Genomic DNA, 109,977 nt, shown 5'->3' with positions numbered 1-109,977 from the left:
GACAAAAAGAACCCAGAACGAGCCATATTCGAGTTCTTTTTGATAAAACTTCAACGAACAAACAGAGCAACTTCAAGACAAGATCCTCCAGCTACTTGTTCCAAATAGCAAGAGGCTCGGGGGCTACAACCAGATGGACATACTTTTTCTTCAAAAAAGCACTCACCACTCGAAGGTCCCAAGAAGCGCTACAAGGTTTCACTCCAGAAAGCACTCGGATGACGTTTGTTACTACTCATCAAGACCTGAAAGAGCAAAACGAGACTTTCAGAGCTCAACCATGAAGTGCTCGGGGGCTTGTCGATACGGGACCCATAGGATACCCCACAAAGGAGAGAGAAGATCTAGTCCAACTAGGATCCTTCCCTTGTAATCCTAGTAGTAGTACTATTCAGTAATCCTACTAGTAACTCTCATTATAAACCGACTAGGACTCTGGCCTCCTGACTATATAAAGGAGGGCAGGGCTCCTGGATGAGGGGGACGACAATTATACAACACAACATATCACAATCAATCCAACGCAAAGGCTAACGTCGACTGGACGTAGGGTTATTACTCGATCTACGATCGAGGGCCTGGACCAGGATAAATCGACTGTCTCCTGCGTTAACCGTCGAGTTCTGCATACGCCGGAGCCCGAACATACTGTCCCGGGGACCCTCGGGGCAGGCTATTGGTGGTAAAACATCGACAGAGGTCCTTGCACCGCACTGAGTCCGGAACTCAGGGGCAGGGGCTTGGAGTCCCAGTTTAGACAGGGACCTGGACACTCAGGACAGGAGGGTGATGGGTTGGTACTGCTTGTGCCCGAGGTACCAGTGAGGCGTGTGTTTTTGGGGTACCCAGCTGAGGGCATTGATTCGCGAATCGCCAGACGATCCAGTACGGTTTGTTTCGTGTCTAGCACCGTAGTAAGAACTGAAGATGAAAGATGGAAGATGGAAAAAGAAAATCTGATTGCTTACCACCTGCTTGAAAGTAGTACATGTGCTTACATAGAATGGTTAGTTAATGAACCAATGCGGCTATTAATAAAAATCGAATATAAGGACGCACGTTTAGTAATGCTTTCTGCAATTACAATAAACCCACAAGCCAGATAGCCTTGCATATCCTTGAAGTCTTTTCTTTCTTCCTGTCGGATAAGTCTTGCTGAGTATAATTGAGTACTCAGGGTTTTATTCCCCCTGTTGCAGGTGACAGGTGGATGCTAGAGTTGACCCTTGTGTGTGGATACCTCCTAGTGGGCTCAGCGAGGATTCCTTTACGCTGCGATCATAGTTGTTGTTTATAACTTTCACCAAATACTTTTATAAATGAAAGTTTCATAATCTATTGTCGTAGTTTATATATCAATACTTCATCATGTCATGATTGGATATTTCTTTCCGCTGTAATTCTGATCACATGTTTATATTCCGCTGTTCAATTAAATTGTTTATAACTTTGATAATATGATTATATTCCGCTGTTGTAATCATAAATATTATACTCTGATGTTGTATTAAAAGTGATGTAAGAAATGGTTAAGAATGATGTAAGCTTTATTCTCTTCTTTTGTGATCCTGATGGTAAAAATGTGGATTTTCGGGGTTTCCCTTGGGGTGTGCCCGACGGAACCGAGTAATTTAGTGTTCTCCCCTGAATGCTTAGTGTCTAATGGAAGATAAGGACTTCTGGGAGGCATTAGATTAGGCGGTTCTGCCACACTTATCCATATCGTTGATGTGGGTCCATTCTTTTTCTTAGAAAAAGGTCCACTTAACTGGTAGTGATACTTTTTTATGTAAAAAAATTATATTATTTATTACCATTAATGTTAGCATTTACATCTACGTGTTAGGAAGTTCTCTGTTTAGCCACGCATCCATTTTATCCTTGTAACAGCAAGGGGATATATAATAGAGATACCTGTGTGGCCTTAAAAAAATGCGTCTTGGTCTTTTTCTTTCTTGAACTTATGTGTATGGCCTGAAAACGAAAATATCTTCCTTTAGTGGTCTTCCATCCAATTCAGGCTATCGACGGTGTTAAGTGTGGGATAAAATGACATTGCTGCCTCTACCGTTTCCAGAGTTAGAATGCAAGATTGCATGGACTGTTCTGTGGACTGGGTGAAAGGGTAGAGGCCCTTTTAATCTTGACCGCATATCAGAAGATGAATGGCTCAGGTCCACAGGTATGCATAGTATTTCTGGTGTATCTGGGATTTATTTTTCTGAGAAAAACGGCCAGATGACATCACGTGTTCACCATAGGCATTGCTCGGCCGCATGTTCGATTCGGCGCAAGCACAGCAGCGCACCTGCGTGCGTGTGTGCACGGGGAGGGCGACAGGCCTTAGCGCTCGGCCATGCATGGGACCGCCTCACCTGCTCAGCCATCAGACGGAGAAGGCGTTGCTGGTGAGCAAGACGTCGCGTAGGGAGTGGAGCGGCCGAAGAGCCCCTCCGAGATGGCGCCGGTTGGCGTTGACGTCCAGCGTCTGGAGTGCCGGGAGGCCGGCGAGCTTGGCGGGGACGTTGCCGGAGACTTTGCTGTGGGCGAGGGAGAGCGATTGGAGCACCTCGAGGCGAAAGAGGCCCCGGCCAAGGGTGGGAGGGGGGCCGGCTGGCCGTGGATCCGACGGAGGCCCCTGGCCGGAGATCCCGTCGGCGCCCTCCTCCATGCTCGCTCGCTTGGTGTTTTTCCCCCACCCTCTTTGTGCTGCGGTAGAAACAGAGAAAGAGATCAAAACAAGCAAAAGTATTTTAGTCATTTCGCGTGTCTACTAATGGGAAAGCTAACCGGTGACCCTACGGAAGGCCATAGCCATCGAAGAAAGCCATATTTTTTTAAAGGCCATACACGTAAATATCTCTATATAATATCTCCTACCCTAATAATAAATCTATTGATGGCCCATAATAAGCCATGTACTCTTACCCTAATAATAAATCTATTGATGGCGCATAATAAGCCTCAAATTATTTCTAACGTAATAAATGTTTGACATCTTTACCTAGTATAAACCTTAAAATCAAGCTCTCCTAATACAGCTTTGAAGAGGGACCTTTATTTTTTTGTAAAAATAAAAGCTAGACATTTATTTTTGGTCACCAATTGGCATTGCTGCGGTCAATTAGGTAGCATAACAAATTTTTTCTCAATTTAAAAATATTTAGAAATTTTCTAAAATGTTTTTTAAAAGTACTCTATCTTTCAAAAATAAAGCAAAGCATGTTCTCCCAGTTATCCTGAACAAGTGAACACAAACAAATACCAAAAAAGCAGATCCATCTGAATATCGTAATTCATTTCAATTTTCCTCAAGAAATTAATTTAATTCTGCAGTTTCCTCAATTTCTCATGGTCTCGCGGCTCGCCGCTTCTCCACCTCCCGTCTCGTCTGCAACTGCTACAGCTCCACCTCGGCCCTCTCGTCACCGCCGGCCACGGCCGGCCTCCACAGCCGCCTGCCCACCGCTCGCTACTCTCGTCTCCTTCACTGGAAGAAGAACCCGGCTGTCGCCCACTCAGAACTCCTCTGAGTGATCGCCTTGCTGGTTGCTGCTATGCCTTCCCCGCCGCTCGCCGGAGTCCACCGCCACCGGACAGCAACCACCACCTAGTGCCTGTCCCTGATGCCCATGGCGCCCGACCGCCCCTTAGAAGCCTTCCTCGCAGCCACCCGTGGCGCCATCGCTCACCTTCACCTTCCCGTCATCCACATCCCCGGATCCCATTCCGGTCCCAATCCCATCCCCAAGGAACCCGAGGCCGACTGCCTGCTCCACCTCCACGTCGTCGTCACCAACTTCCTCCACAAGCCCCTCAAGTCATTCGCCAGGTGCTTCAAGCCCAAGCGACGGGGAGGCAAACAATCCCCGCCGCTCCACTGGGATCACAGCAATGGCGCCACCCCGAAGCAGCAACTGGAGCTCCTGCTCTGCATTGCGTTCGACGCCTTCGCCCACAACCTGCACTTGCTGGAGGATGCCTGCAGGCAGAAAGGTGAAGAATTTGGTTTGGCTACCCGACAGCTCGAGCAATTTGTGGTTCTCAGGAAGATAATCGATGGGAAGAGGGCCGATTTCGATGGGTTCCTTTCCAACCTGGGCTTTGCAAAGGTTGGGGCACTGCCGCCACGAGCAAGGATCATGGGTGGTGCGTCCCCTGTCCCTGCACCAGCACCAGTAAGCGACCAGGAGGATGGTGGTGGAATTGGGGATAGCGACCAGGAGGATGGTGGTGGAATTGGGGACAGCGAGGCAGTGGACAATGCTAGTGGTACACAGCAGCCAGCACAGATATTGCCTGCCCGGCTGCTTAACATTCCTTTGTCGAATGTGGAGCGTCTGCGGTCTACGCTGTCGGCAGTTTCACTGACAGAACTCATTGAATTAGTCCCGCAGCTGGTGAGCAGATCATCAACATCGGCAGATGCACATCCTGACAAGAAGAAGCTTTTCTCAGTGCAAGACTTCTTCAGATATGCAGAAATTGAAGGTAACATCATTTTTCATTTTCGAACAGAGAGGTGTCCTCATTTCAGTATGTAGGCTCATGGTCTGCAATTGCCAATCATGCATCGATTTTACCATATGGCACCAGTTGGGGGAATCACCAAATTAGATCAGTGACCGTCAGTCCTCTGTAGAAGGCTGAAATGCCAGTTTTTATGTCGAAGTTCTTATTGTGCACAATTTAATCACTAGACTTATTCAAATATGCAAATTCTAAAATCTGTACTGATGTTATCCATTATTGTACCACTGTATCTAGAAAATTTAGGTGACTACTATCAAAGATATTCCTATCAGACATTTTAATTGATCCATCTGTTATTTTTCCTGTTAGTACACTTTTGGTCAAGATACGGTCTATATCCATCATAGGATTTTCAAACTATGGCTCTAATCGGTGCCTCAGCAATTCAGCATTCTGCATAACATAGTGATACTTATGAAAAGGTTGCTCTTTTTATGTATTAGCTGGATCATAAGGTGATATTTGTAGCTGATGTTCTGCTGCTGCAGGAAAGCGATTCTTTGAAGGGTTAGACAGAGATGGTGATGGCCAAGTCACTCTAGAAGATCTCGAAATTGCAATGAGGAAGAGGCGGTTACCAAGGAGGTATGCTAGAGAATTGTTCCGCCATACAAGCAGCAACTTCTTTTCGAAATCAATTGGGTGGAAGCAATTTTTATCCTTGATGGAACAGAAGGAGGCAACCATTCTCCGAGCATATACCACGTTGTGTTTGAGCAAGTCTGGAACACTTCACAAGCATCAAATTTTGACTTCCTTGAAAGGTGCTGGACTTCCGGCCAATGAAGATAATGCCATTGCCATGCTACGGTATCTAAATTCTGATTCAAAAGCATCAATCTCATATGGCCATTTCCGGAACTTCATGCTTCTACTTCCTTCAGAACGCCTTGAGGATGATCCTCGGTATGTCTGATGTATCCTGTTAGAAGAAACTTGTGCTTGAATTGGCTTTAGTGAATTGTGACTCTGCAACTATCACCAATTCTGACTATCTTTCAACATTATATGGTGCTCTCTTTTCCATCTTACCTTTTCTTCACTTACAAATGCATTCAGGAACATCTGGTTTGAAGCTGCTACTGTTGTTGCTGTTCCCCCACCTATAGAAATATCCACAGGAAGTGTTTTGAAGTCTGCTTTAGCTGGAGGTCTTGCAAGTGCGCTCTCTACCTCTCTGCTGCATCCTATTGATTCAATGAAGGTACAGTACCATGCTTGTTTATACCATTTTAGTTCAAACAAGTGATTCAATAAAGCACATTTTAATTAGGAGCTCTCTGTGTATAGATATTCCTTTATTATGACTATGATTGCCCATCACAAATCAATAAGCATGTGGTTTGCCAAGGCATTATCTGTAACCTCATGGATTAGTTTAAGATAACAGTTCAGTCTACCGACCAAAATACCCAAATTCAATTCTTTATCTTTTTTGCTGTATCAGACACGTGTCCAAGCATCTACACTCTCATTCCCAGAGCTCATTTCAAAGCTTCCACAAATTGGGCTTCAGGGATTGTATCGAGGTTCTATCCCAGCAATTCTCGGCCAGTTTTCAAGGTCTGTGCTATTTAATTGGTTTATATGTAAAATTCTTTGTAGGCTACAAAACTCAAATCCTGTCTTTTGCAGCCATGGTTTGAGGACAGGAATCTTTGAAGCAAGCAAGCTTGTATTAATTAATGTCGCTCCGACACTTCCAGAGATTCAGGTATGATTTACTACTCCAGTACTTGTGCAAACTCTATATTCTCTATAATAAAGGGACCTGGAGCACCTTATAAATCTCATGATAGAACAGAACTTAGTATTTGTAACAGAAACTTTCTGGTCTCCACAATAATTGTTGTGCTTTGTGGAATTGCTTGATGATTGGCTTTTTGTTCCATAGGTGCAATCAATGGCTTCCTTCTGCAGCACAGTCCTAGGGACTGCAGTCCGTATACCTTGTGAGGTTCTTAAGCAGCGTTTGCAAGCTGGAATCTTCAACAATGTAGGGGAGGCAATTGTTGGCACCATGCGACAAGATGGCCCAAAGGGATTTTTTCGTGGCACTGGGGCCACACTCTGTCGCGAGGTTCCGTTCTATGTTGCTGGAATGTGCCTCTATGCAGAGGCTAAGAAGGTATCCTCAGTTTTTTATTGATTCTATGTTTTCACCAGACCTTCAAGTGGCATTCTCAAATCCCTATGTTGTTAACAAGTCAGATACTACCTTTGGCTGATTTTGAGCTTATTATCAGTTCTACAGTTTGGAAAACCCCCCAAAAAAATTTACCATTCCTCTGACTCTAGAAAGGCAGCCTAATGGAAGTTTGTTACTTGCATATGTAAATACCTGCGGCTTGATTTATTTCTTTGTTACACATGAAAGTTGGTACCAAATGGAGCTGCGTTAGGGGTAGAAATTTTCACTCATTTAGTCAGTTACCACTTACTTGTCATGTGCGGGCGGGTGTACGCCCGGCGCAGGCGCGCCCGCGACATTCGCAGGGCGGCCGAGCGCGCGGCCCAGGCGCGAAACGCGCCCAGCGAGGCCGGTCATGCGTGACGTGGCTAGGAGGCCTCAGTTGGAAAGTTATCAGGATTAGTTTCCTTATTATTATTAGCATCTATTTGTTACCTTAAGAGTAGGAGTTGGTTTTCCTTTTGTTGGCAGCCGCAAGGCTATATATATATTATTGTAACCGGACTTGAGGGATTTAAGCAAGATTATTATCCTATCTCCCATCTAATCTCAAGCCTGCGGTAGAGGGGCATAACCTCACCGGAGAAGACGGCCGAAGGCTACGAGCTTCGTAGCCGAGGCCCTGCGCGTCGAGGGTTCGACGCCCTTGACAGCCTGGTATCAGTGGTCAGCCGCTCATCCTCTTCGCGTTCACAGCCCGCCGCGCCAGCACCCTCCCGCCACCAGCCGCCGCCCACCAACAGCCCACCCTCCGCGCCCAGTCAGTCGCCGACCATGGCCGAGCCTTCCCTGACCGATCTCTTCAACGAGATGAAGAAGGTGTCCGCCAAGATCTCCACCCTGGAGGCCGATGTCGCCTCACTCAAGGAGAAGGCGCCCACGGCTGAGAGCTCCGACAACCGTCGCGCCAACAATCAGCGCGATCTCGAGTTCCATCCGAAGCACAAGAAGTGGGATTTTCCCCACTATGATGGCACGTCCGACCCCATGCCGTTCCTCCACAAGTGCGAGGCGTACTTCCGGCAACATCTCACCATGCCGGAGGAGCGAGTGCGCATGGCGGCCTACCACTTGGACGACGCCGCACAGCTGTGGTTCATCCAGCTGCAGGAGGACGAAGGCACGCCATCCTGGGGGAATTTCAAGGATCTCCTGGACCTGCGCTTCGGTCCCCCCCTGCGCTCGGCCCCCATGTTTGAGTTGGCGCAGTGCCGCCGCTCCGGCGCCGTGGAGGAGTATGCCAACCGGTTCCAGGCCCTGATCCCTCGCGCTGGCCGGCTCGACGAGGCGCAGCGAGTCCAACTCTTCACCGGCGGCCTCGGACCTCCGCTCAGCAACGCCGTCCGGATCCATCATCCGGACACCCTCGTCGCCGCTATCAGCCTCGCCCGCCAGGTCGAATTAATGGAGCTGGACCGACCGGCGCTTCCTCCCCCGAGAGCAGGCGCGCGCGGGCCACCACCGCCTCCACCGGCCGCGGCCAGAGCCGGCCTGCCGGGCCCGCCGTCCCTCCTGGCTCTCCCTGCACCGCCGGCGGCTGCGCAGCCGGGCCGACCCGAGGGCTCCCAGCGCCGTCTTACGCAGGAGGAGATGGCCGACCGCCGTCGCCTCGGTTTGTGCTTCAACTGCAATGAGAGGTACACCCGTGGCCATAACCGCTTCTGCAGGCGCATCTTCTTCGTCGAAGGGGTCGAACTGGAAGCAGAGGGCGAGGACGCCGCCGTCGTGGACAACGCCGCGGCGCCCTGTTTCTCCCTGCAGGCGCTGGCCGGGGTGCCGATGGCGGGCACCATGCAGATCACGGTGGGCCTGGGGTCCCTTAGGCTCGTGGCTCTCCTCGACTCGGGCAGCACGCACAACTACATCGCGGAAGACGCAGCAAGGCGCTCCGGCCTGCCCCTCCACCAGCGCCCCCGCCTTACGGCGCTGGTCGCCAACGGGGAGCGCGTCGCGTGCGCGGGCGTCCTCCGCGCCGCGCCCCTGCGCGTCGACGGCGAGTCGTTCCCTGCCGACCTCTACGTCATGCCGTTGGCAGGGTACGACATCGTCCTCGGCACACACTGGCTCGGCGCGCTCGGGGCCGTCGTCTGGGACCTCAGCCGCCAGCGCCTGTCGTTTCAGCGCCGCGGCCGCACTTTCTCCTGGACCAGCGTCGCCCCACCGTCGTCTCTGGCACTGCGCGCGACACTCGACACCGACTCCCTCCTCGAGACGCTGCTGCTCGCGTACGGGGGGGGGGGGGGTCTTCGCCGACCCGACCGGTCTGCCCCCTGTGCGCGCGCACGACCATCGCATCATGCTCAAGCCGGACGCGCAACCGGTGGCCGTCCGACCCTACCGGTACTCGGCGGCCCACAAGGATGAACTGGAATGCCAGTGCGTCGCCATGATGGAGCAGGGCATCGTCCGCCGGAGCGACTCCCCGTTCTCGTCGCCCGTCCTCCTCGTCAAGAAACCGGACGGGTCGTGGCGTTTCTGCGTCGACTACAGGGCGCTGAACGCGCGGACAGTCAAGGATGCTTTTCCCATCCCGGTGGTCGACGAGCTCCACGGGGCTCAGTTCTTCTCCAAGCTGGACCTGCGCTCGGGCTATCACCAAGTCCGCATGCGCCCAGAGGACATCCACAAGACGGCGTTCCGCACCCATGACGGCTTGTACGAGTTCCTGGTCATGGCGTTCGGTCTGTGCAACGCCCCGGCGACCTTTCAAGCCCTGATGAATGATGTGCTCCAGCCGTTCCTCCGCCGCTTCGTTCTGGTATTTTTTGACGATATTTTGATCTACAGCACGACGTGGGCGGACCATCTGCGACACCTCCGGACCGTCCTCGATACACTCCGCCGCCACCAGTTGTTCGTCAAGCGGTCCAAGTGCTCCTTCGGGGCGCTCAGCGTGGCATACCTCGGCCACATCATCTCGGCGGCTGGGGTGGCCATGGACCCGGCGAAGGTCCAGGCGATCGTTGACTGGCCCACGCCTCGCTCCCCCCGGGCGGTGCGCGGCTTCCTCGGCCTCGCCGGATACTACCGCAAGTTCGTCCACAATTATGGGACAATTGCGGCACCGCTGACGGGCCTGCTCAAGAAGGATGGCTTCTCGTGGGACGACTCCACCGCAGCGGCGTTCGCGGCTCTCAAGGCCGCTGTGACGACGGCGCCCGTGCTCGCCATGCCCGACTTCGACAAGCCCTTCATCGTCGAGTGTGACGCCTCTACGTCCGGGTTCGGCGACGTGCTGGTCCAGGAGGGCCACCCCGTCGCGTTCTTCAGCCGGCCGGTGGCGCCCCGCCACTCCTCGCTCGCCGCATACGAGCGCGAACTGATCGGGCTGGTCCAGGCGGTCCGGCACTGGCGGCCGTACCTTTGGGGGCGGCGCTTCATAGTCCAGACAGATCACTACAGCCTCAAGTACCTCCTCGACCAGCGCCTCGCTACGATCCCCAACATCATTGGGTCGGCAAGCTCCTCGGGTTCGATTTCTCGGTGGAATACCGGTCAGGCGCCACCAACGTCGTCGCCGACGCTCTCTCGCGGCGCGATCAGGAGGACGGGTCGCTGCTGGCCATCTCCGCTCCTCGCTTTGACTTCGTCGACCGCCTCCGTCACGCCCAGGCCACGGATCCGGCCTTGGTCGCCATGCACGACGAGCTACGGTCGGGCGCCCGTTCTGCGCCGTGGGCGCTGGTGGATGGCATGGTCGCCCATGCAGGGCGCCTGTACATCCCGCCGGCGTCGCCGCTGCTGCAGGAGATTGTGGCCGCCGTCCACAATGACGGTCACGAGGGGATCCACCGCACCCTCCATCGCCTCCGCCGCGACTTTCATTTTCCCAACATGCGTGCTTTGGTGCAGGAATTCGTCAAGGCCTGCGTCACCTGCCAGCAGTACAAGGCTGACCACCTGCAGCCGGTCGGCCTGCTGCAGCCGCTGCCGGTGCCATCGGCGGTCTGGGCCGACCTTGGCATCGACTTCATCGAGGCGCTTCCCAAGGTCCAGGGCAAGACGGTCATCCTCTCCGTGGTGGATCGCTTCAGCAAGTACTGCCATTTTATTCCTTTGGCACATCCCTACACTGCCGAGTCCGTCGCCAACGCCTTCTTCGCCGACATCGTCCGCCTCCACGGGGTGCCGCAGTCCATCACGTCGGACCGCGACCCAGTCTTCACATCGGCGTTCTGGCAGGAGCTCATGCGCCTCACCGGGACAAAGCTATACATGTCCTCCGCCTTCCACCCACAGACGGACGGCCAGACGGAGGCCGCCAATCGGGTCATCGTCATGTACCTGCGATGTTTCACCGGCGATCGCCCCCGCCAGTGGATCCGGTGGCTGCCGTGGGCGGAGTACACCTACAACACCGCCTATCAGTCGTCCCTGCGTGAGACCCCATTCCGCGTGGTTTACGGCAGAGACCCGCCGACCATTCGGTCCTACGAGCAGGGCGCAGCTCGGGTCGCGGCCGTCGCTCAAGAGATGGAGGAGAGGGCCGCCTTCCTGGACGACATTCGTGTCCGTCTAGAGCAGGCCCAGGCGGTCCAGAAGCGCGTCTACGATCAGCATCATCGTCGCGTCGTCTTCACCGTTGGGGACTGGGCGCTGCTGCGTCTCCGGCAGCGTCCTGCTGCGTCCATGCCCCGTGCGGTGCGTGGCAAGCTGAAGCCGCGCTTCGTTGGCCCGTATAAGGTCACCGAGGTCATCAATGAGGCGGCCGTGCGCCTGGAGCTACCACCGGATGCCCGTCTCCACGATGTGTTCCACGTGGGCGTCCTCAAGAAGTTTGTGGGGTTACCGCCAGCTGCTCCACCGGCGTTGCCGCCCCTCTCCAACGGTGCCGTCGTGCCTGCGCCATCGCGGGTGACCCAGGGCCGCCTGGCTCGTGGAGTTCGCCAAGTCCTCGTCGAATGGGAGGGTCACGACCCCGCTGCAGCCTCCTGGGAAGACCTCGACGATTTCCGCACTCGGTTTCCTTCGTTTCAGCTCGAGGACGAGCTGGACTTCGAGGCGGGGAGAGATGTCATGTGCGGGCGGGTGTACGCCCGGCGCAGGCGCGCCCGCGACATTCGCAGGGCGGCCGAGCGCGCGGCCCAGGCGCGAAACGCGCCCAGCGAGGCCGGTCATGCGTGACGTGGCTAGGAGGCCTCAGTTGGAAAGTTATCAGGATTAGTTTCCTTATTATTATTAGCATCTATTTGTTACCTTAAGAGTAGGAGTTGGTTTTCCTTTTGTTGGCAGCCGCAAGGCTATATATATATTATTGTAACCGGACTTGAGGGATTTAAGCAAGATTATTATCCTATCTCCCATCTAATCTCAAGCCTGCGGTAGAGGGGCATAACCTCACCGGAGAAGACGGCCGAAGGCTACGAGCTTCGTAGCCGAGGCCCTGCGCGTCGAGGGTTCGACGCCCTTGACATTACTAGTGCCACTAGTGGTTTTGATTGTCATAATTTGTAAATAATAGCTGTATCTGTCATGTCAGTACCACTATGCCTTGCTTATTGACATATTTAATGATGTCCGCCTTGGTTTTGCAGGCAGCACAGCATGTTTTGAAGAGAGACTTGGAAGCATGGGAAACAGTGGCAGTGGGAGCATTGTCTGGAGGACTTGCGGCAATAGTGACCACTCCATTTGACGTGATGAAGACGCGGATGATGACTGCCCCTCCAGGCACACCAGTGTCTATGCAGATGATAGTCTTCTCCATCCTTAGAAATGAGGGTCCACTTGGGCTTTTTAAGGGTGCGATCCCCCGCTTCTTCTGGATTGCCCCTCTTGGTGCAATGAACTTTGCAGGCTACGAGCTTGCCAAGAAGGCGATGATCGAAGATGAGAGCAAGTCCAGAGAATCAATAGAGGAGAAGAAAACCATGGTGGGTTCCAGAGGATAACCTACCTTTCACCTGGTTAACATGTATGGTGCAAAGAAACTGAAACCAGACAACAGGAAATTTAGTGCAGAGAAGCAACAGAACACCTGCCATCTTCCTTGTGAATCCAATTTTTAGGTTGTCATACATGTATGGTGCAAGGAAACTGAAACCACACAACAGGAAATGTTCCGTCCATATTGCAGAGAAGCAACAGAACATCTGCCACCTTCCTTGTGAATCCAATTTTTAGGTTGTCATACATGTATGGTGCAAAGAAACTGAAACCACACAACAGGAAATTTTCTGTCCATATTGCAGAGAAGCAACAGAACATCTGCCACCTTCCTTGTGAATCCAATTTTTAGGTTGTCATATTTCCCCCTCCGAGGGAAATTTGCCGAATTTCCATCCCCGTAGGCCTTGAGATGGCTGTATAGTACAGTAGACGAGAAAAGGACTAGAGGATAGAGGCACTGCTGGAGCTGCTGTTCTTTTGCTGGACAGGACAGCTCGCTTCTTGTTTGTTGTTTAAGGATGATCCATAGCCTTCCTTGTTAAACCTGATGTAAATTTGCTGCTGTACTTGCCCTGGTTACCAATTGGCTTTGACCTGATTGTTTTTGGTGGTTGAAACAGACTAATAAAGTGATAAGGAGAACAATTTTTTTTTTAAAAATGTAATGTTGAAGACAGTCCTTGCACTGTTATCTGTTGGAGAAAATGAATAACAAGGGGAATAAATAAGGAGGAATCGGAGTGAATTTCTAATTGTAGCCATCCATGACCATAATATTCTATCTTCTGAACTTTGCTAATAAAAAAATATACTAGCACTAGTGTACTGTAGTGAAACCTCTTTTGATCATACTAACCTTTTTTTTGCAAATGAAATTGACCCGACTTGTTGGACGCAAGGCAACGGGGAAAGGCAAGGCCATTTTAAAAGCCGCTGGCTGGTTTTGTTTGAATGAAAAAGCCAAAATTGATTCCAGGTGGACTTCGGTCGAAGGCGCAGCCCAACAAGATTGACCTTGAACTTGTCGACGGAGGTGAGGCGTCCAAGCAACTTTTCTTGTTTGCCAATTGCCATCAGCTCTCTCTCGGAAAACTAGCTCTGGCCTCTGGCCGCCTCCCAAATTCCATTTCCAATTCTAGTTAGATGGACGCGAGAAGGCGATCCAGCTCCACTGCATCCTTTCCTCCCTGCGTCTCCGTCGACTCGGATTTGGATTGGGTTCCCCTGCAGCTGCAGCTAGGCTACGCTTCGCTCCGGGGACCTGGGCCCTGGCGTGCTCAGCTCCGTCCATCCCAAATCCCTTCCATCAAGCTAGGTAAGTAAATAATTCCTACCCTTGAGAGGTCTTGAGGAATGGCCCCTCCTGACTTATCGTATATAAGCTTGCTTCTTCTTCTCCTATAAATCCCTTATCCCTTAAGCTTGCTTCTTCTTCCATCCCAAATCCCTTAAGCTTGCTTCTTCTTCTCCTATAAATAAAATCTATTTATTTATGTAGGAGTATAGTTCGTAACTACTAGATATTACCAAGAAAATTAGCATATTAGTTCTTGTCCTAGTGTAAAACTGAACTGCTGAATGGAATCCGTGTGCTTAATTCAGTTATTATATATACTGCATATATATGTTCATCAATCAAGCAACTCCTCCCTCTGAGCAGAATTGGCCTTGTCTCTTTCTTCTTGTGCAAAATTTTCTCATCCACCACGAATTGAAAAGGAAGGTGTTTTTTAATGTCTGCCATCATTCAACTATTGGTTTTTAATAATTGCGTTAATCCTTAATCATGTGGTAACTGGCTAACTGCACACACCACAAAAACAGAGAATTACAAAGTGAATGTTTTGTAACATCACGATGCACCGTTGGCCATTTCGTTTCACGAAACTCGATTCAGATCAAGTTCTACAAATTGACAAGTTACCTAGTACTAGTGCTTTCCTGTACTCTGCTGTACTGGCACTGATTATTCATTATTTGGCATTTTACTTTTAGATTGAGGGAGGCTAGGAGCAGCTGCTGCTTCCATTCATCGGAGCTCCTCCTCATCAGTTAGCTGGTACAAGATGGTCGTTTTGGGTGGTGTCACCGATGATCCCAGACATAAACTTGGTGACAGTGTTGATCATTCACGCCAACAACATCCAGCAGGATTACCGGATAAACCCAGTAATGTCAGTTATGACAATGGAAATGGGCACAACCCATTTGACCACACGCAGGATTCAGCCTCCGATCCATACAAGTACTACTACGATGCAGGATCCGAGTCCGGTTGGCAGTCCACCTGTGAGCGATAGCAGTAGGAGATGGGAAGAACCGGGAAGAAGAAATCGGAGAAAGAAGAAGAAGGAACAAGAGATAGCGCGGAAGAGTTCTTAGTTTAGGAAATCCGGTTCAGTGTTTACAAATGTCTAATAACTCTCTCTTCCTCACGCTGACTGATATAGTCTTTACAGAGGCTCAGCCTCGTCACGCATGCAAGCGCCGAAGAATTCAAGCCCATTGCTCGCCGAATACTCGCGGGTTGGGCTTCCTGGGCCTTCTTCCTCTGGGCCGGTTCCCGGGTGCTCCATCTTGCTCTTGGGCCGTGTTACTACGGTGGCTGACATCCCCTCTCCCTTGGAACACTGCTTGCCCCCAAGCAGTGGCGTGTGGATACTCCTGGCGAACAGCTTCAAAGTCTTCCCAGGTAGCAATGCCGATGGCAGATTGTTCCATTTGACAAGTACCTGAGGTATAGTAGAAGAACCACGAGCGACCATATGAGTCTGCAGAACCTATTCTGGAGCCAAGTGGATGGCAAAATCCGACGGTAGGGTGGGGATTACCTGATGATGGGCACCAACAGCCTTCTTAGTTGTGAAACATGAAAAACCGGATGAATTGCCGAGTGAGCAGGCAGTTCAAGTTTATAAGCCACTGAACCGACACGATCCAGAATCCGGAATGGTCCGAAGAAGTGGAAAGCAAGTTTCTGATGGGAGCGAGGAGCCAGAGAACTTTGGACATACGGCTGCAGCTTGAGGTAGACGAGATCACCCACTGCAAAACTGCGCTCTGATCTATGTTGATCAGACTGTTTCTTCATCCGTTGCTTGGCCCGGTTGAGGTGATGTTGGAGAAGTTGGTCCATCCACTGTCGGTCTGAAGCCCAGACAATGACGTCCGGATGAGAGACAGCAGAAGTGTCAACAGCCAGGAAACACGGAGGATATCCATATAGCGCCTCAAAGGGTGAGCGACCAATGGCCGAATGGAAACAGGAATTATACCAAAATTCTGCATATGGCAACCACTGACTCCATTTGTTGGGGCAAGCATGGACAAAGCACCTCAAATAGGTTTCTAGGCACTGGTTAAGCCGCTCTGTCTGACCATCGGATTGGGGGTGGTAGGCGGTGCTGCGACAGAGGGACACATCCGCCAGCTTGAACAGCTCAGACCAGAAGTGACTTGTAAATATGCGGTCACGATCTGAAATGATAGAGCTCGGAAGGCCATGTAATCGATAAACATGCTGAAAGAATGACTTAGCAACTGTGACAGCCGTAAAAGGGTGACGGAGGGGAATGAAATGGCCATACTTGGTCAGGAGATCGACTATAACCAGCACACAGTCGAAGGTTTGGGACAATGGAAGGCCCTCGATGAAATCCATCGATAACACTTGCCACGCTGAATCAGGAACCTACAAGGGCTGCAAGAGGCCTGGAGATTTGGATCTGTCATACTTGGACTGCTGACAGATGACACAGGACTGCACAAAATGATTGACGACAGTTTTCATACCTCTCCATGCAAAGCATTGCTTGAGCCGCATATATGTGACTGGTGTGCCAGAATGGCCGCCCCAGGAGTTAGAGTGAAATTGGGAGATAAGCTGCTGTTGGAATGCCGGGTCATTGCCAATCCAGACTCGGCCCTTATACTAGAGCAAGCCAGACTGAAGGGAATAATGTGGTATAGCCGCTGAGTCAACCGACAACTTGGTCAGCAAGGTAGTAGCGAAAGAGTCCTCTCGATAACTGGCAAGCACTGTAGAGATCCAGGAGGGTACCAAAGAGGTGACTGTCGCACACACAGCTGGAGGGGAGGGGTGGCGAGACAACGCATCAGCTGCCCTGTTATCAGAACTTGAGCGGTAGACAATGCGGTATTGCAGGCCCAACAGTTTGGAGAAAACCCTTTGTTGCCAGTGAGTATGCAACCTCTGATCAGTGAGCTGTGTCAGGCTTTTCTGATTGGTAAGAATCACAAACTCCTGAAACTATAAGTAAGGACGCCACAGTTGAACAGCAAGCAAGATCGCCATGAATTCTTTTTCATACGTTGATAAGCTACGTGACTTGGAGCCAACCGCACCGACACCCGACTCCGATGCATCAGTTTCAATGGAGAAAGGCTTGGCGAAATTGGGAAGAGCCAGCACCGGAGCGTGACAGAGGGCAGTTTTCAATGTCTAAAAGGCACAGTCATGATCAGGAGTCCAAATGAACAATGCATGCTTCTTCAGGAGATTGGTCAGTGGTTTTGAAATGATGCCAAAGTGGCAAACAAAGTGCTTGTAATAACCGGCAAGCCCCAGAAAAGGAACAGAGTTCTTTGACTGAACCGGGAGTTGGCCAAGAGGCAATAGGCTCCAGCTTGGAAGGATCAGTACCCACACCGGCCTGACTGATGACATGGCCGAGATAAGAAAGCTTGGTCTGGGCGAAGGAGCATTTGGACATTTTTAGCTTCCATTGATCCTTAGACAACAGCTCAAACATAGTTCGTAAATGCATGAGGTGCTCCTCCCATGTTCTGCTATAAACCAGGATATCGTCAAAGAAGACCAAGACGAACTTCCTGAGACAGGGAGCAAGTGTTGTATTCATGGCATCTTGGAAGGTACCTGGGGCTCCTGTGAGTCCGAAGGACATAACCCTAAATTCAAATTGACCAAAGTGTGTTTGGAAGGCAGTTTTGAATTCGTCACCCGATTTCATGCGGATCTGGTGAAAGCCGGACTGTAAATCTAATGTTGTGAAATAAGCTGCCCCGGACAACTCATCCAGCAATTCTTCGATGATAGGAACATGATATTTGCCTTTGACTGTAATTGCATTCAGTTGACGGTAATCGACGCAAAACCTCCAGGACTGATCCTTTTTCTTCACTAAGATAACCGGAGAGGCAAAAGAACCGGTACTCTTCTGAATGATTCCCTGCTGAAGCATTTCATTAACTTGCCGCTCAATTTCTGTTTTCAGAAGAGGTGCATAGCGGTAAGGCCGCACAAAGACTGGTTGTGCCCCTGAGATCAATGGAATGGAGTGGTCATAGTGCCAGCTGGGAGGCAACCCTGAAACTGGCTCAAATAGATGGGCATATTCATCCAGCAATGCTGGGACAGCCGGATGCATCGATGAGACTGACTGTGAAGACTCAGGAGGCTATACCAAACAGAGTTGAATGACAGAGCCCATCGGAAGATCTGTAGTGTCCCTAATCAATATAGCAGTAGCTCCCTCGTAAGGAATGGATATCCATTTTTGAGCCCAGTGTACTTGCATCGGGCTAAAACTGGCCAGCCAATCAAGACCAAGGATCATATCATAAGATGAAAGAGGCAACAACTTAAGATCAGTTGAAAAGGAGCAGCCCTACACTGACCAACGAGCACTGGGCAAAAAGGATGTGCATTGTAAAATGGCCCCATTAGCTACTTGCACTTGAACTAGGGACGGAAGTTCCTTGATGCCGGTGAGCGACTGAGCCAATGTAGAATTCAAGAAGGTATGAGATGAATCAGAATCCACCAAAATGGACAGAGGGTGACCTTGGATGTGTCCAGACAAGCTAAATGTCTTAGGGGAAGCTGAGCCCACTGCTGCTGCCACCGAGAGATGCATCATGATCTGATCGTCAGGTGATGAATCATCAGAGCACTCAGCTGCATCAGACTCCGGAAATATATCGACCAATTCTTGCACCAAATGCAATTGCACCATGTGTGAACATTTGTGGTCACGGCTCCACTTTGCGCCACACCGGACGCACAGACCCTAGGCACGGCGAGAGGCTCGTAAGGCTTTGAACTTGTCTTCCGCTGAGGTTGGCAGAGCTTGGGGCAGCCGCTTACTCTCACCATTAGCAAGCTTCGGTGGAGGTGGAGGCAGCGCCATGGCACTAGGCCACGCCGGCTTATATGCAGGGGATATATCAAAACGCCGAATAGGCTTCTTGTTGAGTCCCAGCGCCTCTTCCTGCAATTGAGCAAGAACACAAGTAGTATCCAAAGTAGATGGACGTGGAACCAGAAGAACAACTTTGATTTCATCACGCAAGCCATCAAGAAAACGTTGAGTATAGTAGAGTGGGTCTGGGTGTTTGGTATAGGCTTTCAGATCATCTACTAGAGCAACAAAATGATCGATGTATTCATTGACAGGGCTGGTTTGCCGAATCTGGAACAAGCGACGTAGCAGGAGCTCGTGCTCATTCCTGGCAAAGCGCAAAAGCAATTGGGAACAGAATTCAGACCACGAGATTGTTGCCAGCTGATCCTCGACAGAAGATAGCCAACGTTTGGCTGCACCATGTAAGTGCATAGTGGCAGCCTGCACCCAAACCACAGACTCAACACGATAGAGTTCAAAGTAGTGAATAGCTTGCTTGATCCACAGCTTAGGATGATCCCCCTCGAACCTAGGGAAATCAAACTCGGGAAGCTTGCCGGTATGGCCGCCCCCAGAACCCCCCTGATAGCTGGACTCATAATAACCTCCTGGGTGTGGCTGAGGTGGGCGTGGTGGTGATGGGTGGGGAGGAGGACTTGGTAATGGATGCGGTGAAAAAGGAGGGAAAGGAAACGTACCCTTGCCGGGAGGTGGAATTAGAGTGGTAACCACTCCGAATGCACCTTCCCGGTTCATGATGTCGACGCGGTGCCCGCTGGGCCGAGGGGCTGCGGATCCCACAGATGGGCGCGGGGCAGCCAGAAAGTCACCAAAGCCGGCGGATCTGAAGTGCAGAGTGACGATAGGCTTGGCGTCGCGGAGCGAGGCGCAGGGCGACGCAGGGGCCGAGGCAGACTTGGTGGTAGGCGCTGTCGCGATCACCCCGGGAGTCGTGGACGGGCCGTCCACCATAGAGTGTTCCATGTACTTGGAGATCTTCCCCACTTCCAGCTTCAGAGTCGCGAGCTTGTTGACTTCGAGGCGAAGGTCGTTGATGACGCCGTCGACCCCCAGGCGCCATTCGTCGAACACCTTGGTTGCAGACTCCAAGGCATCCAGACGGGTGGAAGAAGACGCCGTAGTTGAATCGAGCTTCCGCTCTAGACCATCAAATCGCTTGTCCTGGGCGGCGAAACGCTTATCGAGCTCGGCCAGCAGGGCCTTCTGGTCAGGACCCATGGCACCCCGGAGGCGTTGAAGACGGGTGTAGTGCTCGTGGGTGGGAATGAGGGAAGGATCCAGATCGGCGGAACACACCACAAATTGCGACTCCGGGACTGGAATTATGGAATCCCCAAAGGAAACTGCAGCTCACAGCTCCGATTCAAGGTTAGACCAACCAAATCCGGTGAAGTGCGAACAATCGACGGAGAAAGTGCGCCGAACAACCGACTGGGTGCCGAGAATCGGTGTCTCTGATACCACTTGTGAGCGATAGCAGTAGGAGATGGGAAGAACTGGAAAGAAGAAATCGGAGAAAGAAGAAGGAACAAGAGATAGCGCGGAAGAGTTCTTAGTTTACGAAATCCGGTTCAGTGTTTACAAATGTCTGATAACTCTCTCTTCCTCACGCTGACTGATATAGTCTTTACAGAGGCTCAGCCTCGTCACGTATGCAAGCGCTGAAGAATTCAAGCCCATTGCTCGCCGAATACTCACGGGTTGGGCTTCCTGGGCCTTCTTCCTCTGGGCTAGTTCCCGGGTGCTCCATCTTGCTCTTGGGCCGTGTTACTAAGGTGGCTGACACTACCTCATCACCTTCCTCTTCCTCCACCCGACAAATGCTTGGAGATGGGCACAGAAATAATGGGTGTCTTTCCGCTCGTCGTTAGCATCATCTCAGACTCAGAGACCATCATCATCTTCTTCTTCAAGTCGACGTTTCAGGGTGCCGTTTGTGAAGAAGATCGACTGGGGCTCTCTGTGGGACAAGTCCAAGGAATGGATTCGGAACCCCATGAACATGGCTCTGTTCGTCTGGATCCTCGCCGTGGGCGTCTCAGGCGCCATCCTCTTCATGGTGATGACGGGGATGCTCAACCGCGTGCTGGCAAACAAGCCGCAGCGAGACACGTGGTTCGAGGTGAACAACCAGATCCTGAACGCGCTCTTCACCCTCATGTGCCTCTACCAGCACCCGAGGAGGTTCTACCACCTCGCCCTGCTGTGCCGGTGGAGAGCCGGCGACATGCATCAGCTCCGGCAAGTATACTGCAAGGACGGCACCTGCAAGCCCAACGAGAGGAAGCATATGATGGTTGTCATCCTGCTGCTCCACTTGAACTGCTTCGCCCAGTATGCGCTTTGCGGCCTCAACCTTGGCTACCGACGGCCACAGCGTCCGGTGATCGGAGTGGCCCTCACCATATCGGTTGCCATCTGCGCGCCGGCCGTAGCTGGGCTGTACAACAACCTCAGCCCTCTTGGCAAAGACTACGAGGCACAAGTCCCACCGGAGGTAGACGAAGAGTCACAGCTCCAACAGAAAACGCCCGAGACTGAGAGGAGGTACATACTCATTGGTGCCACGACAAGGCCATGGCGAGTCCGCCGGCAGCTCGCCGCAGTGGGTCGGCGGGCTGTTGGAGGATATGTGGGACGACATGTCGCTGGCGTACCTGTCAGTGTTCTGCAGCTACTGCGTGTTCGGGTGGAACATGAGCAGGCTCGGCTTGGGCAACATGTACGTCCACATCGCCATCTTCGACCTGGCGGCCATCAGCGTGGACGATGAGGCAGTTAGAGACGCGCTGGGGCTGGCCGGCATCTTCCTCTGCGTGCTCGGCCTGCTCTACGGCGGCTTCTGGAGGATCCAGATGCGCAGGAGGTTTGGTCTCCCCGAGAACCGCGCCTGCTGCGGCAAGCCGGACCTCACCGACTGCATGCAGTACGTGGCTCTGCTGCTACTCCTGCACCCTGGCTCAGGAAGTCCGCACCGCCGACGCCTACGAGGTGGCGCTGGTGGTGCAGGACACGCTGCAAGACAAGCAGCCGATGCCGATGCATCACCGGCACCATCCAACTCCAACAGCTGCTGCTGTAAGGTCACTGGATGACGGCGTCACCGTGCCCCCTTCGTCAGTGTCAGCTACACGTACATAGGTAGCATAGCAGTAGCAACTTTTGGGACTTGGGAGTAGTTTCATTTCACCCGTGTAATGTAATTAACCCGGCCTACCCACGTACAGTACCTACGGAGTATGCATGTGACACACTAACTTTAATTTGGTTCTCTCAAGATCAGGTGTGTCATTTCAATGTATCCATACATCCCAATAATCCATGCAATCTATTGGAGCAAGCAATGCGAAATCGATGTTGTATTACGAAAGAAGTCATTCCTGTTCAACTACAAACTCAGACCTTGTTTGGTATGGCTCCCCAGCTCTTCCTGGAAAAACATTGTAGGAGCATTGTTGAGCACTATAGTGTGGAGCGGTTTATTTTCGACGAAAAAATTAACTTAGATGAGCCGATAGAGCCACGATTTCGAGCTCTACCGGCTCCGTGCTACAGTGCAGTTGCAGTAAGAAACAGGGCCGGAGCCGAAGCACGTACTAAACGACCCCTCCATGTATATACAAGTTTTAGCTGCTCAACTCAAAATCTACCTCGTCGGGACTAGCGCCGGCCAGGCCATTCGCCTCGTCGGTACGTACGTATATCATTGTGCTGTGCACGCTGTCACGCCCAGGCCGCTTGCCTTGAGCGCCATCGACGTCGTCCGCGGGTCGCTGGGGACGGCGTGTCAGAGCGGCATCATACCTTGCATATAAGCTTTTAAAAAAATGTCGTGCGTACATGAACAGAGCACCTATATGTTCGATTTTTTTCTCTTCCCCTCTTTGCAAATAAAATAAATGCCACCAAAAAATCCATGAGACGATAGAGCTTAAATTAAGTAGTAGGGTACAAAACCATGAGATATAGGGTCTGTTTGGTTGGGCTGTTGCTGTGAAAAAAGCTGCTATGGGTTGTGAGCTGTGAGAAAAGCTGCTGTGAGCTGTGAGCTGTGAGAAAGCTGAAAGCCGTTTGGTTAGAATGGCTGTGAAGCTGTAGGTTTGGTAAGAAATATCTGTAATGCCCCTGAACTGCTAGGAGAATACTGACATTCAAATTTATTGTAAAACATTGTTTTGTTCACTAATTCGCATGTAAATTACCATTTTAGAAAGGAAAAATTAATTTTCTTAAAGATTTTCATTCACCATTAACCTATGGTCCACATAAATGAAATTATAGAATATTACAAAAGACATATGGTTCACATAATGATGTCCTTCTTCAACATAACTATCTCCCTCTCGAACTAACCAAAGCATCGGCTATCCTACTGCGAATGGTATTCATGGTGTCCTCGTTCTCTCCATCTTGATTGTCATCTTCTGTGTGTCTGCCGTGGCACTATGTTGTAGCAGGTACTCCTCATCACCATCACATCTATCGAACAACTTGTCTTCCAAATTGGTGTCACGAATAAAATTATGCAATGCCATATAAGCTAGAATTATATGCTTCTGAGTTCGAGTAGGAAAACTTGGAATGCCCTTCAAAATACACCACTTCTGCTTCAAGACCCCGAAAGCCCGCTCAACGACATTTCGAAGAGATGAATGCAAGAAATTGAACACCTCGTTCTTCCCTTGAGGAGCACGTCCATTACAAAGTCGAAACTCTAGTATATGGTATGTGCTTCCTTTAAAAGGAGCAAGATATCCTATTCGGTTTGGATAACCAGAGTCCACGAGATAATATTTACCTATAAAACCAAATCAGCAAAGCCAAATAACAATAGAAATATTGACAACCAGTAACGAAATATGCATACCTTTAGGAGGCATGGGAAATGAGGGAAAATTTGCTAACGCATGGTCGTGTGTCATGTGTAGAACCTGGCCAACCAGCAACCGCAAAGATAAACCTCATGTCAAAATCACAAACAGCTAGCACATTCTGAGATGTATAGCCATGTCGACATGTGTAGTTGACCACTTCCTCTGTTGGCACTGCTACTGGAACATGTGAACCGTCAATAGCTCCAATAGCTCCTTTGAAATAAGGCCAGAAATGTTCCTCCTTGACCTTATCATGCTCAGTACAGAAAGTAGGATCTCTTGGCTTGATATTGTCTTTTGCTAACTTGCGCAGACAATTCAATACTTTATGAAATTTAGTGTGAACTGTCCAGACTGACTGGGTAAAACGATTTTCAGCTTGTGAAAATGATTCGGGTCCTCCAACGATCTACAAGAACATTGCCAATGACTCCATTGATGATACATTATTAGTTGATGTTAAGCCGTAGTTCGAGATTAGCAAGTCATGCATTGCCATGAAAACTTTAGTGCTCATTCGAAACATCTTATAGAAGTACCTCGGATGACCCATGCATCTCATAACCCATTGAAGTCCAGTTTCTGGTGTTTCCCTATACTTTCCTTTGTGCAAATACCGCTCAATGTATTAGTAACCCATTTCACCAATAATGGCAGCCTGCTGCGACAGTTCTACAAGAAGCAATAGTCCCTTTTGTCCATTTTTTGTCAAATCGTCCATGTTGCCATCCATCTACATAAGACAGGAAGCAAAACTCAGGAAAAAATTGACAGCAATCAAAACATGTACAACAATAGCAATGGAAGCAATCAAAATATTGACAGATCAAACATGGAAGCAATAACTCAGGATAATATTGTTTCAGAGTACAGGCAACATTATTTCAAATGGTTTCGAACATGGAAGCAAATAAATGGTTCTCACAACACAACACTAAAAATAAATAACTAAAAGCTTCTACGTGCGCCTCATCAACTCCTTTGCATGCTCCCTCTCAAGCAAGTCAAACCTTCCTTCTTTTGTTTCCAGCATGCTAAAGACCTCCCTAAATTCAGACTTCACAATCAGAAAGGTGGTTGTATGCATTAGAGTTGTTTTCTCTTGCACCCCACAATCTTTAACCATCTTCATGGCATATGCAATGCTAGGGACTTGGCTGGTTGGAGGTGCAGATGATGCTTCAACACTTGTGGAGATCTTCTCTACTGCAGTTTCTATCTTCAAACATGTGTTCTTGTACATGCGAAAGAATGGGCTCTTCTCATCCTTTTCGTCAGTAGCAGTAGAGGACTCCTTTCGTTTCTTTTTTCTTGGTTTTGATTTTTTCAAAGCAGTCAACTTGACATCATCATTATCTGGAGGTTTTTGTATCTCACCCACATCCTCATCACTTGGGTCATCGGAGGAAATATCTCTAGGATAGGATGCACTTTCCACGCTAACATGTATCTTATCAAACAACATATGAAGATCATCAAGGTGCTTCGGTCCTTGTTTTCTGAACCTAACATGATTGCATTTGATACCTTTATCACGATTGTTGCATCTCTAAAAATAAATGGATAAAGTTAACAAGTCGGTCCATATACACAGTGTCGGGTTCATAAACCCGAGGTCCCTCGGGGACCGGCCGCCAAGGCTCGGCCCAGAAGATCGACCTTTTCTTCTTCTGGACCGGCCCAAAAGTCTGAACTCAACAGACTGGAGCACTCGCTTCAGGCCCAGGCCGCCTTCGGCCCATCTCTCTGGCCGGAGCACTAGCTCAGGCTCAGGCCAGCTCCGAACGGCCTCTCCGATCGGAGCGCTAGCGTCAGGCCCCGGCTGCCTCCGCACGGCCTCCACTCGGAGAGCCTGACCCGAGGACAGCCTTCGACTTTGACCCCGTGTCTTCGACCGGGGGTCATAGGAAACCTTTCCCATCGCTATTCTCCGACTGGCGCGCCAGTACCGACTGGGGACATCCGACCGGGGATGCCCGCTCGGAGAGAACCAGAAGGCGTACTAAGGATGGCAAGACGGGGCTCGCAAGTCAAACCACGGCACCAGGGACCATACCCTGTGGAACAGTATTGTAGGCGCCGGTGCCTCTGGGCATCAATAGTATTGTGGGCGCCGGAATTCACCGTACCTGGCGAGCATCGAAAGGCCATGCCTCCAGTCGGTGAGACAGCATTTTTGCAGGTACCGACGCCCTCTAGTCTTGAAGAAAGCAGCTCAACCTCCCACATGTACCTGACATTCTATAGTAACATTAACAGTATTGAGGGCGCCCACCATTATCCCATCCCCATCGGTGTGGGCAACAAGGCTTAGAAACGTCCATACTCACTCTCTCTCTCACTTGTAAAGCCATCCCCTTCTTCTATAAAAGGGGATGTGCTCCCTCCAAACCCAGGCAGTTAACCCAAGTCGACTTCTTCAAGTTCAAGCTTAGGGTTGGACGCTTCGTTCATAGCATAGCTCCTGTCGATCTCGGCCCTTCTAACCGGACCGACCGGACACCCCATCTCTCTCTCTCTCGCTTGTTTGTAACCCCACTACAGACTTCGTGCACCTGGGCTCGGGAATAAAGTCACCGACCGACCCACACTGGACGTAGGGCACGTAGCCTGAACCAGTCTAAATCCTGTGTCATTGAGTGCTAGGCCACCTCCGATCACAACGTACAGCAAAACTATAAATATTTACTAGTTGGTCATTTTCTGCACCGACACATAGTTAACAAATAAAAATACAAAAAGATAAATGAAAAAAGGACAGTATACAATTCTTACGGCTAGGTGTTCATCCCACCATTCATTGGAGCAGTCAACAATTTGCTTTGCCTCATTCCATCCAAGACCAGTGGCAGAATTCTTGAGCTCCATAAACCATGTATATTCCTTTTCATATTGTCCAACTTATTCTTCAATTGTTTCTTTGTTTGCTTCAGCCCAGTTTTTTCTTCATACTTAGTTACCAGATTTTTCCAACCAACCCTAGTGAACATTCCCAACGGTCTATTCCCAGCTTCTATCTCTCCTTTGCATATGTCAATGAAGTGCCTCACATTGGCATCACACCAATCTACCTTATCAGTCATTCTTGAATAAAGAAAAAAATTCATTCAATTCACAATCATAACAATATCAATGCTCATGCATCCTCCAATTTCATCTAAGTACACATTATTAGTGGACATAAATTAATGGTGTGAACTAACAAGTGACAAAAGATTTCTTAGACAATATAGAGATGATTCTATACTTAGAAAATGGAAGTATGTAGTTCCAGGAAAGGGGTCAAGCTATCAAGCAAGAACTAACCCCCTTGCTGCTGCTTCACTTTTTATGTTGCAAAACATGAAACCATAAACAAGAAACACTAGGCATGCTGTGTAATGGGGGCGACAAAATGATTGGCAATACATGTGTAGGAGAGCACGGAGGTGCAGTGGGGATTAACCTTAGCACTAGATCTAGGCGGGAAGTTTGCTGGCATGTAGATCGGGAGGTGGATGACGGGCTCGAGGGGAGGACGAGGAGCGCCGCTGCCGGTGGCTTTAGGGGAGGTGGCCTCATGGTGCCGCCACCGGAGGCATGGCCGGACCGCCTCCTGAGGGCGTGGGTGCCGCCGCCGGAGGGCATGGCCGGACCGCCGCCGAGGGCGCGGCGAAACCCTAGCGTCGGGCAGGACCGAGATGAGGCGTCGGGTGGGGAGCGAGAGGCATCAGTGGGAAAGAAAATCGAAGGGGTACTCCCATAAGCGATGGCACTGTGGGTAATTTTTGTGAAACGTCCGCCCTCACAGCCAAAAAAACACCCCGAGGGTGGCTGTGGAGAATGAACTACAAAAAAGTTGCTTTTGTGGAAGTAGGGGTTTGGAAGCTCACCCCTTTGGTTTAGCTTTTGACTTTTCTTTAAAGCAAAAGTACTTTCACAGCTCAACCAAAGGGACCCATATTTGTGTTACAGTTCCATTGACAAGCATGCAAAGTGCATGACAAATCTAAATGAGTATAATTTACCGACAGTTCTCAAGAGGGGCTGGCTAGCGCCCGAAAGTCTAGACGTCCATGCCTACAGCCGTTTCCCGCACAGTTTCACACGCCCATGTGGGGTTCGTGCCTCTCTGAACATCACCAGCATCAAGAAAGAGGGGTAGGGGCGACGGATGCCCAACTAGCGCCGAAAGGAGGAGGAGACAACGAGGTGGACAACAGAAAGCGAGGAAGGAGATGCAACACTCGATCTACTTTTGAAACATCCAGATGCAACAATTGCAACATACGTCTGAAGACAAATGAAAAACTTGAAACATGCATCTGAAACACTCGCAAAAACACATTAAAATCACTTGAAAACCATCGTAAATCACACGCAACATGCAGATAAAACACTTACAACATATGCGTGAAGCATATGCAACATCCGAATAAACACACTTATAACATATGTCTAGAAAAGACACAGATGAAACATTAGAAACAGAAGCTTGCAACATACGTGTACAACTATTGCAACATGTGCAACATCTCGATCTACTATTGCAACATCCACATGAAGCACCTGCTACATGCCTCTAAAACACTTGAAACATACGCTTACAACATGGGCTTTGAGCGCAATATTTCCTTGCTGTTTCGGAATAGAAGCTCGTCGGCGCATGGAGTTCACAGGTGTAGAGCTCGCCGATGGCGCAAAGATCGCCGCTTCGGTGGAGAGGAAGGCCACGGCGGATTAGCAGTTCCACGCGATAGCCACCCTCGCCTCCCTCCCACGCGGCGCGGTGGGTCTCTGTCGCCGTGTCCGTCTCCCACGCTCTGCATGCCCTGCTCGCACGCGGGCCTCTGGAGCCACCATTTCCTCCCATGCGCATGGGCCTCGAAACTGTTATCGCCTTGCTTGCACGCCGGCAGCCAGCAGCCGGACACGGGAAGGGCAGTGGTCGTCGAAGATGGGGCCGCAAGAGCGCCGAAGGGTCGCAAGCCGGCAGCCAGATGCTGGAAGCTCAGTGGTTGCCTGAGGGTAGCCACTAGATCTATCCCTGTCATCGCGGCGCTGGGGAATGGAGATGCACTGTCGTGCGCAAGGTGGATATCGTTGCCTCTGCGACTGCATCGCTGACCCCACGCCATTGCCACCGAATCTCCGATTTGCCATAGTTGATGCTCTAGTGAGCTGGGCCAGCATCTCGTCCACCTCCTTTTTAGCAGAATCTCGCCCACCTCTTGGCTCGGTGAATAATGGATGAGGCTATCTCACTCGAATGGATAAGGCCACACCGACCACCGCTTTAGCCTGCTTTTTAGAGGCGGTAGTTGGGCTGGCGCGAGCGGCCCACCATCCGGAGCGTCCCGCGCGGACGGACGCCCTATACCAAGAATTACTAGTCTCAAAATTGTCTGAAGATCTCATCTAGTCAGTTGTTCACCTAAACGGCTGATTAAACGGCCAGTAAACGGTAAATGGTGGTAAACTATTTTGTTTAGCGGATAAACGGAAATTAAACAGTTGATCGTTTAAATGGTCAAAAAAACGGGAAAAACGGTCTAAACGGCCTAAACGGAACGGAGATAAACAACATTAAACGGGCTAAACAACTGTTTAAACGACTGTTTAGGCGAACACGAGGTAAATCTAGTTTAGTTTTGTATGGATAAATTTGTATACTTAAGTTTATTATATTTATAAATATGTACACTTGATATGTTACATACATAAATATCTATATTTGGTTCTCTTCACATGCATAAATATATATATACATACCAAAATAATTGATTTTTACTCGGATAAATATGTATAAATGCTAGAATACTTAATTTTTTACATGCACATATATAATTATATGGATTTGTTTAAAGTACAAAACCGTTTAGACCGTTGAACTTCGTTTAAACACCGTGTACACAGCCTAATCGCTAAACGAAGGGCGACCGTGTAAAGACCATTTACCGTTTAGGAAAACATTATTCTAGTAGACCCTCAAAGTCTTTATATATATATATAGAACTACTATCCTGTAGCTGGCTACAGAATAACTTATTCTGTAGCCACTTTGAGTTATGATAATTACTATGTTAATTTACGAGATTATAGTAACTCTTTACTAAGTGGTTTAATATAATGTTATGGTAAATATCCCCATGTGTTATAGTAACCCAACTATCGTAAATATGTATTGACATTATGGTAAATTAGTATATAAAATTATAGTAAATGGAGGTGGCTACAAAATAACTTATTTTGTAGCCGGCTACTGAATAGCCTCTCCCTATATATATATATATATATATATATATATATATATATATATATATATATATATATATATATATATATATATATTGCCCCCTTTATAAGTTGTAAAAAGGTCTAAATTGTCATTTACCCGACCCTCAATCATGCGTGGCACATCGATTCAGCGCTTACGTGGATTTCACATATGACACATACATGTCAAGGGCAAGGTTTCGCCTTAGAAAAATCATATCTTTTTTTTCATATGACCTTGGATGAAGATGATTTTTATATGTAAATTATAACCCTTGATAAGATCTACAACTTTTCTAGTTTTGAATTTTTATCATTTGCCATAAGTTTACATGCTCAAAAAACACTACTACAGGAAACTTATCCGAGGCGGGCAAAAAGGGTTAACCGAGGCGGTTTTTGCAACCGCCTTGGACTAAAGGTCACGGTTAATCGTGGCATTAACCGAGGCGGTTGGTCCCCCGCCTCAGTTAATCAAATACAAAATAAAAAAATGAAAACCCATGGACAAGCCCAGTGAGCCCATCCACGGGCCCATCGAGCCCATCCACGGGCCACCGCCGTTGCCGCCGCTGCTCGCCGGATTTGAGCACCCGCGCCGCGCCTCCGCTGCGAATCCGGTCGCACCACCACCGGATCCACGCCTCGAGAACCAGATCCGCCACCGGGGGGAGCACGGGTGGCCAGATCCGGCTACTCTACGACCGGATCCGCTCGCCGCTCCACCACCGCTACCGGATCCGCTCGCCGCTCCACCGCCGGCACCGTCGTGGAGGAGATCGAAGGGCGTGGGGATGAAGGGCGTGCTCCTCCCAGGGGCCTCCAGATCCGCTCGGGTGAGGGAGAGGGAGAGGGAGGGGGGAGAGAGGGAGGCACGGGAGGGAGAGGGAGACCGACGGCGCGACCATGGGGAGGGGAGGGAGTGTCGTGACCGCAGGGAGGGGAGGGAGTGTCGCGAGTCGCAACCATGACTCCGTGAGGCGCGCCCCTGCTATGACTGCGTGAATGGGGAGGGAGAGGAGTGAATGAGAAACCCTAACACCCTGTATTTATACTGCTTCTAGCTATCGGGCCTCGCCTGGGCCTATTGGGCTTCCATATTAACCGAGGCGGGCCTTGGGAAAATGGCCTGATTTTTCCAGGCAGGCCTCTTATAAGGCCCGCCTCGGTTAATAGATTTTAGGGTTTTAACCGCCTCAGTTAATAAAAAATGACCGCCTCGATTAATCCAGGCATTAATCGAGACACTTTACCAAACGCTGCGCAAAAGAATTTGTGTAGTAATGAAATAATATAAAGTTTTAGCAGCATATTAGTCGCGTAGCAAGACTTGTTGTCTTAGAAAAATCATATATTTCTTGTAAGGTGTCGGACAATGAAACTTTATATATATGGCAATTGTAGCTCTCAATGAGATCTACAAATTCCTAGTTTTGACTTTTCAATTTTATCATTTGATGAGGTCCTTATAAGATGGTAAAAAAATAATATAAAGTTTCAGCAACATATTAATCTCGTACCAAGGCTCATCGTCTTAGAAAAATCATGTATTTCTTACATGGTGTCAAATAAAGATACTTTTTATACAAAAGTTATAGCGCTCGATGAGATCTACAACTTTTTAGTTTTTAGTTTTTTTTTTACTTAAAGTTGTTTAGATTTTTTTAAAAAAAAATTGACATAAATCATGCTTGTCTCTTTATAATTGGCCCAGTGTGCTTACACACCTATGTTGAGACTACGTATATCCATATAGGTAGGTGGGCAAGTAGTTATTATACAAAAATATAAATATATGGATGTCTTTTTGAGATATTATTACAGTTCCAACAGTTTTCAATGGACCAAGCACACACATATATATATATATATCTGTGGTACAGTGAAGCAACGCATGAATGAATGAACTTCAGAGAATGCTAGTTTATTATCTTCGACTTGCATGCCTCATCAATGTGGCACTTGATACATGGCTCAATAACCTTGAATTTAACACTTGAGGGGACTCATTAGCGGAGCCAAGATGAGCACCTCGGGGGGTAATCAATAGAGATTTAGAACAAATGTTGAAGATTAACGATGAAATCACGTTTTTTTCTACAGTAAATACCACATAAAATCACTCTCACGGGGGGCGGCTCCCCCCCCCCCCCCCCCCCCCCCCCCCCCCAGGATCCGCCACTGAGGGGACTTGACCTTGGATGCATCTCTTGATGACATCCACAGCCTTCCGGGCTTCCATGAGGGCGTTCCATGTTAGAGGTGTGCACATATGCAACGCCCCCTATTGCGGCCATACGCAGTATCCAATACCAGTTGTTTTAATAACGTTGTATTCTCAAGGATGTGATTTGTTAGCACAACCAAACCTTTTGCAGAGCGAAACCCACTTATCAGCACTCTCTTCAACTTGCGACGACGGCGTTGTCCACCAGTTCCTCCATGCCTTTTCTCTTGTGGGGAACAATCACCATGAGAATCTTCCGGAATGGCATCAGCAGCAGCATCATGCATCTCTAACTGCATGTATGTATATACAAATACAAAGGTGTCTTAGCATCAAATGTCTTTTTTTCTTGGAATTTTGGTTATATTAACGTATGTTGATTGACTACATAAATGGAAAAACATTGTACGGACACACAGATGATAGTTCAAGCGCAAAGGCACGAAATGTCATACATGTATATATATAAAGGTTTCTGAATTCTGATGAAAAGGAGGGGGGGGGGGGGGGGGGGTCTTACCTGCAAGATGAAAGTATGCAGAGCAGGACAGGCATTAAGAAAAGAAACAAGGGAATAAAAATCATAGTCCGGAGTCCGGACAGCGGCTTGGCGTATGAAGCCGTATCCTCAAGTACTTGAGGTGGCGAAATTTGGTAAGCTTCTTCATTTGTGTATCAGCTGCAACCTAAAGAAACAACAGAGGCCCCAATTGTTAGTGCATATATATGTTTAGGTACAAAGGCAATACAAAATCCACATGTTTGCAAAGAGCAATGAAGCTATAATACTATTGTTAAAGTACATTACAGGGAAAACATCGATGATGTAAATAAATATATATAGTAAGAAAAATAAAGATAGAGATGTATGTCTGTCATCAGAATGCATGAGCACTAATTGTAACAGAAAAGGAAACACTGACCTCGAAGCATGATGATAGAGAAAGGATGCTGAGATTTCGCGCGACGGAAGGGAGCTTGGTGGTGGCATAACAGAGCATGCCATGCTCGTCCACACTAGACACTTTCATCTCTGACACCAGGGGTGATGAATCTCCAAGGCAGATGCGCGTCGTGGGCAACCCAACATATGAAACGATCTTGAGCTCTGGTGCATCACATTGAATCTTTTGCAAGCCGTTGTTGTTTCCTACATGTAGGAATTTGAGCCGCGACAGGAGATGAGGTATCTTCAGGCAAACAATGTCATGGCAGTAGGAGAGCTCCAGCTCCTCCAAAGCAGGCGAAGACGACAGGAAGCAGCTAAGTTCATCTCCAGTAACACGCATCTTGTGGAGATGCACCCTCCTCAGGCTTACCAAGCAGCCGACCCTGTCTATGTAACCCAGACGGCAACCGGTGATGGTGAAGGATGTGATCGTCGAGCATCCATGGCTGTCACTGGACAGCAAGGAGCATGGGAACGTGTAGCCTAGCCCGTCGTCGTCCATGTCTAGGAACGCGCCAAAATCTATGATCCCCTGTGGGATCACAGCCTGGAACCAGCGGTCAAGAATGTCAGGGTCTATGTAGAAGCCAGGGGGAGGCTGAACCCAGAAGATTGCGATGCCGGTTCCAGTGTGGTTGTGCATGATGTGGTCGACTCTAGCGACGAATTCTCTCACCATGGGATCATTCCTTTGGTAGTACTCTTCTATGCATGGTTGCGATGACGCCCTTGTTGATTTGATCCTCTATGATCGGTAGTTCTTTGTCGATAGAATCAAACGACGATAGGTAGTCTGCCTCCAATAATCCTAGCGTGTAGATGTCCAAGATGAGCTTGGGAACGGAGGAAGGCATGGGAGATACAGGCAGCCTGAGCAGCATAGCGCATCGGCATAAAGACATGTATGTGGTAGAGGATATCCTGCATGAAGAAAGAACGACGAGAGGCAAGATCGATCAATACAGTTGTATGTAAACAAAAATTGGGGTAAGAATTAAGTGTCTGTGATTTGAATTGCACATGACATACATCTGGAAGGGTGATCCCCCGCTTCTTCTTCAGCCATCGTGGATCGATCGTTCGTCTACGTGTGCGCATGCATGCAAGACCGACCAATCCGAAACTAAACTGCGACGCTGCCGCCGAAATTCCTCGACGACTTGTTGGAGATAACATATGTTGCATCTACGCAATGTGCACACAGAAAAGCGCCATTGGAGGACCCTTCCAAAAATTGATCAATGAATGGTAGCCCCGACTGATAAAACCGTAACGACTAATAAACTGGCAAGAATTTCAAAACGAACAGAATACCAAATGAACAAAGCATGAACTGCTGCCGCTCAAAACCTTTCACTGATGGAAACGGAAAGTGAGTATGCCCAGAAAAGCGCGATTACAAAAGGTTTCATCGTTGGCAGAACGATAGAGACTTGCGGGCACCAAACATTGTGAGATCGGCAATACCAATTTCACTAGATTGGGTGTAGTTTGGGAAGACAATGCAGAGTTGTGTGCTGAAAGTTTCTGATGCAACTCTAGTTTCAGTATCCTCGCTACTGAACGAACGGCCGCATATGAACATGAAAAGGTAAAAGATATTCAGAACTGATGAATGTATTCCCTGTGAACAGTTTTGATTCGATCATGTGCATCTTGCAACCTTCTCGCATCAGAAAAGTCGGATTCATTCATTCATTGCCCTAAAGGAGGCAAATATCGAGAAACTGAACTCATTCCTAGCCGCCTTGGCGCTGGCTGGAGCACGACACATGTGATCCCTTATCTCGCGATAAAAGTCTATCTACCGTACAACCATGTGTTTCAGCCAAAGTTAACACATGGTCGTTGGCTGCCTAAAAAACACATGAATTCCAATAGATAAAAAACCATGTGTTTTAGGAGAAGCTAGCACATGGTTGTTGGATGCCTAAAAAACACACAAATTACAAAAGGAAAAAAAAATCGTGTATTTCAGGAGAAGCTAGCACACAAATTTCATCAGACAAAAAAGGCCCACACAGACCAGTACAGTTTCAATAGGATGTTTACATCTACGCAACACAAGAACACATATAGAGTGGTACCATATTGGCCCACTTCAATGCCACTACTACACACAACCACTCTTATGCCTATGCATGCCACCACCCAGAACATTCAGTGGAGCGAGACCCACTAATGGTAAGGCACGGCTGGTCCAAAATGCGACAAACAAACTCTGCTTGTCCACCCCCTAGGGATATATATAGGGATACTAAAACTCTTCCAAGGCAGGCTAGTATGTAGCTGCAATAACATAAATAAAGGAAAGGAATTGTAACAGCCTTCTAGTAGTAAAGACCATCATCGTCTTCTTCGTAGTCATCATCGTCTTCCTCTCTGATGATGTTGCGTTCATCCCACAGCGGGCAGAAGCAGCTTGCTTTCTTATTCTTCCACTCTTTCCCACACGTGTAGCAGAACTCATAGCCGCACCTGCAATGCAAGAAGCAGCAACACACGTACAACAGAAGTTTTTCTTAGCACTGGCAAACATAATAAGTGCAGATTTTTAGGATGCTTGCATTGTGCAATTTATGGAATAATAAAGAGAATGGGGCCTTACACGCAGATCATGTGGTAGCAGCCCTCCGCAAGTTCGATCATGTGCTTGCATTTCACACATTGCCGCCACAGCCTCCGCCTTGCCAGGTTCTGTAACTTTGCATCTTCTGGGCGAGCGTGGGGGTACCTCATCTTGTACTCATAGCAACTCATCCCATCATGCCATGGGACTTTACAGCTCAAGCAAAAGGAGCCTCTGCATTTCACACACTTCCTCAATGTGGCAGCATCAGCAGCTGTGTACCTTGAGGACGACTCTTGCATCGGATGGATCACTTCCCCCAAGGACATCAAGGCTGAACACTTGGGATACGGGCAGTAAATCTTTTGGCTTGGAGGGATCTGTCCTTCCCTCATGCGTTGCACCATGATCTCTAACAGCCGTGGCGAAAGAAATACCCTTGAGCCCTCCACACTTAGCTTTGTGGTGCATCCCTCTTGTGGGCAAGCAGGGAGAGTTCCATTGAGCAGCTTAACTTTCACATGCTCCTTCATGCACGAGAAGCAGAAGCGATGTGTGCAACCTTCAACCGCATGGATTTTGGTAATGTCAGTGTCTTCCAAGCAGATGGCGCAGTTCTCTCTTTTCTCCTTGCTAACATTGGCAGCAAGAGCTTTGGCAATCTGAACAGTTAGTGAATCTGTTGCTAATTTTACGACATAGCTGACTTGGTTTGGCTCAACAAGTGAGACTTCACATTGATCAAACTTCATTCGGACTGACAGAACCTGATTCATCATATCTGCCAGCTTCTTCCCTGATGGGCGCCAAATGCCAAGCATCTGCAAATGCACAGAGTATATATTAGGAAAATATGGTCAGAAGAGTGAATTATTATGATTTGTCAAGCACATACAGGGTAGGCAGGTATCATCATAAGACCAGAACAAAAGAAAATTCTTAAGAAGTTTTCTACTTAGCAATGCACACAACAGCAAAACTGGCACTGAACTAGATCCATATCATCCTCCAGATTTACACTTCTTGCTGAACAAATGACTCAAAACATTATGCAGTTGTATTACAACAAATGCTGCAGTTTAGGGTTTACAAACACCTTTGAGTAATGGATAATTGTAGACTGACATCTTAGTGAAACTACCCATTGACTGGAGTGAAACCACAAAGTTAGTGATGTTTGGCATCTAAAATTGTGACACTTATTTATGTTTCTTATGAATAGGGAAGGTAGCAAAAAACAATACTATTTTTTCAGTTCAAACTGGTAGCTGAAAGAAGGAACTATCAAGTACAGAAACTCTTGAGAACTGGATATCAATGGAAAAAGTCTGATCCATCATATTCATATATCATTTCCCCCCTGCAATGCAATAAGCAAGACAACCAATGCATGTTCAGACAAGTTGGGATCATGGCGCCACAAAATACTCATTTCAAGAATACGTTAAGGCTTAATGTCCAACCAAATCTTGTCCAGTAGACACTGCAGTGCTGCTAGCTTCTCCACTCACGTAAGTATTCAGTAAGATTTAGAACTGAACAGACATTGAAATACCCTAAGCACATGGAAACTGCAGCACCAAATATACTAAAACTAAGTTTCTCTTGGGCGACTCAATCAACTAGTATCAATATCTCTTGGCGGCCTATGCCTAAGATCTAAGCACATGGAATGGAAGATGTATACATCACAAAGATTGGCACCGAACCAGACGCATATCACCCTTCAAGTTTACAAGATCTTGCTGAACAAATGACTTGAAACATCTAACACCATGCAGTTGTGTTACAACGAATACTCCATTTTAGTGTTACATACAGTGGAGTGTTTGTGAGTACTTTTTCTTGAACAAAAATGGCAGGAATTGATCCCAAATCCCAAATCCCCGAAGAAAAGAGAGTTCAAAAAAACACATTACAGGTTGATCCCAAATCCCAAAGGATCCAGTAACAAATCCCCCAAGAAAACCATCTGGGGACCAAAACCTGAGTCCGAAACACAGGGAAGTGGAAAGGGAAACACAGGGAAGTGTGTGTGAGTACTGAATAATTTTAGACTGGCATCTTCATTAACTGCCCATTGACTGAAAACATGATGTATTGATCAAGACATGAGTAAAGAAATACGCTCAAACCACAAAAGGTTAAGGAAGTTTGACATATCAAATTCTAACACTTTCTTATGTTTTTGTTTTTTAAAGGAACCGAGCAGGAGAGACTTTGTTATGGGAGGGTAGCAAAAACAGTACAATGTTTTCAGTTCGAACTGGTAACTGAAAGAAGGAAGCATCAATAGTACAGAAACTATTGAGAACTGACTGTCAATGAAAAAATCTGATGGGTTATATCCTTTTTTTTTCCGCTGCAGCGCAAGTTTAGATAAATAGTACAAGCATCACTAAAATAAAGAACCAAATCCTATCCAGCAGACAGTACAGTTCTGCTAGCTTCTCCACTCAAATTCAGAACTGAACAGGCACTAGAAAAGGGGAAATATCCTAAGCACATGGGAACAGCAGCAACAAATCTACTAAAAGTAGTTTTTTTATTGATTCAATTGTACTTATATTCTCTCCTGACCATATCTTTTAGGCAACTCAATCAACTAGAATAAAATAGGTGAAGGTGGAGAGGTAAAGAGTTGTCATGGCATACATGGTTGTAGAGCGGGCGGTAACCAGTGACGACGGTGACACTGCGGATGCCCAACCCCAGGGCGGCGTCGAGGCCCTCCATCAGCGCCATCACCTCCACAATCATGCGGCCGTCCACAAAGCGCTCCACCGGCTTCTGTATCCTGAGCACCACTCCCCCCTGCGTCCTGCAGACAGCCACCGCGAGCACGGCGATGCTGGGGTCCCGGTCCCGCGGGCCCACGACGTCCCTGCTCGGCATACCCTTGGAGAAGACGCGGAACAGCGGGCGGGGCGAGGAGTCGACGGGGCGCTCGAAGTAGTCGCCGTCGTGGGCCCATTGTTCCTCGGGGATGGCGGCGAGGTCGCGAGCGAAGAGGGCGTCGTGCGCGGCGATGCGAGCGGAGGCGGCTGCCCGGTCCTGGGCGGCGCGGCAGGCCTCGGCGTCGCGGCGGTCCTGCTCGGCGCGCGCGAGGTCGGCGGCCTGGACCGCGAAGGCGTAGGCGGCGTCGGAGGAGGACTCGGGGACGGGGAGGACGGGGGCGGCCTGCGACGACGATGACGAGGCGGCGGCATTGGGCAAGCGGAGCGAGGCTTGGATGGCCTCGGCGACCTGGAGCTGGAAGGCGAGGTCGAGGTCGGAGGCGGAGATGGCGGCGGAGGATGCGAGGGCGACCTGCTCGTGGAGTGCGGCTAGGTCGTCGCCGCCGGTCATCATCGGAATCGTACGAACCACAGGGGGATCGAACACAAATTACAAATCTCTCTGTAAGACTGTCCCGAGAAGACCCAAAACCCAAAATCAGCCTCCACATAAGATCTATTTCGGGTTAACTGACAGACACAATCTAAATATGGATATCCTCTTATTTGAAAATTTATTTGCAGAAAGAATTCTCTTTTGAATTTTATTATTAAAAAAGATGCTAAATAGGTATTGAATTTTTTTACCTATAACGTTACCTAAAATACGAATAGATCTTGTATTTTAGACAGCGGTGGCCTAACAACCCTTTGCAGCGAAAAAAAACGTTTTCTTTCCACTTCCACACACACACAAAAAAAACGTTTTCTTTCCCGGTCACCGCCTCACCGCAATAACCAGATTTCTAGGGTAAAATTGGATAGAATTTTTTGACTGGAAAATGTTGAACAAAGTTTAAATGAAATTACCATAAATTGGTGAATAATAAATGTTAAAAATAATAAGATACTGGATCTTTACTAAGAGCTCCAATGTGAAAGTTTCTTGACCGGTTTGATTTTAGTTAATACCCACCGCTCCACGGTAAATTCAACAAAAACTATATTCTTGTTACGGCAACAATCAGTTTTTTTATGGCAGCATTTTCACGCCTTCTTTCTATTATTAGGAACAATGTTTTGACTTAAATACTACTTTACGAGCGCGCGTTAGCGCTGTCGCCCGAACACCGTCCGCGCCGTCCAATTTGATCACATGATCCGATCCGGAGGAAAACATGTCAGACACAAGACACAGAGTAGGACTCATAGGTGTGAACGCATTTTTTACCGGACTACCCAACTCTCGGGCCTCGTTTAGATTGAAAAAAATTTCAAACCGATGAATAGTAGCACTTTCGTCTTATTTGGTAAATATTGTCCAATCGTGGACCAACTAAGTTTAAAAGATTCATCTCATGATTTCCAACTAAACTGTGCAATTAGTTATTTTTTTTACCTACATTTAATGCTCCATGCAAACGGCTAAAAATTGATGTGATGGAGAGAGAGTGAAAAAACTTAATTTTGAGGGTATCTAAACAAGGCCTCGACTCGCATTCTCTCTCGTCTCTTCCGTTTCTGTCTCCCCGTCTTCCCGTACCAAATCCCGTGGCGAATCAAGCGGGCTCCGACGTCTAGGGTTTCAAATCGAAGCGAATCAATCAGCAGTCGGCGAGGGAGGGGCGAGGACCCATTCAATTCGCTGGACGCTGGTGTCGTGGGCTCACGGGGACGGAGGAATTGGGCGTGGATTTGCTGACGAGACGGGGAATCGCGAGGATTCGTCTCCTAATCCGTCGCTGCTAAGCCTCGTGATTATGCTCGAGCGGCGGTGGTGGTGGGCAAGCAGGCGGTGGCGCACATCCACCGGCTGCTCGACTGCTTGCCCACCACCACCGCTGCTCGACATCGTCGCCTGTACCACCACGTTCCCCAAGCCTCGGGACGGCGCCAACAAGCACAAGTCATCCAAGCAAGGCCGCCCCACGACATCGTCCTCCCCACCCGCGCCCGCCTCGACCGGGGCCCATGTCAGCGGTAGTAGCGACGAGGGCGCGCCGCCAATATCGGAGGTGCACGACATGGCAGCCAGCCTCCTGGTGGAGTTCTACTACTACTCCTTGGCCCACCTAACTTCGCCCGTCGATTGTAACATTCCTCACTTACTCGATGAAGCGTTCTGTTCACATTTAGCTTGTGGTTTCTTAATCTGACACGAGGCGTTTGCTTCATTTATGCAGTTATTAGGAGGAAGGAGGCGAGTGGCGCTGCTTACGAAGGTGATTACTTCAAAATCGAGGTGAGCTCTCATGCACACACTTGAATGCACTTGCAAAAATGGAATTCGTTTGCATCATGTATTCATGTGTGGAGCTAAGAAATTTGATTGGGGCTTTAGAGTTGCAACCCTGCAATAACCAACTTAATAACCAACTTAAGCATGTGGGTATTAGCATATGCTTTATGAAGGGAGTTCATTTGTGCACAGGCGAAGGTTCGCATTTTTTTGCAACAGGAAGCTTCGCCTGTAGCTGTTCAATAAGGAAAACGAGAACTCCACCGTTCGGTTGAAAGCTCTAGTTTGGTTTTGGTGAATTGATGAAACCCTATGTGCTAACCTATTTGCTCTAGTGATCATGAGACATGTAGCACAATTCCAAGTGGTGGAGCAAATGAAGATCATGATGATGGTGTGGTACCATGATGATCAAGTGCTTGGACTTGGAAAAGAAGAAAGAGAAAAATAAAAAGCTCAAGGCAAATGTGAAACTTAATAGGAGCTTTTTGGTTTAGTGATCGAGACACTAAGCGAGTGTGATCACATTTAGGATAGATGGTCGTACTATTAAGAGGGGAGCTCTTATTAGACAACTCGATCATCTAGTGCCACTAGGTGACGCCAATTAGTGCGTGAACCTCTGAAAGGACCTAGGATGCCGCCTAGAGGGGGGGTGAATAGGCGTTTCTAAAAATTAACACCTTTAAAAGCGGAAACGATTAGTAAAGGGACTCCAAATAAAGAGTAGTACCACCCCTCACAAGTTAGCCACAGAGTATATAAAAGATACTAAATGAATCTAGGAGCCAAACGCCTGCAACCAAAGAGTTAGAACACAATACAATTCAGTTTGGCGCAGGGGCTAATACCGGACGTGTCCGGTATTCACGACTTCAGTGGAACAGCCCCGAACTTGCTCCTTTTGATTTCTATCTTCAATCCAAACTGCAGGAACCTATTAGAGATAGTAATATACACAGAGAACCTGCAGAATAGCTAGAGCAACACAAATATCAAATGAAATACGAATTGAGACACGATATTTGTTTTACCAAAGTTTGGACTCGTTCGAGTCCTACTCTCCGTTGAGGGGGCTGCGGGCGACGCAGCGAAGGTCAGCCCTAGAGGGTACCACGAAAGTCACTCTAGCCGGAGTCTTTTCCAACTCCTTTTCCTCCTTCCACTAAATGATTCTGAGGCGGTGAAATCGACCGTTACAAACTTTTCGAAGCAACCACAATCTCTCGGTTGCTCTCCGGCGACGCCTAGCCGTCTAGGACCGAAGAGTCCAAGAGTAACAAATGCGAATCATGAGATTGACAATATGCACAAGTGCTCAAGTGGTGGCTTGCTCTCTTTTTCAAATTCTCTCTTAACCCACAAATTGATTTTGCAATTTGGATCACACACTCACTAAGAGAGGGTTTAGGAGAGTTGGCAAGGCCCAAAAACGTGTGTCTATCTCAGCAGAATCAGCAGCCTCCAAAGGTGGAGGCTTGGGGGTATTTATAGCCCCCTTGAAAAACTAGCCGTGTTATAGCCGTTGCAATACCGGACACGTCCGGTATGACTTACACTGCGCCAACGGTAACTAAGTTACAGTGAAGTTGTGAGGTGTCGGAACTCCCGATGAATGCCGGAACTCCCGACCCTCAGCAATTTTGAAAACCATGTAACTGAGTTGAAGTTAGTGAGGTGTCGGAACTCCCGACGCAGGCCGGAACTCCCGACCCTCAAGACTTTTGAAAACTAGCCGTTGGCCTCTGGTCATCCATACCAGACACGTTCGGTATGAATACCGGACACGTCTGGTATGACTAGGACAGTGAACCCTCCAAGTCAGTTGAAGTGCAAGACGTCAGAACTCCCGACCCATGCCGGGACTCCCGACCGTCGAAACTCCCGACCTACGTCGGACCTCCCGACGAACCAACCCGAGAACAACAATTTTACAGCCGCTGGACAAATACCGGACACATCCAGTATTGACAGACCAACAAGAAATCAGTTAGCTCTTTTGTCGCTCAAATACTCAAAACTCACATGGGTTGGCTTGAGCACTTATGAAACATTATCTATCAATATGATGCATCCCTCTTAATAGTACGGCATACCTATTAAACTCAAGATCAAAGGAAAAATGAATTTATATCACTTGAGTTGATTTCTTTTGAATTGATGCCGTCCCTTCCAATCTTCATCAAGTAAGGGTGCTAACATGTTGATGTTGATCTTTTCACTTGAGCATAGCCATCTTGAGCATGTGACTTGATTCCATTCATCAAATTTGAATAATCACAAATGTATCAAGGCACTTCCATCAAATACTTCATTATAGATTTGATCCTTCACATCAATATGACCATCTTAGCTTGATTAGTACCTCAACTAAATGCAAGTACTTTCTTCTTCACCCTAGCTAGGTTCTTCGGCCGCCAAGCCATCGCTTGCCCTTCACCCTTGCTTAGTACCTCGAAGCCTTTCCTTGCTATCTTCACCATCTCAAGCCATCAAGTCACATCTTGTGTTGAATCATCCATTCATATATATTGTTATCTTTTTCATTTTAATTTAGCAAGCTTCAAATATGAGACCATTTCATATGCAATCCCTCATGTCTCATTAACTAATAATCACGAGCTTGCTTTCACATAGTACATGGAAATCCCACAATAAATAAGCCTTCACATGAATTCCATTTGCATTGTTGTCTTATGCTTGAACTAGATTGTTTATACTACAATACATCATTTTGGCTTTCATTAAGTACTTGTGAGATAACCTATTACCTGTCCACATTTAGCAAACGGGTTAGTCCTTTAATCACGTTGTCATTCAATCATCCAAAACCCACTAAAGGGCTAGATGCACTTTCAATCTCCCCCTTTTTGGTGATTGATGACAACTTGATTAAAGCTTATAAAATGATATAAACATTTAAACTTTTGGGTTCAATGATTTATGAGAGGCTCCCCCTTAATATGTGCTTATAATTAGAATTCACAAAATGACCTCAAATGTCAATTGCACATACTAAAACATATAGGAGACTCCCCCTAAATCATTGCATCCGTGGGGTGCATGTGTGTGTGACAAAGAGAAACCGTGATGCATATGACAAGATATATCACACAAGAATAAATATAAAGGCATCATATCAAATATTTTCATTCTAGCATGCATAGTCCTTATGAAAATAAATATGACACATGTAATTCACACACAGCACTCATTACAAATTTTCTCAAGTCCAGAAACCACTGATATATAGATAAAGATCATGTCTCAAGAGATACATAGATAAAGCAAAAGTGAATCTAATCTCTCACATGATACAAACTGTCTCAAACTCAAGATACATCAATGAAGCTCAAGAAATGAAAACACTACAACCTGCAGTACATATCTTCAGGTACAAAGATAAGCAAAGACTACAGCCTGCAATACATATCTTCAGGTACAAAGATAAGCAAATGAAACTATCCTAAAGCTTTAATCAGTCTCTCTCCCCCTTTGTCATCTATCACCACAAAGGTCCAACAAAGACATACTAAGGACAAAGGGGCTACAAGCTGTCATGGAAAGCTAAGATCACTCATCATCATCATCATCATCATCATCTCGACCAGCATCCTCGTCATTTGAGCGTGCAACGCCAGTTGGACGAGAACCACCCACACCAGACGGGTCATAGCCACCAGACCCGTAGTAGCCACCACCACCTGTCAGGTCACTCCACCAATCTATAGCATAGTCGTCTGCAGTGCTGGGACGTGGCTAAGAGTGAGTAGGCACATGAGCCTGAAGTGGTAGAGTGTCAGGGTGCTCAGGTGCCTGCTGCTGCTGTCTCTGAAGGAACTCAGCATACTCTCTATCATATCTGGCCTGCTACTACTCCTCAGTCTCCTGCTCACTAGCTGCCTCATCTGATAGTGGAGACCTAGGAGGATCAAGCTCAAGCCTAGAAGCAATTTGCTTCAAGGTTCGAGTATCCTTCCTCCTAGCCTCCCTCTCCTTCTGCTGCCTGGGCTAGATGTCTCGACACATCCCAAATATGGAGCTGAAAAGCCTGCGGATAGGCGAGGGAGGACTGCCACGGCGTGAAGTAGAACATGAAGGAGCACGTGGTGAAGGTGAAGCTCCTGCTGGTGCACCACTCTTAGGTGCATCTGCCTCTGGTGCTGCTGCTGCTCCTCCTGGTCCTGCTGGAGGTAACCCTGTCTCAGGTAGATCTGCAACAATCTTCAGGGCCTTGTGAATCTTATCATACTCGAATGTGTGCCCTATCACCTGCTCAATCATATGCATGATATAAGGAGCAAAACCACAGCCCTTGAGGGGCCTCTCTCCAACACTTCTGATCTCGGACCAAATAAAGTCAAACACGCTGAAGGGCCGAGCATCAGGTGCCATCCTGTGGAGTAGGTTCCTGGAGTAATCAGCAATGTTGCCCTTGTCTCCACCCTTGCAGTCAATAGTCTTCCTAAACATCCTGTCCAGGTATCTGTAGGTAGGGTGAAGACCTAGAACCTTCCCCATAGCTCCTCTCTCACCACCAGGAGGATACATATATGCGAGCTGCTCAGGAGGTAACACCTGCTCGGTGTAGATCCTGTCCCTCTAGAGATCATCCTCTGAGAAGCCAAGGTGGGCGGCAAAAACATCATAGTCAACACTGTACCACTGGTCCTCAAGCATCCAGTGCATCCGCCTCTCATCCTCCTCAACGAACAGAGTAGCATAGAACTGAGCTACTACCTCTGTGTTCCAGTCATGCTGGAACTCCATGATCTCATAAACTCCTGTGCTCTGGCAGATGGTAATGGCATGATCAACTGAGGCCTTCTGCAACTCTCTAATATATTGCTAGTCAATCCACTGAGACCTGGCAATCACTGGGTTCCTGGTGAGAATCACACTGGAGTAGAAGTTCAGGTGAAAAGCTGTCTAGAAGCGATGATCGTACTAAACCTTAGGTAAGCTCCTCGGATCAACCATTCGCTCATCTCTAGCTCTCCTGGTCATACCCTTTCCCCTATAGTCAACTCTGGGAACATAGGAGGGCACATTTGGCAGACGTGTCTCAAAGAGACCATAATGCATCCCCTGACCAGGCTGGTGCTGAGCTGGAGGAACTGACTCCTCCTCCTCAATCTCCCGCTCCTCATCTGAGCTGTCACCATCTGATCCTCTATCAGTGCTCTTCCTCTTTCTTTCTTCTCTAGACTCCACTCTGAACTCATCAGTGTCTGTGTCAGAAGAAGAGCTCCTGGACCCCTCTGCATACTGAGCTGCTGCACTAGAGGCAACCCTGGTGGACCTCCTGCTGGTTGGCTTGAATCCAGGATGCATCTCCTGTCTCGCCTTCTTGTACTTCTCAAGTGCTGGATCATGCCTGTGCTTGGACCTCGGCTCCTGTCGTCCACTCATGGCTGCTGTCCTGTATCCAAAGATTTTCATAGAATTTTAGATACATGCCCATAGCTTATTCTTGAATTATAATTAGACATAGATTCTTTTATCCAAGGTTTTACAATCACCTCGACACACCATTGTCACAAGGTTTGCAAAACGTAGATACAGAAGAAACTATGCCTAATATACAATTCTAGGATAGGATTGAATCAAAGGAAGCAGAGAGCCTGCTCTGTTGGGCCATACCGAACACGTCCGGTAGCATACCGGACATGGTATGGGCGACCAGCAACCCCAATCAGGGTTCCTTGATTCAAACCAACACGAATTAATACCAAACTTTGAGCATTGCTTCTACATCACCAATGTAGCATATTGACCGAAGAAATTTCAAAATCATGTATTGACCATGTAGATTGGACGAGGTTCGTGATTAGGGTACCTTGAGAGAAGAGATGAGAAGGCAATGAGAAATTCAAATCCCTGGGCCTTCAATCTTGATGCAAGCCTTCTCCAATGCGATCTCCTTCTCTCATTTTCCTTGGTGAAATCCTCGGTCGCCCTAGGTGGGAAGAAGGGCGTCGGCGGGTTGGTTTGGAAGAGGAGTCTGTCTGGGCCGAAAGGGTACGCTCTGTTTTTATAGTCCCGCTCATACCGGACACGTCCGGCATACACGGGCTGGCCCAATTTATTCCAAAATGTGTTTTCTCTCTTCCAATCCCCTTTTCTGTTATTTCTTAGTCCAAAAGGTATATAATCTTGATCCAAACCGAGTATCATCACTTTCCTTATCCAATGCCATAAAATGATTTTCTCTTTTCCAAATATTTGGCATATACAAGATTTCGCTTACTTGAGAGAGAGAGAGAGAGTGAGACATAGTAGACTGTGGACTTAAGAAAGCCATGTCATGTGTGATTAGCCAATCAAACAATCAAGGAGAGCTATAATCATCACATGGCAAGGCTAGGTCACAAAGACCAAGATTCAAATAGTTTTTCAAATTCACACCACCTACACATGCTAGTTATGGGTTTTGAAAAATATCTCTCCTATGTCACACAAATGCACATTCTAACATATAAAGGGCCTTAGATGCACTTACAATGTATGTATGTAAACACATACCTTTGCCTTGAGCCCATAAGAATACCACTAAGAGGATAAAAAGCATGATGATCTTTATGTTGACTTCAATTGCCAAATAATCATGCTAGATACATTTTCATCCAAAGAACTGCAGAGAATGCTAGATAAATTTGTTAGTCCATAATGGTGCAAAATAGAAATTTAGCTCCCCCTAAATAAGTGCTTCAAGTAATTTGAATGACTTTCTACAAGCACTTTTATTCTATTAAGAAATTTGGAGCCAATTTTACATTTTGACCATAATCAAATAATTTGCCAAATTTAGATTTCGATGAGACATACTCACAAACCACTTAGGAATTGATGAATCACAAGATTCTGAGTAAGTTAAGGATATATGAAAACATGCAGATCAAAGACTCAGTTGTAATTGAAATTGTGTTCTGGATGCCACAATACCGGACACGTCCGGTAGGTATACCGGACACGTCCGGAATACTCAGAATAGAAGCACTGTCTTTCTGTCCCTGACCATACCGAACACGTCTGGTAGGTGCAGAGCAGATAATTAATTCGCTGCTTGTGATTCTTTGTTTAGCTTTATTATTTATTGTATACTAGCATCTCAACAAATAAATTACTCTACAAGATAGCGATCAAAAGCATCATATGGCAAAGTAGAATTCTTTTTAATTGAATCTAATTAGCCACTTTTTTATTTCACAAATGTACCTATTTGTGAACTATAGAACACGAAATGAACAAGGTGGCTATCCTAAAAGGTTTAGGTACTTGTTACCAATGGTGAGGATGAAATATATGATATGTTCATTGAATTATCTTCGGGTCAACCATATAAGGGATTATGATAAGAATTGGTTGATAGATTGAGTGAATATTGTCAAATTGCTTGCTCAACCACCCCGAGACCTTCATCTCATCACCAAGTACCTACATCATTAACCTAAGCACACTTTGGTACCCAACTCTTGTTGGGTCCTTTTGAGTTAGTCAACAAGTGCTTAGGCACCCAAATGGCTTTAGCACTAGTTTGTGGTGAACACATCACCTTGCTAGCGCTAACTCCATTTGTGGTCTTCCTAAGCATATCATTATAAACAAATGTGTTCGGCTTAGGAGTTTTACCATTTGGGCATTCATAGCTTAGATGCCCCTTTCTTCTACAAGCATAGCATATGCGGCCTTTGTGTGCTCTATGCTTGCTTTGCTTGTATGGACATCTATCAACCTTGTGGACCATCTCATTGCACCCATAGCATCTTCTAGTTGCAACTTGGGCTTCCTTTCTTGCCTCTTTGTACATTGGGCATTTCTTGGTAGGATGCCCCAATTTCTTGCTCATGAGACAAGCACTTTGTCCATTACTCTTCATTTGCTTGGCCTCCTTGGTAGAAGCCTTTTGATTGGCGGCTTCAACCTTGTCGTCCCAACTCTTGTGTGGACACATAGCCCACTCATGTCCATACAATCCACAACCATAGCACATCCTTTTTCCATGTTTCTTGCTCTTGGTTGTGTTGGCCTTGCTTGAGATGTGATTCTTTTGTTGGGCTTTGGAGGAAGCAAGGTTTAAACCCTTCTCAAGCTTCTTCACCATGTTATCACAGTTATCTTGAGAAGGTTGTGCTTTCTCCTTACCCTTCAACTGAATCACATCTTTCTTTAATCTTTGCACTTCTTCTTTGAGCTCTATGTTTTCTATAAGATTTAGCTCAATCGAAGATTGGCTTGCTTGAGGAGCACATTCATTAGTACAAGAAATATTTAATTGAGATGGTGTACTAGTGAGCGGATGTGTGAGAGGTTGATAAAATTTTACCGATGTAATCACAACCTCATGAGCCACCTCAAGCATGATGCTTGATTCTACTACTTTCTCATGAGAGCACTTTAGATGAACATAATTTGCTTGTACCATAGTATACTTGCTTGATAGTTCATCTAGCCTTGCCTTGAGCTCGAAGTTTTCCTTCTCTAGTTGTGAAACACTAGAAGAGGAGTTAGTAACTAAAGCATGCTCAATTGACAATTTTTCATACCTCTCATTTATTGCCTTTAGCTCTTGCAATTTGGAGATGAGAAACTTTTCTTGATTTTGAAGCGATTGCTCTTGCTTCTCTATCTCTTCTTCAAGCTCATCATTCTTTTCAACTATCTTCATGATGATGAACTTGTCTTTATGGTTGAGATGATCAAGGTTATAGTTGTCTTCAACTTCAACATCACTCTCTTCTTGATCATCCACTTGAGCCTTCTCCTTTTCTTGATCTTTCTTGTTACTCTTCTTCTTGCTTTTCTTGGCCATGAGACACAAGTGATGAGTATCATGAGATACTGAGATTGACTCATCACTTGGTCGCCACCGAGCTTGAGCATCGCTGCAAACAGCTGCTTGCTGCTCTTCTGCCTCGGACATACCGGACATGTCCGGTATGCATATCGGACACGTCCGGTATGTGCAGGCTGACAGCAGGTCATGTGCCTCTTGCACTTCTTCCTTCGGCTCGGCGCTCTTGAGGTCTTGTGAGGCTTCTTCGCTGTATTAAGGGGGTGTTTGGCATGGCTCTGGAGCTGAACTTCAGCAACTCTAGCTAATTTTCCAGCCAAACACCCCAACTCCAAAACTCCATGGAGCTGCCAACTCCATGGAGCTGTAGTGCAAATGAAGGTGGAGTTTCGGAGTACCTCTTCTCCTACTCTAGAACTGGCCAAAATAGATCTAGACGTGGAGTTAGGGTGAAATTACCCGCAATTGCCACTGATTACACAACTCGAACCGTTTTTCTTTCTATTCGCTCTGCCCTCCCACACCTGCGTGCGACCGACTCCCCCTCCCTCCCTCTCTCTCTCCGTGAATCCGCGTAACCGGGCGACGTGCGCTGGGCGACTGCGCCCTCCGCCGGCCACGGCCCAGCGACGCCATCGCCGGCCGGCGCCCCTCCCCTCCCCTCCCCCGCCTCTCTTCCCCCTCTACTCCATCCCCCACCTTTTCCCTAGTGGAGAAGAGAAGAAGGTCTCCTCCATCCCCAACCCTAACCCTAGAGGAGAAGGGGAAGAAGGACGCCTCCATCTCTGCCGGAGAAGAAGGAGAAGAGGGCGACGTGAAGCCCCCCGCCGTCCCCAGCAAGCGTACGCGCGGCTTCCTCGCGACTAGGCGACCCCGTCCGCTGCCACCGCCCCCTCACCCCGCCTGTGGCTACCGGACCTCCCCCGCTGAGGCCACCTCGATCCAGATCCAAGGTAACTCCTCCGTCTTCTCACCGTGGCCGCGCCCCCTCCCCCTCCCGTCCGGGACTGGTTCTGCTCGGGGTGCTCTGTCTTCTCACCGTGGCCGCGCCCCCTCCCCCTCCCGTCCGGGACTGGTTCTGCTCGGGATGCTCTGTCTTCTCACCGTGGCCGCGCCCCCTCCCCCTCCCCTCCGGGACCGTGGCTGCGGCCTTTTTTGTTTGCTGGTAGTGGTAGCCATGGAAATCAGAGTCTTTGTTTCTGAAACTTGAATGGATACGCCTAGCCAGGTCTCCGAATCTCCTAGGAATTGTTTCTGAAACTTGAATGGTAGTGGTAGTGGTAGCCATGGAATTGTTTCTGAAACTTGAATGAAATTTAGGTTGTTGGGGGAATTGAAAGTTGAAACACATGCTGTGGTTCACGGTTCACCTCACCTAGTAGGGGAACTGGGAAGTGTCATTCTGGCAATGATGAAATTCCATCCTTCCATCACGCATTTACCTAACTGCATTATAATGATATCTGTACCTAATGGAGTACTCTCTTGTTTACACACAAACTGTTTTTTCATCATTTATATACCATAAGTTGGTTGTCTGTCATGAAATTGTTTGAAGTGAAAGTTCTATTGCCCATCATGGCATCACCTGTTGGATAGATTAGAGTCTAATATGAAATTTGTGAGTTCGATAGATGCCTGAAATTGATTGGAACTCGGAGAACACTCGAGTACTGTGTATGTTGTTTGCCGAACAAGTTGAAAAAGGAAATCGGCCAAACACACACTTGAATGCACTTGGTTATGCTGAGGTTGAGAAAGGGTTTAAAGAAAGGACTGGAATTGTGGCTACCAAGGTTCAGATCAAGAACAAATGGGACAAGTTGAAGGAAGATTTCAAGGCATGGAAGAAACTAATGCTGAGGCAAACAGGGACTGGTTGGGATCCTATAAAGAAGACTATTGCTATGGATGATGAATGGTGGAAAAAAGCTAGAGCTGTAAGTTGGTTCAAGATTTTTGCTATATTTGTTTTCCATATGGCAAATCTGTTTGTAATACTTTATAATAATATGTGTTGTTCTGCTTATTTCAGGACATTCCGGGTTGTGGAAAGTTCAAAAAGAAGGGCCTTGAGAATGAAGATGACTTAGCCAAGTGTTTTGCTGACATCACTACTATTGGTATTGATCATTGGTCTCCTCATGTTGTGAATGTTGAAAATGTTGATGAGACACAAGAGGAGGCAACCAATTTTGATCCACAAGATGATGATGTCAGTCCTGAAACACAAGAGGAGGATATTGGTATTTCTCCTCCACCTGCAAGTGGCAAGAGATTGGCTAGGCCTGTTGAAAAAAGTGGCAAGAAGGCGAAGTCTGGAAATGCACTCCTAATTCAAGAAGCAGTAAACAGTATGGCAAGTTCAGCCAATGAATATGTTTCGAAGAGACATGGAAAATACTCTATTGATGAAGTGATGGAGGTTGTGATTGCTTGTGGGGCCGGCTATGATAGCAATGAACATTACATTGCAACTGAACTGTTTGTGAAGAAGGAGCAAAGGGAGATGTTCATGACCTTGCCTACTAATGAGATTAGGTTCACTTGGCTTAGGAGGAAGTACAATGATAAATATGACAAGTAGATTAGGTTCATGACCTTTTCTGTATGGCAGTTCTGTATGGCAGTAAACAATCTATTTTTTCTGTATGGCAGTTCTAGCTACATTCTATTTTTTTGTATGGCAGTTCTGTACTTTCTGTATCCTACAGAAAAATATACAGTTCTGTACTTTCTGTATGGCAGTTCTATTTTTTCTAGCTACAGTCTATTTTTCTGTATGGCAGTTGTAGTTCTGATGGCAGTTCTGTATGACAAGTAAAAAGCTTTCTGTAGTTCATTTTCATTTATGTCAATGTTCATTTTTCTGTATGGCAGTTGTAGTTCATTTTCATTTTCTGTATGGCAGATGTCTTCAAGTTCTTGCAGTTCATATTTGTGTAGTTCTGATGGCAGTTCTGTATGACAAGTAAAAAGCTTTCTGTAGTTCATTTTCATTTTTGTCAATGTTCATTTTTCTGTATGGCAGTTGTAGTTCATTTTCATTTTCTGTATGGCAGATGTCTTCAAGTTCTTGCAGTTCATATTTGTGTAGTTCTGATGGCAGTTCTGTATGACAAGTAAAAAGCTTTCTGTAGTTCATTTTCATTTTTGTCAATGTTCATTTTTCTGTATGGCAGTTGTAGTTCATTTTCATTTTCTGTATGGCAGATGTCTTCAAGTTCTTGCAGTTCATATTTGTGTAGTTCTGTATGGCAGTTGTATCTTACATTTCATTTATGTCAATGTTCACAGATGTCTTCAAGTGAGTCTGATGATTCTAGTGATGGGGAATTTTTTTTTAAAATGGTTGAGAGCAGTGCAAAACTAGCACAAAGTTATCATGAATTGTATATGGACAAGGCACCGCCGAGGTTTATGTTTTCACAACAAAGTGGAATGGGATGGCTGATGGAGACGGTTAACACTCCAGGGGAGTGTCATCGAATGCTTCGGATGAATGAGGTTATTTTTCATGATCTTCATGATGTGTTGGTTGAGAGGTACGGATTAAAACCATCGAAACACATTAATACATATGAGATGTTGGCCATTTTCCTATTCACATGTGGTGGGTGTGAGTCAAATAGAAGAGGACAAAATAAGTTCAAACACTCAGGTGAAACCATTAGTAGAAAATTTCATGAAGTTTTAGATTGTGTGGTTGCCATGGCACAAGATTTCTTGAGACCAACAGATCCTAATTTCCGCAATGTGCACAAGAGGATTAGGAATGACAAGAGAGCATATCCACATTTTAAGGATTGCATTGGTGCACTTGATGGAACCCATGTTCGTGTGTTTTTATCACCTGAAGAACAAGTGAGATATATTGGTAAGACTGGAATTGCAACTCAAAATGTGCTTGCCGTTTGTGATTTTGATATGCGCTTCACGTATGTGGCTGCGGGTCAACCGGGTTCTTTGCATGACACTAGTGTATTGTACCATGCATTGGAAGCAGATGTAGATGTCTTCCCACATCCACCTCAAGGTAAATATTTTGCTTACGTTCTTTTTCATATTTGTATGCACAAACTTATCTTGTTTTACATATGTGTAGGCAAGTACTATGTTGTAGATGCGGGCTATCCTAATCGTCCGGGGTACCTAGCTCCATACAAGGGTGAAAGATACCACTTACCCGAGTGGCATCGAGGTATGGAACCAAATACTCCAAAAGAGAAGTTCAACCGTATACACTCATCTGTTCGTAATGTTATTGAGCGCTCATTTGGAGTATTAAAAATGAAATGGCAAATCCTTTACAAGATGCCCGGTTATTCAATGGCCACACAAAAGAAGATTGTTGCTGCTACCATGGTCCTACACAATTTCATACGTGAACATGCTAGTGTTGATGTGGACTTTGCTAATTTTGATAGAGATCCTACCTTCATGCCTACTATTCCGGAAAGGTACAACAAGTATGCCGTGTCTCAACATGCCTCTGATGGATCAACTTCGGAATCAAGCTTTGTGACTATGGACACATTTCGTGATAATATGGCTACATCCGTCGCCCTAGCATGGAATTAGTGCAATGATTATTGTAACGACCTTATTTTGGAACTATGAACTTATTTTGGATCTATGTGTACTCAGATCAATCATTGCAACCATTTGCTGAACTGCCTTGTTCTGTTCAATTTTGAATCGAAATCTGAAAATCCGAATGCAAATGCAATGCAATGTTGCTCTGCCACTCTGAATCGGCCGCCAGCTTCACTAATCAGCTAGTGCATGTACTTTCACGGTAGTTGCCACAGATCTTTTCACCAATCAGCTAGTGCAGCAGCTACCCTCTTCATTTTTCACGGTAGTTGCCACAGATCGATGACAGTCAAACGAAAGTGTGCCTTCTAAAATCTTCTTGGCATAGTACAACAGTAGTACTTCACTGCATACTTTCATTTCATATTTGTGAGAAGTAGTTCAAATCGAACCAGGGGCAACAATGGCAATCTACCCTTAAACTCCTCTTTTCAGGAGCTGGGGACACCCTCCCAGCCAAACACCTCCATCAGACAACTCCAACTCCACCCAGAGCTGACTCCACCAGGAGTTCTGGAGTGGAGCAGCTCTACCCAGAGTTGGAGTCATGCCAAACAGGCCCTAAGACACAATGGACATACTTTCCATTGACTCGATCTCAAGTGCATCATCACATTTGGATTTTCCATATAAATCAAAAAGTCTAGTCCAAATGAGATGAGCACTCTCTGAAGGTGGTTGTCCATTGAATATTGCCTCATCTTGAACCTCTACACTTAATGTACTCAAAATGACATTAATAGCTTGAGCATTGAGGTGCACGCATATCTCTTCCTCTTTTGACAAATTTTTGTAGTTGCTCCAATCAACTATAGGAAGAGGTATGCTTGCATCCACAATATGCTCAACAAGAGGACTAATATCCCTAAAAGCATTGAGTACATTAATTGACCAAGGTAGAAAGTTTGAACCATCATTTTGGAGAAGCACCGGCTCCAACTCGATAGGCGTCGACATCCTTTTCTCACGGCGGTGAAGCTTTAGGTGAGAACCTGGCTCTGATACCAATTGAAAGGACCTAGGATGCCGCCTAGAGGGGGGGTGAATAGGCATTTCTGAAAATTAACACCTTTAAAAGCGGAAACGATTAGTAAAGGGAGTTTCCAAAATGGAAACTCCAAATAAAGAGTAGTACCACCCCTCACAAGTTAGCCACAGAGTATATAAAAGATACTAAATGAATCTAGGAGCCAAACGCCTGCAACCAAAGAGTTAGAACACAATACAATTCAGTTTGGTGCAGGGGCTAATACCGGACGTGTCCGGTATGTATACCGGACGTGTCCGGTATTCACGACTTCAGTGGAACAGCCTCGAACTTGCTCCTTTTTATTTCTATCTTCAATCCAAACTGCAGGAACCTATAGAGATAGTAATATACACAGAGAACCTGTAGAATAGCTAGAGCAACACAAATATCAAATGAAATACAAATTGAGACACGATATTTGTTTTACCGAAGTTCGGACTCATTCGAGTCCTACTCTCCGTTGAGGGGGCTGCGGGCGACCCAGCAAAGGTCAGCCCTAGAGGGTACCATGAAGGTCACTCTAGCCAGAGTCTTTTCCAACTCCTTTTCCTCCTTCCACTAAATGATTCCGAGGCGGTGAAATCGACCGTTACAAACTTTCCGAAGCAACCATAATCTCTCGGTTGCTCTCCGGTGACGCCTAGCCGTCTAGGACCAAAGAGTCCAAGAGTAACAAATGCGAATCATGAGATTGACAATATGCACAAGTGCTCAAGTGGTGGCTTGCTCTCTTTTTCAAATTCTCTCTTAACCCACAAATTGATTTTGCAATTTGGATCACACACTCACTAAGAGAGGGTTTAGGAGAGTTGGCAAGGCTAAAAAACATGTGTCTATCTCAGCAGAATCAGCAGTCTCCAAAGGTGGAGGCTTGGGGGTATTTATAGCCCCCTTGGAAAACTAGCCATTTTATAGTTGTTGCAATACCGGACACGTCCGGTATGACTTACACTGCGCCAACGGTAACTAAGTTACAGTGAAGTTGTGAGGCGTCGGAACTCCCGATGAATGCCGAAACTCCCGACCCTCAGCAATTTTGAAAACCATATAACTGAGTTGAAGTTAGTAAGGTGTTGGAACTCCCAACGCAGGCCAAAACTCCCGACCGTCGGAACTCCGAACTTACGTTGGAACTCCCGACCCTCAAGACTTTTGAAAACTAGCCGTTGGCCTCTGGTCATCCATACCGGACACGTCCGGTATGAATACCGGACACGTCCGATATGACCAGGACAGTGAACCCTCCAAGTCAGTTGAAGTGTGAGACGTCGGAACTCCCAACCCATGCCGGGACTCCCGACCGTCGGAACTCCCGACCTACGTCGGAACTCCCAACGAACTAACCCGAGAACAACAATTTTACAGCCGCTGGACAAATACCGGACACGTCCGGTATTGACAGACCAGCAAGAAATCAGTTAGCTCTTTTGTCGCTCAAATACTCAAAACTCACATGGGTTGGCTTGAGCACTTATGAAACATTATCTATCAACATGATGCATCTCTCTTAATAGTACGACATACCTATTAAACTCAAGATCAAAGGAAAAATGAATTTATACCACTTGAGTTGATTTCTTTTGAATTGATGCCGTCCCTTCCAATCTTCATCAAGTAAGGGTGCTAACATGTTGATGTTGATCTTTTCACTTGAGCATAGCCATCTTGAGCATGTGACTTGATTCTATTCATCAAATTTGAATAATCCCAAATGTATCAAGTCACTTCCATCAAATACTTCATTATAGATTTGATCCTTCACATCAATATGACCATCTTAGCTTGATTAGTACCTCAACTAAATGCAAGTACTTTCTTCTTCACCCTAGCTAGGTTCTTCGGCCGCCAAGCCATCGCTTACCCTTCACCCTTGCTTAGTACCTCGAAGCCTTTCCTTGCTATCTTCACCATCTCAAGCCATCAATTCACATCTTGTGTTGAATCATCCATTCATATGTATTGTTATCTTTTTCATTTTAATTTAGCAAGCTTCAAATATGAGACCATTCCATATGCAATCCCTCATGTCTCATTAACTAATAATCACGAGCTTGCTTTCACATAGTACATGGAAATCCCATAATAAATAAGCCTTCACATGAATTCCATTTGCATTGTTGTCTTGTGCTTGAACTAGATTGTTTATACTACAATACATCATTTTGGCTTTCATTAAGTACCTGTGAGATAACCTATTACCTGTCCACACTTAGCAAACGGGTTAGTCCTTTAATCATGTTGTCATTCAATCATCCAAAACCCACTAAAGGGCTAGATGCACTTTCAACCTCCAAGTGGGTGAATCGCTAGAACAAGGACTAGCTTGTCGGCAAGCAAGTGAACCTCGGTAAAAAATCTTGTGCCACCTTGTCCGAGGTTTTCTTGGTATTCATTGATTGATTATGATTGATTGGCTCCATCGTATTGTGATTGGCTCTATCCTCGACACAGTAGTATAATCATCACATCCGCTACCTTGCATTTACATTTCTAGTGTTGCTTCGCTCTTTAATGTAATTAGCTTTGAGAGCAAGCTTGTGTCGGGTCTAGTGGTTAGTGTGGCTCTTTAGTTAGCCTTTGAGAGCACACTAAATTAGTGTAGTGACTTAGCCTTTGTGTGCTTAGAGATTGTAGTCACTAGAATTATGGTAGGTGGCTTGCATTTTTAGTAGGCTAGCGCAACACTCGCTTTGCCATTTAATTGTCTAACATCTTTGCTAAGTGTTGTTGTAGAAATTTTCAATAGGCTATTCACCCCCCTCTAGACATTAGAACCTTTCATCGGTTGGATGACTCATTTGATGACACCAATAGGCGATGTGTGCGTAGGATCCAAGAGCAGGAGGTTAGAGAAGCTTTGAAAAGGATGAAAGTGGGTAAAGCGATGGGCCCTGATAGTATTCTGACCTAGGTGTGGAGATGTCTCGGGGATTTAGCTATAGTATGGCTAACGAAGATGTTCAACAATATCTATCGATCGAACAAGATGCCTAAGGAGTGGAGAAGAAGCATATTGGTATCAATCTACTAGAACAAGGGAGACATCCAAAGTTGCACTAATTATAGGGGAATTAAGTTGATGCGCCACACGGTGAAGCTGTGGGAGAGAGTTATCGAGCATCAACTACGAGGAACGATGCGGGTATCTATGAACCAATTCGGTTTCATGCTCGGAAGGTCAACATAGAGGCAATTTTCTTAATAAAACAAGTTATGGAGTGATTTAGGGAGCAGAAGAAGGACCTAAACATGGGTTTTCATTGACTTGGAGAAGGCTTATGACAAAATACCAAGGAATGTTATGTGGTGGGCATTGGACAAACATAAAGTCCCAACAAAGTATGATACCCTCATCAAGGACATGTACAACAATGCCGTGACTAGTGTCTAAACAAATGATGGTAACACAGACTACTTTCCGATTAAAATATGACTCCATCAAGGGCCAGCCTTGAGCCTATATCTCTTTGCATTGGTAATGGATGAAGTGACAAGGGACATTCAAGGGGATATCCCTTGGTGTATGCTTTTTGCAGACGATGTAGTGCTAGTTGATGAAAGTTAGGCATGAGTAAATAGGGAACTAGAGTTGTGGCGGCAGACCCTTGAGTCCAAAGGTTTTAGAGTAAGTCGAACTAAAACATAATACATGAGATGTGACTTTGGCAATGCTGCACATGAGGAGGGAGAGGTGAATTTGTTAGGTCAAGTGGTGGCTAAGAAAGATACCTTCCGTTATCTAGGATCGATGCTACAGAAGGATGGAGATATCGATGTAGATGTTTGCCATAGGATCAAAGTAGGGTGGATGAAGTGGCGCCAAGCATCTGGAATTCTCTGTGACAAGAGGGTACCACAAAAACTCAAAGGCAAGTTTTATAGAATGGCAATTAGACCCGCTATGTTGTATGAAGCAGAATGTTGGCCTACAAAAAGATGACATGTCCAACAACTGAGTGTCACAGAAATGCATATGTTGCATTTGATTTGTGGTCACATAAGGATGGACTGAGTTCAGAACGATGATATATGTGACCAGCTAGGGGTAGCACCAATTGAAGAAAAGCTTGTTCAACATCGGTTGAGGTGGTTTGACCATGTCCAAAGGAGACCTTTAGAGGCACCAATGCATTGTGGAGTGATAAGTCGAGATATCAATGTGAGGAGAGGTAGAGGGAGACCGAAGCTGATGTGGGGGAGGCAATAAAAAGAGATTTGAAAGGTTAGGATATACCTAGAGATCTTTGTTTGGTTAGGAGTGCTTGGAAAACAGTTATTGATGTGCCTGAACCGTGACTAGGGGCTCATGTTGGGTTTCAACTCTAGCCTACCCTAACTTGTTTGGGACTAAAAGGCTTTATTGTTGTTGTTGTTGTTGAAGCTTCTGCCTGTAGTTGCTTCAGTAAAGGGTTTCTACTTGGTGGGGATGCCGACAACGTAAGCCGCTCCCTGGTGGACCTACCACAATAGCTCAACAATGTGTTTGCTAATATAATGTTAGTAACCTTGAATCATCATCATCATTATCTTTTGTTGTTAACTTGATTTTGCTTCATGTTCTTATCTGTTTTGATAAAAAAAATTGGCTGCTCTAAGTGGAGGGTATTACTCATTTTCCATAGGCATATGAGGCGTTGATGAAAGCTTTTGTGGATCACAACAAGGTAGTAATAGTGAATAAGCTTTGCTATTGCAATGATGAGTCCCCTAACGCCGATGAAGCGGGCGCAGGTGATCAACCAGAAGGATATGCTCCTTGGCATCCACGATGACATGTCATGGCATGCCAAGTTAAAGGACTCCACCTATGTCTTCGGTGGCGGTGACCCCTTCGACCTCACCAAGGGCGACCTACTTACCATCTTCACGCAATCGCATAGCTTCCTGCAGATAATTGAATGATGAGCTAGTAGGTCAGTGTGCTGTGAATGCATTAACATAATTGTTATGTGAGTATCCACTGGGAATGTCAGTAAGCAAACCAATACCAGCCGTATGTTTGAGAAAACAATATATCTGTTCAATCAAGTTGGTAGGTAGAAGGAAGATCGGTATCCTGTCACCTCACCGCCAATGTTTCATGAAGTTTACCGATGTTTCTTGGGGTTGCTAGAAACTAGATAATTTTGAAATGTGCTTAGCGTTTGTATTAACAATTTGACATAGCTTAACTTGTACTCTGGTTGAATCATTTGATGACCAAATCAGGGTGAAAGCATATTTACATTTGTAAGATCGCTTCGTGTACTCTGTTTTGGGATTCAATGGCATATTCTTTAATACTAAAAAAATCTTTCTGTTTTCAAATAGTGAGGGGTATATTGCTGAGGGAAGTCAACCATAGGGATTTTTAGGATGTATTCAGGGTCCAAATACTCATTATCTAGACAAATCCTGAGAGAGTATTGTCGGCTTAATTATATGCTTACAGCTCCACGAAATAGTAGGATTTATATGCTAGTATGCCATAAATATAATAGGAGAGATATCAGTTGAGCCTTTTTCAGCCACAATAAAGCATTTTATAGTATAAGATCTAGCATTTTTTCTGCAATAATTAAGTAGTTTCCTTTTATACTTTAGCGGTTTTCCAATTTTATACTGTCAGTCGAGCATTTGTGTGGTTCTTTTGATATTGGTATTACATTTATGGTTTTTTTGAGTTTGGTATTAGCAAATGCCGGTTTCATGTTTAGCCACCTGCTTTGGATTTAGGAACTATCACATGACTCCATCTTATTATGATAGTTAGTGCTTGTTCAATCCATTGTCACTTTTATTTCTAACAATCTATTGTCACTCTTATTTCTAACAATGCTTCTAGGCCTACATGCAATATATAGATTCAAAGTTACTTTTTTCTATAAATAAATACACGCACTGCACACCAGAAATGCCTTTTGTTTCATACATAAATGCCTTCCGTACCAGACTAAATTTCAAATATTTAGGCACATGTACCTAGCACCAGCTTTAACTTGTCCCTCCATTTTGTTTCAACTTTTGGTGGCGTCAGCCACTTGTATGTCAATACCTTGTGAATATTGGCAATATCTCCCGCCTTATAGTTGTATGTTGATCGCCCGTCCCAGTGTTTAGCATGCATGAGCATATCAGATCCATAATCATGGTTGCGATAACATACTATTCAACACTTAACATTTAATTTAACCATTCTATAAAATTTACGGCACATGAACCAATGTCATTTTAAACTTACATATTTTATTGTTTTGGCTCACCAATGTCCACAACCTCGTAGTTGCTATGCCCTTGTTTGTGTTTGGGTACTGTTCTCTTGAATCTGTTGCTCCTTAGGTTTAGAACTAGCAAGTAGTAGTGTCCCACTAATTCTGATCCTTCATTTTTTGTGGCTTGAAGCATAGGGACCATTACCCATGTTGTTTTTGTTTACATCGTTAGTTATAATGTGCCAAATAACATACACTAAATTTGAATGTGCTGAATATATGAACAAATTCATATATGAACAGACCATCTAACCATTGCGATTAGGGGTGGCCATGGGTGCCTTTAGATGGAGCTTCCCTCTATGTTGTCCACTGCTAAAGAGACCCAAGGATCAACAAATGTGATGGCGAGCATGTGGGCCATTGCATTGCGTGGTGCTTTCCCATCATTGCTCGAGGCATTATTAAAACTATTACCCCTTTCACTCATCACAACAGAGGTGGGCCCATGGATCATAGCTTTCTTCATCACACCAGTGCAATGCCTAATCCTCACAACTGTCGTGAGCCCACATATTTCATTTAGATCCAACTTATGCTAAATTAGCAAGCAAATTTTTCATTTTGGTTTAGCATTTTTATGTTCTGGCTTTAGCATTTTTAGTGTTGTAAGGATAATGATCTGCCATCGATGATGATGCCAATCCATGCTTTTGTACTAGAGGATAGGGCTTAAAGAGACTAATTTGTGTATCTTTAGATGATAGACTCTTAGTTAAAGAATACCTCGTGTGATAATGACTTCATTTAGCCCGGTGGTAATTTTTTCTATGCATGCACACACACCCATCCGCTGTTAACAGATGATCCAATGCACCTGCGCTGATGGAAGCCTCTGGACGCTAGCCTTATCACAAGCCCCCTCTACATTATCTCTCATTTTTTCCCTCCCTTTCTCTCCCCTGCCATGCGCTTGCGGACACCCCCTCGCCCTTCGTCTCCGCCGTGGTGGCGGGCAAGGACGGGAGTGTCGTGCGCGTCTATGGCTCTGACGGCTGCCCCCATCGAGTGGTGCATCCACATCTCCCTCTTCTACAAGGCTGCGATGCCCTTCCACTTCATGCCCCCTGAGCCGGCACCACTTAGTCACCCCGTGCTCTGCCTCTCTGTTGTTAGCGTGGAGGTCTAAGGCACTGTTGATGAGCTGCTGGGCCAGGTGGATGCACGGTTCGAGTGCAAGCCTCATGTCGTGCTATAGGAGTAGCCTTGCACGGCGTTGCTGTGTGGTCCGGGCTGCCCCACGACCTTGGATCCGGATAGCGTTTTGCTCCTCACCGTGTCACCATCCAAGTCCTCCCCCAAGCAGGGCCACATAGGCACTCGATGATCTCGCCTTTATAGCTAACCTTGCTCGCCTAAATTTTAGAACTATGTGCACCCATTTCTCCTCATGCCTGAGCTATCGGCCTTCATTTCTGGTTATCTCAATATTATTGCTTTATCAACCACACTGTTTTGCCTAATATATAACCATATTATTGCTTCGTTCTTAACACTATTTTGCCTAACAGATGAAACACATTTTTCAACTACATAGTCACATAGATAACCTTAAAAGCTAGTGGGCTCTCCTGTCGGAAGGTTACTTAACAAGGCTCCTTATCAAGAAAATGAACAATGACATGCACAATTCTGTTGGTCAATTGTTTCTTTCAGATTTTCGGTCAAGCATTGCTTTTGCTTCGTTCTCAACTAGAATCTAGTAAATTCACTATCATGCATCCTAACGGCTTCCCTCTTGTTTGTAGGGTCATGGTCCTGTAGATGAATTCCCGTACATGGACTTGCCTCAACACTTCAACCCCTACAAAGCATTTTCTTCAACAGTTACAAGCAATTTAGTTTTGCTACTAAAGCAGTTTTAGTTAGCTCATTATCCAAAATGAAAATTAAATGCTTGGCCAACAAAAGATATGAAGGGAACCAATAAGAATCGAAATAGGAAGAATCTTGGAGTGGAGATATGAAAGGAAGAAACATAGAAAATGCATTAATCAGACTTCGAATACCTGTTACTATTGATACTTTTGCCTCAACACTTGCTCAATGTTGGATGTATGCGATTTTGTTGATCATCTTGGGTTCTGTGGTTTTCTAGACGTTGCATGAGATTTTCTAGATCCAAACTGGTGGGGAATACATGTTACCTATGTGAAAGTTATAAAATGCTTACGATAGAAGAAGATGGGATGGTGAATCTACGTTTTCCAGTGGGCCTTCATTAGGAGCTACGCTCGTTTGGCATGCGTTCATCCGTTAAGCGCGCGGAGCTCTCCCGTTCCTACTGCTTTCCTTATCTGGCAAGCAAGTTGGTTAGTTTTCCAAAAAGGAGTGTGCAGTCGGATGGTGGGTTTTCTGCACGCTCAGGCTGTAGTAAAATTCATGTTTTAAATAGTATAGACTATAGTGGACAATAGAGGGTTAGAGGCTACCAAAATAATGTTGATTATAACGGTTAAGAAGAGCTCTCCGCTAAATACTAATAGCCACACAATCCTCTCTATGGAATGGGTAAATTATTTCAAATTCTTCAATCATTTTGGGATGGGATGGTTTGGTTTGGTGCAAGTGAGGCACATGTGTATATACCTAATCTCTATCTAAGGGTTTCTGCCAACCCGCTTTTCAATTTTTCAAAATACTCTTGCGCCCTTTGTCTCTCTATGTATGTGACCTAGACTTATGGCTCATGTTCTTATGAGTTAGAACAAATCGCGTCCAATGATGATATAGAGTCAAGTTGTAAGACATATTAGGTTTTGTTGTAGCACGCATGCACGTTTGCTAGTAACAAATAATTTCTCTATAAGGTTTACCAAAACACAAAGGAATTTTTTCTACTATCGAAAGGCTCAACTAGAAATCCATATCTATACCTGACATTAAGGACCCTTTGGATTGCAGGATAGGAAAAGAAAAAAAAACTCATGAATTGAGAGATATACTTCTCTAATCCTATAGGAATTGGAAACTGTTTACACCAAAATTTGGGAAGAAGAGCGCGGGAACTCGAAGCTTCCAAGATCGTATCATCAAGGAATCGATTGCATAAGGGTCGATATCAGCTGATTCAAACGCAGCACTAGAATCGGCTCTCTTCAGATGACGCTAGCAGATAACGACAAAAAGCTACGGTTGACGTCGGGAAAAACATGTCGGACTCTATAAAAAGGGAAAGATTAGGGTCTAAGTTATCTTAAATTAGGAATGTTTTCTCTTATGCCAAAGATTGTAATGAGTCGTACTTAAGTATGATTCATGCTTAGGTTTTGGGTATAAATATTGGACTCCGGCTATTGTAAAAGGACATCCAATCAATCAATACAAGTTATCTTTTTCAGCTTTACGCCAACCCTTAGGAGTAGGAGTAGTATAGATCTCGGCGAGTTCTTCAACAAGCAGGGCTGCATCGGTCTGGCTGACCTCCGGCTTGTCTGTAAGTACCATCATGGCTTATACTTCTATTTGTACGGCTGTATCGGTTAAGTTCGACCTCCACTACAAACTCTAGTATAAGCTAGTTATTGACTCATATCTAGTTCAAGTACGGCTGCATCGGTTAAGTTCAAACTCCACTGCTCGAATTAGATCAAGGTCAAGTTATCAGCTCTACCTAAGGGTGGCATCCTTCGGGTAGATACATTAAGTTACCGATCTTGTTGATGTTCTTATTGTTATTAATTTTCAGCAACATCAATCTGCCCGATCGAGATCGATCTAGATCGGCCTCACATCCTTTTAGTCTGTCGTTTGCTTTGTTACAATGCGATATTTCTTACTTTGAGCGATGGGTTATGTTTTATCGGCTGTTCTACCTCAATCTTGATCGTGCATAGTACGCGATTAAAGCATGTTCGATCTTAAGGAGATTTGCTGGCTGGTTAAATCTGGTCTATAGTTTGCTGTTATGGCTGCAACGATCCGGTCGATCCCCACCGATGGCACTTTAGATTGGAGGATGCTAGTTGGTAGATTTGTTCTCGATCAGGCGTGACCTTAACTATTTGCTATGTCTGCATTGGCTAAATAGCCGATCACCTATGCTTTAACGCCTACAGTGTGTCTCTATGATTATGTTAAATGTGAATAGATTTGTGTACTTTAAAGGTTTGATTTGTTATCTTTATCATGGCTGCCATCGATCCGGTCGAACCCCACTGTTAGAGATAGCAGGTTAAGTCTGATGAGTTCATAGATTTATCCATGTTAAATAGTTATTTGTTCACATGTTGTAGTCCTTTTTCCACCTGAATCGGCTATTTTAGCCGATTCGCCTGAGCGTCCACACATATAGCGTGTCTTCAGAAAGCCTATCAATGTATAGATGTTTTTACGAATTCTTTAGTTTTGATTTGTTATTATCATCATAGCTGCCATCGATCCGGTCGAACCTCACTGTTGATGGTAACAAAATAGATTTAGAGCGTTCGTAGATCCATTTGTACTAAATAGTCGATTTGTTCACATGCTATATCATTTCTCGTTAGATTCATCGGCTCAATGCTTTACACTGGCAATACTCACCTAGTTGATGATTTTAGTTTCATCTACGTGCATTGTACTTGTCAATATAAAATCAATCGCGACCCACGAGCTTCATAGTCCGTAAATAGCCATTTTCTTCGCGTATCGGCCGTTTAGTCAATTTTTTCCATCTGGCTGCTCCCGAAGCAGCACACTTGGAACTGTCTGGGCAAAACTGGCATGTTCCACCTTAAATTATTGATAAACTTTCTCTCCTTGTCAATTGCAGATCAAATTGACTGGCATGCCTTGGGAGAAATTCACAGGATCGACTACCCCTATGTTGAAGCCAAGCGGATCTCTAGCCTTGCTCCATCAAGCAGATCCTTCCGGCTTGCTATGTGCCCGACGCATCGACATGTTTTTGCGCCAACACACATTCTGGCACACTTGGTGGGACACCACAATTATCATGGCGGCTTATAACAATCATGACATCCTTATGGTACCTTATGAAGACCTACCTGATGAGGATAAAGATGTCATCAGCAAAGCAATAGAAGAATTTTAGAACAAGTGTTTGTTGTCCTACACCAAGACACATGACAATAAAGTTGTTCAGAAATATCCACTACCAAGAGTTCTGTTGCATGGGCAGACAGATGCAGATGAAGCTGAGGATAGACGTTTCTTTGTGGAGGCTGTAAACAAATCTGTTCATGATGCCATATTGAACCACAATATAGTTTTCTTAAACACATTCCACAACACCATGAAAGAGGTGTTTCATGGGTTTCCAAATGATCAGGTTGGGCCAGCTTATTACAACATTCTACATCTATCGACTCAGGGGACTAATCAAGCCGGTACTAGCCATCAAGAAGCAGCATTAGCTGGTAATGATGATATCCAGGCAATTCAGTGCTTATCTGAGCAAATTCAAGGTACCACCACCAATCAAGTACAAAATAATCCTAGATCAGTGATGCAGTATGTGCAACAACCGATGGGACAAGGTTAGAACCAGATTGTTAATTTTGGCACATCAGGCTAAATACCGTCATCGGCTCAAAAAATAGCGCCATTAGTTCAAAGGATTCATAGAGATATAGATCCTAACATTTATAACCAGAGACTTCAAGCAGCAAACCAGCAAAGGACCCAGCAGATAGAGATTCCACAAGGATATCATTATGGCACAGAGTACAACACCCTTCACATGATTCCAAATCCAGGGTATCAAGGCACCCAAACTTTTAATCCACAGATGGGTCAGCAATTGCAGAGAAATCCAAATTCAAATGCTGATGAGTTGTTGCTTAGAGTGACCGAGATGATGAAGAATCAGTTCGATTTGAAGCCAAAAGGGCATACCTTCTCATACAAATGCCCATATCCAGAGTGGTATGATTTGGTCGCTCTTCCTACAAATTATAGGCTCTCGGAGTTTGCTAAGTTCACTGACCAAGATAGCACAAGTACAATAGAACATGTCAGTTGGTATCTTACACAGTTAGTAGAAGCATCCGTTGAAGAGGCCCATCGAGTTCATTTCTTCTCCTTGTCTCTATCAGGGCTAGCCTTTACTTGGTTTTCATCGCTGTCAGTTAACTCCATTGCTAATTGGGCTGACCTAGAGAAGAAGTTTCATTAATATTGTTATACTGGGATAGGAGAAAAGAAAATTACCGATTTGATGACCATAAGGCAGAGAACTAATGAATCGGGCATCGAGTTTCTTCAGAGATTCTGAGAGACTAGGAATTTGTGCTTCTCATTAAACTTGACCATTGATCAACTAGCTGCTTTGGCCGTTCAAGGAATGTTACCATCGTGGAGAGAGAAGCTGTTGGGACAAGAGTTTGATAATTTAGGTCAGTTGGCTTAACGAGTGGCAGTGCTCAATAGCCAATTTCAGAATATGTGCAGAGATACCCAATTCTAGAAGAGTATCGCAATTGCCGAAACCTATAATCCATATTCAGTTGATGATGGCTATGAAGACGATGAAGAAGAAGAGGTTACCGCGGCTGAATGAAATTAGGGGTAAAAAGACAGTAATGGTGCCAAATCCTTGGGAAAGAGGAGTCAAAGAGAGCTATGATTTCGACATCACAAAATCAGACAAACTCTTTGATTTCCTGTTTGAGAAGGGACATATCAAGTTGCTCGACAATCATGTTATGTTGCCTCTTGATCAGTTGAAGAATAAGAAGTTCTGCAAATTTCTTAATGCTACTTCTCATTCCACTAATGAGTGTAGAGTTTTCCGGCAACATATATAGAGGGCTATTCAGCAAGGAAGGCTCAAATTTGATACACCTCGAAAGATAAAAGTTGATGATAATCCTTTCCCAAGAGATCAGAACATGATTGATGCTAGGTTGCTCAAAGGGAAGACTAAAGTCCTAACATCAGCAAGATTAAGAGAAACTAGAATAGTCGATCCTGACATACAAATATCGGCTGATGAATATAGAGAGATTAGAAGGCGTCGTGACCAACAAAAGAGCCGATATGAGCAGAGAGAAATGTCAAGGGATGGGGCAACAAGGCTGCGTGTTACATCTCGAATTCTGTTGAATAAATGACAACGGCAAAAGGAAAAGGATTATCAGCGTTGGTTGAAGGAGAAAGAATACCAGCGTCAACAAGAAGAGGAGAGGTATGAAAGAAAGCAAGCTGAATCACATTGGAATTGTCCTTTCTTCAGACATTATTGGAATGAAGGTTTGAAATTGCCTACTAGAAATAATTGCCCAGAGTGCAACGAGCAATATTGGGAGTTTAGGTAATCTTAAGCCAACCATCGATCTATCCATGTTCGAGATGAGTGTCATCACAATAGTATGGATCAGCGCTTAAAAAATAAGAGTGTTCATAATCGGCTGGGAAGCGAGTTGTTGATCAAAACTGGTCTGATTATGAGGAAGAAAGTAATGAGGAAGAATATGTTTAGCAGGAAGGCCAATGGTGTCTAGGAGGTTTGACAAGAAGTCAGAAAAGAAGGGTGCAACGCCTAAGAAACAGAGAGCTAGAACAGGCTCAGACATCTAGAAGACCTCAAGTGTGGCGTGCTAAACAAACAGCTGATAGAGGGCAACCATCGGCTAATATTCAAATGGTTTTTCTATTGCCGTCAGAATTTAGAGCTCCAGCAGACTAAGAAGTTTATTTAGATTTTAATGAATCGGAGTATGAGAAAATAGTTGCCAAGTTAACAGTGATACAACAGGCTATATTTGATAAGCCAATCAAACATCGGCACTTAAAGGCTCTATATGTAAAAGGTTTTATTGATGGGAAGCCAATGTGCAAGATATTGGTGGATGGAGGTGCTTCTGTCAATCTTATGACTTACACTACTTTTCGTAAACTTGGTGAGGGACCAGGAGATTTGATTGAGACCAACATGATGCTTAAGGATTTTGGAGGTAATGTATCTAAGACCAGGGGCAATGAACGTCGAACTAACAATCGGAAGTAAGACTTTGCTCACCACATTCTTCGTCATTGATGGAAAAGGTTCATACAGTTTATTCCTTGGTCGAGATTGGATTCATGCAAACTATTGTGTACCATCAACCATGCATCAATATTTGATTCAGTGGCATGAAGATGATGTTGAGCTGGTTCACGCTGATGAATCTGTGAGTATTGCAACAGTCGATCCAGTATATTGGGAGCTAGAAGACTTCGAGTGTTTTTCTGACAAGCTATGGGAAGGAGGCTTCATTAGAGTCAACGATGAAAGGCAATAGCCGATCCATGCAGTCAGCTTTGAGAATTTCTTTTAATGGATAATCCAATAGATGGTACAGATGGTAAACTAGGATATAGCTTTACGTCGGCCGATGAATTAGAAGAGATAGATATTGGTTCTAGAGATAGGCCTAGGCTGACATATATAAGTGCCAAGTTGGATCCTGAGTATAAGCAAGAGTTAGTAGATTCATTAAAGGAATTTAAAGATTGTTTTGCTTGGGAATACTATGAGTTGCTTGGTCTAGACCGATCAATTGTTGAACATCTGTTGGCACAAAATTTCGTCCCGTGCCGAGGGCACACAAGCAAGACGGAAGGGTCCGCTTGATGGACCTGGAGATCCACCTAGCTTTAGCGCAGGGATGGTCGATCATGCGCACTCCTCCCGAGACGTGCCAGTCAATTTGACCCTGCAATTGACAAGGAGAGAAAGTTTATCAGTAATTTAGGGCGGAACTTGCTGGTGTTGTCAAACAGTCCGGAATGTGCGGCTCTGAGAGCCAATATGAAAGAAGATTGACTAAATAGTCGATTCCAACATATTTATAAGAGTAAATCAGTTAACGCTCATGGGGTTGTGCAAGAAGAATTGGTTATCACTCAGGATAGATCTCGTTATTTAGACAAACATGAGTCAATAGCAATAAGATATCAACAATAATTAGTTTATGCAAAGCCAATGACTGCAAGTAACCGAACCTCTTTTATATAAAAGAAACAGCTCATCACCTTTCAACCATTTAATAAAGATAAATCTAATGAACATATTAGATCTTATCTATCGCTATGACCAGTGGGGCATGAGGCAGAATCATGCAGGCCATAGAAACAACAATAGACTCGATGGCCCTAACTTATTACTAATTCAGTGGGGCATGAGGCAGAATCATACAGGCCGTAATACAATAATAAGATTATGGGGCTAACACATCTTTCAACCTATCCCTACTTCAATGATCTCATGATGCAAACTGTTCGTGAAAGCACTCGATATCAGCTAAAACAGCCGATTGAGGCATAACGCACAGTTAAGGTCATGCCCTCTCAGGAACAAACCTCCCGAATAATAATCCCTACTACATGGTGCTAACAGTGGGGTGTGAGGCAGAATCACACAGACCGTGATAACGGGCCATGGAATGGTTCTCACTAGCCAATAGATCTACTCAAGATCAGACATGCCTTAACCGCACACTATGCATGATCAAGATTGACATAAAACAACCGATAAAACATAACTCGTTGTTTAAAGTGCAGATTAGATCAGTTTAGATTAACAAACGATGGATTAAACAAGATATAAGGCCGATCTAGATCAATCCCAGTCGAGCGAAGTGATATTGTTGTAATTAAATAAATAATGGAAGCAATAAGCAATATCGGTAACTTAATGAATCTATTCGAAGGAATGCCACCCTTAGATAGAGCCGATAACTTGACCTTAATCTAGTTTGAGCAGTGAAGGTTGACCGGATCGATGCAGCCTTACTTGAACTAGACAAGAATCGATAACTAACTTATACCAGAGTCGCAGTGGAGGTCGATCAGATCGATGCAGCCATATGAACAGAAGTATAAGCCATAAAGGTACTTATAGACAAGCAGTGGAGGTCGACCAGATCGATGCACCCGTACTTGAACTCGCCGAGATCTACTCTACTCCTACTCCTAAGGGGTGGTTAGAGCCAAAAAAAGTAAGTAACTTGTATTGGATTGATTGTGTGTTTTTACAATAGCCAGAGTCTGATATTTATACCTGGAGTCTAAACATGAATCATACTCGAGCACGACTTGTTATAGACTTTGGCATAGAAGAAAACATCTCTAATTTAAGATAACTTGGACCCTAATCTTTCCCTTTTTGTAGAGTCCGATATGCAATTTCCTGGTGCCAACCATAGCTCATCATCGCTATCTGCTGACGTCATCCAAAGAGATCCGATTCCAGAGTCGTATCTAAATCAGCTGATATTGATCCTCAGGCAATCGATTCCTTGATGGGTACAATTTTGGAAGCCTTCGAATTCCTGAATTCTTCTCTCCAAATTTTGGTGTAAACAACATCAGTTGCCAATCAAACCTGGATATTGGCCGTTTAAATAAGCTCTGAGGAGATTCAACCCAAATGTTCTTGATGATATCAAGGAGACTGAAAGATTACTAGAAGCAAAATTTATCCGACCGTTCCGATATGCAAAATGGATATCGAATGTTGTTCCTATGTATAAGAAAAATGGGAAGTTGAGAGTTTGCATCGACTTCAGATATCTAAACAAGGCTACACCCATGGATGGTTATCCGATGTTGATAGCTGATATGTTGGTAGATGCAGCAGCCGGGCACAAGGTTATTAGTTTTATGGACGGCAATGCAGGATATAATCAAATTTTTATGGCTGAGTAAGACATAGCAAAAACAACTTTTAGATGCCCTAGCGCAATCGGTTTATTTTAATGGGTTGTGATGACTTTTAGTTTGAAGAATGCCGGTGCAACTTATCAGAGGGCAATGAATTATATTTTTCATAAGTTGATCGGCAGGATCGTTGAGATCTACATTGACGATGTGATGGTGAAATCTAAGGGATATAAGGAACACCTAGCTAATTTGTGGGAGACTCTAGAGTGCACGAGAAAACACGGTCTAAAGATGAATCCCAATAAGTGTTCCTTTGGAGTATCAGCTGGACAATGTTTGGGTTTCATGGTCCATGAGAGAGGAATCAAAATTGGTTAAAAAGTATGAAAGCAATTGATGAGGCAATGCCCTGACTACTAAAACAGAGTTACAATCTTTGCTTGGCAAGATTAATTTTATTATGAGGTTTATTTCAAATTTGTCAGAAAGAGTTCTGCCATTTTCTCCCTTGGAAGTTGAAAAATGATCAAGAATTTAAGTGGGGTGACGTGCAACAAAAGGCGTTTGAGGAGATAAAAGAATACATGAAGTGTCCACCTGTGCTGGTCCCTCCTCAACAAGGTAAACCTTTTAAGTTGTACATATCGGTCGATGACCAAACGATTAGATCAGCCTTGATGCAAGAGTTTGAAGGGAAAGAAAGAGTTGTTTTCTATCTAAGTAGAAGGATTTTGGATCTAGAAACAAGATATTCTCCCATCAAAAAGTTATGCTTGTGCTTATATTTCTCTTGCACTAAGTTGCGACATTACTTGTTATTGGCTGAGTGTACAGTTGTTTCCAAGGCTGATGTGATCAAGCACATGCTATCAATGCCAATATTAAATGGAAGAATGGGGAAGTGGATTCTTGCGTTGTCGGAATTTGACTTGAGGTACGAATCGGCTAAAGTAGTCAAAGGGCAAGTAATAGCCGATTTTGTCACCCAGCATCATAAGCCGAGTATTGGCTATGTAGAACCGGTACCTTGGGCATTGTTCTTTGATGGGTCATCATGCAAGCAAGGTGGTGGCATTGGAATTGTTATTATTTCACCTCGGGGGGCAAGTTTTGAGTTTGCTTTTCCAACTGAACCAATGATTACCAACAACCAAGCAGAATATAAAGCTATTCTTAAGGGGCTTCAACTTCTTCATGAAATAAAGGCCGAGGCAATTGAAATATTTGGAGATTCACAGTTAGTTATTAATCGGTTGATTGGCCTATATGAATATAAAGAAGATACTCTGAGGAGGTACCATGATGAGTGCCAAAGGTTAGTCAAGGAGTTTCCTCATGTTTCTCTTCAACACATTCCGAGAGCACAGAATCAAGAGGCTAATCGCTTAGCTCAAAGTGCATCAGGTTATCAAGTGTTTCAAGAAGTCTTAAGTAGTAAAACCTTGAATAACGATTGGAGAGTTGAAATAGCCAATTACCTTAAGAATCCATCATAGAATGTTATCAGGAAGCTAAGGTATATATCGACTAAGTATGTTTTGCTAGATGATCAGCTATATTACAAAATAGTCGATGGGGTGTTGCTTAATTGCTTAAATCAAGAAGAAGCTAAGGTGTTGATGGGTGAAGTACATGAAGGGATATGTGGAGCTCATCAATCGGCTTATAAGATGAAATGGATTATTCGCAGGACTAGATATTTCTGGCCAACAATTCTAAAAGATTGTTTTGAATATTATAAAGGGTGCTAGGATTGTCAACGTTTTGATAATGTTCAGAAATCGCCCGCATCGGCTATGAATCCAATAATCAAACCATGGCCGTTTTGAGGTTGGGGGATTGATCTAATTGCCTAGATTTTTTCGTCTTCAAGTAAAGGACATAAGTTCATATTGGTAGCGACGGATTACTTCACTAAGTGGGTTGAGGCAATTCCTTTGAGAATGGTAACCTCAAAGAACATGGTCGATTTTGTCAAGGAGCATATTGTGTATCGCTTTGGGATTCCTCAAACTATCACTACCGATCAAGGGACAATGTTCACATCAAAAGAGTTCGGAGATTTTGCTGCCAGTATGGGAATTAAGTTGTTAAATTCTTCTCCTTACTATGCTCAGGCTAATGGCCAGGTAGAAGCGTTCAATCATATTATGATTAAGCTGATCAAGAAAAAGATTGAAGAGCAGCCAAGGAAGTGGCATTCAACGCTTAATGAGGCACTATGGGCATATAGGATGGCCTATCATGGATCAATTAAAATGTCACCTTATGAACTGGTGTATGGTCATAATGCAGTCCTTCCTTGGGAGATTCAAACTGGATCAAGGCATGTCACATTGCAAAATGATTTATCAGTCGAAGTCTACAAGAATCTTATGATAGACGACTTAGAGGAGTTGAGTTGCCATCGGCTGCATGCTCTTGAGAATATCGAAGCCAATAAACTAAGGATTGCAAAGTATTACAATAAAAAGGTCAAGAGCAAACAATTTTCTGAATGAGACTTAGTCTGGAAAGTGAAATTGCCGATCGGATCAAAGGATAGCAAGTTTAGCAAATAGTCACCTAATTGGGAAGGACCTTATCAGATTAAACATTGTGCAATTGACAATGCTTATATTTTGGAAACACTAGGAGGAGAAGAAGAGTTTGACAGAGCAATCAATGGAAAATATCTAAAGAAATATTATCCTAGCATTTGGATTAATATTTGATAGCCGATTTGTTCGGTCGTCGACTCTAATAGCCGATACCAGAAGGGTATCGCCTCTAGTTCAAAAATAAACCCGAAGGGGTAAAAGCCGGTATGATATGTATCGCCTATAGAGCAAGAACAAACATAGATTGGTATATGGAATATGAGTACAAGAAACCACCTAAAATGAAGAAATTGTTTGCTAGCTTCTCCTATTACAAGCTAAAGGCCGGGAAACACTTTATTCACTATGTCTTCGGCCTGGGAAGCAAGGGCTATGGAGTTGGCGGCATTGAAGAAATCCTTGACCAGGCGCTCATAATCCTCAGGGTGTTTGGTGGCTAGAAAACCATGGGGAAGAAGTCGAAGCTCATGGCCAGAGCGAGCTTATGCAGCAGCCAATGCCATGGCAGCACCATGATGAACACCGTGGAGAGCAACCTCTCTGACGCGGTTTGGGACATCGTACAAGCGAACCACCGGTGCGGCACCCCTGGCTTTGACGAATCCTGCTGCTTACTCTATAGCTGACTAAAGGCTTTACCAACTAGGCCGATAGATCTAGAAAGATTCGAGGAAGGGATGATCAAGATCTTGAAGACAAAAACTAAGAAGAGACAGAAAATTGTGGTAGGCATCTCACCCATGATTCTGGCCTCGGCATTGGCCAACCTCTCCTCCACCTAATTGGCCTCGGAGGGTGATCAGCGCTGAACCAAGGTGGTCAGAGCCGATTCCGCGATGGAGAGGCAGTCAGCGAGCTTCTAGCCAGCCCGATCAAAGGATGCAATCAGATCATCATTGTCGATCTGCTTCCTTGGGTAGCAGGGGAGCAGGCGGCGAATCGTTGATGAAGACGACCTCGGAGGCTGAGTGGAGTCGGCCCTATGTTCCAAGATGATGGGAACATCCTGAGTTGTATCCTCCTAATGATGAAGACGCTGGCATGGTGACATAGACCCATCAAAGGCCTCTTCAGCAGACCTCTTGCTGTTCTCTATGTCTTCGAGCCTATTGGAAAGCAAAATCACACCAAAGACACGGAAGGTTTGGGATGAAGCAGGTTGTTTTTTATCCACAACCATGGCCCGTATATATAGCCTAGGAGGTGAGAAGATAGGTTTCATCGAGGTTACAGAATTAAAGTCAGTTATGAAAACGGATCAACACTCCGGAAATTCAGGGGACAAATCATGAAGAAACAGCAGATTTGAACATATTGCTTCCCATAATTACAAGATACCAAAGTTTTACATTAACTGACGATCAACCCACTAAGACTTCTTTGGATTGAAGGGAGTTCGAATCCCCACAAGGCCAAAGGTCATCATGGACCGAGCCATGTTGGCCCGCTGATAGAAGTGCATCAGGGAAGAGAAAAGGTCGCCTGCTTTAAAGATACTCAACTGATTCCTCGGTGGCTGGGAAACAATGGGAAAGAAAGCCGCCTGCTAAAAGACGCCCATTTCTCGGTGGCTGGGAAACCATGGGAAAGAAGTCTGTGGTTTCCCCGATAGGCATTTGACAAGGCGAACAAGGGAAAGGTGTCCACACATTTTACCCCTTGTAAACAGTAGAACAGCTCTGCGATCATAGTGAGAAAACTCAGGTGGTGTCACAAGAGTTCTTCTAACCGTAGTGGCTGATCCTCTTACTCGACAAGGTGCTAAAATGAGTGACACAATCACCCTATGCCCAAGAATTCTTCTAACCACTCAAGACCCTCGTAGCAAGGAATTAGACCATGGAGGGTCTGGTGGAGCCAAAGGCACTCGAGGAAGCAAGCAGAAGAGAAATATAACTGAGTTGTTGAGTTGCTCTCGCCAGAATCGGATAGACATTTATAATCGATTTGGAGAGATGGATCCAAGCGCCCGTGAAACAATGGTGTTCTCGTGAAGCTTTGAAGCATGGGCTCATAAGCAGGCAAGGACGGTGACAGGTAGTAGGCCCTAGATCAAGATTCTCTTCCATGACCATGGACCTATCGGGGGTACATACGTGGTAATTTTGGAATAAAATTACTTTTATCCCAAAATTGGGGGCATGTGTTTACACCAAAATTTGGGAAGAAGAGCGCGGGAACTCGAAGCTTCCAAGATCGTGTTATCAAGGAATCGATTGCATAAGGGTCGATATCAGCTGATTCAAATGCAGCACTGGAATCGGCTCTCTTCAGATGATGCCAGCAGATAACGACAAAAAGCTACGGTTGGCGTCGGGAAAACATGTCGGACTCTACAAAAAGGGAAAGATTAGGGTCCAAGTTATCTTAAATTAGGAATGTTTTCTCTTGACAAAGATTGTAATGATTTGTACTTAAGTAGGATTCATGCTTAGGTTCTGGATATAAATATTGGACCCCGGCTATTGCAAAAGGACATCCAATCAATCAATACAAGTTACCTTTTTCGGCTTTATGCCAACTCTTAGGAGTAGGAGTAGTGTAGATCTCAGCGAGTTCTTCAACAAGCAAGGCTGCATCGGTCCGGCCGACCTCTGGCTTGTCTGTAAGTACCGTCATGGTTTATACTTCTGTTTGTACGGCTGCATTGGTTAAGTTCGACCTCAACTGCGAACTCTAGTATAAGCTAGTTATCGACTCTTATCTAGTTCAAGTATGGCTGCATCGGTTAAGTTCGCCCTCCACTGCTCAAATTAGATCAAGGTCAAGTTATCGGCTCTACCTAAGGGTGGCGCCATTCGGGTAGATTCATTAAGTTACCGATCTTGCTGATGTTCTTATTGTTATTAATTTTTAGCAACATCAATCGGCCCGATCGAGATCGATCTAGATTGGACTCACATCCTTTTAGTCCATCGTTTGCTTTGTTACAATACGATATTTCTTACTTTGAGCGACGGGTTATGTTTTATCGGCTATTCTACCTCGATCTTGATCGTGCATAGTATGCGGTTAAGGCATGTCCAATCTTGAGAAGGTTTGCTGGCTGGTTAAATCTAGTCTATAGTTCGTTGTTATGGCTGCAACGATCTGGTCGATCCCCACTGATGGCACTTTAGATCGGAGAATGCTAGTTGGTAGATTTGTTATCGACCAGGCGTGACCTTTACTGTTTGCTATGCCTGCATCGGCTAAATAGTCGATCACCTATGCTTTAACGTCTATAGTGTGTCTTCATGATTCTGTTAAATGTGAATAGATCTGTGTACTTTAAAGGTTTGATTTGTTGTCTTTATCACGGCCGCCATCGATTCGGTCAAACCCTACTGTTAGAGATAGCAGGTTAAGTCTGATGAGTTCATAGATTTGTCCATGTTAAATAGTTGATTGTTCACATATTGTAGTCCTTTTTCCACCTGAATCGGCTATTTCAACCGATTCGCCTGAGCGTCCACACATATAGCGTGTCTTTCGGAAAGCCTGTCAATGTATATATGTTTTTATGGATTCTTTGATTTTGGTTTGTTATTATCATCATAGCTGCCATCGATCCGGTCGAACCTCACTGTTGATGGTTACAGATTAGATTCAGAGCGTTCGTAGATCCATTTGTACTAAACAGTCGATTTGTTCGCATGCTATATCATTTCTTGTTAGATTCATCGGCTCAATGCTTTACACTGGCAATACTCACCTAGTTGATGATTTTACTTTCATCTGCGTGTATTGTACTTGTCAATATAAAATCAATCATGACCCATGAGCTTCATAGTCCGTAAACAACCGATTTCTTCACGTATCGGCCGTTTAGTCGATTTTTCCTATCTGGCTGCTCCCGAAGCAGCACACTTGGAACTGTCTGGGCAAAACCAGCATGTTCCACCTTAAATTACTAATAAATTTTCTCTCCTTGTCAATTGCAGGTCAAATTGACTGGCACGTGTCGGGAGGAATTCGTAGGATCGGTTACCCCTGCGTTGAAGCCAAGCGGATCTCCAGCCTTGCTCCATCAAGCAGATCCTTCCAACTTGCTATGTGCCCGGCGCATCGACATGTTTTTGCGCCGACAGAAACAAAGTGATGTGAATGTTGGTTCTCAAATTATTGTTCCTATGAATTCATGCCATCTCCCTAAAGTAGCTACTAGTATTTTTTAAGATCATCAAATCTTGTATTCTTCTAATTCTGAATCTGCATGCCAGATTCTAGAACAAGCTTCTAACAAATTTGGCTCTCTCTATTTCTGATAATGGCAAGTTGGTTGGTCCAGAAGGTATGCTAGTTGCAACCAAGATTGACTTGTCTGATGTTTCAATTAATAATGGTTCATCCAAGGAAATATTGGAGGAAGAGACTGTTTTGTATCATGACGATTCTCATATTGCTGACGTGAAGAGCAATGGACAAAACATTGCTTGTTGCTACCCAATGTAAGTCTGAAGATAACGATGCTCATGATGATGACATGAAGGAAGATGCTAGAATTGTGTCCAAGCCGAGGACAGCTTTGTTTCAAGGGGGAGAGGATGATGAGCCCATAGCTCCTCAAGATGTTCATGGAGACATGTCTAGCGATAATTCAAATATAGCAGCCGGTAATTCTCTAATATCATCTGGTCTTCAATTTGGAGCTATTTATTTTGATGAGAAATATGGCAAAAATATGGAGAAATTTACTAGCGCCGGCCTATCATCATATATATTTTTTAGAGGTGCTTTATTGCTTGGAAAAGAGAAGAAAAGGGCAGCCAAGGAAATATGTCAATATGGAGACCATGCGCGTGGAAATAAAGGACCGCCCAATCTGAATACGTGAACTTTATTTGGTTAATTGTCTAGTCACGTGTGTGCGCGTCAGACTCGTCGTGCGAATCCTGGAGTCATGGTTGGCCTGCGAGCCATATAACCTGGACGCTGTCCTGTAATAGATGAGATTGGATTTTATTTTGTGAGTGCTTCGCCTAGGGTTTCTCCTATGAACAGTGAGAGGACGTCTCCTCTCATCTACCCTGCCAATCCATCCAGATTGAGAATTGTGCGCGATCAAGTTTCGTTTTGGGCGCGTCTTGGATTTCTGTGAAATCCTCGTCTTCTAATCGTGGTTCGTCGTGGCTGTGGGTGGAAGAAGTTATCTAGGGTTTGGTTTGCAACTCTTGTAAGTCGACCTTTTATCTGGTTACTGAACGTGTTGCTGCAATATCAAGTTGATTGATTTTGCTTGGCCGAGATATATAGCTATTTTATTCAGCCAATTGGCTTCTTTATTAGTGCCGAATTCAACATCCTGTTATTGCTAGAATATTTGAGTCCGAATCAATTTTCTATTCCTGCATTGAACAATTGAGAGAGGCTTTGCTACTTGTGCCGACCATCATTTATCTGGGATATAGCAGACGCCTAGTGCAATATTGACAAACTTTATTACAGAGAAGCTAGCGTCCTAAGCATTACGTTGGTACTTGTGTTTTATTGGTCAGTCGATACTTGTGAGTTGGCTGGATATAATTTTTGCTCCAATCTTATTGCCGAAAATTCAGAGAGCTTATTTTCGTGTGATTGCTGTACCGTGAAAGATTGGGCATTATTTCGGGCATCGTAGGTGTGTCCTTATCACGAAGGAAAGTAGATGAGATGGCCTTTGGTAGGAGCTCAGGTGAAACAAAGGAACTGGCCGCTGCTCACATTTTTTAAATCTGAAAGCAAAGCTAGCTGTTACAAGTGTCAAAGTACCTATATATACACACGCACATGTGTATGCCTTGCATACATTTCCTTTGCTGATCTGCATTCCATAGAAGCCCCAACACCATCGGGTCATCTCCAAGCACATCAATAGATCTGATCAAACACTTCATATATGGTGAATCATAAGTCTCATAATTTCATTTTCCTTTGCCAATAGAAGTACTGGAAGTAAAATTTGATTGTTTGTTGCACATTCTCAAAAATCAGGTATTGGTAAAATAAACACACAACACATTTGCCAAGGATGCAAACTATCGCCACCATCCCCAAAATGATGATGAGTTTGTCCCTCCTAGCATAGGAGATTCATCACAACCATCATCTAGTAACAAACCCATACATACATCAAAACTATCAGGGGCTTGTTGTGTACAGGAAATCTTAACCGGACATGAGAGCCTCAGCAAAAGGAACTTCTGTATGGAAGTTGAAGTTTTCCAAGCTTTGGTCCACATGTTGTGTGAGAAACAACTACTTATTGATTCCAGATCTATCTCAGTAGAAGAGCAAGTTGCTATATTCTTGTACGCAATAGCAAAAAATGTAAGTAATGAGACCTTGCAATATGAATTTTAACACAGTAGAGAAACAAAAAGTCGTCATTTCAGTGCAATGCTTGATGCAATTACACAGCTTACATGCATATACGTACACCCACCTTCCCTACATCCTCGTCAGATCTTGAGAAGACCAAGCTTGGTGTCATGACCATGGTTGAGACAGGAAAAATAGATGACTAGGGGCGCAAGAAAATTTCACATTCGCTCACCATAGGAAAATCTCACATTGCACCATGTGTCGTTGACCGCACGAACAAATGGTGCAATGGAAGTGAATTTTTGGCATATAAGCAAGTCAATGTGGACCTGTGTAGGGTCGAGATGGCAGACTAGATGGGGGTGAATAGTCATTTCTAAAATTAATCGCACCGGCTAACCGAAACAAATACGGAATTTAAACTAACGGTATAGCCAAGATTACACCCCTCTGTCTAAGTTTTCTAGCACCCTACAAACACTAGTAGAGAAACGACTTTTGATCCACTTCGAAATTTGGCTTTAGTCCCGGTATTTTTCGCGCCCAGGACTAGAGAAACCTTTAGTCCCGGTTGATAGCTCCAACCGGGACTAAAGGTCCCTGCCCAACGGCTACTGCAGCAGGCTTTTGCTGCAGGAGACCTTTAGTCCTGGTTGGAGCTACCAACCGGGACTAAAGATTAACTTTTACTCCCGCTTGGTCCCTCCAACCGGGAGTAAAAGTCAACTCCCGGCTGGAGGCTCCGTAGGAGACTAGAAAGGGGCCTTTAGTTCCGGTTGTTGTCTCCAACCGGGACTAAAGGTCCCCTCCTATATACCCCTTCTTCCTTCCCGAGCCCGAGCCACTTCGAGCTCAGTATTCTTGCTTCATCGTCGGCCTCTCTTCTTCCTCATCGCCGGTAATCACAAGATTTCTTCGATTCCTCCATCGATTCTTCAGTTCTAAAGGTTACCAACTTTATACTCTCATGTTTCATCAGTAGCATATCTCATTTTGTGGACTAGATATATGTTGTTTTTTATGGTGGATTTTTTTTATTTGTAAGCCATTTAAGCTCAAAATCACTTTAAAGTTTGCATATTTGGATGAAGGAAGGTTAAAGTAGTTATTCAAAACTAGTATTCAGCTTTCATTTCTCACATGCATAGAACACTTCATGGTTTAGAGATATAGAGAATTTTAGAGTTTTTTTAATTTTATTTGTTTATAAAATGATAAATTTATATTATATTAAAAATGAGTATAGAGAGTAGATAGCAACTGCTTCTGGGTCCTCGGCCTCTCATCGGGTTCCAAAGCGACTAAGGCCGGACCTCCCTCTCATTGCATGCGGCAAGTATGAGGAGAAGATTGTGATGGAGTACCGGGTGAGGAAGGAGTGTCCCAACAAGGGCCGTATCTTCTACAAGTGTTCGGATCACAATGTGAGTTATTTTGTCGCATTTGATGATTATGGTTAATTTATACTTATTTTCATGATGATTGTGATTAAAGTTCTAATTTTTTGTTTTAATTTTAGTGGGATGGCACTGGATGTTTAGGCTGGTACTGAGAGGAAGGGTATGTTGAACACATGCAAAACTCTCTTGCACAGGCGGCTAAGGCGGCTGATGAGGCAGTGATCCTGCGGAAGAAGCCCATAGATGTTGAACAAACGCATGATCTGTCTGTTTTAGTTGGGATTGGTCGCGAAATCCTTATGCCGCTGAAGTGCATTTTAGCTTTAGTTTTTTAGTGGTAGTTGGGATTGTCTATATTGTAGCGAGACTTTCATAAATTAATACCTTGTGTGGTGGCATGCAAGTCGTATAATTAACTAATTATGTTCTAGGTTTTAATATGGCATATATGTCATGTAATGCAGATGGGCTGACATTGGATGTACAATGCTGATCCCCGCTCCCAAGAGTTCATTGAAGGCGTGCATTCTTTCTTACGTGTGGCCGAGGCAAACAAACACGATGGTTTCATGTGCTGCCCATGTGCCATATGTAAGAATTTGAAGGAATATGCTAGCTCAAGGAGTCTTCATTCACACTTGTTGAAGTCGGGTTTCATGTCAAACTATATTTGTTGGACGAAGCACGGAGAAACCGGGGTTGTAATGGAAGAAGGTGAAGAAGAACAATAGGACGATGATGACATTATTGCTGAATATGGTGCCTTTAATGATACTGCAATAGGGGAAGCTGAAGAAGAGGTAGGGGCAGAAGATGAGCCCGCTGATGGTCTTGGTCAGGCCATTCGTGACACACAAAGAGAATGCGAAAGTGAAAAGGAGAAGATCAAGTTCGAGCGCATGCTAGAGGATCACAAGAAATTGCTATACCCAACTTGTGATGCGGGGTAGAAAAAGTTGAGTACCACACTGGAATTGCTGCAATGGAAGGCAAAGAATGGTGTATTTGACAAGGGATTTGGGGAGTTACTAAAAATCCAAAAGAAGATGCTTCCGAAGAATAACGAATTACCTGCCACTATGTACGAAGCAAAATAGGTAGTCTGCCCTTTGGGATTAGAAATCCAGAAGATACATGCATGTCCTAATGACTGCATTCTCTACCGTGGCGAGGACTATGAGAAGTTAGATGCATGCCCGGTATGTCATGCATCGCGGTATAAGATCAGGCGAGATGACCCTGGTGATGTTGAGGGCGAACATCCCACAAAGAAAATCTCTGCCAAGATTATGTGGTATGCTCCTATAATACCACGCTTGAAACATCTATTCAGAAACAAAGACCATGCAAAGTTGTTGCAATGGCACAAAGAAGACCGTAAGGTAGACAATATGTTGAGACACCCTGCTGATGGGTCCCAGTGGAGAGCAATCGATAGAGAATTTTCAGAGTTTGCAAATAACGCAAGAAACTTAAGGTTTGCTTTAAGTACGGATGGTATGAATCCTTTTGGGGAGCAGAGCAGTAGTCATAGCACTTGGCCTGTTACTCTATGTATCTACAACCTTCTTCCCTAGTTATGCATGAAGCGTAAGTTTATTATGATGCTAGTGCTCATTCAAGGCCCAAGGCAACCTAGCAACGACATCGATGTGTACCTGAGGCCACTAGTTGAAGAACTTCTACTTTTGTGAAACAGACCAGGTGTACGTGTGTGGGATGAGCACAAATAGGAGCACTTTGACCTGCAAGCATTATTGTTCATAACAATCAATGATTGGCCTGCTCTAAGTAATCTTTCAGGACAATCAAACAAGGGATATAATGCATGCACGCACTGTTTCGATGACATTAAAGGTATATTCTTGAAAAAATGTCGAAAGGTCGTGTACCTTGGCCATCGTCGATTTCTTCCTGCGAATCACCCCCTAAGAAAGAAAGGCAATCATTTTAAAGGTAAGGCAGACCACCAGACCAAGCCGAGCAACCGAACTAGTGAAGATGTACTCAATATGGTCAAGGATGTGAAAGTAATATTTGGAAAGGCACATGCCAACGAACCTGTTCCGAACGATGCCGACAGTCATGCATCCATGTGGAAGAAGAAGTCCATATTTTGGGAGCTACCCTGTTGGCAAGTCCTAGAGGTCTGTAGCACGATCGACGTGATGCACCTAACGAAGAATCTTTGTGTGAACCTGCTAGGCTTCATGGGTGTGTATGGGAAGCCTAAGGACACACTTGAAGCACGACAGGACCTGCAGTGTTTGAAAGAACAAGACAACCTGCATCCAGAGAAGACAGATGATGGACGCCATTACTTAAGTCCTGCCAGCTACACTCTTAGCAAAGAAGAGAAGGAAAGCATGTTTGAATGCCTAGCAAGCATCAAGGTACCATCTGGATTCTCCTCGAATATAAAGGGTATAATAAATGTGCAAGAGAAGAAATTCCTAAACTTAAAGTCCCATGATTGCCACGTGCTCATGACGCAGTTGCTTCTAGTTGCATTAAAAGGAATTCTACCTCCAAATGTACGTCTAGCCACCGTGAAGCTATGTGCATTCCTCAATGCAATTTCTCAGAAGGCAATCGATCCAATGGATCTAGCTAAACTATAGAATGATGTGGTTCAATGTCTTGTTAGCTTTGAGTTGGTGTTCCCTCCTTCCTTCTTTAATATCATGACACACCTCCTAGTTCACCTGGTCAAGGAGATTAGCATTCTCGGTCCTGTGTTCCTGCACAACATGTTCCCCTTTGAGAGGTTCATGGGAGTCCTAAAGAAATATGTTCACAACCGTGCTCGGCCAGAAGGAAGCATCGCCAAGGGCTATAGAACAGAGGAGGTCATTGAGTTTTATGTTGACTTTATTCCTGACCTTGACCCGATTGGTGTTCCTGAATCACGATACGAGGGGAGACTAAGTGGAAAGGGGACACTAGGGAAGAAACCATATATTGGTATGTAGGACAATTATTTTAATAAAGCACACTACACAGTTCTGTAAAACTCCTCGTTGGTGGATTCGTATATCGAGACACATAAAGAGTTGCTCCGATCCGTGTTTCCAGGGAAGTCTGAAGCTTGGATTACGCATCAGCACATGGAAACTTTCAGCAACTGGTTGCGAAAAGAATGTCAGGGTGATGAGAGTATTGATGAGCAATTGTATTTGTTGGTTAGGCAGTCATCATGGCATATCCTCACATACAAAGGGTATGAGATAAATGGGAATACATTTTACACAGTAGCCCAAGATAAAAGGAGCACCAACCAAAATAGTGGTATCCGCATAGATGCCACCGACCCTAATGGAAATAAGCAAACATATTATGGCCGTATAGAAGAGATATGGGAACTAAACTATGCACCTACTTTATTAGGTGTTTCCTTTTTTCTATGTTCAGATTAAATTTGTGTTTGATGGTGGGATTTCCATGTCGCACAAAGCAAAAAGCAAAAGCAATGCATCTGATGTGAAAAAATTAGTGAAAATTTGTTTTAGTCCCAGCTTGATATGGTGATGTATTAGACCTATTATGTAATAATTATGACTTCAGATTTTTTTTGTCATGTTTTAATATTTTCTACGGTTTAAATGAATTTTCTGCTTGACGGTGGATTTCCCGTGAAGAATGTGTGATGAAAAACCAAATGATCAACATTAATAAGATGTGAAAACTAATTTCCTATCGAAAAGCAATAGTTTTAATGATTTTAATCAAGTAGTATATTTTTGCATGGTGCAAATTATAATTATTATTTACACTATGTTAAATATTTATACAGTAAAACAAAAGAGTTTAGGTTACAAATTTTTGTTGTGTATAATAATGCAAAACCAAGTCTAGGAATTTTTTTATAATTTTTTGGATAATATTTTATTTATTAGGCAATTAATAACTCTCTGCATATTTATATAAAAGAAATATATAAAAAAGAAAAAACATCTGGAAACTGATAGAAAGCCAACTGCAGCCCACCTTTACTCCCGGGTGGATCAACCACCTAGGACTAAAGGTGGGCTACGTTTTTGCGGCCCGCCAAAAAATAACTTTAGTCCCAGGTCATGGCTACACCCGGGACTAAAGGTCAGACCTTTAGTCCTGGTTCTTACCATCACCCGGGACTAAAGATCCTTTAGTCCTGGGCCCTGGCTTCACCCGGGACTAAAGATCCCTTAAATATATATCGCCTCGTCTTCTTCTCTACCTCCATCATCTTCATCCATCGCTCGAGAGCCACCACGCCGCCATCGCTCCTCATCGGCTCCAATTGCCTCCACGCGCCTCTCCATCTCTCGCCGTCTCCGCTGGCGGCCCGGCTTGAGCCTCTCCCATTCGTGTGCAGCGCCCAGACCCGGATCCATCACCATCGTCCTCACCCTCAACCAGATCTGATTTGGATCTACCACACCCTCATCGCCGTCGTCGATCCTCATCCTCGTCATCGCCAGCTTTGTCCCCGGCTCCACGCGCTCGCACGCCTCGCCGTGCGCTCGTCGTCCCCTTCACCAAAGTGCTCATCGTCGTCCCCTTTGTCAGAGCGCTCGTCGTTGTCCATCGCCGCGCGCTCATCCTCATCATCGAGATATCACCTCCGGCCAGCACCATGCCTCGAGCTCGTCCTTCGTCCCCGGCGGCTGGCTCTACGCGCACGCGCGCCTTGTCTTGGCCGGCTCCATGTGCTCGTCATCCTCCACGCTCGTCGTCCTCGATCTCCTCACCGTGCTTGTGCTCATGCTCGTCCTCGCCATCGTGCTTGTGCTCGCCGTGCTATATGTGAGCAACAGTGTGTGTATGAGTGTGTGCACATAGAAAAAATATAGAAAAAATAGATAGATTTTATTTGTAGATAAAATAGAAAAATGTAGTAGTTTACGTAAATATAATATATATATATATAGAAAAAATGTTGAGTGGATGAATTGTAGAAAAAATGTAGTAGTGTACTACAATATATAGTTGTAGAAGTATATTAGAATCTTCGTCACAATTGAAAAGATTGTTTTTATTAGTGCTATGAATTTTTTGGTATATATATCTAAATTTTGATATATTGACATTAATGTTGATATATATCCTAATATCCTAAGCTCCGCTCCAAACCCTAACACGGCCGAGCTCCGCTCTAAACCCTAACAAAGGCGTAAATAATAACCTTGAATTCTATAGGTATATATATTTGATTCTTCATAATTAGGGTGCCATGAATTTTGATATATTTATATACATCAATGTAGATCAGGATATATATAACCTAATATCCTGAACTCGCTCCTAATCCTAACCCGGCCGAGCTCCACTCCAAACTCTTATATATATTCTAATCGAGTTCCACGCATGCAAACCCTAACCAGAGCTCGGCGTAAATAATAACCCTAAATTCTATAATTATTTAAGTTTAATCCCCTAGCTCTATCCATTAAATAGCATATGCATGACTAGTGTATGGTTTTCATTGTTATATATATAAATTTGTTATACATACATATTAGAGAGTTATAAATTTGTATTGTTATATATATAAATTTGTTATATATACATCACTTGCCAATAAATATTTCTAGAAAATAAGAAATAAAAGTTATGCTTTGGAGACTTGAATTTCGAGTGTAGTTATTTAATTAATTTTAAGCACATGACTCGATCCATTTTATAGATATATGGTTTTTATTTTTTATAGATATATCTAGTGGTGTAAAGCTAGATGGTTGCCCCGAGAGACAACATGGATGAAGAAATGATGGATATTATCAACACCGGCACTCAATTTGCCGATGGTGACCAGCAGGATGTAGATGACGGGAGTCAATACCTGGCTCTTGAAAATAATCAAGAAAATATTGTGCAAGAAAATACTGGCGAGGTATATATATTTATATATATATATTTGAATATTATATATATATATATATATATATATTTGAATATCTATCATCTATTATGTGTACACATGATATTTATTTATTCTTTTTTTATACGTAGCCCTTTGGATCGATGACCACAATGGCGAAAAGCAAAAATATTTGAGGCCCGAAAAAGCCACTGGAGGGGCGCTACATAATATCGGAATTCAATATCGAGACAGGCGAACTACTTGGTCCACATGCAAGGAAATTCGTGCAACACTATGGGTACCTTGTAAGGGACAGACTTCCGATCAGTGCCCGTGAATGAAAGCAAAAGATCAATGAGCCTCATGTTAGTTTTGTCTCTGATCTTGATAAGAATTTAATTTGGGATGATATCTTTCAATATTTCATGTTGCAAGTGGATGATTATGATGATATCAACGATGATGAATTGAAGGAGCTAGTTCGAAAGTGGGCTATAAAGAAGATGGCCACACAATTCTAGACTTGGAAGAAATCCCTATACATGAAATACGTCAAGAAGAACCTAACGCCCAATTTCAATACTAGGGGCCCGCTCGCGAAGTTGAGGTCCTATTGGAATGATTTTGTACAGTACAAGACATCGGAAGAGGGTGAGGAACGGGTGAGAAGGAACCAAGAGAATGGTCGATAGAAGGTATACCACCATGGCATGGGATCAGGTGGCTACGTGACTGCCATTCCCAAGTGGGAAAATGGAAGCGGACATTCTTGATAAGGGTATCATACCAGAATCACTCAATTGGCCCAAACGTGCGAAGAATTAGTTTTTCACTCATGGGGGAAGACTAGACCTAGAGACCGGGAAGCTGGTTCATGGCCCAAAACTCAAAAGAGCAATACAAAGATTTTCTTATGCTCTACAAGCTAAAGCTATTGGTGCGTTCAGGCCCAATAGAGAGAAGGATGAACTGACGTATGCCATCAGGACTGCTGAACACAGTGGCCGAACGAGAGGTTTAGGACGGAACATTTCTTGGGAGCATGGCTTCCCTAACAACAGAGATACCTACAGAAGCCGGCAGAGAAGGAAGGATGAGGAAGCAGCGCGGATCAGTAGGTTGGAGGAATATGTTCGTGAGTCACGGGAGGCATTGCTTCAAGCACAGGAGCGCGAAAAAGACATGCAAGCTAGAATGCAGGATAAAATCATAAAGCAAGTGCAAATAGCAATGAGTGCCTAAAGGCAGGCATCAGATCCAGGAATCAACATTAATATTAGCCCCCTGATCAGTTGAAAAGCAGTTGCGCTTCCACAGAGTTGCCAAATCAAGATGACGCAATGCTATGTTTCCCCGTGGATGACATCACTGCACCGTTTACATCATATGAGCTACATATTCCAAAAGGGACTGCCACAATCATGGTGGCTCTCGGTGTTTTTTATCCTCTAGATCCTACCAAGACACCAAGAATCCATGGGGCAATAATACCACCTGGATATGTTAGCATCTCAGTGGATAGAGTTAACAAAGGTTTTAATGATCTGGCTCTTGACATTCCAGGAGGTGATGGAGAGAAGACTCTAGGAGAAGCAGAGGAGACAATCATACTATGGCGCAAGCGCTACATCATTATTCCCAGGGTCTCTAGTCCACCACCGCTTCCTCAACTGTCAGACAATAGGTGCAGACAAAAGTGAACGAAATAATTTTTTCACTAATTTTCTATTGACATGCATGATTAATAATAACAATTTCTTATACCTAATTATTCTTTTTTGTACTCACACAGCAGGGCCTCCACCAACCTAAGTCCAATTATTCAATCTCCAGATCATCATAGTGCTCCGGGCAATGATTATGCAACGCCGCCACCGCCGCCAACTCCAAGGAGGTCTCCAACGGCTGCCCCGCCTCCCTTGATGACCAAGAAGTAGCCAGCTCCTAAGAGGTCCGCTCTGCAAATGAAGTCATTGGCCCACCAGCTGGCAAAGAAGAAAGCCTCCTCTAATCTAGTTATTCCCCAAAAACTGTCTTACGAGAAAAGTGAAAAGGAATTAAATGTTGCAGTACAAAAAGATGTGAACAGTTTCTTCAAAAAAGTAAGAAAGCAACGAGAAGCGAGGGAGAACCCGAAGAAACCGTACTTGTACCTACCTCCAGATCTTCTAAGAAAGAAGGTAGACCAGAAAAGGCAGGAATCTCAAAAGATCCTGCCAAAATCGGACTACGACCGCTCTCTCACCAAGTCATTTGAGGCGGTGCAGAAAAAGACTAGAGCAGGGAAAGGTGTTGCAAAACTCAAACAACAATCACAACAATCAGCCCCCCTCTTGTTATTCGTAATGAATATGGTTCAAACTTAGACTTATTGGACGTCGATTTTGAGGACCTGGTTTAGTTTTACGAGGATACTGGTTTGAACCTTGCCCAAGTGCTCACTGAAGGACCATCTGCTCCAAAAGTGGATCCTTGGAAGAAATTTAAACATGGAAACAGTCTATACAACCCTGAGGCCTTAGGTGAACTGGGTATGCAAATGTACCTGCTAAACAAGTGGTACATGGTGGCGTGTGAACGGGGAGAGACTTTTGTTTCTATCAGAGTTAGAAACCAACATTACTTCCGTGGCGTTGACATTATATATGTCGAGTTTTTAGAATTACACCAACTATGCCACCTGGACTCTCTCGACAAAAGTCTCATTACCTGCTATTGTCTGTAAGTGTGATTATTTTCTACTATTAAAGTGTATATATATATATAAAGCTACATGTATATATATAAATTATATATCCTCACACTATATTTTTATATATGCAGATATAAGATGACAGAACTCAGAAAGAGAAAGGATAATGATGTTGGTTTCATTGATCCAAATGTCGCATTCAAACACCCTAATCCCCCGCCTCAATGGAAAGCTGAACTCGAGAAAAATCTCATGAGGTTCTTAGTGAACCAACAAAACAAGGACATACTCTTCCCCTACAACTTCAAGTGAGTGTTAAATAATTAATGTCGATCATATGGACATTTGTTCAATTATTTGCTTACTAGCTAAGCTATCTCCCATATATATATATGTTGACTCTAGTTAATGTCGATCATATTTGTGTATAAAAACATATGCAGCAATCATTGGATATTGATGGTCATCGATATGGCCAATAGTCGGTTGAGCATCTTAGACTCGTTAAGAAAAGAGCAAACAGAGTACTAAGACATGATAGATATTATCCAAGAGTAATTTGGTCTCTCTAGCAATTATATATACCCCGATCTCTTAACTACAACAATTATTAAAGGCCAAATTAATTTTTTATTTTATTGGACGCAGTGTTTGGAAAAGTTTCATTGAGGAACACCACATGAAACATTGCCAAGCGCCACTGGATGTAATCGCACACAAAGTAAGTACTAGCTACATTTATATATATATAATTCAATTAACACCATGCATGCTTTCAATTCGCCGGATCTTTTTTCTCGTAAAAGTGGGTTTTGAGGCAAGAACAGGGGACCAACTACTGCGGATACTATGTTTGCGAGTTCATCATGGCGTACGCAAAAAGAACTCCTGAAGAGATCCTCAAAGTACGTTATATAAATATATTCATATATTCACAATTTCTTTTATTGCTCATATATAAGTAATCACGTGACCAACACACACACACACACACACACACACACACACACACATATATATATATATATATATATATATATTAATACTTTTCCTTTAACTTTTATTGAAGACTCTATGGTTGAAGGAAAAAGTCATACGACGTGATCAACTGAAAGCAATTCAAGAGACCATAGCAGGATTTCTTAATGACCAGGTCTTAAACCCCATCGGCAAGTTCTACAATGACATGAACGAAACATGGAAGTCAAACCAGATAGAGTAAATTTGTTATCCCAAGGATATGATAGAATATACAATGCAAGCTTTATTTGTAATGTATATATATATATTATATGTACATAAAATAACATACAATATATGTATATGCATGTAATATATACGTTAGTTTCATACTTTAGTTTGTACAAAATGTTCGAACATTATAAGCGTGTAGAATATGTATATTATTAGTAGCGTAGAATGCATATTCGAAAACCTATTCGAAAACCAAAACGAATCATCAATTGAAAATAGAAACAAAAAAAGAAAAAAAAAGAAAACATTTAGTCTCGGTGTTGATGCAAAAGTGGATCTGCAAACATAAAGGGCTAATACCCGAATCGATATCCAAGGCGTGCCAGTCGATTTGACCTGTTAATCGACAAGGATGAAGATACGAGCACTTTGGTCCTGACAACAGCGATACGCCCGGAAGTCACGGCCAAGAGGTACTCACGCGGAACTCGAGGATCGCCGAAGGTCGCACTGAAGCGATGCAGCTCGCCAAATCAATGAGAACTCATAAAGAGAAAATAATGCAAATTGACGAAGTCGCCGAAAAGTAAGTAGATGCAAATGGTAGTAAAAATTGGTTTTGATATTGATTGATATATCTAATTACATTGCCTCTCACTCCATATTTATACCCTGATCTAAAGAGACACAACCAAACACAACTAGGACACCAAGCCCATATCTAAGGAAACACGTGACTCTTACATGAATCATACTCTAACAAATATAGAAAAGGAAATCAACTCCTATCTATTTCCCTGTCCGCCTCAATTACGATGGAAATCTCACCGTCCTCCTTCCCATCGGCATACCCCCTGTTTCATCGGCAGTAGTCCTCAAGTCTTCCTTCATTAGCATACTCCTTGTTTCATCGGCAGTAGTCCTCAAGTCTTCCTTCATTGCCATACTCCCTATTTCATCGGCAGTAGTCTTCAAGCCTCCCTTCATCGGCATCGACAATGACACCTTCAACCTCATCGGCAACGCCCGAGTCTAAATCAACCTCTCCATCGACCATCACCAGCTATCGGCAACCATCTTTACAAGCTGGCTTTCATCGGCTATCAAGTATACAGTAACTTTCCCCTTGCCGATTAGTCCACTCCGATCATTTTGACACGTGCAAAAAACGGTGTCAACACATGCTCCCCAATTTCGGAGTATAAAACCATTAATGCTCCGAAATTTACTCCAGATTACCGTAACTCATTCTCCAAGCCAAAACCTGATCTGTTATCAAATCCAATCAAATCTAATCCTGATTCACGCACTTCAGTAAATATTCGCACAATCGCCAACCACTCTTGCCTTGATTATGGTTAAGATACCGAAACAATAACCCATCGGCAAGATCTTAACATGATAATGCTGTCATTTTTAGAATTAAAATATCCTGTACCGATATCTCTTCCAAGTCATGATTACTTGCCATCAACCCATCTATATAATCCCCTGATTATCGTGCGAACAGTTACCATATCCATCTGAACCACTTCGACCTACATGCGCGTGGCATAGAGATAAGTCCAAAATACCCCTACTCCAAGCGGCTTATAAATAGATTCCTCCGGAACACTCGTCTTCTACCCTCAGACTCCAATCTTTGACATTTTCTCTTTCCGGCGGCGACTCCGACGAACCACTGCACGACCTCAACCAACAAGAACCCTTCTCTAGCTTTACCTCAAGTCTCCGGCTCATGCCCTCATCTTCCTCAAGATAATGGCAATCAACTTCGACGTCCCCACGGTTTGCTCCACTTCCATTACCTTTACTTTGATTCCCCTAGTTTTTGCAAATCCATACAATTGGTGATTTCTTTCTTTTGTTCTCTGGATCCTTCAAACTTAGGAACTACGCAACAAATTAGTTATTCCAACCGATCAGCCGCATGTCCAATGCCTAGGACCAATGGGCAACCCAGATCCAACCGATCTGATTAATGCAGAGGTTAACAGAATCCCCTTTAGAGCCCAAAATTTCTCTCTGAATTTATGGAAAGACACATTTCGATCTTGGCCCAAAACCACCAAAGGGTGGAAAGATTGGTACTTGAGGGTTAATAGATCGATGCAAGTATACTGGGCAGAACGGAAGTTAGACCAATGCATTAGATTATCTATTGCCGATATGCAGAAGAATGAATCGATGATGATTGCAGCTGCTTACTTCTGGTCAGACACAACAAACACTTTTATGTTTGGACATGGCCCAGCTACTCCTACACTTGCCGATGTCCACATGTTCACTGGCTTGGATATTTCAACTGCCGATGAAGGCTCCATTTATGGTAGAAAATCTGAATATAGGGTGAATACCCGCAACATCGGCGGTTGGACGGGATACATTCAAGAATACCAGAAGACTGGGATACTTAACCAGAGGGAACATGCCACATTCTTGAATATGTGGTTAGAAAAATTTATCTTCTGTGGTTGATCAGTAGGACCAACCAACGCCTTCCTCCCCGTAGCTGAACTTTTGGCTAATGGTGTAAGGTTTCCTCTTGGTCGATACCTTCTGAGCTTCACTTATCATCTTCTTCATCAAGTGTCTCAGAAACTTTTGCTTGGCGAACCCATCGGCAACCTAGGAGGCCCGTGGTGGTTTATCAACATGTGGCTGAATGCCCATATGCACAAACGTCTGCAATGGGACTTTTTTGCCCAACAATTCCCACGAGAAATTGCTGAAGACCATGTGCTTGGGGATGATGAATCAGCAACATGCTCACCCCTCAATTTTGGTGAAGCCATAATTGTCCTTCCTGGAACAGAGGCCAATGAAGACCAGATCGGCAGATTCTTCCAGAGCCTCTACAATGGTCTTTCTCGTGATCATAGGGCCTAGGTACCTTATATTGACGAAGAAAACAGATTCCCCCTTCTTTTCAACTTTGCCGATGACACTCTGAATCAGGATAAGGAACTCATGATGGCCATCATTACTCCCAGGGTAATCCCAGTAAATACATTTGGTAGCGGGAAAAACACCAGCATTACGTATGAATTTTACAACCCATCGGCAGTATCCCGTCAATTGGCTTTTGGGCAACTGCCAATCAAACTTTGCTTTGCCGATGTGATCAAACCTAGGGAAACAATTACCTGCGGAACAGATTGGAACAAGGTAGTACAACTCTCCCCCGATGCCGATACTACAGATGTTGATATATCCACCTGGACGCCAGTATCTTTCATCACCGAGTCATATAAGCAATGGTGGCGAGAGTGGAAGGAACGACTGTTTGCAACATCTGTTCACACATATCGGCACATGATCGACCCTGAATACACCATTCCTGATGACGTAGTAAGTTCCTTTTAGCTCCCTTCCGCTTTTTCCTTTCATATATCAGTAACTAACTCTCTCGTGACAGGTTAACAACCCAGCACCAACTATGAGCAAAAGTGGGAAACCCTTCGATCTTCGGCCTGTTTCCCCGATATCACCGATCGGCTACAACGCTCCCACCTTAGCTGCTTTGACTCACCAGAAGATCCGTACCAAGACCATTACCTCCAAGTCCAAATTGGCTACAGCCAGGGCCACTCCATCGGCTGTTGCTACAACCTTGGTCAAGGCATTCAAGGTAACAACCTTGTTTATTTCTACTCATGCCGATCACAAACTATATTAACATTAATCACCAGGGGGTAAGAGCTGCTGCTGGATCGTCATCGGCAATTCCTCCGATATCAAGCACCACTTCTTTTGACGAACCTTCAGAGGTATCTTCTTAACTTTACATTTTATCTGTTAAATATCATACCTTACACTTGTTTTGCAGCAACAATTGGGTACATCGGCAAGCGTACCAGATGTCTAAGCTTCACAATCAACAAGTGCCGATGCCCTCCAGCCAATCATTGCCGATGCCCAAGCAAAGCGCAAAGCTTTAACAGATGCTGAAGCACAGCCAAAACGACAAAGGTCCATGCCGATCCCTACATCTGCCCCAATGTCATCGGTCATCATACCTCAAGAGCCAACCACCGATGAAGTCACAGAGTATATCCCATCAGCAAGCTCAATCGATCCCCCACACGACATACTCCAGGTTGCTTCCTCTAGTCAAGCATAGGAAATCGCCTTGAAACAGGTAAACCGATTAACCTAGCTGATTTACAATACTCATACTCATCCTTAACTGACCTCCTTTCCTTTTCCTCGGGAACAAGACTCCCCAAACAGCCTATTCTCCTTCGCTATTGACGTCTCTGACGATGATGGAGAGGAAACAAGTTCTTCCCTTGCACTGGGAACAATATCGGCAGAAACTAAGTCTAGGTTGGAAGCTCTCCTAAACTTGCTACAGCAGGATACCGCCCAACTGGTAGATGACTCGGACCCCGCAAAGGCAATTTTCAAAACAATCCGTGGCCAGGTCCCTGCCGATGTTGAAGAAGTACTCTTCCCAGCAGCCCATTTAGAGAGTCGCCAACTACAATATCAACGGGCTGCTCAACGTATTGCCGATAGAGCAGCTCAGGCTCAACTCAAAGAAGAGATGCCACAACTGAAACAAATCGCCGATGAGAAGCACAAGGGCATCGGCAACTTGCAGACTTCGGGTGCTGAACTTAAGCAGAAAATCTTGGATTTATCAGCAAGGAAGATGGCTCTATTGGCTGAATTGAAGGAAGTCGATGCAGCCTTAACTCATGCTCAACAAAAAGAAAACCAGCTACCCAATGCCATCAAAGCCCTTCAGCAAGAAAGAGATATCCAGGCTCGCAAAGCTTTGGCCATGAAGAAAAAACTCAAGCCTGTGGAGGGTACTACCGATGACGATATCAAAGAAATGGAGGAAGCCGAGCAGATTCGCCTGCGTGCGATATTAGCTATCCAATCCTTGTTGAACTTGTAATCTTGTTTATTGTATCGGCACTTTATGAGACATTGACATCCTTACATAATTCTAGCCGATAGGACTGTTATCGGCACTTATACTTTTATGCATCCATCCAGATACTAGGGTAATATTTCTTTAAATATTTTCCATTTAATGCTCTAGGAAACACAACCCCTTCGAGGGTTTCTAGAATATATGCATTACTAGGAACAGACTGATTTATCCGATATGGACCTTCCCAATTAGGAGACCACTTTCCAAACTTTGAACTTTTAGTCCCAATCGGTAAAACCAATTTCCAGACCAGATCTCCATCGGCAAACTCCTTTATCTTCACCTTCTTGTTATACCATCTGGCTACTCTTTTCTTATTTTCTTCGATGCTAACTAAAGCCCTTAACCGATGACCCGCCACATCTTCCAATTCATCCTTCATAAGGGTATTATAATCATCGGCTGTCAGCTGATTTTGAGAACGTATTCGCCTAGAGCCAATTTTAATTTCCCAAGGCAATACTGCATCGTGTCCATATACTAACTGATAAGGCGTTACTTTGGTTGCACCATGACATGACATCCAATATGACCACAAGGCTTCATTTAATACTGTATGCCACCTCCTAGGATTTTCTTCAATTTTGCGCTTAATGAGTTTGATGATCCCTTTGTTAGAAGCCTCAGCTTGACCATTAGCTTGAGCATAATATGGAGAAGAATTTAAAACTTTAATTCCCATACCTACAGCAAACTCATCAAATTCTCCTGATATAAACATAGTGCCCTGATCGGTAGTGATAGTCTGAGGAATACCAAATTGGTAGACAATATGCTCTTTCACAAAATCAATCATATTAACCGATGTCACCTTTTTTAAAGGAATTGCCTCAACCCATTTTGTGAAATAATCGGTAGCAACCAGAATAAATTTATGTCCTTTACTCGATGGCGGATAAATCTGACCAATGAGATCAATAGCCCATCCCCAGAACGGCCACGGTTTGATTATAGGGTTCATAGCCGATGCAGACGCTCTTTGAATATTACCAAACTTTTGACACCCTTGACATCCTTTAAAATATTTAAAACAATCTTCAAGAATAGTCGGCCAATAGTACCCATTCCTTCTGATCATCCACTTCATCTTGAAAGCCGATTGATGCGCCCCACACACTCCTTCATGAATTTCACTCATCAAGCTTTTCGATTCATCACTGCTAACACATCTAAGTAAAACTCCATCTATAGTTCGATAATATAATTCATCATCGAGGAGCACATACTTAGTAGCTTGGAACCTTATACGTCTCTCAACCTTTCTATATGGATCCTTTAAATAATCGACAACCTCCTTCCTCCAGTCATCGGTATCAACTGCCGATGTTAGCACTTCCTGAATAGGCTGATACCCTGAAGCATGCTGAGCTAGTCGATCAGCTTCCTCATTATGCAACCGAGAGATATGTTCAAGAGGAAAATCTCTAAATCCTTTCAACAATTGCAAACATCTTTCATAATACGAAATCAAAGCTTCACTTCGGCATTCATAAATCCTAGTCAATTGATTTATAACTAGCATAGAATCACCAAAGATTTTAACAGCATCGGCACGTATCTCCTTCCGTAATTCTAACCCTTTTATCAAGGCTTGGTATTCAGCCTGATTGTTTGTCGATGTAGCAACAATAGGCAATGAAAACACATACTTCCTTCCTTGAGGTGAAATCAACACAATGCCGATACCTGCTCCTTCACCGCATGTGGAACCATCGAAGAAAAGTGTCCAAGGGGCAATCTCCAGAGAGTCCACTGTATTACAATGCTGAGTAACGAAATCAGCCATAACTTGCCCCTTAACTGCCTTGGTCGATTCGTAACGTAGTTCAAATTCTGATAATGCTAAAATTCACTTGCCAATTCTACCACTTAATATCGGCATTGACAGCATGTACTTGACTACGTCGTCTTTGCATATGACCGTACATTCGGCAGATAACAAATAATGTCTTAATTTGACATAAGAAAAGTATAAACATAGACATAATTTTTCGACGGCCGAATACCTTGTCTCAGCATCCACTAATCTTCTGCTCAGATAATAAATAACACGTTCTTTCCCTTCAAATTCTTGAATAAGAGCTGAACCAATAACAGTATCATCAGCTGACAAATACAACCTGAAGGGCTTCCCGTGTTGAGGTGGAACTAGCACTGGAGGATTTGTTAAATATTTCTTAATTTCATCGAGGGCTAACTGCTGCTCAGCTCCCCATACAAATTCCTGATCGGCCTTCAATTTAAGTAATGGACTGAAAGCCTTGATCTTACCCGACAGATTAGATATGAATCTTCTAATGAAATTAATCTTACCGATCAAAGATTGCAATTCAGTCTTATTGGCAGGAGCAACCACCTTGTTAATTGCATCAATAGACTTCCTACTGATTTTGATGCCCCGCTGATGCACCATAAAACCCAAGAATTGACCTGCCGATACACCAAATGCACATTTATTAGGATTCATCTTCAATCCATGCTTCCTTGTACACTCTAGTATCTTTCGTAGATCGGCTAGATGTTTTGTGATATCTCTAGACTTAATCACCACATCATCAATGTAGATCTCTACTAATGTGCCGATGTATTCATGAAAAATAAAGTTCATAGCTCTCTGATAAGTAGCGCCGGCATTTTTCAAACCAAATGTCATAACTATCCACTCAAACAACCCCACATGACCTGGACATCTGAAAGCAGTCTTGGGAATATCTTCTTTAGCCATGAATATTTGATTGTAGCCTGCATTACCATCCATGAAGCTGATAATTTGATGTCCGGCTGCAGCATCAATCAACAAATCAGCAATCGGCATTGGATAGCCATCCATCGGTGTGGCTTTATTGAGATTCCTGAAATCAATACAAACATGAAGCTTTCCATTCTTCTTATAAACAGGAACCACATTAGAGATCCACTCTGCATATCGACACTGCCGAATAAACTCTGCCTCAATTAACTTAGTTATTTCGGCCTTAATATCAGGAAGTATATTAGGGTTGCATTGGCGCACTGGCTGCTGATGTGGCCGAAATCCAGATTTGATAGGTAACCGATGTTCAACTACCGATCGGTCTAACCCAGGCATCTCAGTATAATCCCAAGCAAAACAATCTTTATACTCTTTTAACACATCAATTATTTGCTGCTTACACTTGGAATCTAACTTAGCACTAATAAAAGTAGGTCTTGGCCTATCGCCATCACCGATATCTACTTCTACTAAATCATCTGCCGATGTGAACCCTTGACCTAATTTTCCATCATCGGCAAACCTATCCATTAAAACTCTTCTTCAGAACCGACTGCTTGGATCGGTGGAATTTCATAATCAGCAACTCTAAGGAACTCTTTTCCCCAAGCTTCTCCTAATATGCATTTAGTTCGCTCATAAGTATCTGACTCTGCCGATGCGATGATATAAGAAGAATCACCAGGGACAACCTCAATCTTATCCCCAATCCACTGTACGAGGCATTGATGCATTGTAGAAGGAACACAACAATTAGCATGAATCCAATCCCTCCCTAGAAGCAGATTATATGCACCCTTGCCGTTAATAACAAAGAACGTCGTCGGCAAGGTTTTGCTGCCGATGGTCAATTCAACGCATACTGCCCCTTTAGCCGGTGACACATTGCCGTCAAAATCTTTCAGCATCATATCGGTTTTGGTCAAGTCTTGATCTCCCTTACCAAGTTTCTAATACATCACATAAGGCATAATATTAATCGCAGCCCCTCCATCAATAAGTACCTTAGACACAGGCTACCCATCAACTCTGCCCTTCACAAACAAAGCCTTAAGATGCTGTCTCTCGTCATCGGTAGGTTTCTCAAAAATAGCCATCATTGGATCTAGTGTCAACTGAGCTACTTGATCAGAGAGAACAACTTCTTCCTCATTATCAGATAGTGCCAAAAATTCCATCGGCAACATGAATACCATATTAACATCTGCCGATGGACCCTTATTTTTGTGTTTTATCTACCACTGCTGATGACCGGACCTCTCATTGGAGGAATTTTCCTCTTGGTATAAATCCTCCTGACGCTCACGTTGCATCTTCCTTCTCTGTGTCTTTGTTAGACCCTCCGGGCACCATCGAGGAAACTTGGTTTTCCAAACCGGCTGATAACAGGTCCTAGTCGATTCTACACGGCGTATATTAGGGTCCCTGTAGAATATTTCCTCATCGGGAACTCTTGCATTTGCCATTTCCTTAAGCTCCTCTTGATTCCTTGGAAAATATCCAGCGCGTTTACCAAGCCTTTCATGTACACTAAGTCTGCCCCCCAGCCGATCATGCACTGATACTCTGCTTCTGATCGGCTCATTGATAAATAAACCCTGATTGCCAGGTTGAAATCTTCTTTCTGACCGATTGACCCCATAATAACCATTGCACTCAGGGCAATTTTCAATAGTTGGCAATTTAATACCTTCTTCCCAATAATGGATAAAAAACGGGCACCTCCAATGATCTTTATGCCGATGCCATTCTTCCCGACGTCTTTCTTCTTGCTATTGTTGATATCGATCATTACGCTGACGCCAACCCTCCTGCTGCCTTCGATGAGTAATCACAATGCCAGGTCGAGGAGGTTTTTTGGAACTACTGCTTTCTCCCAGCAAACCCTTACTTTTTGCATCATCGGTAGTTATCCGATGTTGGGGATCCACTGATGCATTTTTCTCAGCAGCCTCGGACGTCAATACCTTGGTCTTCCCTTTGGCCTCCAACGTATTTGCTGGAAAAGGGTGTTGATCAATTTTCATTGGCCTTTGGGCATTGGAAGTACCAAACTTAATTCTCCCAGATTCAATAGCCGATTGTAACTGTTGCCTGAACACCTTGCACTCATTTGTACTGTGTGAAGTTGCATTGTGCCATTTGCAGTACAAGATCTTCTTCAACTCTTCTGCTGATGGGATCACATGATTAGGTGACAGCTTAATTTGGCCCTCTTGAAGCAGAAGATCAAATATTTTGTCGGCCTTGGTGATATCAAAGGTAAACTTTTCTGGCTCTTTTTGACCAAAGGGACAAGATATCGGCTTTTTATTCTTAACCCACTCAGCTAAGCCGATAACTGGTTCTTCATCAGAATCAGAATCTCCTACTTCTTCAACAAATGATACCTTTTTACTCTAATTCTTTTTAGGTTCAAAAACCCTAGTATCTTGATCAGAGATCCTTTGCACAAGATGACTGAGGCTTTCAAACTCCTGAGAAGCATATCTGTCTTTAAGATGTGGCAATAACCCTTGGAAAGCCAGATCGGCAAGCTGTCGATCATCCAGCACCAGACTGTAGCACTTATTTTTTACATCTCGTAGTCTTTGCACAAAGCTCTCTACCGATTCATCATTGCGCTGTCTCAATTTTACTAAATCGGTAAGCTTCTTTTCATGGATTCCAGCAAAGAAATACTTATGAAATTGTTTTTCTAGATCAGCCCAGGTAATAATAGAATTTGGTGGTAATGAAATGAACCACGTAAATGCCGATCTAGACAAAGATGATGAAAATAATCGAACTCTTAATTCATCTCTGCTAGCTGCCTCTCCACATTGAATAATGAAGCGATTGTCGTGTTCCATTGTTGATGTGTCATCTTGCCCAGAGAATTTAGTGAAATCTGGTACCTTGTACCGATTTGGGAGAGGAATTAAATCATATGCAGGAGGATATGGAGTCCGATAAGAATAAGTATTGACCTTGGGCTTTATCCCAAACTGATCATTCATAATTTCTGCTATCCTATCGGTCCAAAAAGCATCAGCCTCCTAATGACGAACTGGCTGAATTTCTACAGGAAGTGCCTGCTGATATCCCTCCACATATCTTTGTGGCCCACGATCTCCAGCAATCGGCATATTCGCCGTTACTTGTGGTCCATTAACCTGTTGGAAAGGATTCATCGGCTGTGCTACCGATGCTTGATTCTGGACACCAGCTTGCATATAACCCTGTTGAATCCCTGCAATCTGTTGATTTTGCTGAACTATATGTTGAACAGGTAACTGTCCTGACCAACCATTATTAGAACCCATCGGTACAAAGCTTACCGATGGCTGGTAATTTGCTGACATTGTTGGATAATTATAACCAGCTTGAGGCATAAACTGAACCCCAGTTTGACTCATAATAGGGGCTTTCTGCTGCATCGGCAGTAAGCTTGCCGATGGATTTGAACTGGGCATTTGAACCAAAGGCATCTGGAAACCCCCTGGAGTTGGTTGCACAGTAGTTGCTGTGGCATATTGAGGCACTTGGGCCATCGGCGAAACAGCCGATGGTATAGGAGCTTTTCCTACTGCGTCAAACACTTGAGGTAATCCAGGATTGAATGCAGATGACTCCGGAGGCATACCATATCCCCACCAATTAGTAGGAATCTGGCTATTCTGAGACACAGGGCCTGACATAGCTGATGCCGATAGATCTATACTAAGCTGAATTCGTCCTCCTGGTAGTACCGGATCTGATCATATCGGTGTAGATTGAATATTAGGTAAGCCTGCCGATACTAGAGAAGAAGTAACTTCTGTACCCACAACGGCCGAGGGAGCCGATGGAGTATTGACAGATGCTGGCTCTGGTTGGTGATAGGCAGGCCCAACATAATGCGGTGATGCTTGTCCTTCTTTGAGAGTTCGAACCACAGCATTATGAACAGTATTGGACAACACATTGGAATGATTAATCAAAGCATGATTTACTGCAGAATTAACCATCTCTTGAAGTTTACCAGGATTGGAGTCAAAGGTAACCTGCCGAGGCAACAGCAAATCTTGCTTCTGGATGACTTGTCCACTCTTGTTCAGGCTAAACGATTTCAGACAAAGCTGCCTGTATTCTTCTACGGCCTTTTCCATAGCCTGCCTCTGCTCTTCCTTAAGATCTTCTTCTGATACCACGATAATGTTCCCCGCATCAATCTCGGAATTGAACATATTGATCGGATTGGTTTGTCCCACCGGGCGTGCCAAAAGATGTGTTGATGCAAAAGTGGACCTGCAAACACAAAGGGCTAATACCCGAATCGATATCCAAGGCGTGCCAGTCGATTTGACCTGTTAATCGACAAGGATGAAGATACGAGCACTTTGGTCCTGACAACAGCGATACGCCCGGAAGTCACGGCCAAGAGGTACTCATGCGGAACTCGAGGATCGCCGAAGGTTGCACTGAAGCGATGCAGCTCGCCGAATCAATGAGAACTCGTAAAGAGAAAATAATGCAAATTGACGAAGTCGCCGAAAAGTAAGTAGATGCAAATGGTAGTAAAAATTGGTTTTGATATTGATTGATATATCTAATTACATTGCCTCTCACTCCATATTTATACCCTGATCTAAAGAGACACAACCAAACACAACTAGGACACCAAGCCCATATCTAAGGAAACACGTGACTCTTACATGAATCATACTCTAACAAATATAGAAAAGAAAATCAACTCCTATCTATTTCCCTGTCCGCCTCAATTACGATGGAAATCTCACCGTCCTCCTTCCCATCGGCATACCCCCTATTTCATCGGCAGTAGTCCTCAAGTCTTCCTTCATCAGCATACTCCTTGTTTCATCGGCAGTAGTCCTCAAGTCTTCCTTCATTGGCATACTCCCTGTTTCATCGGCAGTAGTCTTCAAGCCTCCCTTCATCGGCATCGACAATGACACCTTCAACCTCATCGGCAACGCCCGAGTCTAAATCAACCTCTCCATCGACCATCACCAGCTATCGGCAACCATCTTTACAAGCTAGCTTTCATCGGCTATCAAGTATACAGTAACTTTCCCCTTGCCGATTAGTCCACTCCGATCATTTTGACACGTGCAAAAAACGGTGTCAACACTCGGTTGGTAATACCAACCGGGACTAAAGGGCCAACCCACGTGGCCAGGCCGGGAGGCCTCCGGGACTAAAGGAGGGGTCCTTTAGTCCCGAATTCATGCTCCTGGTTGGGAAACCGGGACTGAAGGGCTTTCCCAACCGGGACTACAGCTTGTTTCTGTACTAGTGAAAGATACTAATTAAGCAACTAAGGTGCCAGGCTAGCTAGAGCTCACCTAACCAATTCTAGAAGCAAGGTCACACAAACCTATGCAACTAGTACTTCAAGCACGGGGGAGCTCCTACACAACTAGTATGCAAAAGCACAAAGCCTAAGCTCACTAGCAATGCTCAATAACAAGGCAACTAATGCCAAATTAGAGAGCACAAATTACTTAGCTACATAAACTAAGTAATATAACTAACAAGGTTACACAAACCAAATTAGTCACACAAGGGAGCTACTTCTATGCTACACAAGCAAGAAGGTACTAGCAAGCTACACAAGCTAACCAAATACAAGAGCAACTATAAAAGCACAATATATATAAAAGTAAATACAAGCTTGTGTTGGGGAATTACAAACCAACGGGATGAACAAGGTTGACACGGTGATTTTTATCCTGAGGTTCACGTGCTTGCTAACACGCTAGTCCCCGTTGAGATGAGCTCTAAGGTTGTCGCTGGTCCTCTTGCTAGTGCTGACCTGCAAGTCACACTCTTCCACATGGAGTGCTTACCACAAGCCCTAGCACTTGACCCAGCCGGACCGCTTGTCGCCCTTCGTGTCTCGCTCTACTAAAGTTGCTCTTCACGGCTTTCGTGGGTGAGCATAATACCCCTTACAATCTCTTCTTTGGAGCACTGCACAATCTTCTTTGCTGCTTCAACGGAAACACCATCAAGCCATCTCAAAGGTGGCAACCTCCAAGAGTAATAAGCACCACCGGCTTGAATCTTGGTCACCTAGTGCCAACACTTGCAATCTCTCATGCACCGCACTAGAATCACTCTCTCACTTAGCGGATATGATTAGCACTAATCACAATTGAGTTGGAGGGCTCCCAAGCACTCTCACACAAGGACACTAAGTCCCCAAGGTGCCCAACACACCAAATGGCCGGCCACCACCTATATTTATAGAGGGAGGCCCCAAACTAGTCATTTGGACACGTGCTGAAAAGTGAACTGCGGATAGTTCGTCCTTATAGGCCTAGACAGTCTTCCCTTATGCTAAAACAAGTCATTAGGTGCTGCAATGGTCATCCCAGACTGTCCACCCCTTAGGGCTCAGACAGTCCACCATTCACCTGAAACTAGCTGTTAGAGTTCAAACGATTGCCCCGGACAATCCAGGAATTATAGGCGGACAGTCCACCGTTCAAACTCGATAACATGTCCAGAACCTGTCTAGACCCTTTATTCCTTGGAAATTAACTAGTGGACAGTCCACCCCTAGGGCCCGGTGTAGGGTCAAGATGGTGGACTAGAGGGGGTGAATAGTCCTTTCTAAAAACTAATTGCACCGCCTAACCAAAACTAATGCGGAATTAAAACTATCGGTCTAGCCAAGACTACACCCCTCTATCTAAGTTCACAAGCACCTTACAAAGATCCTAATTAGCCAACAAAGGTGCCGGGCTTGCTAGAGCTCATCTAACCAATCAAGCTTGCAAGGTCACAAAAACCTATGCAACTAGTACTTCACACAACCGGGGAGCTCCTACACAACCTAGTGAGCAAAAGCACAAAGCCACCTAAGCTCACTAGCAATGCTCAATAACAAGGTTACACAAGCCAAATTAGAGAGCATAAATTACTTAGCTACACAAACTAAGCAATGTGACTAATAAGGTTATTCAAACTGAATTAGTCATGCAAGGGGAGCTACTTCTAGCTACACAAGCAAGAAGATAACTAGCAAGCTATACAAGCCAACTAATTACAAGAGCAGCTACACAAGCCAAACAATGTATGTGAAAGTAAATACAAGCTTGTGTAACGGGGATGCAAATCAATAGGAAGACAAGGATGACACGATGATTTTCTCCCGAGGTTCACTTGGTTGCCACCAAGGTACGTCCCCGTTGTGTCGACCGTTCACTTGGTGGTTCAGTGGCTAATTGACATCACCCGCCAAGCCCGCACGTCGGGCACCGCAAGAACCTACCCATAAGTGAGGGTAGCTCAATGACATGCTCAACTAGAGTTGCTATTCGCGATCCCCATGGGGTAAGCACAATCCCCCTCACAAATCCTCCTCCAGAGCACCGCGCAATCTTCTCGCGTGCTTCAATGGAGTCACAAGCCACCAAGCTATCTAGGAGGTGGCAACCGCCAAGAGTAACAAGCACCACCGGTTTGTAACTCGATCACCTAGTGCCACTTGATGCAACCTCACGATGCAATCGCACTAGAATCGCTCACTCACTCGATCGGATGATCACTATCAATCACAAGTGAGTTAGAGGGCTCCCAAGCACCACCACACAAGCCACCAAGGCTCTAGTGTGCTCAGCAACTAGCCCAAGGCTGGCCAAGGGGGTATTTATAAGCCCCCATATGAAATAGAGCTGTTGCTCTAAAGATTCCCTTTTCTACGAGGGCATCAGACACGGCGGTGGTGGCACCGCCCTAGGGGTGGCGGTGCCCTCCAACGGTCACCCCAATGGCTAGTTTGACTAGCACAGGGGCATAGGACATAGTGGCGGTGGCACCGGACATAGGGTGGTGGTGCCCTGTCCAGTGACCAACCCCACTCGGCTGCTCTCGGGAATAAAGGGGTAGTGGCACCGCCCCACCAGCGGCGATGACCAGGCGGTGCACCACCCTCTCCGTGACAGTGAACACCAGTCACTCCGATGACCGCGCCCACATAGCCCTCCTCGGCTGAATCTATGTGGGCACTGACCCATGGGTGGCGGTGCCACCGGACCAGGGGTGGCGGTGCCAGCCCCAAACTGCCCGCTCTTGGCCATGGCTCAGGTGGGCACCTCCCTAGGGGTGGCGGTGCCACCGAACACCTGTCCGGTGCCCCCCCCAGAGGCAGCCCAGTGAGCCCTTTTCACCTCCTTCTTTTTCGAGTTGATCCACACCAACTCCAAACACATCTCCTTTGAAAATGTGCTAACACCACCAAGTGATCACCACCTTGTGCACGTGTGTTAGCTTTACACAAACATTTTCCTAAAGCATTAGCACTCTTCTTGCCACGCCACTTGATCCTAACATGTATGCAAAGTTAGATCGCTCAAGTGGCACTAGATGACCGATATGCAAATAAGTTTGCCCCTCTTGATAGTATGGCCATCTATCCTAAACCCGGTCATAAACTTCTCTACACACCTATGACCAGTAAAATGAAATGCCCTAAAATATACCTTTGCCTTGTGCATTCCATTCCATCTCCTCCATCGTTGATGCAACACATGCACCAACCATATCACAAATGATATGATCCACTTCATATCATCACGTGACCTTGTTGGTTCATCGATCTTGACCTCACTTGATTTCACCGTTGCCTTCGTCCATCGGTGCCAAGTCTTGCTCAAGCTTCACCGCCACGCGGTCCATCACTCCAAAGCCTCCACTTGTCCTTCACGCTTGCAACCGGTCCATCAAGCCAAGTCTTGTCTTGATCTTCTCCACCTTAGTCACATGACTCTACGTCATGTCTCATATGCAATGAGCTCCTTCATCACATGTGTGAGCTTTGCAACATATTCAAGCCATTTCACCTCTATGGCATGAGTTGCTTACACAAGTGTACATGCGGACTAATCACCTGTGCATCTCACATAAACACATATTAGTCCACTTAGGTTGTCACTCAATTACCAAAACCAAACAAGGACCTTTCAACCTGAGATGGTCGGCAAAAAGGAAATTGTTCCCTAGGACACATCAAGAAGAAGTAAGCAAGTGAAAGTTAGGTCAAAGCTATCGGTTTTGCCAAGCCCAATGGGATGGTTTGATCATCTGACTCGACTTCATGCATGACAAGGTGAGCAACATACCTTCTCACTAAGAGAACTTTTCTCGTCCTCATCCCTTAAGAGATCTATGGATTATTTTAGGACCAGGTTAGTATGAGAAATCTTGAATTTGGATCTAGAAGTACGTAAACTGCTTTTAAATATACCATTTGTTTAAATTTAGACTAACCACAATTACAAATATGTAAACCACATTATTTTTGCTTCATACTACATATCCAACCTAGATCTCATAGTAGAGCTATGCCAAATGAGTCCATAGTTTGCTGTGCAACTCTAGATTGATTTGCATTTGTGTGTGTGTTATCTTTGCATCCAACTTCTAGGTAGGTTGTAGGCGTTGTATGTACAATGATATAGCAATGGCACAACTAGGAAGTAGAAGATGTGTCTTTTCCATACTATATACAAGGATGGAAAACATGCATGCAAGGCCTAGTAGGAGTTCAAATCCAATGAAGCACCTCATGGCCACAACACTTGCTAGTGTATTGTATTTTCTTGGGAAGCCAAGGCATGCGCGCCACCGCTACTCAACGTGCAACTTTCCTAACTTGTAGCGCATTCTTTTATTCTTTTAGTTAATTTCCAATACTATATTCTATATTGTTAATAATATATGATGAATCATATAACATGTGGATCGTCTTTCTATAGATATGTATCTGGTTGATCTATCGGATCTTACAACCAAGGTACCTTAAGAAGAACAATGCCACCTTGTGGAACATGCATAAATTGTGTGGCATATACTATATATACATGCATAACTTGTGTCTGCCATATATAGACTATGGTATATGTGAAGCAAGTAGCAGTAGTTATGTACCATCACATATGTAAGACAGTAAGAGGTCCATGCATATACTCATGTACATACCAAGGGTTGTTAATTTGTCTCATTGAAAGCAGAAATAAAAGGAATAAAACATTCAAAAGATAGACATCTACATCAACAAATTGTTTTTACCAATAGTACATAGGTAGGGCTCTAGCTACCAAATGCATGTTAAATATCCTGTTTCATCCATCCAAATTAAGTACTAAACTTGAAAAAGCTATAGACTAGTTGA

General features: G+C 44.7%; 6 protein-coding genes and 2 pseudogenes across 6 annotated transcripts; 5 read left to right on the top strand and 3 right to left on the bottom strand.

The window, feature by feature from the left end:
* Positions 1 to 3,164: 3,164 nt before the first annotated feature.
* Positions 3,165 to 13,324, top strand: LOC136504560 (uncharacterized). Its single transcript, XM_066499499.1, has 7 exons — positions 3,165 to 4,491; positions 5,022 to 5,439; positions 5,593 to 5,737; positions 5,981 to 6,096; positions 6,169 to 6,247; positions 6,428 to 6,661; positions 12,259 to 13,324. Exons 1-7 carry the CDS (start codon positions 3,627 to 3,629, stop codon positions 12,613 to 12,615), a joined length of 2,214 nt encoding a protein of 737 aa, XP_066355596.1. The 5' UTR covers positions 3,165 to 3,626; the 3' UTR covers positions 12,616 to 13,324.
* A 230-nt stretch (positions 13,325 to 13,554) lies between these two features.
* On the top strand, positions 13,555 to 24,142 carry LOC136502965 (uncharacterized; annotated as a pseudogene).
* Positions 24,143 to 24,630: 488 nt separating this feature from the next.
* On the bottom strand, positions 24,631 to 26,755 carry LOC136502964 (L10-interacting MYB domain-containing protein-like; annotated as a pseudogene).
* A 6,277-nt stretch (positions 26,756 to 33,032) lies between these two features.
* LOC136502963 (uncharacterized) lies at positions 33,033 to 33,782 on the bottom strand. Its single transcript, XM_066498202.1, has one exon. It carries the CDS (start codon positions 33,780 to 33,782, stop codon positions 33,033 to 33,035), a length of 750 nt encoding a protein of 249 aa, XP_066354299.1.
* A 1,305-nt stretch (positions 33,783 to 35,087) lies between these two features.
* LOC136505357 (E3 ubiquitin-protein ligase RSL1-like) lies at positions 35,088 to 39,064 on the bottom strand. Its single transcript, XM_066500506.1, has 3 exons — positions 38,328 to 39,064; positions 35,712 to 36,493; positions 35,088 to 35,581 (listed from the first exon to the last, which is right to left on the bottom strand). Exons 1-3 carry the CDS (start codon positions 39,021 to 39,023, stop codon positions 35,434 to 35,436), a joined length of 1,626 nt encoding a protein of 541 aa, XP_066356603.1. The 5' UTR covers positions 39,024 to 39,064; the 3' UTR covers positions 35,088 to 35,433.
* A 1,165-nt stretch (positions 39,065 to 40,229) lies between these two features.
* On the top strand, positions 40,230 to 63,593 carry LOC136502679 (protein REDUCED CHLOROPLAST COVERAGE 1-like). Its single transcript, XM_066497919.1, has 3 exons — positions 40,230 to 40,699; positions 40,792 to 40,850; positions 63,267 to 63,593. The coding sequence occupies exons 1-3, from the start codon at positions 40,369 to 40,371 to the stop codon at positions 63,381 to 63,383; spliced, it is 507 nt and encodes a 168-aa protein (XP_066354016.1). The 5' UTR covers positions 40,230 to 40,368; the 3' UTR covers positions 63,384 to 63,593.
* Positions 50,312 to 52,228, top strand: LOC136505822 (L10-interacting MYB domain-containing protein-like). The gene is made up of 2 exons (XM_066500963.1): positions 50,312 to 51,581; positions 51,677 to 52,228. The coding sequence occupies exons 1-2, from the start codon at positions 51,276 to 51,278 to the stop codon at positions 52,226 to 52,228; spliced, it is 858 nt and encodes a 285-aa protein (XP_066357060.1). The 5' UTR covers positions 50,312 to 51,275.
* Positions 52,890 to 54,796, top strand: LOC136505821 (uncharacterized). The gene is made up of 2 exons (XM_066500962.1): positions 52,890 to 53,677; positions 53,747 to 54,796. Exons 1-2 carry the CDS (start codon positions 52,939 to 52,941, stop codon positions 54,220 to 54,222), a joined length of 1,215 nt encoding a protein of 404 aa, XP_066357059.1. The 5' UTR covers positions 52,890 to 52,938; the 3' UTR covers positions 54,223 to 54,796.
* Positions 63,594 to 109,977: the final 46,384 nt, after the last annotated feature.

The sequence above is a fragment of the Miscanthus floridulus genome, chromosome 14 (genome assembly GCF_019320115.1).
Source record: "Miscanthus floridulus cultivar M001 chromosome 14, ASM1932011v1, whole genome shotgun sequence".
Lineage (NCBI taxonomy): Eukaryota > Viridiplantae > Streptophyta > Magnoliopsida > Poales > Poaceae > Miscanthus > Miscanthus floridulus.
The sequence above is the reverse complement of the archived record's forward strand: the minus strand, read 5'-3'. Positions and strand labels throughout refer to the sequence as shown.

Bases quoted from the DNA above. Each gene is read 5' to 3' on its own strand.
- LOC136505821 (XM_066500962.1), top strand. From the start codon at position 52,939: ATGTCTTCAAGTGAGTCTGATGATTCTAGTGATGGGGAATTTTTTTTT. The intron at 53,678-53,746 runs GTAAATATTTTG...ACATATGTGTAG, and splicing joins CTTCCCACATCCACCTCAAG to GCAAGTACTATGTTGTAGAT.
- LOC136505822 (XM_066500963.1), top strand. From the start codon at position 51,276: ATGCCTGAAATTGATTGGAACTCGGAGAACACTCGAGTACTGTGTATG. The intron at 51,582-51,676 runs GTAAGTTGGTTC...TGCTTATTTCAG, and splicing joins GGTGGAAAAAAGCTAGAGCT to GACATTCCGGGTTGTGGAAA.
- LOC136505357 (XM_066500506.1), bottom strand. From the start codon at position 39,023: ATGATGACCGGCGGCGACGACCTAGCCGCACTCCACGAGCAGGTCGCC. The intron at 36,494-38,327 runs GTATGCCATGAC...GTGCATTTGCAG, and splicing joins ACCGCCCGCTCTACAACCAT to ATGCTTGGCATTTGGCGCCC. The intron at 35,582-35,711 runs GTAAGGCCCCAT...CTTGCATTGCAG, and splicing joins TGCTACCACATGATCTGCGT to GTGCGGCTATGAGTTCTGCT.
- LOC136504560 (XM_066499499.1), top strand. From the start codon at position 3,627: ATGCCCATGGCGCCCGACCGCCCCTTAGAAGCCTTCCTCGCAGCCACC. The intron at 4,492-5,021 runs GTAACATCATTT...CTGCTGCTGCAG, and splicing joins CAGATATGCAGAAATTGAAG to GAAAGCGATTCTTTGAAGGG. The intron at 6,662-12,258 runs GTATCCTCAGTT...TTGGTTTTGCAG, and splicing joins TCTATGCAGAGGCTAAGAAG to GCAGCACAGCATGTTTTGAA.
- LOC136502963 (XM_066498202.1), bottom strand. From the start codon at position 33,782: ATGGTGAGAGAATTCGTCGCTAGAGTCGACCACATCATGCACAACCAC.
- LOC136502679 (XM_066497919.1), top strand. From the start codon at position 40,369: ATGCTCGAGCGGCGGTGGTGGTGGGCAAGCAGGCGGTGGCGCACATCC. The intron at 40,700-40,791 runs GTAACATTCCTC...TCATTTATGCAG, and splicing joins CCTAACTTCGCCCGTCGATT to TTATTAGGAGGAAGGAGGCG. The intron at 40,851-63,266 runs GTGAGCTCTCAT...TCTTGTTTGTAG, and splicing joins GTGATTACTTCAAAATCGAG to GGTCATGGTCCTGTAGATGA.